Source organism: Taudactylus pleione, unplaced genomic scaffold (genome assembly GCF_031769625.1).
Source record: "Taudactylus pleione unplaced genomic scaffold, aTauple2 ptg000423l, whole genome shotgun sequence".
Lineage (NCBI taxonomy): Eukaryota > Metazoa > Chordata > Amphibia > Anura > Myobatrachidae > Taudactylus > Taudactylus pleione.
The window spans coordinates 2,732,266-2,876,444 of record NW_028284825.1 but is presented as its reverse complement, the minus strand read 5'-3'; the positions used below and the strand labels follow the sequence as shown (position 1 = coordinate 2,876,444).

Here is a 144,179-nt window from a genome sequence, read left to right as displayed (position 1 = left end):
CGGAAAGAGAGACACCACATAGGCTTTAAACCTAGGATCAAGCACGGTGGCCAAAATGTAGTGGTCTGATTTCAACAGATTGACCACCCTGGAATCCTGGCAAAGCGAATGAAGGGCTTCATCCACAAGTCCCACATGCCGAGCGGAATCGCTCCGTCTTAGCTCCTCCTTCACTTTCTCCAGCTGCTTCTGCAAAAGCCTGATGAGGGGAATGACCTGACTCAAGCTGGCTGTGTCTGAACTGACTTCACGTGTGGCAAGTTCGAAGGGCTGGAGAACCTTGCACAACACGGAAATCATTCTCCACTGCGCTTGAGTCAGGTGCATACCCCCTCCTTTGCCTATGTCATAGGTGGATGTATAGGCTTGTATGGCCTTTTGCTGCTCCTCCATCCTCTGAAGCATATAGAGGGTTGAGTTCCACCGTGTCACAACCTCTTGCTTCAGGTGATGGCGGGGCAGGTTCAAGAGTGTTTGCTGGCGCTCCAGTCTTCAGCACGCAGTCGCTGAATGGCGAAAGTGGCCAGAAATTTTTCGGGCCACCCAAAGCATCTCCTGCACGCCCCTGTCGCTTTTCAGAAAATTCTGCACCACCAAGTTTATTGTGTGAGCAAAACATGGGACGTGCTGGAATTTGCCCAGATGTAATGCCCGCACAATATTGGTGGCGTTGTCAGATATCACAAATCCCCAGGAGAGTCTAAGTGGGGTAAGCCACTGGGCGATGATTTCCCTCAGTTTCTCTAAGAGGTTGTCGGCGGTGTGCCTCTTACTGAAACCGGTGATACACAGCGTAGCCTGCCTTGTAACGAGCTGGCGTTTCTGAGATGCTGCTACTGGTGACGCTGCTGCTGTTGCTGCGTAAGGTGATACATCTACCCAGTGGGCTGTCACAGTCATATAGTCCTTAGTCTGCCCTGTTCCACTTGTCCACATGTCCGTGGTTAAGTGGACATTGTGTACAATGGCATTTTTCAGGACACTGAGGACACTTTTTCTGACGTTTCTGTACAGTCTCGGTATCGCCTGCCTAGTGAAGTGGAATCTAGACGGGATTTGGAACCGGGGACACACTACCTCCATCAACTGTCTAAATCCCACTGCACTAATGGCGGATACCGGACGCACGTCTAACACCAACATAGCAGTCAAGGCCTCAGTTATACGTTTTGCTTCAGGATGACTGCTGTCGTACTTCATCCTCCTCGCTAAGGACTGTTGGAGGGTCAATTGTTTAGTAAAAGTAGTGGTGTTCCTACTTCCTCTCTGGGATGATGAACGACTCCCAGCAGCAGCAACAGCAGCAGCGGCAGCAGTAGGCGTAGCAATGCAGGATCCTCCGGAGGAATCCCGGATAGGAGAGTCAGTCATGCCAGTGACATGGCCTGCAGGACTACTTCCGATCCTGACTAAGGAGGAAATTGACGAGGAGGGAGTTGACGGTGTGGTTTGCAGGCGCTTGGATACAACAGGACAACGGGATTTAGGTGTCCCTGGACTGCTTACGGTCTGAGCCAAAGTTTCTGAACTTGACAGTAACTTTTTATGAACGCGCTGCAGGTGCCGTATAAGGGAGGATGTTCCTAGGTGGTTGACGTCCCTACCCCTACTTATTTCACCTTTACATATGGTACATATGGCAAGACAGTTGTTGTCCGGATTTGGATAGAAATATTGCCAGACCAAAGAGGTGGAATGTTTGGTCTTCTGCCCAGGCATGACCGTGATGGGCTTTTTCATCCCACGGACAACAACTGTCTCCCCCGGAGCCTGATTTAAACAAACCACATCACCATCAGAATCCTCCTCGCCAACTTCCTCCTCAGCGCCAGCTACACCAGTATCCTCATCCTGTTGTACTTCAACAGTGACATCTTCAATTTGCATATCAGCAAGTGGACTGTGGGTGCTCCTTTCAGCACTTGCAGGGGGCGTGCAAATGGTGGAAAGAGCCACCTCTTCCAGTCCAGTGCTGGGAAGGTCAGGCATCGCAACCACCACCACACTTGGACTCTCATTGGGGATTTGTGATATCTTCTTAGAAAGCACAGTTCTTCGCTGTGCTTTTGCCAGCTTAACTCTTTTGATTTTTTTAGTGGGAGGAGTGCTTCCATCGTCATGTGAAGCTGAACCACTAGTCATGAACATACTAGGGATCGACCTTAGCCGTTCCTTGCCACTCCGTGTCGTAAATGGCATATTGGCAAGTTTACGTTTCTCTTCAGCTGATTTAAATGTCTTTTTCAAGGTCATTTTCCTGAACTTTGCCATTTGGGATTGTATGTGCCCTCTACTATGACATTGGGCATCGGCCTTGGCAGACAACGTTGATGGCATGTTATCGTCTATGTCATGACTAGTGGCAGCAGCTTCAGCACTAGGAGGAAGTGGTTCTTGATCTTTCTCTATTTTATTTTTATCGGAGAAAGTTTGGTCCTCCATTTATGTTATATCGATTTGATATATACGTGCGGCTAAACACAGAAAATAATTTTTTTTTTGGTTTGGACTGGAGTGTACTTTCGGGGGTTACAGCACCCTTAACGGTCAAGCCAGCCGGCCCTTTACTTATGACACAGGCGCACGCTTGGCACTACTTTGTTGATGCACGTGCGGCTACTGCGCACACAATTCACAAACACAGAAAATATATTATTTTTTTAGCACTTGGGGGGAGCACCCCTGATGGACAGAGCACCCCCTGGACAACACTACAGCACCCCTTTAGGACTGGGACACTGCACAGGACTTTGGAGTGGACACAGCCCCTATGGAGAACTGACTGCACAACACAGTCCAGCCAGCCCCTATGGACTTTGAAGTAGTGGACACAGCCCCTATTAACAACAGCAGCACAGCACAACACAGCCAGCCCCTAAGGACTTTGAAGTAGTGGACAACAGCAGCACTACACTACACTACACAGCCCTAACTCCCACCCTCCCTCTTCACTGTCCACAGCCGAGTGAGAAAATGGCGCCGACGCGGGTACCTTATATAGGATCCAAAACCCGCGAGACTCGGAAGGCGGGATGATGACGTTTTGCCTCGATTTCAGATCCGAGTCAGGCGGGAAAAGTCGAGCCTGACTCGGATCTGCCTCGGATCGGGGGGGCTCGGATTTCCCTATAGATCATAATATTATATATATGAATGATCTATAGGGACCCCTAGGTATACCCTGGAAGGCCTGAAAGCTTCCCCTGCCTTGAATGCGAAAGGAATTAAAAACCTACTGGATTTTGGTTTTGGTGTTGTTACGTGAAGGTAAGAACTTTTTCCTCCTTTGACCTGAGAAATAATTTTAGTTAATTCTGGACCAAACCGAAAATCTCCTTCAAAAGGCAATGCCTCTAAAGCATGCTTGGACATTATGTCTGGCAGAAATGGCCAAAGCAGAAATATGACACTGTACGTCTATAGTATCTACTAAAGCATCACCTATATAGGTCAGAGCTTCCGAAATCTGATCAGTTAAAGAACTAGCTTCAGACAAATCCCCTGATTGAAACCCAGCAATAGGGTTCATCCAGGAATTGATAGCATTCATCACCCATGCGCTGGCCAGAATTGGGCGCAGCAAGACTCCTGATAAAGTGAATATAGATTCAAGTACAGCGTCATTCTTTCTATCCATAGGATCTTTAGGAGTTACAGACTGTGTTGTGCAAATAACAGTATTCCTGATCTACCTACCAATAGGAGCATCCACCATGGGTGGAATTTCCCAAAGCTTGGTATCCTTGTCCGAAAAAGGATAAAGATATTGAAATTTTTTTGGAATGTGAAATTTGGACTCAGGATTTAACCAGGCTTCATTTAATATCTCCTCAAAATGTGAAAATTCTGTGAAACAGATACATGTTTCTTCTTATGTTTAAAGAAATAAACTGATCTAGTTACTGGAATAGCTGTTTCCTGAAGATGCAAAGTCTCCCTGACCGCATCTATCAACATAGAAATTCCTGAATCAGAATGAGACTCCCAGTTTGAGGTCTCTTCCCAGTCACAATTCAATTCCCCTTCTTCCTGGGAAGAGGTAGCTGAACCCTCTTTTCCAGGAAAATCCACTGAGGAATGGCATGAACGTCACTTAGCAGCTGTGGCCTCTACTGACTTTACCATTTTATTAGGGATGTTGCCATCTGAGTGATACATCATCCAATATCCTGGGCCCATCTGGGATCTACCAAGGGATCAGACAAAGTAGGAGCTTGAGCACAGGGTAACATATAATTTGCATGAGAGTGACATAATTAACCTATGGCCTCAGCCATAGACCTGGCACAATCAGGTATCACCGACTGTTCAGCCGAACATCGCGATAATTAATCCCCCTGTAAACAGCCAGCACAGAGCGACCCTGGGTCCGTACCTTTTGGCAATTTTTTTATCACAAGTATAAAAAGTGACTGATATCTGTTTTTTGGTACTCTTGTCTGGCTTCTCCATACTAAGAGAGAAAGACAACTCTAAACAATACAGATAGCTACCTAAATTCTTCTGGAAAAAGAGTAACACTGTTTGAATAGAAAAACATCAAAGGTTTTTTTTTATAATAACAACCACTGCTTCTGAAATTACAGCAAAAGTGAAGAGGCTAAAAAGACTCTAAATCACCTATCTGTTTAGACTCCTTGAATTCCACATTCACTTGCAAAAAAACAAAGGCAAACAAATAATCTTTAGTACAACCATGAATGTTACTGCCTAGATTCCTGCGAAACAGTGCAGTAAAGGTGCTTATATATACATAACAATGTTATAAGAACAGCCTATATCACCAGGTTAAAACCCAAAAGTAATAATCCCAGTTTGACTGCTTATCTGATAATAGACAGCCATCTTCCTGTAATTTGCAGTGAGTCTCAGTCAAGCAGAACTCCAGCAGCTCTCAAAACTGGTCAAATAATGTTTGGCCGTGGCTTTGAAGCCCTGTGAGTCTGCTGTCACTCAAATACCTGGAGGGGGTGTGGCTGAGCCCATTGTCTGTGTCAGGCTTCATTCTGGATGCCAGACGTCATCCTAGGCATTTACCTAGCTGCCCGCGTTTCCATCCAGAGAACCCCAGAGCTCTGATGTTACCATGGCTCATAGTGATCACCTCACAGACGGCACACCTGCATGTGCAGCGGCACCGCGTCCTGATGGTGTTCAACAAGCCTCCCTCTCCCACAAAAGCCGGCAGCATGTGCTTCTCTGTAATCTCAGCTGGCGGTCCCCCGAGAGGAACCGTCAGGTCATCTAGCGATGGTTGAAAGCGGCGGGTGCTGCGGAAGCCCGGGGAGGTGGAGGCACATGCACCAACACCTATAGTTGCTGCTACGTGAGTAATAACATGCACGGCCGCTCTGCTTAAAAGCGGCATGCCAGGAAGCAGAAAATACAGCAACAGGGTCTCTTACATATAAAATGCTTACCTTTTTACCAGCGGCCTCTCAGTTGTGTGTCTGGTATGGAGAGAGACCAAGGGACTGTGTAGTTTGGTGACTCTCCCATGGGCCATCTTTAGAGTGGAATACAAGGTGCACAAAATCCTCAATTCTATCTAACTCCCACTCTGCTAGTGCTTGCACCTGTTGCCAGGAACTAATCACCCAAACCAAACTGAAAAAAAATAAATTAAACCTAACTAAAAGCTAGGACCTAGCTTAGTGCCTTACTCCAAGGCACTAAAAACAAGACTGAGGTTCTAGTGGAAGGGGAGGGGTTATGTAGGGGGTGGGAGCCAGTCTTAATTATTTCCCGAATTCAAACCTCACTATGCATAACCCAGAAATAATGGCATCCCCCAGATGGATGAAAAAGGAAGTGTGTCTTTGAGGTGGATTCCATTCTTTTCCTTGGATACATCATTTATGGATCAGGGCTGAAAATGTATCCAGATAAAATTGAAGCCATTCACAGTTGGCCTCAGCCCTCCACCTTAAAGGCAGTCCAATGATTCTTAAGCTTCTCTAATTAGTATTGTAGATTTATCCGGGAGTACTCTTCGGTGGTTGCACCAGTCACTGCCCTTGCAAGTATAGGAGACAATCCAGCAAAATGGTCTGAAGAAGCCCTAACCACCTTCCAGCAACTGAAAGAGGCTTTAAGTTCAACTCATATTCTCAGTCAACCAGATTTTGACATTCCATTCATTCTGGAGATAGATGCCTCCTTAGTAGGGTTAGGGGCAGTCCTCACCCAAAGAAACCAGATTAGTAGTTGCATCCCTGAGGGTTCTTTTATTGGAAACTTCTGCCTGCAAAAAAAACATACCATCGGAGACAAAGCTTTCAATGCCTGACTTATTTGCCTCTAATAAGTTTACCACCATATGGTTCATAGTGGATCGATTCTCAAAGATGGCTCACTTTGTTCCTCTTAGTGGTCTTCCGACAGCTACAGTATCAGCCCAACTCTTTGTCAGGAAAATATTCCACCTTCATGGGTGTCCAGAAGAAACTATCTGATTGAGGTGTCCAGTTTGTAGCCAAATTTTGCCGATTGTTGTGTAAAGCTATGCAGATTAAACTCGACTTCTCATCGGCCTATCACCTACAGTCCAATGGCCACACCGAAAGAGTTGATCAAGACTTAGAGACCAGCCTCCAGTTATATGTCTATTCATAATTCATATTCAGGATGAGTGGTCAAAGGTACTTTCTTGGGCCGAATTTGCACATAACAACCATCACCACGAATCCCCTGCTTCAACTCTGTGTCACATTGTGTATAGGCTACATCCGAAGGTACCAGCATTCACTCCATTGCCAGCAACATCTGATACAGCTTCCGAGTCAGTTCTCAGAGACTTTGCTAAAAACTGAAAACAGGTACTGTACAATCTTCACTTGTCAAAGTGTCCCAATGTTATATGACATGTCGATAGTACATGACAAGCCATTCCTACTCTGAGACAGGAGACAGTGTCTGGATGCCTACTCGTAATCTAAAACTCAGGGTACCATCCATGAAGTTTGCACCCTGCTTCATTGGGCTATTCTGTATAATTAAAGCCATCAACTCCGTATCCTATAAGTTACAGTTGCCGCCATATCTCTTCATTCCACATTTCTCTTCTAAAACCCTTAGTTCTGAACCGGTTCTATTCTCCAAATCAAGGTTCTCCAAGGGTCCAGTCCCAACAGGAGAAGAATATGAAGTCAAGGACATCTTAGACTCTCATTTTAGACATGGGACATGGACATCTCCAGTATCTGGTTGATTGAAATGGTTATGGTCTAGGAAAGAGGTTTTGGGTCAATACCTCTGATGTTCCAGGGTTGATTAAAAAATTAGATTGGAAGTTTCCAGCAAAACCTCACCTTAAATGTCCTGCGGCCAGTGGCAGATCCAGGGGGGGGGGGGGCGATTGGAGCGATCGCCTCCCCTAGCACAGTCCGTCCTCGGCTCGATCATTCACTCTGCATCCATTCCTGACCTGCACTGAAATGGTTAAGGAGGTCCGTCACTTCCCTTCCTCTTATCTGTACATCTTCAGCTCTGAAGGGAGCATTTCAAGTCGATCTGTCAGCTGTGCAATGTGATCCGGAGGTCGGGGGGAGGTCGGTTGTCTGAGAGAGCTGCAGTATCAGGAAAGTTATTCCTGAATCCTCCGTGCAGCCAGCTCCCAGCCTAGATCAGTTCTAAGGGCACACAGCCCACGTACGAGCCGGAGAAGTGCAGGGGATGCTGAAAGCTCCATTCAAGGAGATCCAAGCTACACTTAGCAGAGATGGGCATGTATAGCAGCCAGCAGCAGCAGGTATGATTCTGTACTCTCCACACTACACCCTTGCACTGCACACCAGACAACATATACCCTCTGCCTCACACATATGGGCACTTGCCGGGGCTGGCACCTGGCTAATAGTGGCTTCTTTTGCTTACTGTCAGCAGGGTCTGGTGAGGGGTCCCCCGGGCATTGTGCACGTAAAACTTCTTGCACGGGCCTGGTGGGGAGATGCCAATGGCTGGGTGCCTTGCAGTGTGCCAGTGCCAGGCAGTTCTGCTCTTATTATTGGGCCTTATTCAGCACAGATCACAGAAGCGATCGCAATAGCTCATGCAATTCTGCTGCAAAAATATGCTAATGACTGCGATCGCACTACTGTCGCATCCCAATATAAAGATGCCCAATTCCCCTGTCTCACATCCGTAATACCTTGCAAGTCTGCTAAACCATCAAGTAACATCGGTGCCTCACGTACAACTACACAAGGTCAGACTTTACTCAGAAATTGATAACCTTCTGGTACGAAGTGAAAGCCCAGGCTGCGTATGCTGCATGCCCCTGTAACGCTGGTCAAACGCACTGGCACGCCTGCATTTCGCCGACCAGCCCCCATCACCACCCCCAATGGTCACTTTCTGTCAATCACTCTGTGATGAGTCTGCATGATGTCTACGATCGCAGTGGTGCCGTTGCGAACTGCGATGCATGCGCAGTATGCAAAAACCGGCCGTTTGCGTGCGTAATCACATTTGTGGTCATTGCTGAATCAGTCCCATTGTTCCCTACTGTACACTGTTGCTTTGTAAAGTTTGTATGGAGGCATTTAGCATTGTATATGTACGCAGAGTGAATACATAAACATATATAATATATATGTATATAATTGAAATAATCCAAGTGACCACTAAAAAAAAAAAAGTAAAGGAAGGAGTTGAGACCAGAAAGAGGAGTTGTCAGGACAGAAAAAAGGAGGAGTCAGATTAATTATTAAATCGTCCCCCCTAAAAGAACAGTCTAGATCCGCCCCTGTCGATGGCCACATGTAAGAGCCCCCCCTCCCAATTGTCACAATTGGTGTCTGCGAGTTACCTGTCTCAGGTGGTGATCGGGTTTCAACGGAGGCCGGCATGACTGGAATCACAGATAATGTAAATAGCTCTATTTACAAGACTTGGGTAGCAGTGAAAATTGCCTTTGATGATAAATGACAGGAACTGGAGGGACCGGACTGGGACCGGCAGGAAGACTTGTTGAATTGAACTGATGAACTAAGAACTTGACTCTGGACTGGAACAACGTGGACTGAACTGATGAGCTTGGAACTTGACTCAGGACTGGAATGTGACAATGGCTGAAGGAAAGTCAGGTAATGCTGAGATGAGGGCTAAACAGGGTAATCTGGAATTACTATGACAAAGGCTAGAACTCAGGTGCAGGCTGGACAGGATAATTGGAAATAACAGGTTTCAGGAAGGATTGGGTAGGTTTGGGAATTTGCAGGCTGGACAGGATAATTGGAAATAACAGGTTTCAGGAAGGATTGGGTAGGTTTGGGAATTTGCAGGCTCAGGGAGGGAATAGGTAGGTAACAGGGGCAGGAGTTGATCCACAGTAGGAAGCAAGGCAGGGAAACACGATGCAGGTTTACAGAGTGCCAGGGACCAACCAGGAGTAGGACTAGCAGCAGAGCACAGGCCAGGTATTGCTGTAACAGGACGTCTGGATGCCAGGTATTACTGTAGCAGGTTTTCGGGATGCACCAGAGGTTGCTGTCAGCAGGCTTACTGGATTGCCAGGCTTGGCTGTAACAGGTTTTGTGGAAGCACCGGGGGTTGCTGCCAGCAGATTTACTGGATTGCCAGGTACAGCTGAAACAGGTTTTCTGGATAGCGCCAGGGATTGCTGTAGCAGGTTACAGGGACAGACTTGAATGCATGAACCATACACCACGGGAAGACGAGATGTTCAGGCCCAGAATGCCATCAGGAGAGGATATATATACCATGGGTCTGGCAGCAATTGGTGGATACAGACAGGTGGTCTGGTAGTAGCATTCTGAGTGGTGGAAGGCACAACATGCAGAGGGAGTATTCATCTCTGCAGCTCTGAGAATCAGAACCACACCTGTGATTCCAATCAGGGCTAGCAGTGCTCACAGACAGAGGAGAGGCCAGGTGCAATAATCAGAGCAAATCCTCCAGACAAATTACACACACAGATCCATGGGGAAGCTGACAGGGGTAAGTCTCAAGGCAAAAAGGTGACAACTAGACAGGGTCGTGACAGTACCCCCCTCTTTATGGGTGGACTCCGGACACCAAAACAAAAACTTTCAGACATCTTCCCAATTCTCAATTTCTTGGGATACTTGGAGTGGAAAGTCTACAAAGGAGATAGTTCAAGATCTTCGACGATTCTTCTTTTTGCTGCGAGAACGTTTTGTGCCAACCAACGGACCAGGAATCTTTGGCAACTCCTGTGGAAATATGTGGCTGGGAAGGACAGGATCAGATTTTTGGGAGGAACAGTAGCAGAAAGGGGACAAGGAGGTGTGTGCACAAGTCATGTTCTGGGTTACAGATTCAAAAGTACTGCTCTCTTGGGATGCCTGGAATTCGGCACGCTGGCCCTTGAAAACTTGACCTTGTTCAGATTTCAGAGGAGTGGAGGACAAATTCTTGGTAGCACAAACAGAGTGCTTGGACAATATTTTGGAACTGAGAACTTCGCTAGAATTTTGGTTTACAGGGTAAGGACCAAATTCTTTGACAACAGTTTCACTGAAAGTCTTTATATTTTGAAGCATTGGATCTTTGGAGTTGTAAATAGGAGCAACCCAGTCCCAAGCTTTACCTTGAAAAGATGAGATAAACTCTACAATATTAGTAGAGTTGACTCCACATGGCAGGGAAGAATTCATCATACCGAAGAATTGTTTCAATAAGGCATAGTATTGAGTTAAGTCCCCATCAAAATAAATGCATGGTGAAGTATCTGACGAATCCTGTGTGTTCAAGGATTGTGGAGCACTTTCAGGTGCCTGGCAGGAGGAAATTTGAGCATGCTCCGATTGATGAGGAGTCGAAATAACTGAAGCTGACCGATGTTCGGAATTCGGACCAATTGATGGAACTGGAAGGAGTCCTGGGGAGCTAGAGACAGTAGCATCAACAATCAAAGCTGAGAACAGACTACAGAGATTGTCATCTTCTGGAACAATATATGCAGGAGATGGTGAACAAGAACCATAATCAGATTTTGTAGCACAAGACACTTCTCCCTGATAACAGGAACTTGAGACCCCCTCCTGGGGCGCGAGACCTGAGACCCCCCACCAGGGGCGCGAGACTTGAGACCCCCTCCTGGGGCGCGAGACTTGAGACCCCCTCCTGGGGCGCGAGACTTGAGACCCCCTCCTGGGGCGCGAGACTTGAGACCCCCTCCTGGGGCGCGAGACTTGAAAACCCCTCCTGGGGCGCGAGACTTGAAAACCCCTCCTGGGGCACGAGACTTGAAACCCCCTCCTGGGGCTGCTGACTGGAGTCCCCTGCTGGGACGGGCAGAATCCGGGCTGGGGCCGGAACGGGCAGAATCCGGGCTGGGGCCGGAACGGGCAGAATCCGGGCTGGGGCCGGAACGGGCAGAATCCGGGCTGGGGCCGGAACGGGCACTGAGACGTTGACACTTGGAACCACTGCTGGAGTTGCAAAGGAAACAGTCTTTAATGAAGTGGTCAGAACTCCCACAATAGAGACAGAGCTGTAAATCTTTGCGCCGCTGGCGTTCGGCCACAGAGAGCTTGGGGCGTGGGTAACTACGATGTCTGACAGTACTTGGTTCAGAAGAATCCTTGTTTCTTAGGGATTCCAAGGCAGAGGTTTTAGTCGAGATAGAGGCAGCTCTAAGAAATTCAGGAATGATCTGAAAAATTTTGGTGAGTAGAGCCTGAAGCTGTTCCAGCAGTCGATGGAAGGTAGTTAGGGGTTCAGGTAAGGTTTGGGTAACATCTAGCCGGTTATTCAGGATTTTCTAAAGCTGTAGCACTTGATGCTGTACGGCCTCCTGTGAATCCAAGCGGGTGACCAGGTTACGGAAAGCATCTAGTCCCTTAATAGGTGCTTGATCCGCCACCATCGTTGGGCCTGAACATTCTGTCACAATTGGTGTCTGCGAGTTACCTGTCTCAGGTGGTGATCGGGTTTCAACGGAGGCCGGCATGACTGGAATCACAGATAATGTAAATAGCTCTATTTACAAGACTTGGGTAGCAGTGAAAACTGCCTTTGATGATAAATGACAGGAACTGGAGGGACCGGACTGGGACCGGCAGGAAGACTTGTTGAATTGAACTGATGAACTAAGAACTTGACTCTGGACTGGAACAACGTGGACTGAACTGATGAGCTTGGAACTTGACTCTGGACTGGAACAACGTGGACTGAACTTATGAGCTTGGAACTTGACTCTGGACTGGAACAACGTGGACTGAACTGATGAGCTTGGAACTTGACTCAGGACTGGAATGTGACAATGGCTGAAGGAAAGTCAGGTAATGCTGAGATGAGGGCTAAACAGGGTAATCTGGAATTACTATGACAAAGGCTAGAACTCAGGTGCAGGCTGGACAGGATAATTGGAAATAACAGGTTTCAGGAAGGATTGGGTAGGTTTGGGAATTTGCAGGCTGGACAGGATAATTGGAAATAACAGGTTTCAGGAAGGATTGGGTAGGTTTGGGAATTTGCAGGCTGGACAGGATAATTGGAAATAACAGGTTTCAGGAAGGAATGGGTAGGTTTGGGAATTTGCAGGCTCAGGGAGGGAATAGGTAGGTAACAGGGGCAGGAGTTGATCCACAGCAGGAAGCAAGGCAGGGTAACACGATGCAGGTTTACAGAGTGCCAGGGACCAACCAGGAGTAGGACTAGCAGCAGAGCACAGGCCAGGTATTGCTGTAACAGGACGTCTGGATGCCAGGTATTACTGTAGCAGGTTTTCGGGATGCACCAGAGGTTGCTGTCAGCAGGCTTACTGGATTGCCAGGCTTGGCTGTAACAGGTTTTCTGGAAGCACCGGGGGTTGCTGCCAGCAGATTTACTGGATTGCCAGGTACAGCTGAAACAGGATAGCGCCAGGGATTGCTGTAGCAGGTTACAGGGACAGACTTGAATGCATGAACCATACACCATGGGAAGACGAGATGTTCAGGCCCAGAATGCCATCAGGAGAGGATATATATACCATGGGTCTGGCAGCAATTGGTGGATACGGACAGGTGGTCTGGTAGTAGCATTCTGAGTGGTGGAAGGCACAACATGCAGAGGGAGTATTCATCTCTGCAGCTCTGAGAATCAGAACCACACCTGTGATTCCAATCAGGGCTAGCAGTGCTCACAGACAGAGGAGAGGCCAGGTGCAATAATCAGAGCAAATCCTCCAGACAAATTACACACACAGATCCATGGGGAAGCTGACAGGGGTAAGTCTCAAGGCAAAAAGGTGACAACTAGACAGGGTCGTGACACCAATATTATGAATGTCCACTGTCACGCATTGGGATCTTAGGGTCTTAGCCCTAATTACTGTGTCTGGCAGTGTCACATCACTGCCCTCCATGCCCTCTCTGGTCACTTCTGGCATTCCTGAGACCTCAGCTGGCACTACTGTTGCGTGCCTGGCATTTACCCTCCTTTCCGTTCCCACAACATTGGAGAGTGGATGTGGTCTTCTTGAATTCCTCAACCTGACTTTAATTTTCCAACCGGATTCCAGCAGCTGTGCTCACATGACTTGCTTGGCCAATAGACACTGGGAGAACCCTATTTAAAGCATCTCCTGTGTCCAGTTCATTTCCAGAACAACTCTCTCCCCCAGAGAACAGTATCCTGGCTCTCTCATCTCCGCACACTGTAACATCACTGCTGATTCTAGACACGCCACCATTGTGCATACTAGCAACCCTTGCATCAGCGTGCTATCAACCCTGGCACAATTTCTTCATCTCAACATGGCCTCTGTGGCACTGGCTGTGTATCTTAGAATGCAGCCGCTTTGACTGACATGACCGTGACACTCCCATAACACGACCATGACACATACCTTTTTTGCATTCACTTTAGGCTACCTCCCATTCACCACTCGGAAAGCCCATCACTTTGCCTCCCCCATTTTTAATACCGTCTGTCCTGATCCCAACAGTGTCTTTGAGCATGCACTCTGTAACACGTGCGTCGTAGGCCCTTAGTCTCGTAGGCTTCAAATATTCAGTACAGCAAATGTATTCATAAAAACCTACATCCCGCCTTGGCATATCACCACCTACTCCCCCTCTGTGTTGCCCTTTTTGTGACTGCCCCCACCCTGCTCTCATGTTTCTTTGCCTAAGCTATCCTGTTTACCTCCATACGCTAGACAGAGTTTCTTGTACTCACACACCTAGACAAAGGTTAGTTTACTGCTGGTAAGCTCCCTGCTTTGTCCTGCTTCCTACTCTGTTCTGTAGGTATATTTACTATACAAATTATTACTTTATACTCATTGTGTGATCTGTAGTTGTTCTGCACTAATTTGCTATACGTATTGTAGCTGTATGTTATTTATGTAATTTTGTATATTTGTTTTTACAACCCCAATGTACAGTGCTGCAGACTTTGAGGTACCTTATAATAATAATACTTAGAATATGACTCTGTTGCCCACAAATGCGTTCCAATCTGCAGTCGGGAAGTATATGCACGTGGGTTATTTTGGAAAAGACAAAGGCCCTCATTCAGAGCCGTACGCTCTGAGCAGAGCGCACGCTCTGAATGAGGGCCGGGCTCCATTTTCATGGAGCGTCCTCCTGGACGCTCGTATAGCTGTGGGTCACCACCCACAGGCTATACGAGCGTGCTTTGTGATGGCCGCGATGGTCGAGACCATCGCGACCATCGAAATTGCGAGCCGGAGCCTGCGGTTGAGGTTTTCAACCGCAAGCTCCGGAGTGATTTTGGCTCTATCAGAGCCAAAATCACTCCCACTGACATCACTAGTGATGTCAGTGGGCCGGCTTCTGACGGGAGGCGTTCCCGTGGGAACGCCCCCGTCAGGGAGGCACACCCCCGGCACGCCCACCAAAGGGGGCGTGCTGTCAATCAACATTGACAGCACGCCCCCTTTGATCGGACACAACGAGCGAAGGACTTTCCTTTGCTCGTCGCGTCTGGCGCATGCGCACGACGGAGCTCCCTCCGTCGTGTGCATGCTCAGTCCATAACATCGACCCACTTGCGAGCAGACAGCCGCTCGCGAGTGGGTCTGAATCAGGCCCAAAGTGGAACAATTACACTTCTACTATTGACAGGCTCAGTCATGATAAGTCTCTTGGTTTCAGTTAATTCTTTTGGACTTTAATATAACACACGTTATTTCTTTCCACAGATATTGCTGCACTTAGATTAATTACAGAACCAATATAACTATGAAAGTACATTGGAAGCCGATGGTTAGCAACCATCGATGTTTCCGATTCGATGGAATAACTTTTTCCATCGAATACCGGGAATTCGATGGTTGCCAGCCATCGGATGCAACTTTCCGATGCCCATCCGATAGCTTGCTGTGGGAGGGTGAGCACACACCGCTGCTCTGCATAGCAGGTGAGCAGCAGGAGAATAGATGTTGTGAGCATGCGCACGGCATCTATTCTCAGTGTAGTTGGAGCCTGGGCCAGCCCAGCATCTGCTGGGCACACCCCCACAGTGACGTGGATGGGGGTGCCACGAGACTAAACCCCCTTTCCCACAGGCTCTACCCCTTTTTCCAATGCTAGTGCAACCATCGTGATGGTTATACTATCGAATTGTTGCGATGGCTAGTTGTCATCACATCGCATGATTTGATGTCGGAAGCCCGGCAACCATTTGATGCCTGGCTTCCGATGTCCACCCCTAAATATAACCCAGAGTACAAATTGATAGGATTTTTTTTATTATTAACTTTATTTTTATTTTTTATTAACTTTATGTATAGACCACACAAGGTGTCCTTAGCATCATACAGTGATACTAAAAGTAAATAATATTGCAAAGATTTATAATCTAACCATAACACAATTAAAAAAACAAAGACACTGATAATGTAGGGGATTTGGAGATAGAGAGACACACTATGGCTTGTAAAAGCAAGCAATGATGGCTCACACGGGGAGGAGGGGGAGTAGGGAGACCAGACCCGGTGGGAAATTGTATAATGGGGGGGGGCGTGGTCGCTTGAAGGTGTGGAGGTTGATCAAAAGCCTGAGAAAGGAATGGTGAGAGTTTCAGAGTAGAGTGGCAGCATCAGAAATAGTAGAGGAGTGAGAGCAAGTGATCAGAGAGGATGGAGGAGCAGAGAGCGGAATGGAGTGCGGACAGAAATGGGTTCGGAGATGTAGAAGGAAGTGGAGAGGTTTAGGGCTTAATAAGTGAGGGTGGTGCTTAAACTATATTCTGTGGTGGATCGGGAGCTAGTGAGACAATTTGAATAGGGTGAGGGGTAAAGGTGGGAGAGGGCTGACACAAAGCGGGTAGAGAGGTAAATGAGATGGGTGGCAACATTCATGGTGGACTGCTATGGAGTGAGGAAAGTGAGAGGAAGGCCGACGAGGACGAGGTTACAGTAATCTAGGCAGGAACCAAGTGCATGAATGAGAGTTTTAGCAGAATCCATGGTGAGGAAGGGTCTGACTCTAGAGATACTGTGAACTGGCAAGTTTAATAATAATAATAATAATTTATTTATATAGCGCTTTTCTCCTAAAGGACTCAAAGTGCTTTACATTTAGAGTACAAAATAAGCTTAAACAAGGGACATTAGTGAAATGCTTGGGTGAATAGGTGAGTCTTGAGTCTATTTTTGAAGGATTCTAGAGTGGAGGCCTCTCGAACTGTGCGGGGAAGTGAGTTCCAAAAGGTTGGAGCCACAAAACTGAAAGCTCGACCCCCAGACGAATTCCGTGAGATTCTATGTACTGTTAATAGTCCTTCGTCAAAGGATCACAGTAATTGAGTGGGACAGTAAGGAATCAGAAGCTGCTTCAGGTACCCTGGGCCATGGTCATGAAGGGATTTGTAAGTTATTAATCCAATCTTGAAAGCAATTCGCCATCTGACAGGCAGCCAGTGAAGGGAGTAGAGAATGGGTGTTATGTGGCTGAACTGGTCTGGTTGGTTAATAGCCTGGCAGCTGCATTTTGTACCATCTGCAAGCGGTGTAATTCTTTTGCTCGGAAAGGTAGAGGGTGTTGCAGTAGTCTAGGCGTGATAATATAAATGCAAGTATGACTTTAGGCAGATCTTCTGAGGGAATTAAGTGCTTGATTCTGGCTATGTTCCTCAGATGAAAGAATGAGGATTTGATTGTGGCTGATACCTGATGTTTAAGTGTCAAGCCACTATCCAGGACAACACCAAGATTCCGCACATGTTTAGTATTTTGTAATTCTGAACCCCCAAGCGTAAGTCCTGTTGGTTGGCTATGCTGTAGCCCTGTCCTGTGACCTATCAAAAGGACCTCTGTTTTATCAGGGTTCAGTCGCAGCCAACTGGCACTCATCCACTCCTGAAGCTCAGCTAGGCAGCCATTTAGGGTTGCTATTGTATCCTCTGTACCTGGAGCAAAGGACAGGTACAGTTGTGTATCATCTGCATAGCAGTGGTACACCAGGCCATGACGTCTGATTATTACACCCAATGGTAGCATGTATACTGCAAAAAGCATGGGAGATAGTATAGAACCCTGTGGGACACCGCATGGAAGTGGCACTGGTGATGAAGAGTTTACTCCAGAAGAAACTCTCTGTGACCTGCCAGTGAGAAACGATTTGAACCATCTAAGGACTGTGCCATCCAGTCCACAGAAATTTTTCAGGCACTCAATTAGAATCCCATGGTCCACAGTATCAAATGCTGCTGAGAGATCCAGAAGGATTAAGATTGAACAATCACCTCTGTCTCTTGCCATCAGAAGATCATTAAGCACACATACCAGGGCTGTTTCAGTGCTATGTCTTCTCCTGAATCCTGACTGGATTGGATCATAAATATCATGGGTAGACACCACTTTCTCAATGACCTTTCCTAGAAAAGGAAGGTTTGATACTGGTCTACACTTGGTAATGCAGTCGGGGTCTAAATTAGGTTTTTTAAGAAGTGGTCTAACAATTCCTTTATGGGAAGTGAAAAAGAGGAAAGAATCAAGGATGATGCCCAGACAATGGACATGGGGGACACATTTGAGTGTGGTGCTGTCATCCAATAATGAAAACTGATTTTTAATGGGAAATAGGTGGCAAAGTCAAGATGAGAGACTTGGAATATGGTTATTTGGAGAGAGAGAAGGGTGGAGCTGTAGGAGAATAGGATGAATTTGAAGTGGATAAAGTCAGCAATAGGCCGTGACTTCCTCCAGTGTCGCTCAGAGAGTGTGAGAGCATTTGTGGAACTAGAGGGTGAGTTTGGAGTGCTGAGGTTGGGTCATGGACTGATGGAATTTATGTGCGACAGCTGAGGCAGCAGAGTCCAAGGTCCCCAGTATGTCTGGCAAAGTATGACTGAATCTGTGAGGATGTGGCTCTAGATTTCCTGATACCACAACCTCACATGACATGCTGATAAGTTTGAAGTTGATGCAGACGAATTTCATGGATATGATATTCCTTTTAAGTGCTGAGTTGGTTGTCTGTGTCTCTAACAATACAAATTGGTGACTGTTCCAGCACTATGCCTCCATATCACTCTCTATGCAGGGTCAGAAGCAAAGCTCTCTCAACTGACAATGTATCCCAAATATTTATTTCATTGACAAGTTACAGAACTGGAATTGTCAAGTGCAAGTTTTAGCCCCTATCTCGCCATCAGCTCAATAGATTTAGGAGCTAGAACTGCTTAATTGCTGTTTACAGCTCTGCAATGTCTTGAGATGTACTGACACTGGGCATTTCTTCTATTACTCACTTTGCAGGTCTTTTTCAGACTTCAATGACTGCTTCCTTGGCAGCTGTGAAAAAAAGAGGCGCTATTCTGAAGCTGGCCACACATCTAAAGATTATCTGTCCAACCAGCCAACTATTTGATTGGTTGGAATGAAAATCTGGTAACGTATGGGAGTAAATGATGATTAGCAATTTGCTTCTAAATGCCGGAAAACAGATGAAAATGGTCGTTCAGACAGGTTTGTTAAATGTTTGATCTAAACAATTTGTTCAAAAAACAGTGTTTGTCCATTTTCCGGCATTTGGGAGCAAACTGCTGATTGTCATTTGCTTTCATACCTTACCAGATTTTCCTTCCAACCAATCAACTAGTTGGCTGGTTGGACAGATAAACTTTAGATGTGTGGCCAGCTTTAGATTTCTTTCATCCTGCTCTCATCAACCTGGTCCCTGGTCACCCCATTGGTGAGCATCTCATTTCTCAGTTTCTTGCCACGTTAAAAAATTATACCCCTTTTACACCGGAGCTAAAACCCGGGTTATTGAAGGGTTAACCCGGGCAGCTCCCTGGTGTAAAAGGGGAGAGGGTTGGATCGCCGGGTCGAGTGACCCGGCAATCCAACCCAGCTAAATAGCAGGGTTTAACATGGGCATAGCCCGTGAAACCCTGCTGTGATAACAGCGCACTCTATGCAGACCCGACTCCGGTGTGAGCCGGCAAAATTCCGGGTCTGATTCGCATAGGAATCCTGTTCCAACTCCGGGTCAGACCCGGAATTTTGGTGGAAAAGGGGTATAAATAAATAAATAAGATATCCTTTTCATAAGTAACATGGAGCCTAAGCAGCAGACCTTCAATCCTATCTGAGCCATACACATCTTCAAGGGCTGCCTTATAATCTTTGAATGATGTCAGTCACAGGACCCCAGTGATGCTCAATTATGGGTTCTGGACTGTAGATAGACAGTAAAAGGATCGACAATGTCTAGATCAGGGGTTCCCAACCACGGTGCTCAAGGCATACTAACAGTCCAGGTTTTAACAACAGCCATACTTGAGCACAGGTGACTTAATTAACACCTCAGTTTTTTTTTAGATTTAAAAATCTGTGCTCAAGCATGGATATCACTAAAACCAGGACAGTTAAGCTGGCCATCCACTATACAATTTTGTATCAGATATCTGTCCAATCTGGCTGGTTGGAATGAAAACATGGTAATGTATGGGAGTAAATGACAGTCGATCATATGGTTTTAAACACTGAAAGAAAGACAAAAAAAATTGTTCAAATTGGTCAAATTTGTGTGTTTTAACCAATTTGTCTGAACAACCATTTTTGGCTATTTTCCAGTGTTTGTGAGCAAATGGTCGATTGTCATTTGCTCCCATACATTACCAGGTTTTCATTCCAACCAGTCAGATTGGACAGATATCTGACAGAAAATTGTATAGTGGATGGCCAGCTTTAGTGTGCCTTTAGGACCGAGGTTGGGAAGCACTGGTCTAGATAGACACCAGATGTTAGACAGTCAATAGGTCGACAGGGACATGATGTCAACAGGAACAAAAGGTTGATGCACTAAATGTCGCCATGTGCAAATGGTTGACATGGTCAGAAGGTTGCCATGAAACTGGACAACACAAAGATAGTCGACACATGATTTTTTTAAAAAGTTTTTTTTAGGGTTAGGCACATACCCCGAAGGTTAGAGTTAGGCACCAAGTGGAGGGTTATGGTGAAGGTAAGGGCTAAAAAACAAAACAAACAAATCACGCACAGACCATTTTTTTGTCGACCAATTTCATTTTAATCTTTTGACCTTGTCGATCTTATTACATGTGGACCTTTAATGTGTTGACCTTTTGTCCCTTTCGACGTTTTGTCCCTGTCGACCTATTGACTGTCTAACATCTGGTGTCTATCTAGACAATGTCGGCTTTTTACTGTCTATCTGTTAATCCACACCCCTCAATGATACACTGTTACTTTGACACTTCCAAGCAATCTCACTCTTCTAGGTATTGCGTGGTCATACTGTACCACTGGTAATGCTCTTTCTCCCCACTGCCTGAACTTTCTGAGTCTTTGCCCAGAGAGACAGAAAGCTTAGCTTCACCATATCACCCCTATCTGTGAGCAAGAGTCCCCTGCTGGGGAAATGTATTAAAACTAGAAGACAACAGCGCTTGCAATGCTTACAATAAAAAGGATGGGGGGAACTACTGTACACTATATTTCAGTCAAAGAGTGGACACAATCACAACCCTAAGGAGCCACTGCAGGTATCTGGTGATCAGATGGACTATTCCAATACCAGACAATATCCATGCAATCACTCCTCACTCTGGGATGCCACATTATGCAGACATGCCACAATCAGTAGCACCATCTACTATATTGTCTTCCCATATCATTGGCAAAAGGTATATGATTCTTAAGCTATACACACTAAGATCTATCGTTCCGACGCGGAGCAAAACAATATATTGTACTCATCGTATAGTATGTATGCCCAGACCGTCATTCCCAACCGTCATTCATCGCATCATGCCATCTGCTGTGCTGCACATCATGTAGACCGCATATAGCGTATAGGAGAAAAAAATCACTGGATATAGGGCCTGATTCAGAGCCGTTCACTATTTGCGGTCGTTCGTTCAAAAACAAGGGGTGGCTATTCAAATGATCCGTTCGCAAATTGCAGTCTGTTCCCACCTCTAAGTCTGAACGAGCGAGCAAAACATACGCTCGTTTATTTGATAAAAACGCCCCCTGGCCGCACGCACCATACGTCATGTCCGCTATTTATTAGATTAATCGAGTACATCGTACAGCGTATGAACTGCTCGCTATTCTTGTGGTTGGTGTTTTCAACCGCTATTTTGCGAGCAGTTCTGAGTTAAAAAAAACCAAGTGACGTGGTCAATGACGCTGCTTTGTTAATTATGCACTCCCTTAAAACGCCCGTTTTGACCTTTAAGCACGCCTGCGTTCGGATCACCACTCCCCGTTTTCAAGCACCTTCCCCTGTTACCACCCACATACGCCTCATTCTGTCACTCAAAATAGCAGGCCCTCGCTATATTGCGTACCAACGATTTTCGGCCGCACTGAATGGTTCGCGCATGCGTACTAAAAACCGTACGCATGCGCAGATGTGCGAACATCGCTCGGAACGAGCGTACTGCCGCTAGCGAGTGGCTCTGAATGAGGGCCATAATCCCCTACACGATATATCTGCCCATTGACCAGAAGACTGCATAGTGCGTACACTCTCTATCGTGTGTTCTGGAATTTAGTGACATTGGGATGACTGTCGCATTGTTGGTTACAGCGTATAGTGGGCCTGCTTCAGAGATGTACGGTGTTACAATTGCAGGCGCTATTACATATGCTGCGGGGTAGCGATTGTTTATAAAATAGCACCTTGCCCTTACAGCACAGAGATGCACACCGGAGCCATTGCAAGCAGCACCACAACTCATACGCAGGTTCTCCGATAATCGACCAAGTGAGCAACCCTGTGGTCACACTGCATGGCTGCTGGAGCTATCTTATGTACGTAGGGTATCGCAGACGCCTGCTGTGACCCGCCCCCAAAATGGCACCGACCTGTCTGCATTTTGCAAACCACTCCTCCATTCGGTGCCTTCCTGTCAATCACACTGCGATCTCTGAATGTATGCGTGCGGGACTACAGAGGGTGCTTGACGCATGCGCATTGCTATGCATGTGCAGTTTGCTGATAATCGCTTAACTGCCAAAACAAATCAGAACAGAGGGCCTGATTCAGCAAGGAACGTACGGATGCAGATGCACGCACCCATCCGCTGCGATAATATGCAAATCAGTGCACACGCTGGAGACCGCAGCACAAGATGCAGACGCCCAGCCCATTCTAAGCTGCCCATCTCCCTTTACTCACAGCCTGATCAGTACGCAAGATAGCGGTAACATCGAGAACCATCGGACCCATTAGCATAATAGTGGTTGACCTGACCTGCCGCAGGATTTTTCCCGCTTCCTGTGTACAGCTTACGGTATGGCTGCGTATGTTGCCGCACTGCCTTAATTATGCATGCCCCTATAACGGCGTTATAACACCTGCCTTCGCCTGGCCACCCCCCATCACCACCCACAAACTGCACTACCTGTCAATCAATATCGGAGGGGCCTGCGTACACACTGCGTGTAATCTGCGTACCATAACCGATCGCACTGACTAGTTTGCGCACGCGCAGTGCAAAAACATTGTCCAAGTGCGTGCGTTCTCTCCTGTGCGTTCCTTGCTGAATCAGGCCCAGAGTACATTAGTGTGTATCCAGCTTTAGACATTTGAATACTGCTAATTACAAGCATTTAGTGAAGTCTTACACATTATAACCATCGTGTCCATGTTCTAACTACTTTGTTGTAACTATTACCTAACTTTGTTACACAATACAGTTATGTCATTATTATTGTTTTGATTGTGGTCAGAACGAGATTAGCCACTTATTCTATAATATAATTGCTCATAGATCTATTTACACTTTTGCACCATATTCCTAACCAGAGGTCTTGTGGATGCAGCACTGTGTTTGTACTTCTATGTATGTGCACAATACACCTGTATTTATGTTACATGTATGGACAGCTTGTATTGTATTTGCTGGTTTCAGTTGGCAGTAGCTGTATGAAGGTGTGCGTAGAGCTGAATGTCTAGTGAAGTCTCTAGTTACACTAATGGAACTTGTGCATAGCACATAAATCAGGGATCTCTCAGTTTGCAGTATAAATATTCTACACATGTATGAACAAGCTCTAATAGTTCAGCAGTAGTTGCAATAAATCAGTCACAAATTGGACACATGCTGCAGTTGAGGTGTGTGGTTTGCAACAATTGTGTGACTTCCAAAGAAACACCCTGCTCTAGAACTGATTAGCACAATATTAGAGCAAATAGTTCTGTACAGAGAAGTATTGTACAGTGGCTATATAAGGCGTTCACCACCCTTTTGCTAATATTGCTGTGCTACAACATACATCCATTCTGGATTTCATTTACATTTCTTCCCATTAATCAACACAAAGCACTTGGTAAAATTGCATAAAAAAAAATGTAATCCAACCATTTGTCAAAATGGGTGTGGTTCAAAAGGTCGACAGTATAAAGGTCGACATTCAGAAGGTTGACCCCCAAAGGTCACCTAGTTTTGAACGTCGACAGTAAAAATGTCAACATGGTCATTAGGTCGACTATCATTCTGTTGACATGTCACAGTCAAAAGGTCGACATTTAACATGTGGACACTAAAATATCGACACTTTTTTTTATTTGAGCTTAATCCTAAACCTAACCCTATCCCTAAAAATCATGAAAAAAACATGTCGACATTTTATTGTTGACATGTTAAATTAGACCTTTTGACTGTCGACCATTTAACCCTGTCAACCTCAATACATGTCCACCCATTTACTGTTGACATTCAAAATGTACAAATAGAAAGTATGGTGGTCGCTCAAATCAGCTTAATGATATTGCCCAGGTGCTTGTAAAGGGCGGGGTTTACACTGAACCAGAGGAAAAAAAGGGATATTCCCTCCAGCATACTGCAGCAATATTGGCAAAAATACTTGAATCCTACATGATAACAGAATTCAGAGGTATTAGTTGCATACATTTGCAAATATATGATTAAGCGCCGGGCCAACGTCAAGGCTCCTCTATACCGGCGTCCCTAACATTAAGGGGTTCACGTCCGAGGCGCAAGGCACCCCAAAATAATCCAGCCAAGGACCATTCCCAGGGCATCACACGAAAATGGAAGAAAGGTTATAGTGTTGACCTTCTGAATATCAATACTTTTATTGTCAATTAATCGACCGGTATCTGTCAAAATTAATTAATTAAAATGTGAAGTCACCAACTATGGGCCTGATTCACAGTTGTACGCTAATCACACAGGTGCTGCGGCTTCGTACGCAGCGGTTGTGCAATACTATGCTATTGCCTCTGTTGCATCCGTGGATGCAGCATCTGATCATCTGTATGACCGTCGGTCTTCTGCGTAACCCTCAGGATGATCGGGGAATTCATGCTGCTGAAGCCAGTGAAGCAGAGTTCAAGGACGCAGCCACCAGCTTCAGCAGACCCAGAAAATGTGGGCGACATGCCCCCATTTTCTTCAGCGCTGCCTATTGCCACCCCCAAACGGCTGCAGCCTGTCAATCAGGCTGCAGCGTCCAGGGCACGAACTAGATCTGCACATGAGCAGTGCGGCATCAGCACATGCAGAGGTCTCACACCATCAGACAGGTGTATATAAACCATCGGATTTGCGTGTATCTCTGACTTAGGCCCTTTGATTACAAGTTACATAAACAGTGTATTGGAGTCCCCCTGTGTGGAGGTAAGATGTGTCACATGCAGCATAAATATACCTTTCCCTGTAAGCTCCCCCAGGTAGTCACAGTAGTACATTTCCAAGCGGGACTTGGTCATTGAGAAGAACCAATCAGGAAAAGGGTACAAAAATATTTACAAGGCATTGAATATACACTGAAGCAGAGCAATGAGGCCCATTATAAAGATAAAAAGTGAAGAAAACTTGGAACAACAGTAAATTTGCCTAGAACAGGCCAGCCTCCTAAACAGAGTCTGGGTGAGAAGAGCTGTAATAAGGGAGGCCAATGTCAACTCTAATGGAGTTACAGATACAGCGCCGGTATTTAGACTGACTACATCCCGTGGTGGCAGTGTCATGTTATTTCTTCTCTGCGACAGGAACTAGAAGGATCATAAAAATAGAGGGGAATATAGATTGCACAAGGTACAGTGAAAACCTGTTGCAGTCTACAAGAGCACTTGGGATTAAAAGGCATATCTTCCAACATGACAGTGACCCAAAGCATACAGCAAATGCCACACTGGAGTTACTATTCAACAGAAAGATTAGTGGCCTAGTCAGAGCACAAATCTCATTCCAATTGAGAATCTGTGGCAACATTTAAAAATTGTTGACACAGATTAACCAATGCGTTCTCCCCAATTTGATGTAGCTTAAGCAATTTTACCAAGAGGAATGGACTAAAATTCCAGAGTCTAGGGGATTTACTAAGCGGCATTTTCATTAAGTGAAGAGCACGTGTTTTGCATTTAAGATTTTTGCAGCTTTAAATTTCGAGGGCAAATCTGTTGAGTAGAAGCAGGTTGCAAAAGCTGCCACTTAGTGTATCTAGGTCTGCAGATGTGTCCTCACTCATCTAGCCTCAATATGCCATGCAGCACGATATGCCTGGGGTGAGTGAGCTATGGATACCTTTTTAAAACCTCTATGCAATCCTGTCTATACCTTCTAAAATCCTGCCTATACCTTCTAAAATTGTCGCTATTTAGCGTAATGAGTCGCACAGTAATTAAATGCTTTCAGACTTAGAGTGTGGTTCCAAAGCACAAAAAGTTATTATTCAATATAAAAACAGATGGTTACATGCTGTGATCTAAAGACAATTAGCGCAAATAAATCATACAGACCCAAGGTACAGTTGTTATATACGCACGCGCGCTCTGGGCCCAGATACCGGCATCAGCATAGAAACCTCCGTCAACAGCATAGCAAGAATACTCTCTACTGGGGTCAGAGAGCACACATATATACTCTTTCAGGGATAGGCAATACAATAGACAAGTTTGGAATGATTCCATTGGTTCTTCTTAAAGGTGCTTCTGTTACAGTATAGTTCATAAGTCAATTAGAATGGACACAAACAGCTTCCGACAACCCTTTATGTCCTTTTTCCGGCTGCTAAGCTGCTAACATTACAGAGTACATATTAATGTTTTAACTCTCTATAGTCCATAGTTTGCAGACGCATGTTGCGATCTTTTCACCGATGATACCGAAATCTGTGGAGACACAGTGGATCAGTACAACACCAAACACGGTCTGCTTACCATGTACTAAACCTTAGATATCAAATAACCTTTATTACACAACATTAATAATTACTGCATAAACCTTGAATATTACACTTTAATGCTATGGAATCTTTTATGTAAGTGTGCAGTGTGTAAGTATTGGGGAATTGGGAAAAGACGCTAGTTAGCGCTGTGCGACTATGTGTTTTGTGGTGTACACCATGGTACGTGTTTTGCAGGGATAATCATTTTATATGTATTAGTGACTGTCTGTATTTATGTAGTGAGGACTTTTAACTTCTTTCTATTGCGTGGGAATCGCACAACGCTAAATAATAGCATCGCCGTATGTACTTATAATGGCGAGTTTCACTAAAATGGCGCTGGGCGGCCAGTCGCAAAATGGTGTCTCACTGCCATTCGCAAGATGGCGTCACCCCGATCTAATTTTAAACCGATCCTGTCTCAGCCAATTATACGGCTTCGACAGAGCCATCAAGTCCTGTATAACTCTGCTAGCTTTGGGCGTTTTCGTTTGCCAAAAAGTCTAGGTCACAATGCTATGTTATATAAAGCACCAGGAAACTGCTGATTAATGTGATGATTGACATTTGTATATCTGTGTATGACTGAGAATGTAAACAAAACTTGGCGTGGAAAAAAGCTGTGGCGGCTGCAACGTAGCACTTCGCATGCTGATTGAGAGACTAATACCCCTTTTCCGCTTACCTCAAAATCCCGGGTTAATGCAACTGTGGACTTTTGTCAGTGGAAAAGCCTCCACCTAGGTTCAGTCACCTGGGAAGCCAACCTTGCTAGCGAGCAGGGTTTTTCCAGAGAAAGACCCAATGGGTAACCCGGGTCATCTGACCCGGGACCCGTTTACAACATGGGGAGAGCCGCTTTTCGGTGCAAGGAGATTGTCATCTCCAAGTGCCGGCACTGCCCTTGTGTAGTGTGAACGGCGCAGATCCAGGAATAACCTAGATTGGCACTGCAGTGGAAAAGGGGTCTGTCTCAGGTCTGGGGTGTGGTATAAGAGATAGACAGTAATTAGATAATGTCTAGATAGACACCAGATGTAAGACAGTCAATAGGTCAACTGGGACAAAAGGTCTACAGGGACAAAAGGTCGACACATTAAAGGTTGGAATGTAAGAATGTCAACAGTGTCAAACGGTCGACACTTTTTTTAATTTTATTTTTTTAGCCCTAATCTTCACCCTAGCCCACCCCTTGGTACCTAACCCTCCCTCCTGGTGCCTAACTGTCGGGGTAGGTGCCTGCCCCTAACCGTCCATTCTAGTGCCTAAGCGTAGCCTCCGGCAAGTGCCTAACCCTAACAGTCTGGGTAAGTGCCTAACCCTAAACCTAAAACACAAGAAAAAGCATGTTGAACATTTTCATGTCTACCTTTTTACCATGTCGACCTTTTATACCGGTCTGCCTTCTTACATGTCGACCTTTTGTCCCTGTTGACCTATTGACTGTCTAACATCTGGTGTCTATCTAGACATTGTCTATCTACAGTCCGGAACCCCCAGGTCTGACCCAGTCGAACTGTGGGCCTGATTCAGAGCCGGACGCTCTGACAGAGCGCTCGCTCTGAATCAGGGCCGGGCTATTTTTTTTTTAGAGCGGCATCCTGGCTGCTCGCATAGCTGTGGGTAACCACCCACAGCTATAGCGAGTGGCCAGGAAGATGATCGGGCTTGCGACGAGACCCTTGTGGTATGGTCTCGTTGCCGCAAGCCCCAGAGAGATTTCAGCTTAAACAGAGCCGAAATCTCTCCCACTGACATCACTCGTGATGTCAGTGGGGCTGGCCCCAAACGGAGGCGTTCACATGGGACCACCTCCGTTTGGGCAGCCACTCCCCCGGCCCGCCCACCAAAGGGGGCGTGCTGTCACTCAACATCGACAGCACGCCCCCTTTGGTACGAGCCCTGGAGCGACGGCTTGCCCGTCGCTATCTGGGTCTCGCGCATGCGCACGACGGAGCCGGCTACGTCGTGCGCATGCGCTCTGTGCCACCATCGACCCAGTTGCGAGCGCTCAGCACTTGCGACCGGGTCTGAATCAGGCCCAGTGTTCAAAATTTCGAGGTCAGACCCAGGACTTAAGTAGAAAAGGGGTATTAGCCGCACATACATATACATGTGTCACATATCAACCTAATCAGCAGAGTCTCCCGGTGCTTACTAGTCATATTGCAAAAAGATGCCCGGCAATAGCAGAGTTTCAGGGGGTGAGGGCTGTTTGACGCTACTACAGTATTAACGAGTGAGGTCACATCTGTATATGTGTAAAACTGATGGACTCTTACCCAATTAAACTGAGCTATAATTGCTACCAAAGGTTGTTCTGCGAAGTATTAACTCAGCCATCACTTATGTTTGAGATTTTTGATCCTAATCAATTCTGATAGATGGCTGGATTTATTTTGGTTAGTGGTTGTGCTGCTTTTTTTTTTCCAATTTTGCATCTTAGTTCACTTGTAGTGTACTAGGGAATTTAGGATTAGTGTCCCGGCACGGATAAGTTGCAAATCCATGCATGCTAAATGGCGCTATTTGCTGCGATTTGAATATATCTGTATGTGGACACATCTGTATATCAATCTGCTACGTTTTCAGAACATCTTGATATAAGGACATTCATCCTATACAGAGGTTCCCAAACGCGGTCCTCAAGGCACCCCAACAGTTCAGGTTTTAGACATATACATGGCTGAGCACAGGTGGTTAAATCAAATTGACTGAGGTACTAATCAAGTCACCTGTGGTCAAGCATGAATATCCTTAAAACCTGGACTGTTAGGGTGCCTTGAGGACCGAGTTTGGGAACCTCTGCTATATATTATATCTATGTAAATAAACCCACCTTTTTTTTGCAGGTCATGGGCATTGCCAAAATATATAAGCAAGGAACATGCGCGTGGCGTCCACTTAGTGCAGGGAGGAGGCTGGGGGCAGCCCAGCAGCTGTCAGAGTGCTGGACTCTCCCCTGGCATGACGTGAAAACAGGGGCGTGACATGGGGACATTCCCCGAAACAAGAACAAGACTATGCCCCCTTTGGTCACACATGCTATGACGTGCCCACAGGTCCAGAGTATAATAACAACCAGAATGTTTGGAGGTATGTATAAACCCTCTCCTCTTCTCACTCTGGGTGGCTGGCATAGAACTAAAACAGTTGTGGGAGAGGTGGACTTGGCCATTATTACAAGGCCAGGAAGCCTTTCTCGCCACATATATCCTACCAGAGTAAAGCTGGGTACACACGTAAAGATTTTCTGTGCAACCATCCAACTAGTTGATTGGTTGGAATGGAAATCTGGTAATTTGCTCCTAAATGCCAGAAAACAGATGAAAATGGTCGGTCAGACAAGTTTGTTAAATGTTTGATCTAAACAATTTGTTCAAACAACAGTTTTTGTCCATTTTCCGGCGTTTGGGAGCAAATTGCTGATTGTCATTTGCTTACATACCTTACCAGATTTTCATTCCAACCAATCAACTAGTTGGATGGTTGGACAGAAAATCTTTACGTGTGTACCCAGTTTAAGAGTGTAGAGGAAGCAAAACGCGTTCACTATGCCTGTTTGTGAACTGCATGTTGCATGATTTTGCGCTGTGTATATACTCTGAAAACAAGCGCATGCAAGTTTGGTTGATGCAGAGTAATAACAAGCGTTGTCACAGGCAAAGGTCAGTGAGAGCGTGTTAGTGGAACTTCCAGCTATACAGTTGAATGGAAGCTCAAATACGCCTGTCTTCAGTTGTGATCTTTCCACCTAGTATAGGCTGGTGCAAGTGGATGATAGCAGCAAACCAAGCATATGGATATGGGTTGAAGGGACAGCACCACACGATCTGTACAACTCTGTATATGGGCAAACAAAATTTTTTACCATGCACAGAATGTGGCATCACTTGTCCCATTGCTGCCCCAACTCAGCATCAGACCCTGTTTAGTGATTTACCACACTACAGAAGTGAGTGATATTCAGTCAGTGACACTGGAATTTGCTTGTGATAAATGAGAGCTAAAGGTGTGGTGTAATGTGATCTGTAGTGGAACTTTCACACACCTGCAATGCTCGCTCTTATGCAGGATGTGTGTGTGTCACAATGGGAGTGAGAAGGTTAGGGCTCACATTTACACAGAGATTTTCATTAGTGAAATCAAATATAAAAAATGTAATTAAGCATTATTGTATGCAATTAATCTCATGAGATTAATCATCTGAAGCAGAAGTTCTCAACCTCAACCACCATATTTTCCAAATAGGTCGTGTCGGAATGGTGAACTGTGAATGGTAAACGATGCATCGTACAAGATGCTTCATTTACCTATTTAACAGCATGATGGATCTCAGATCTTATGGTTTTTCCATAAGATCTACGATGCCGATATACGATGGCGCATCGCCGTTGTACAGCATGCCAAACCACACACGATGTTCACGATTGATCGTTGCGATCGATCGAAATCGTGCACATCGTCTAAAAAATCTTACTGTGTAAGGGTAAGATGCCCCCGGCATGCTATCCGCCTGTCTGTTAACTACATCCCGGTTATGTTATGAGGGTTTCTATCTGTGGAAGTAGGTGGGATAATTACTGACCCTACAATATAGACTAACTTACCTGTGCCTGATTGTGGTAATCCACAAAACACAACTTGTCAGTGGTAATTGAGGACTGGAGTTGAGAATCACTGATCTAAAGCAATTTCCTACCCCAAATTGCTTCATGTCTATTGCTATTTATGATTAAAGCCTGGTCCTCATGAAAATCTCATCTGCCAGAGTGGGAGAGTATTAACTTCCCCCCTCCGGCGATGTTTGCCTGTGCACACAGCGGATCAGCCTAGTGCAGCCCAGAATCAGCTGCTGCTGCAGCACGGCAGTGCTGTTCCTACTGAGGTGTTAGGGCAACGACAGCTGCCACTGTCAGTATCGATAGCTGCAGCTATTGGAACAGTCAGCACCACTGACCGTTCATACATTGCCCTGCACTGCACTGCTATCTTGTAGATGCAACCAAGATAATGACAGGGGCACTATGCCGGTCCCATTAATGATACATGGTGAGAAAGCGGTATCAGCGCACGTTCACTCCTTCCCCATGTCAGCAGTTCATACATCTACCCCTGTGTAACCTACTGCTACAGCGGCCCCTGCTTGCTTCCTCCCTGGTCTCGCTTCCCTGCAGCGTGATCAAGCTCTTCCACACAATGGCTGCACTCTGTATTTGGCTGTAATACAGAAAGCTGAGCTCTTCATCAGAGAAGTGAGGTGGAGTGCATGGGCTACAGGTGCCAGTATTTGAGACAGTGTATTTAACAGAGTTACATAATTGTATTAATTTCACACTGCTGCAGCTCACTTGCAGCCTGCTGCAATATGACAATCTAGGACCCTCTCTTTCCAATACATTTACATGTTACAAATGACATGTTACACTGTGCTTTACATAGATCTCCCCAATTGAAGCATTTGCAGCATGACTTGTGTTGGCACTACAGGAAACCAATAAAATAACAAATCCTGTGGGCCCAGTGCAAATAGGTTTCTGTATATTGTAGGTATAGCATTACTTTCCATTAATCTGGATGCAGTGGAGATTGGGCTACATCTGGCTGCTAGTATTGCAGATAAAATAGAGCAGCACTGAAGACTGGCTTCATTTGGGGTACTATAGATTATATATGTAAGCTATAGAGATACTGAGTGCTGTTCTAAAACAGTGGCATTAATTGCATAATATGGGTTGGGTACGGTATACCGGCGGTCAGGATGCCGCTGGTCAGAATACCAACAGTCAGAATCTTGACACTAGAAGGTAATCTCCCTAACACTGACCCTTACACCTACCCCTCCCTCCCCGGTGCTTAAATCTAACCTTCCCCCTTAGTGTCTAAATCTAACATCCCACACCCTAAACCTAACCATCCCCCAATAGTGCCTAACCCTAAACCCAACCCTCCCCCCATAGTGCCTAACCCTAAACCTAACCCTCCCCCCTTAGTGCCTAACACTAATCCTAAACCTAACTCTTCGCTACCCCAGTCACTTACTTACGGGATGCCGGCAGTCAGGATACTATAGCGGGATCTCTACACTGTCTTGATTCTGGAGCCGGTATTTAGACCGTCAGTATCCCACAAGACGGGATGCCGACTACATCCCGCATAATTTGGGGTAGTGTAGGTTATTATAATATGGCAGTTTTGGGCGTAATATGTATACACAAAAGACAGAAATAATGTGAGCCCACTGTGCTGATAAATGTGTGTTGAAAAAGCTAAAACTAGGGCGTTTTTTTTTGCTGTATATAAAACTTGATGATATAGAATCTTAATTGCTGAATGCTCTCTGGGTGCGATTCAATTGTTTTTTAAGCCGTGATAATTAATGAGCACCCAGTGTTGCAATTCAATTGTTTTGGGTGCTCACTAATTATCGCCCTCTTTGCCCCGGGTTTAGCCGTGTAAAACGGCTAAACCCATCTAAAGTTCTGGTTAGGGCGCGCTAACTGCAGTTACTGCACCATAACCAGGGGGTTTCTCACACATTTCTGTTCGCACCCTCCTGAGAGTACGAGCAGAAATGCCGGCGCCGGCAAAACATCTCAATCGCCCCCTCTGTATTTTAATACCGGTCACTGGAATACTTACTGTTTTGTACATCTGTCTCTGGGAAGCTCTCTGTATTGTATATCTAGAATGTACTCTTTGCTTTATGGGGCTTATTAGGATGCCCTCTATTCCTCAAGATGAGTTATCGCTGGCAAAGAAACACAGTGGAGGCATATTTTGGACTGTGCTCAAAAGTGGGGAATATTGTGGACTGGGACACTACTATGGTTTAGGGCACTACTGCAATGTAATATTGTAAACTGGGGCTTTATTCTGGGGGAATATTGTGGACTGGGGTGCTACTGTGAAATATTTTTTTTTAAATTGAAAACATGTAGGTTTAATAATTTTGCAAAAGTGAAGATGTTTCCGATGTGAAAATAGTTACTTCCAATTGATTTCAGCATGCAAAGAATTAATATGACGTTTAAACTCTCTGTTGGCTCTCGGTTCCGAGATATAGCCCATCTATGATGATATAGGGGTATTTTGTTAAATACTAGTGAATTTTGGCATCTAGAGAATATATAGGTTGGCAAACCTGAATACAAGAATGTTGAGTCATTTGTAGGCCATATTTTGTTTGTCTGCATATAGCTTGCATCACGTGAAGGTTATGAGTGATGTTCCTTTCATTTGTTTAAGTTTAGTAGTTATAATTTACATTAAAAGCCAGGATGCTATGTAAATGTGTTAACATTGCTGTCAATTTTTGTTGTGTGTGTGTGGTGATGGGTCATTTTCCACCCAGAAATGCCAAATTACTCCCCTCGTAAAGACAGCATGCTATCAATATTTTGGTGTCAAGGTAGGGAAACAGAACAAACAATAGAAACCTCATATTTGCTGCAATAGACAGTTGAATAAAAAAAGACGTTCAATGCCTTTAAGCTTCCCAATGATTTGGAGGGAGCCTTCAAACCATATAGATGGCTGCTATTTACGCATGGTACCTCCTCTTCAGCATGGCATGTCAAGAAAAAAGAAAAGCAATTTGGAAAACTACAACATCCCGTTAGCTATATATCTAAATTTCCACTTCTGGGTGATGCTAAACTTTGTTGGTCCGCAAATTTGTTAACTTCTCAAGGATGAAAACTTCGGCTGAGTCCTCCAGCTTAATGAGAATGTGGCTTGGGAAGCCTGTAAAGGTGCTGTGCATGGCTTCTTGGGTAACAGAAAAACTGGAAACTATGTTGAGATTGTGAACAACCTTCTAGAAAAGTATCATCAATTAGGCTGCAACATGTTACTCGGAATCCACTTTCTGGACTCTCATCTGGACTTCTCCCCTGATAACTGCAGTGCGGTGAGTGACGAGCACAGTGATTGATTCCACCAAGAGATTTCAGCAATGGAAGGAAGATTATCAGGGTAGATGGAATGCTTCTATACTTGCTGACTACTGCTGGACAGTGACAGGAGATGCCCCAGAAGACGAGCACACGTGATGAGCAAAGAGAAAACTCTCTCATGAATGGTCCACTATTTGAGATACTACTTTTGGTTGCTGTATGTTGTTCCATTTTGTGTTCTTATTTGCGATTGATTAAATTGAAACAACTGTTATTTATGTTGTATCAAGAAAATATCAGATTATTTTAAAATTGCTTTTCACTGGGACTATATTTCTGAAGTAAATATAGCGCAAGTATGTAGTCTAGCTCAAAAACTAGAGCTAATAAAAACATTCTGAAGTCATATGTTTTTCTTGACCTCAAATTAGTAAAGTGTGACTATTTTTAGAAAGTACAGTACAGTGATATTATCTGTAAACTGCCGCATTATGGGCCTGATTCAGCAAGGAACGCACGCTAGCAGACACACGCACCCGTCCGCTTAGAGTATATGCTAATCAATGTATACGCACGGAGACCGCAGCACAAGATGCAGACACCCAGCCCAATACTAAGCCGCCCATCTCCCTTTACTTACAGCCTGATCAGCACGCAAGATAGCGTAAACATCTGTAACATCGAGAACCATCGGACCCATACGCACAATAGTGGTTGACCTGACCTGCTGCAGGTATTTGCCCGCTTCCTGTGTACAGCTTATGGTATGGCTGCGTATGCCGCCGCACTGCCTTAATTATGCACGCCCCTATTACGCCGTTGCAACGCCTGCGTTTGCCTGACCACCACCCACAAATGGCACTTCTTGTCAATCAATATCGGAAGGGTCTGCGTACACACTGCGTGCAGTTTGCGTACCATAACCCGATCACACTGGCTAGTTCGCGCATGCAAAAACATTGGCCAACTGCGTGTATTCTCTCCTTTGCGTTCCTTGCTGAATCAGGCCCTATATGTGTGTACCATCTAAATAACGGTTAGTAAATATCCTAAAGAGAAGTACTTTTTTGATCCTGTGATACTAAAGGCTGAGGAAGTTATTTAGTCTGTGACATTATTTAATAAAATTCATGTGCACAACAAATAATAAAGTTATTGCAGCCTGTCTGGTAAATGGATTTGTGTGTGTCCCATAATTGCCAACGAGTTGGGTACGGAATCCCGCCGGCATCCTGACAGGGTTAGGATACCAATACCTGTTGGTCAGTATCCCAACCCTCCCCCTCTCCCTACCCGTCCCTCCCCGCTGCCTAAACCTAACCTTCCCCCTAGTGCCTAACCCTCTCCCCTTACTGTAGGGGTCTTCAACCCGTGGCCCGCCGATGGTTACTGTAGTGCAGAACGCAGTGAGTGCAGTCTGCACTACACACAGAAACAAGCACACCGCCGGCAGTGTGTTTGCTTTGGCAGCCAGCCAATGAGAGTCAGATAGACTCTCATGAACTCCATCTTCCGGCTTCCGCAGTGGGTGATGGGAGAGACGTCGACGTCTCTCCCATAATGCAGAGCGGGACGTCCCGGGAAAATGGAGTAGTGGACGGCGGTGCGTGCAGGAGCCGAAGCTGGGATTCAGGTGTTTTATTTTTTTTACATATGTGTCTTTGTCTGCACTGCCAGGGGCACTGCATCGGGGGGGGGTGAACCACTACTGGGGGGCACTGTGTCGGGGGGACACAACTACTTGGGGCACTACAGGGGGGGACCACTACTGGGGAAACTGCATCGGGGGATCACTACTGGGGGCACTGCAAAGGGGGGGAAACACTACTGGGGGCACTGCATAGGGGGGACTACTACTGGGGGCACTGCATAGGGGGGAACTACTACTGGGGGCACTATATAAAGGGCACTGCATGGGGGAACCACTACTGGGGACACTATATAAGGGGCACTACTGAGGACACTGCAGAGGGGGGCAGTTATGGGAAATAATTAAAATTGTAGAAGGGGGCAGTTATGGGTCATAATTGTGTGAGGAGGGGGTAGAGTCTACATACCACAGTATAGCTTAGTGGCCCTCTGCTTCGTCAAATTTTTTAATGTAGCCCACACTGCCTTAAAGGTTGAAAACTCCTGCCTTAGTGCCTAACCTTATCCCTCCCTCTAGTGCCTATCCCTAACCCCAGTACTTACCGTCGGGATTCTGACAGGTGTCAGGATACCGACACTGGCATCCCGACTGTCAGGATTACAACTACATTCCATTGCCAACATATTGCTGCAATGCAAGTGTCCAACCACCCTTTAGTGTATTAATGACATTTTGTAATTTTTTTTAACTAAGTGCACATATATCATTAAAAATGTGCAGAGCACAGGACACCTAGTAACAGTAATTATACTCGAATCTTCAAGATGCCACCTGTAATAAATAGAAATAATTGACATATGCAATACACGCAGAGCATACATTTATTTTTCTGTTGTTGTTTTACAGTACAGAGAAACCAGTACAATCACGTACCTAATGGCAGACTATTTATTACTACGCCTCTTCAAATATGGCCGCCGCAGCTTCACAGGTCTCATACATAGTCATGCTGTAAGCAGCGACCTGTCTATGCTGGACTCCCATTGGCTGCTCTTTCCGAAGTTAATCAACATGAGCCGTAATAGTTTATTGGTTCTCACCGCCTCGGTCTAATGGCTGACGATGATTGGCTGGCACATCTAAGGGTCCGGTCGCCGTATGTGACCAATATGCGTCTGCTGGAACGCAGAGCGGCTGCTCATTGGTTGCGGCAGGCCAGCGCCTCGGCGGCTGATTGGTGAGAGTGACAGTTCCGCTGTACTCTGCACCGTGTCCTGCTAGGGGAGGGGGACAGAGTGTGATGTTGGCAACCGGAGCCAGCAGGGCACCGTGCAGGGGCGGAGGCGGAGCCTGGGCAATGGAGTAGAGTGAACAGGTATGAGGGTTCCTAATGCTCACCTATGGGAATCAGTGGTGGATCATAGTATGATGGGACCGACCTGAATGTCACTGCATCAGGGTATGGTGCTGAATGGGTGTCAACAGGGCTTTTCTCTCCCTGCTTCATGCATAATATTATTCTATTATTATTATTATTACTCATAGGACATCAATGAGAATTGCACGAAGCAGAATATGGGGGATCTCATAATTAGTACTCTTATAGGGGCAAGGGAGGAGGACTTTTATGTTGCAAAGCGTATTCTATGTAAATATGGGTGTCACTGCCAGGTATATTGACATGCATAGTCTATGCTAACCATATACAGTATGGCAGTGCTCATTGTTATCGAATAGTGCGTGTCATTACTGTATAGGCTAGGATGGACAACAGGTGGACCTGGGGCCACATACAAGCCTCCCTTGCAGCTCCCAAGCTTCTTCCTGCTTTGTTGCAATGCTTGTATAAAATGCCTACTGATATCTTATTACAGATAGGTGCCTCTTTTATTGATTAAATGTATTCCTTTAACTCGCTACTAGGAGTATGTGCAGAGGGCAGGATGGCCTAATGCAGCCCCTGCATTGTATCTGGTTGCCTGTCAATGATGTAGGTCAATGCTTTATAGTGACTGAGTATATTGCATGTGTACTATTATTACTCAATGGTGTAAGTACACTAAGGTGATCGGAGGTATACAGCACTATGTTAAATTATAGTGGTGTTCGCTGAGTATCTGTTTCTGTACTCTGGATAGTAGGACCCCCTCTTGTATTCTTTACTGTGTTTGACCATGTGGCCACTAAGTTGTATTAAAGTACATTACAGAATAGGTTTACTGAAGTATATAACTGCTATGATTAAGTTATGAATTGTAATGGCCGAGGTAGTTGCCCATGAAAGCATATTTCCGGTGATTTGGCAGACAGTGACTGCTACAGTATATTTCAGCTGATTAAAGTGTTTATGCTTGCTTAGTATATTGTAGTACACTGAATGAAAGGGTTAATTAGTATATATTGCAGTACAATTGAATGCTTATGTCGGTTACACCCAAGACATATTGGGTACATCGGCGAGCATGTACCAGCTATGTCGCTGACTATGCGCTCCCTGCATGCAGCACGGTCCCGCTGTCGCTCCTGGCATCGGCAAGTGTGTACACACTTGCCGATGCCGGCACCCAGCCCGGTCCCGCAATTAACGAGGTCGGTACACACTAGAGCTGCTGAGGTATATTCCAATTGATAATGAAGGTTTCTATTCTATCCAAGTATAAGTTCTACTGTATATCACTGATTGGGAAAATGTGGCTATAAAGGTACAATAGGAGTATTAGAAGATAGTACTGGTCAGTAACATGTTTCATGTTTCATGTTTTGTTGGTCTATAATAACATTACTCTATATAAATAGTACACCACACGTTCTTGCAAAAAAACAAACACAAAAATCATAGATCCCATTTACAGTTTACTACTCTCATATACCATTCTATACAACATTGGCATTAAATCCCTCTCTGCCTTTCTGATTCCGCATACTACAAACAAGCTGTTTGTTGTGTACCTGTATTGTGCATATGACCCTTTAAGACCTTGCACATGCTCCCCCTGCTGCAGGCAGCAATACGTACACATTGCAATTGGACGTCTTGCAGCCTAGACATATAGTTATACCTTGTGATAAATATGTGCTACCAGCCCATCATAAGCACATTTCTACAGGCCACAGCGCATAAAAACACACCAAGGGATTCACCATGATTCTCTCGGGGTTAGAGTACTGTATATGTTAAGCCTTGGCAGGGACGTTAATTATACAATAAGTTGATTTATTGGGTGGCCTATTTTGTCATATCCCATAGCTACTGGAAGAGTATTAGATATTCAAGCTGCATTATATGCACAAATTATCTCGGCCCTGGGCTTTAAAGCCTGATAAGGGAGAATTTAGGGAAGTGAGGGTGTTTAGTGGTTGTAACATTAGGGTGCACAGTTTACTACACATTGGGTGCGGTGTAAACAATCCTAGTTTTTGGACAGCTCCATCTTTTCAGTACTGTTCAGTTTTTTTGGACAGCTCCCTTTTCTGTATGTTATTTTCACTACTAGTCTTTTTTTTTTCTTGTGTTTTATTGTCAGTGACCACATTCATTTGTCTCTCGCATGTTCTTCTCAAGTTCGTCAACCTCCCCGGGGCTCTCTTCCAGATCATTAAGATGTTCTTGATGGAAAAGATAGAGCTTAACCTCTTTGAACTGTCTCTTTCAAAGCGAGCCTTCGGTTCAAATAGACACTATCCTGAAAAAACAGCTTTTTCTCTTGTCTTAAATTTTAAAGGCTGTTTTGTTCCTATGTTACAAAAATAAGACATTATGATCTTTTTTTCCTGTATTATTGACTTGGGAACACTATGTACACGGCCCACTGTGTCTCTACACAGGAGCTGCAGACAGCCGCCAGGTTTCGCCTGGTGATATCTTAGTCCACTCATGCAAAGATAAGTCAGACCTGGGCTCCATTGTCTAAAAGTTAAAAGCTAGCATTTATGTAATAATATATTTGCTAACTACTCCAAAAGGGGTAGAGTTATGCATGTTGCTAGGTAACCCGATTATACTTAAAATGACCACAACTGAATGCTTAAAAAAAAAGTATGGCAAACAGCCCTACTGACTTGCATGTTATACACCACCTGCCCTGGCACACTAAGCCAGCATGTGCCCAACGCACAAATTCTGTGCACCCAGATAATTATTACATACCATGCTGTATCCCCACAAATCTATCCACAGTGCACCTAGAATCACTGGAGTATCCAACTCCAGCTGCTGAAGCTGTACTTGCTGAAGTCTGTAAAGGCTAAATTCTTGGGAGCTGAACCTAATGGTTCTCTTCACTTACCTTGGTGCATTTTTTTTAGTATCCCTGGCATTTGAGATTGTGTTAGTATATTAACTCTCTAGTGTTCATTCTAGGATTTTTTGGGGGGAGGGTGCTGACCACTGAGGAGGGCACATTTTTCTAATTTTGAAGGGCAAACTTTTGGGAGTAACGCTAAAGCTATGTGACTTATTAGATATTGTAGGTACTATTGTGTGGCATAGTATTATATGTAATATTTAAATCTTTCACATTCAACCCCTCATGCTCCTTCAATGCTCCTTGGCCTATACCACATGCCGTCAGGCACACCACATGCTCCTTCAGTTCCTATTCAAACACCCCATGTGCCCCTTCAGTGCCATTTTTGACACCCCACATGTCTCTTCAGTGCCCCTCAGAGTGATCCCACATACATTCAGTGGAGTTCCAGTCAATACATCTACTAAGTAGGTCGACAATGTCTAGATAGACCCCAAATGCTAAACAGTCAATAGGTAGACAGGGACAAAAGGTCGACTTGGATGAAAATAAACATGTACAAAAGGTCGACAGGTTCAAATGGTTGACATGGAAATGGTCGACACAGAGAACTTTGGAAGTAGGTGTGGCCAGGCCAGGGTGCAGTTATGACTAAATGCCCCAGCCTCTGACCCACAACTGCTCTAAAGTCAGCCGCTGCTTAGTGTGAACTCTGACCATTGGGAATACCTCCTAGGCAGGGTACTGCCAGGGGGCAAAGGAGCTGACGTATGTAATGGTGCCAGGAGAGAGCACCGCAGTTAAAAATTGTGCCGTGCTTCCACCGTGGCCTCCCAAGTGCTCCAGAAAAAGGTTGGGCAGTCTTCTAAACTTCTAAAATGAATAGTACATGGCATCCTGCTCAAACTGCCTAAGGGGAATGCAAGACCCCAAATTGTTCTTAGTGTGGGGCTCCACAAACCAGCCTAGATCACTGAGACCTTTGCAGTTTGTATGTATTTCTGTAGTTCCCAGCTGACAAATGCACTTGACTGGTTACTGCTTTGTTGTGTGTATGGTTGTTTCTTGTTTTTGTGCTAATAGAGCGCAGGGACTGTGGCTGACTCCTGAAAAGTTGCAATTGCGTGGTTGTCAGCCTCAACAGCTGGGTTCCATGGGGCTCTATTAGAACAGTTGGATGATGACCACACACACACGTACGTGGTAATAGTGATCATTGGACAACTTTATATTCTGCTAATAGGGAATTGGCAGTTAGGCCATAGTGCTGACTCCTAATGTGTGCGGTTACCTTTAACTAAGCTGTAGGCAACTCTATTAGCAAAGTGGTAATTACACTGCTATCTATTGTTTCTGGAGCACAGTGAGAAGTGTCCCACAGTTAGAATAAGAGTTATAAGTCACTGGGAGAACTGCTGCCGCGTCACAATGGAGGGGAATGGTCTGTTAACCTCTTATCTGTGTTCTGCCCTTAGGTTCCAGTGGGGATCCAGCACAGTGATGTCTTACGTGGTTTTTGTCAACTTCATGCAACGCTAACCCATATCCTTGGGTCATCATGAAGCTGAAGCAGAGGGTTGTGGTCCTAGCTTTGCTGCTGGTCATTCTAGTCCTTACCAAACTTCTGTTGCTGGACAGGTTGGAGACCTCTGCTGCCCAGAGACAGGACCAGCTGTCTTTCCAGCGCATGATGTCCAGCTTGCGGCTTACCATGGACTCGCGACTGGAGCACACCTTGCAATCCCCTTGGGAGATTGCATCTCAATGGGTTGTCCCAAGAGAGGTGTATCCTGAAGACACCCCGGAAATGGGAGCTGTCTTGCACTCTATGGCTTCTAAAAAAATTATAAGGGCTGACGTGGGCTACAAAGGTACGCAGCTCAAAGCCTTGTTAGTCCTGGATGGTGGACAGAAGGTAGTCTTTAAACCAAAAAGGTAAGAGATAAGTGGATGAGTATTAGGGATGCACATTTTGGTGGTAGAGGAAGGAAAAACTAGAATTTAAAACTCTGCTGAAGCCGCGGCTCTTGGTAAGCTCACTAAGTTGATAGGTGGGCAGTGGACCAATCAGAGCTCTCAACATAAGAGGTGACGGAGCACTGACATTTAAAAAATATTCTGTCTCATTTGGTGGGAGAATTGACTACTGAACAGATGCCGGGGTATGCCTACCTCACAGATGGCGGGTCCCCAAACTACTGCTATTTGGGAATGGTGGTTTTACAGTATAACTTTGAGTTCTTTAAAACTACAACTTCTGTGATTTTTTTATTTTTTTATTGTTGTGTTATAGGCTGTGGATTTACAGTATTTCCAATTTATGACCCATTGACATGAAATGATCAACTCCTGGAGAATAGGAGAAATGTAATATTAATATTAGGAGCTGGTTATTATTATGATAAAATATGCTCATATTTGTAACAACCAACCCTTCTGCTTTGTCTGATTCTTGCGTTGTCTTTGCAAATCACATCAGCAGTAGAGAAACCAGTGATTACAGGAATATGTCGGGCACAAATATGAATTATTGACATAAATAGCAGATGTTGAGCACAGAGTAATAGCACAGCACACGGAAAACTGTGTATGCACCCACTACATGCCAGAGGCTGATGTGGTGTAGAGTGGACTGCCGCTGCGGTCAGGAGAAGGTGGAGACTAGACCCCAGAATGCTCCGGTTGCTAGGGAGCATTTCCTAGTCGCTATACTGTAGGTTATATGGTTATTTAGTTTGCATTCAGTTTACAGAGAACTTGCTTTGTATTACACTACGTGTATAGGTTTTAAAAGCATATGTGATAACCTGTAATAATTTGCTCTTGCCTGGTTACCAAATATTGTAGAGAGGAAATCTGTCGGGTTATTGAGATATTATATAAAGATATTAATTTCCCAGGTATATTGTGTACAGCGCTTGGACTATCTGATAAACTTCCATTTGCTGGTATTATAGATACAGCCGTGATTATGTTGTGGAGGGGGAGCCTTATGCTGGGTATGATCGGCACAACGCTGAAGTGGCTGCTTTCCATCTAGACAGGTAAGTCCTGCCATGCAGCCACGGTCTTGTGTCAGGGTTCTGGTCCTGGGAGTAAGGCTGTATTTTCCATGTCCGCAGGATTCTCGGCTTCAGGCGCGCCCCTTTGGTGGTTGGCCGATATGTAAATCTACTGACAGAAATTAAACCTGTAGCCACTGAGCAGCTGCTGAGCACCTTTCTGAGGCAGGGTAAGTATAACCTTTTTATAGAGAACAGCGCTACTGCTTCCATCATTCTTTTCTGTGGCAGGATGTGACTTCCGCAGGAGCTTCGGTGGTAACTTTGCCACATGATATGACGGGCTCATCGGCAATCTAGCGAGCAAGACAAAGGTTGGAGACTACCATACGTAGTTACATTTTCCATGTGGCCTCCCACAGGGAACAACACCTGCTTCTATGGGAAGTGTTACTACTGCCGTGAGACGGAGCCCGCCTGCGCAGACAGGGAAGTGATGGAAGGGTCAGTAACTCTCTGGCTCCCTGACGTGTGGCCCCTGCAGAAGCACAGACACCCGTGGGGCAGAACTTATCGAGAGGGCAAGTTGGCAAGGTGAGGTACAGGATGAGCTACCTAAATTCACACTACTTCTGTCGCCTATGTCTGATATACATGTTCCCCTCAGGTGGGAGTACGACGAAAGTTACTGTGATGCTGTAAAGAAGACCCCTCCCTATGATGCTGGACCTCGGCTCCTCGATATCATTGATACAGCCATCTTTGATTACCTGATTGGGAATGCAGATCGTCATCACTATGAGAGCTTCCAGGATGACGAGGGTGCCAGCATGCTCATACTGCTAGATAATGCCAAGAGGTCAGTGTGCCCGGCCGTCTAACCCACCACCCTTAATAACATCTGTCATTGGTTATCCTCCAACTAGAGCTAAGTTTTGTTAGCATTCTGCTTAGTGACCCCTAACTGATCGTCTTGTGCTACAAGCCCATAAGAGGATGTTAGGTCACTGATTAATCCCACACTCCAATACAAAAATAGTTATGGGTAATAGTATGTATAAAAAACCGCCATCACCACCCTATGGGCTTGAGTCGGACTTATCTTTATGCTAATGCTGCGGACGATTTTATTAATACTGAGACGCCCACTTGCTGCGGTCTCGGTGAATCTTTAGACGCACCATCGAAACTTGCACCAGTCCTATGGCAGGTGCAGTTTCTCCTTGTGAACATTGCATCCTGTGTGAGTGGTTTTGCATCTTTAGACCCAGCCGCTATCAGTGATATATCCGTGTCTGCCTAGCCACCTCCCTGGATTGCTCACTAAAATATACACTCCCTGTGGCAACCATCGGGACGCATGCTGAGTGTGACTCAAGCGCAGACTTACAACATCGGCCAACTGTGTGCAGCATCGATACTGTGTTCACCTCTGAATCGGGCCCTACACGTTTTGACTGGAGCAGGACTTATTCGGGTTTGCCAATGCCCCGTGACCCGTGAATTTCTCATTCACATGGAAGGCTCACAGCGGAGGGGTCATTACAATCCGGGGTTAGTGTGAACACTCCCATGTAAATAGGAGGGATCTTCTCCAACTCGGAACTATTATACAAAGTGGAATAGCCCAGATCGATATTTTATCTCCACTTGTTTGGGTGGAATTATAATTGATTTCCCCTTTGTGTGGTTAAAGGGAATACTGGGCCTGATTTAGTGAGGAACGCAGTTGCTTAGATCAGTTGATTAATGTGCACTACAGTGTGCAAGCTAGCCGCTGTGTTTGAAATTGCGATCGCAGAGGATACGCAGACCCATGGCAGAGTGAATGACAGGAAGTGCAGTTTGTGGGTTGTGACGGGGGTGGTCGGGCGAATGCAGGCGTGCCAGTGCGTTTCAACGCCGTTGCATTGGCGTGCATAAATTATCCACTGCGATACCAGATGCCGCCTGAGGCGTCATGGCGTGTGCTGAAGTAAGCAATTCCTCAGTAAGTCCTGGGCTTCTCTAACTGTCCGATGTTACAGATTGTTTCACCATGTTGCCCTACTATATGGATGTGAGTAAGGGGAAGTGGGCGTCCTTATGTCAGGCTGCGATCGCAATGTGAATGCAAACATTTACATAGCACCGCTGATATTAGCTACTGCGTTGCATGCGTGTAAGCATAATGGCGATCCGTAGTGAATCAGGCCCAATGTCCTATTGTTAACTGTTACAAAAGCGAAATATGAAAACATGTTAGTCTTTGCCATGTAATTGTATATATGATGTGTCTAATACAATGTAATGTGAGGCATTCATACCATACTGTGGTTATAAAACATAAGTATGTCAGCCATTGTCAGGACTGTCGCATTTCTCTTTTTGTGAGACCAGCAGTGATGCATCGCACTTCACTCACCATACACAGTGCAGGATTGTGATAAAAATGGAATTGGTGCGTAGGGCCAATGTGTTTCGTACATGGGCCACGCACAGCAGTAGGGTCTTGCATGGTAATCCCCCTCCCATTCAGTTAGCCTGACTCCCGCTCTTTTGGCTCTGGGTAATACAACTAGCGAATAAGCTGTTATACACTGTACATACAATGTGGACATTTATAAGCCTGTAACAGACTTTAAAATCTCTCTCGCGCTCTCTCTCGCTCTTTCTCTTTCCCGCTCGCTCGCTCGCTCACTCACTCTCACTGTGATTGTGATTAGAAAATACTGCAGCCCCAGAATATGGTCTTCTCATTATTGGGCATAGCAGAAAATGCAGCAAGGAGATAACTGCTGTTGATCTATGTATGTGGTCCTCCCGCGCTACAATTCAATCTGTAGGAATCTGGGTTTGTTGCCAAATTGAACAATGCTCCTGATTGATTTCCAGGTTGAGCTGCAGGATCAGGTTATGTGACTTACCACAGACTTGGATATTTGTGTAGAAGCTAAAATATTGTACATTTATTATCAATATAAACTTTATGTTAATATTTCACAGAAAGCCATATTAAAACTTGAAAGATTTGATAATGGCGGTGTAAATGGAGAAAATACAGGTGAAGAGTTCTTTAAATAGCGGACTTTATCCGGCTATAGTGGTATAAGTCACTCCACAAGAAAAACATCTCCTTATTTAAGTACAGATATAGAAAGTGCTCCTGGGATGAATGATAGATAAAGTCTTGCGGTCCACGATTCTGGAGCAGCAATTGTGTATACTTGAATATGAACAGTCCCAGCTTATATACAGCTTAGCTGTTAATTAACACAGTGCACTGTGCTTTATAATGATTAAACAGCAGAGCACACTGTTACCTGGCTCTTTAGAGCATGTAGCAGAACCTGGCTCCAGTCTGTAGCCATGGACCAGCAGAGGGTGCATGCGGTCAGCAGTATCGCGGTCAAGTCTCTTTGATAAGGCTCCTTTATGAGGAGCAAAACGCGTGAAATGTACAGGACTTCCTTGCAGAAAACTGGTGCTACAGTGCAGGCATTTATAAAGATCCCGGACAGAATACTGCAGATACCTCAAAGAACCTGACCGCATACTGCCGACAGCATGATTCCTTGACTAGTGTTTGGTGTTTTCTATGAAAGAGCTAATATCACTCACTAAAACTACAGGTTGTAGGAGATTATCAGAACTAACGGTAATTGAGATAAGGTTGGGGGTGGAACATGAAGCAGTCTCCCCGTACTGAAAGATACTGCAGCTAACCAATCTATACCACCATTTGCAGAATGTGACTAATAACCGAGGACTATAGGATGTGTTTGGTAATAATGTGAATGCAGCATCAGACAGTGGCTGGATCTCTGTGACCATACAAGTGTGTGGCCAGATCTGACCGTTCAGCATTTCCGCTAAATCCTACATTGCACAACAAGTAACACGGTCGGACAGTCACTATATATATAATCCGTCATCCTCTACCCAGGTTACCAGCTGTGCATTCAACAAGTCGTCATATAGGTTTACTACATGGGAATTGCAGCTTCTATTGATGTCTTCAATTCTATAAGGCCATTATTACTTCTGAATTGCAATATTGTAATATATTAATCCAAATTCATTCCATTTATGCACTTCTCAGAGTGATTTATGCTATATTACTTTTATGCTTTTGTTTTTATTTCTAATAAAAATCCTATTGATTGTCTTCCAGCTTCGGCAATCCATCAATGGACGAGCGCAGCATCCTGGCCCCCCTGTATCAGTGCTGCATGTAAGACCATTTGCTCCCCTGTGTGTGTGTGTATATGTGTATGTGTATGTGTGTGTGTGTGTGTGTGTGTGTGAGTGTGTGTGTGTGTGTGTGTATGTATGTGTATATATATATATATATATATATATATTTCCATCTGCCATGTCTATTTCAATCTAACCTCCTCCTCTGCTTACAGTATTCGTGTCTCCACCTGGAATCGTCTCTCTCACCTGAAACATGGCACCCTGCGTTCTGCGTTGCTCTCTGCCACCATCCATGACCCACTCCACCCAGTCCTGTCTGACGCTCATTTGGAAGCCCTGGAGCGCCGTCTGAATGGAATATTGGGAACCGTCCAGCAATGTTTAGACCAGTTTGGCACAGATGTGGTGATGGTGGAGGATCGAATGACACTTTCTCATGTTTAATACCAGTATTGTATAATAGAGACTGTATTCCTCAAGGGAACATCCAGCTGGTGTGAATATATTTTTTACAATACGCCTAGAAGACTGGTATAAAACAGCACAGTGTCCCCACAAACTGCAACCCGCCTTGGTGGGGAGATATTGGCGAGGGGCAGGAACTCCTACCCTCCCCGCCATGTACTATAATGTGGGCTTCTACATATTTTTATTAAAGCTAGAGAACATCATAAGCCCTCGATGCTTTAGGGTTCAAAAACGGTTCAGGAAGAAAACGGGAAGTTTTTTTATAATTTATTGCTTTCAATTTTCACCTTATTTTTTTTTTTCTCCTTTTAAAGGTTACTTTGCTTTTTAAATCTTTAAAGTGCTGGTTTACAACCATACGATCTGCACAGTGTCCACATGGTGGCACTGCCACGTTTTCCAGAAACCATGTGGTTAGTTCAATGTCCCGTGTAGCAGGAATGACGCATACATCTGTGACCCTGCTAATTCCAGAAAACAATTAGACTTTTAATTTATGAACTAGTACTTTAGAATCTGGAATTACAAACTTGGGGCTTTCTCACTGCCAGTCTTCTTCTTTTTTTTTTTTTTTTAAATGGCAGCTGCACGCATTACATCATTAACCCTCTCCTTCCCTGAGAGGGCTGAGACATGTTGATTTACTGTATTTCACTGACTTCTCTTCTCTTTTAATCTGAAACTCACTGGCCTCCACTCTGTATTGTTCTTTGCTCAGTGCTGGGGTTTTTTTTGTTTGTTTTGTTCAAACCGAATGAATTGTTCCCTTACTGGACAGACACAGAGCAATAGTTCTCCCCGACCTTTGCGTGGAAATCTTCATATAACCCGCCACTTCCTATCTGAAACAACTGAATGCAAACACTGTCATTTTATTTTTCTTCTGTGTTATGGTTGAAAACCAAATAAATGAACCGTCCTGGCTGCACACGGGTGGTTTTAATTCATCCGTGCTGCCGTAGTCTTCTCCGGTGGTTAGGTAAAGAAAAGGCAGGAAATGACCCCATTGCTTTACGGATCACCGATCCCTATGGCAAAAAGCGCAACCAATGAGCACAGTCATCTTTACATAACACAGGACTAACATGGATGCAGATATCAGTGTACACTACATCTTTTATTTCACATCAGTGTTCATCCTCTCTATATCAAGATGGCTGGCGCTGCTTTATCTCCTTGGGATCAATTATAAACCAGCGTGTAAGAGCAGAACGGGAGGCGATGTGTCAGACTACTATTTTTACATGCTCGCTTGGTACATATTGGCTGAAATGTCCAGTTCTCAAGTAGATAGGTTAGACGTAAGGTTACTACGTGCTGATTTTAACCTGAGAGAGATCATTAATGTATGATAAATATGATGTAACTTGGGAGGTGTGATTTTATACAGTGTGAATGTTACAATATATAAGGAGCGCAGATAAGGGGAGGAAATGATGTGTGTGAGCAGACTTGGCCTCTTATTAAAATGTTTTATTTTACGGCACAGTTTGGATTTAGAAACGTATGCAAAGATTGAGCCGTATATGTTGGTTTCCATTCATATACATTGCACCATATCAAGCCTGGCCAGGTTTATGGGGATGTCAGTGCCGCAACCAGATACAAACTGATGTGATTCATATTTGTACTGTGTGATTAACTGATGTCAATGGAGGAGGTAGTAAAGTGTCACCTGTATATGGCGGGGCCAGTATTCCGCCTTCCTATTCCTGTAACAAGCACCTACTGCTCCAGTGATGTCTCTGGCTTTTAGTGTAGTGATGGGAAGAATTATTGCTCCAGCACACAATTTGGCTGCCCCACTGTTACATTTGTTTTTCACATTTGGCTAAAAATAAAAGTAGTAATAAACTAGATAGCTGTTTCAGTTTGTTATACTTAGGCTTGTGGTATATATTGCTTGGCATGTTGACATTGACCATATCGACCTTCATTAGGCTGACATTGATGACATGTCCAAATGATTTGCGTGTTGACCAAAATTGGTAGTCTGGCGGTGTCTTACCTGGTCCGGCAGGTCCAACAGTGATGTTATGTTTTCGGCCTCATCCTGCAGTGATTCCGGCGATTAGTATCCCTAAGCCTCCTCTGAGTGCCTGACCCTAAGCCTCCTCCGAGTGCCTGACCCTAAGCCTCCTCCGAGTGCCTGACCCTAAGCCTCCTCCGAGTGCCTGACCCTAAGCCTCCTCCGAGTGCCTGACCCTAAGCCTCCTCCGAGTGCCTGACCCTAAGCCTCCTCCGAGTGCCTGACCCTAAGCCTCCTCCGAGTGCCTGACCCTAAGCCTCCTCCGAGTGTCTAACCCTAAAGCTGGGTACACACCTAAAAGATATATCTTTAGATAATGGTTGTTCATACACACTGAACAACCATCACTGCCATCAGACTGAGGGTCCCACAAACTGGGGATCGCATTGTACACCCTTTCCTGGTGGCCTGTGCAGCAAGTGTCTGACCGCTTGTACACACAGCACAATGTGCAAATATATCTGCCATCGGCTGTGCTGCACACCTAACGCAATATGTCTGTGAACAACGTCGTTCACGGACCTATCGTCTTTATACACTGGCTGCCTCACACACACGATACATTCAATTGAACAGCTGATATGTTGACCATCTTGTTCCCAGCATAATCCTCCCCCTATTGCCTACTCCCTAACTCTCCTAGTGCCTACCCCGTAACCCTCTCCTGCGCCTAACCATCCGTTTAGTGCCTAACCCTTACCCTCTCATACCTTATCCCTAACCATCCAGTCGCCACATCATAACCCCCTGGTCTGTGAAGAATGTAGACATTGTGAACATGTTGACATTTTGCAGATGCGAACATGTTCAATGTTGACATAACTGTTGTCCTATAAAAGGAAAACTGAGCGCTGGGTGTAGTGACACAGGTGTAGTGACAAGGGTGTGCTCCTTTCATACAGAATCAATAGCATAAATATTGCGCTCAACCTTAGTGTTATCTACTCTCCTTTTGTGAACCTATGTCTTAAGTGGTGTAACAAGGATGTGTGCGGACTGGTAACATGTATGGTGACTGTAACAAGAATGTGTGTGCGGACTGGTAACATGTATGGTGACTGTAACAAGGATATGTGTGGACTGGTAACATGTATGGTGACTGTAACAAGGATATGTGTGCGGACTGGTAACATGTATGGTGACTGTAACAAGGATATGTGTGCGGACTGGTAACATGTATGGTGACTGTAACAAGGATATGTGTGCGGACTGGTAACATGTACAGTGCCTTGCAAAAGTATTCACCCCCCTTTACATTTTTCATATTTTGTTTCCTCACAACCTGGAATTAAAATGTATTAGTTGAAGGTGTGCATCATTTCATTCACAGAACATGCCTACAACTGTGAAGTTGTGTGTTATTTTTTTTATATTGTGAATTAAACAACAGAAAACTTCAGCGTGCATAACTATTCACCCCCCTAAAGTCAGTACTTTGTCTTGCCACCCTTTGCGGCATAACTATTCACCCCCCCTAAAGTCAGTACTTTGTCTTGCCACCCTTTGCGGCAATTACAGCTGCAAGTCGCTTTGGATAAGTCTCTATGAGCTTGCCACATCTTACCCCTGGGATTTTTGCCCATTCCTCAAGGAAAAACTGCTCCAGCTCCTTCATGTTGGATGGTTTCCGCTTGTGAACAGCAATCTTCAAGTCTGACCACAGATTCTCAATTGGATTGGGATCTGGGCTTTCCCTAGGCTATTCCAACACATTTACATGTTTCCCCTTAAACCACTCGAGTGTTGCTTTAGCAGTATGCTTCGGGTCATTGTCCTGCTGGAAGATGAACCTCCGTCCCAGTCTCAAATCACAGGCAGACTGAAACAGGTTTTGCTCAAGAATATCCCTGTATTTAGCACCATCCATCTTTCCCTCGACTCAAATCAGTTTCCCAGTCCCTGCTGCTGGAAAACATCCCCACAGTATGATGCTGCCACCACCATGTTTCACTGTGGGGATGGTGATGGGATGTGTTGGGTTTGCGCCAGGCATAGCGTTTTCCTTGGTGGCCGAAAAGTTCAATTTTAGTCTCATCTGACCAGAGCACCTTCCTCCATACATTTGGGAAGTCGCCCACATGCCTTTCGGCAAACTCAAATCGTGTCTTATTTTTATCACTAAGTAATGGCTTTTTTCTGGCCACTCTTCCATGAAGCCCAGCTCTATGGAGTGTACGGCTTATTGTGGTCACATGCACAGATACACCAGTCTCTGCTGTGGAACTCTGCAGCTCCTTCAAGGTTACCTTTGGTCTCTGCGCTGCCTCTGATTAATGCCCTCCTTGCCTGATCTGTGAGTTTTGGTGGGCGGCCCTCTCTTGGCAGGTTTGTTGTGGTACCATGTTCTATCCATTTGATGATAATGGATTTGATGGTACTCTGGGGATCATCAAAGATTTGGATATTTTTTTTTATAACCCAACCCAGAATTGTACTTCTCAACAACTTTGTCCCTGACTTGTTTGGAGAGCTCCTTGGTCTTCATGGTGTGAAGCCTCTTGCTTAGTGGTGGTGCAGCCTCTGGGGTCTTTCAGAAAAGGTGTGTTTATACTGACAGATCATGTGACACTTAGATTTCACACAGGTGAATTTCATTTCACTAATTATGTGACTTCTGAAGGTAATTGGTTGCACCAGAACTTTTGAGGGGCTTCATAGCAAATGGGGTGATTACATATGCACATGCCAATTTTCAGAATTTTATTTATAATGACTCTTTTTAATATATATTTTTATAATTTCACCAAATTAGACTATTTTGTGCAGATCCATCACATAAAATTCAGATAAAAAAAATAAATTACAGGTTGTAATGTAACAAAAAAGGTAAAAAGCCAAGGGGGTGAATACTTCTGCAAGGCACTGTATGGTGAATGTTAGAAGGATGTGTGTGGACTGGTAACATGTATGGTGACTGTAACAATGGATGTGAACAAATGTCCCAAAACATCTTCAGGCAACTTCAAGTTATTATTATTAATATTATTATCCTTTATTTATATGGCACCACAAGGGTTCCGCAGCGCCTTACAAAGTACAGAAACAAATGAGCACACAAGACAACAGTTATTAACAGTACAGACAATGCAGGACAAGTACATGATTTATAAACAATTCTGCATAACACCTAAATAAAGCAGCAGGGTGTCAGTAACCAAGTTTTAGGTGCCATTGTAAATTAAAGTAAAAGTAAGCCAAGAAGAAGCACGTGAGGGAAGAGGGCCCTGCTCGCGAGAGCTTACATTCTAAAGTTATACAAATAACAACCAGCATTATGGTATTTTATACAGACTGTGTTTCTTGATGCATTATTAAAAATGTTATTCGTATAACTTGAAGTTGCCTTCACAAAGGAGAGTAGATAACTCGGGGATTGAGAGCAATATTTATGCTATTGATAACTGTTGACATGACATAATGACTGCATCCCACATTTATGTGACAATTCAGTTTTCACCAAGTGTTACGGTACCGTACCGTAGCGTAGCACATTTTCCTGCATGCGTCTATGGTGCGTGAGGGAAAATGTGTGATGTTAGTGGCAGTGAGATGCCGGCGTTCTGACCATGTCTCCTGGCATTTTGTGGCCATAATTTCTAATGGAACTGCCCCTATAGTACGTCACAATGCAAAATCTTCAGTTAAGTCCTGTCCTTTATGTGTGTGTTACATAGGTGGCGGTCATACCAGCTTACTATGTTGTGTGCAGAAAATATTGCCACTTAGCCCTTAACATCTTGGTCTGTGTCCAGTGTGACCACGCACATAGCTGATTTGAGTTGAACTGATCACACAAGAACCACTTACTGGGACTGCACATTGGTTTCCACATAGACTTCTAAACGTTCCTGATTAACATCTGAGTGATCCCAGATGTTAATCACGATCTCTGCCTTAAGGCCCCCATACATCAGCAATCTGAAAACCACAATTGAACAATTTGAAGATTTATTGCCCGATCCTAGAATTTCCCAATCGAGCAATCTGCGCCCATACATTGCAGATCTTTTTCAGTGATTTGCAGATCGATTGCAGCAAACACAGATCTGGCAATCTTGAAAGGCCCATCATTTTGCTAGAAACGGCTGCAAATCTGCTGATCATGTCCATACACTAGCAATCTACAGCCCCAATCCATCTGTGAAATCCAACATGTTGGACAATCTGATTAAACAATTTCAATCACTTTTTGGTTGCAATCTGCGAACTGTGAAACCCATACATTGCAGATTTTTATACACAATCGATTGCAAATTGCACGATTGCTGCAATCCATCTCTGATGTATGGGGGCCTTTATATGCACAGTGATTTGGTCTTAAGGCCCCCATACATCAGCAATTGATTGTGGCAATTCTGCAATTTGCAATCGATTGTGTATAAAAATCTGCAATGTATGGGCAATGTTAAATCAGATTGTCCAACATGTTGGATTTCACAGATGGATTGGGGCTGTAGATTGCTAGTGTATGGCCATGATCAGCAGATTTGCAGACCGTTACCAGTAAAATGATGGGCCTTTCAAGATTGCCAGATCTGTGTTTGCTGCAATCGATCTGCAAATCACTGAAAAAGATCTGTAGTGTATGGGCGCAGATTGCTCGACTGGGAAATCCTAAGATCGGGCAATAAATCTTCAAATTGTTCAATTGTAGTTTTCAGATTGCTGATGTATGGGGGCCTTAAAGCAACAACTTTTATTGTGCCAATATTGCATGTATGGACACTGAAAGACATTCTCGCTTTTAATGGAAAAGTCCCAAAGTGTGTGTGTGTGTGTGTGTGTGTGTGTGTGTGTGTTTGTTTGTGTGTGGCATTGAAAAGCTCTGATCTTCTGACTCTTTCTACAAAGTATAAGCCTTATTATGTCAGAGGCGTGGGGATACACACCTACACTCTGCTGTTACATTTTGTTCATTAATTACTATTCTGTAACTGCAACTTTACTCTTGCACAGTACGTTCCTACATCCTGTAGGTGGCACAGTGTACTTCAGCTGTAAAACAACGTTTGTCAGTATGCCGTAGCACCACCAACATGTAGGGCATTAGCAACAGGCACGTGTTGTGTGGTTTTGTGTATTTCACATTTCCCCCTAACAACTGCAATGTCCACTCTTACATATTGCTCTGTGTCTGTGCATAAGCGCTTCTTCATGTGTCAATGTTTACATGTCACCCGTGTAGTACAGTACATGTCACCCGTGTAGTACAGTACGTCACAGGGGAGTCATTGAAAGTACTTATTTTTTTTTTTTTATTATTATTTTTTTGTGTGAAAAGCTGCTATGTTCTTACAAACTACAGTGGAAGAGATCATTTCTATCACTTATGTTACGTTCCAGGTGGGAGAGGTGCTGGGCTTGAACAAGAGTGGGTCAGATAAAATTTTAAAATAAAATGTTAAAATACTGTATACAATGAATGGCAATGTTTTTGTTTTTTTCCCTTTTAGCCTTAGTTTTTGTTTTGTTGTAGTGAAACTGTCTTTTTTTCTTCTTTTATGTTCATTTGACTTTGTGTCTTCATTCACCATAATGAATTTGAGCAATCTGAAATATCCCTTGAATAAAACATGTACCAGATGTTCACAATTTAACTTCAAACACATCTTGCATCATATGGAAACTTTCTTATACATTTGTTGCAAGTTGTTTGTTTTTTATCATATTGGTTCTGTTTGAGGTGCCAGGGTGGGTAATATGGGCCCACCAGCAATTAAGTTACACGGAACCACTGTAGAACACTAGATAGCATACATCCTGTAGCGCAGTGGTTTTCAATAATTTTTGCACCTGGGTACCCCCTGGCAACCCATTTATTACTTGTGTCCCCAACATTTGCAAGACAATGCGCTTGTAATGAATATAATTGCTATTAGATAAAATTTTTAAGCACTGACATATAAGCAATACATGTGCTATAGACAAGACACAAGAATAGAATGAATTGTACGTACACAGGGCCATAACTAGGGTGTGCAACTGGTGCATCCCCATGGCCCTTCTGGCTAGCAGGTGTAATGGGACACTGCAGCCAAGATCATCTTTTAGACGCTCTGGCCAGGCAGCCTACACAGCTGAACGGAGCGTCCTCAGGACAGTGCTGCACTTAATAGTGCTGCCGGCTCCACCCCTGCTTTGCTACGTAATGATGTCATGCTCGTGATGTCAGACATCATGCGCTCAGGGCAGGCCGCCTCTGGGCGCTTTTGAGCTGCTGTACATACATATTTCTCACCTACAAATTAGAAAAACAAAAATTTACAATAAAACTAAAGACCACATATGGATTCCTTTTACAGGGATAGACTTTTTCATTTTTATATCTGGGTCTTACAAGCGTGGGACTAAATAGGACTGGATTAAGGGCAATATAGACCTGAGGCTGAAAGTGATCAGAGGTTACATCTGAGAAGGGGAGGAGCTATACTCGTGTGGTGTGGGTGTGGCCAGTGCCAAGTGGGCGTGTACATTCCCCTACGCTCTCAGCTCCATTGTCTTCCTTAATACATAAGAATAGAAAACTTGCATCATTTCGTGAGGAAAATAGAAATACAATTTGAATACTTATGATTTATGGCTGGACGACTGGTCATCATTCTGCTGCCTTGATGATGGGCCTATTTTTGTGTGGAGGCCTGGAGCTGTAGCCCCATCTGCCCCATCGTTAATACGTCCCTGGGGATAATGTTTCCTAGGACCTTGTTTTCCCTTTGTCTATCACCTGGATGTCCTACCCCTGAATATCACAGGGAGCAGCTCGGGCTGAGAACCCCTGCTGTAGCACATATATAAAAGCATCATTACAGAATAACCATATTTTTATGAGGCCATTTTAGAAAATATTGAAGTTGCCATTTCCTTCTATTGAACATGTTATAGGGACCAGCTTAGGCTTAGGGCCCAACAAGCAGGCAAAAACCTGTTGGGTAAGCTATGTATTATGTATGCAGGCTGTTGCCCGGTAACATAATATGTGTGCATTTACTAGATCTGGTTGTAGCTTTTTAATCATATTGTGATGATGTTGCAATAAACAAACAATCTGCCTCCAAGAAAAAAACAAATAACTACTACATTATTATTTAATGTAATTAATAGGGATTCGTATATTGTAATGAGGAGCCGTGTATTGCAGTGCTGTGCATAATAGGGATTCGTATATTGTAATGAGGAGCCGTGTATTGCAGTGCTGTGCATAATAGGGATTGGTGTATTGTAATGAGCCGTGTATTGCAGTGCTGTGCATAATAGGGATTCGTATATTGTAATGAGGAGCCGTGTATTGCAGTGCTGTGCATAATAGGGATTGGTGTATTGTAATGAGGAGCCGTGTATTGCAGTGCTGTGCATAATAGGGATTGGTGTATTGTAATGAGGAGCCGTGTGTTGTGCATAATAGGGATTGGTGTATTGTAATGAGGAGCCGTGTATTGCAGTGCTGTGCATAATAGGGATTAGTATATTGTAATGAGGAGCTGTGCATTGCAGTGCTGTGTATAATAGGGATTGGTGTATTGTAATGAGGAGCCGTGTATTGCAGTGCTGTGCATACTAGGGATTGGTGTATTGTAATGAGGAGCCGTGTATTGCAGTGCTGTGCATAATAGGGATTGGTATGTTGTAATGAGGAGCCGTGTGTTGCAGTGCTGTGCATAATAGGGATTGGTGTATTGTAATGAGGAGCCGTGTATTGCAGTGCTGTGCATAATAGGGATTCGTGTATTGTAATGAGGAGCCATGTATTGCAGTGCTGTGCATAATAGGGATTGGTGTATTGCAGTGCTGTGCATAATAGGGATTGGTGTATTGTAATGAAGAGCCGTGTATTGCAGTGCTGTGCATAATAGGGATTCGTGTATTGTAATGAGGAGCCATGTATTGCAGTGCTGTGCATAATAGGGATTGGTGTATTGCAGTGCTGCGCATAATAGGGATTGGTGTATTGTAATGAGGAGCCGTGTATTGCAGTGCTGTGCATAATAGGGATTAGTATATTGTAATGAGGAGCTGTGCATTGCAGTGCTGTGTATAATAGGGATTGGTGTATTGTAATGAGGAGCTGTGTATTGCAGTGCTGTGTATAATAGGGATTGGTGTATTGTAATGAGGAGCCTTGTATTGCAGTGCTGTGCATAATAGGGATTAGTATATTGTAATGAGGAGCCGTGTATTGCAGTGCTGTGCATACTAGGGATTGGTGTATTTTAATGAGGAGCCGTGTATTGCAGTGCTGTGCATACTAGGGATTGGTGTATTGTAATGAGCCGTGTATTGCAGTGCTGTGCATACTAGGGATTGGTGTATTGTAATGAGCCGTGTATTGCAGTGCTGTGCATAATAGAGATTGGTGTATTGTAATGAGGAGCCGTGTATTGCAGTGCTGTGCATACTAGGGATTGGTGTATTGTAATGAGGAGCCGTGTATTGCAGTGCTGTGCATAATAGAGATTGGTGTATTGTAATGAGGAGACGTGTATTGCAGTGCTGTGCATACTAGGGATTGGTGTATTGTAATGAGGAGACGTGTATTGCAGTGCTGTGCATACTAGGGATTGGTGTATTGTAATGAGGAGCCGTGTATTGCAGTGCTGTGCATACTAGGGATTGGTGTATTGTAATGAGGAGCCGTGTATTGCAGTGCTGTGCATACTAGGGATTGGTGTATTGTAATGAGGAGCCGTGTATTGCAGTGCTGTGCATACTAGGGATTGGTGTATTGTAATGAGGAGCCGTGTATTGCAGTGCTGTGCATACTAGGGATTGGTGTATTGTAATGAGGAGCCGTGTATTGCAGTGCTGTGCATAATAGGGATTGGTATGTTGTAATGAGGAGCCGTGTGTTGCAGTGCTGTGCATAATAGGGATTGGTGTATTGTAATGAGGAGCCGTGTATTGCAGTGCTGTGCATAATAGGGATTCGTGTATTGTAATGAGGAGCCATGTATTGCAGTGCTGTGCATAATAGGGATTGGTGTATTGCAGTGCTGCGCATAATAGGGATTGGTGTATTGTAATGAGGAGCCGTGTATTGCAGTGCTGTGCATAATAGGGATTGGTGTATTGTAATGAGGAGCCGTGTATTGCAGTGCTGCGCATAATAGGGATTGGTGTATTGTAATGAGGAGCCGTGTATTGCAGTGCTGCGTATAATAGGGATTGGTGTATTGTAATAAGGAGCCGTGTATTGCAGTGCTGTGCATAATCTTATGTATTGCAACTCTCTTAACTTAGTTGTATTTAGTGAGTTTCAATAGCTGTTATAATGATTTATTAATGAGTCTGAACATCACAGGTCATTAAGTGTTCCTTAGCCATTAAGGTTTGTATACTCCTTTTAAATATAGTCATTTATTTGTTACTTTCAATTATTATATTAAGTAAAACTTTTTCCCAGTAGTCAACTAAAAATTCACTTGTGAATAAAGTATATATTCTCCCCTTCTAGTGATCTGGTTCCTCCCAGGGCCTGCAGCAGGCCTCGGTCAGTGTGGGGTTAAGCTGTGATGAGTCAGGGCAGCGCAGAGCCCTGCCATTGGGTTGGCACATCTCACTCCAGCAGCAGAGAAAGTTACAGACTCACTAAAGGGGAGTGACTGGGACACAGCGGCACAGATAGTGACAGACAAGGAAAGTGTGACATAAAGTTATGTGTGAGGGAGAGCCCTGGAGTCAGGACAATATAACTAGTGGCTGCAGCACAGGGACAGGCTTAGAATAGATGATCCCTAGTATGAATGCAGAAATATAGGAAGATTTGTAAGGAAGAGAAGCAGACTCACCAGAAATTACATCAGGGGAATTTATAACATTTTATCCAAGTGAGTCTAAGATTAGACATTGGCTGTGCCAAACATGTACAGGGCCGCTCTCCTCCTGCTGTTATTGAACAGCGCATCGGTGCTTTCTGCTCAGGGTATATTAGATATAACAGACTCAACAGAGGAAGATGCAGCAAAGAAGAAAGGAGACTTATGGTTCTCTGGTGTCCATGAGATGCAAGACCTGGCACAGCTCTCCTGGGATTACCTGCAGGACCTGCAGTACCGGCTGTGGTCAGACAAGTGTGAAGAGAAGAAGGGTCGTGCCGGTGAGTACTGATGAGTGTGGGGCCATCCAGGGCCCTTTCACTACCTCTTGCTGCCCCTAACTGTCCAGTCTGCCAGCAGTGGGGCTGGGGACACAAGTAGTGAGTGGTCTATGTCCCTACACTGCTAGATGACCTGACCACAACACCAGCTGACTGCTGCTATGTCCTCTGTTGCAGATTGGAGCTGGCACAGCTTGGGATGGGATTCCCTCCATGTTCTGACTGACTGGTTTGCCAGACTGACGAGCAGCAGGGATTTTGCACATGGGATGATTACGAACAACCTAACAGGTGAGAAGGAAAACATGGCAGACTGCATTACTCCTGTACAGACCAGGGCATCACTATCTCCTAGTATTAGTGGATAAGAAACTCACCATTTACATGGGCCCAGTAATGCCATTTCTGCCTCCCGGAGAAGTCTCTGTAAAGAAACCCATAGGTTGCCCGGGGCATATGGAAAATGCGGTCCAACCTCCGCAAGCGACATTTTCTGAGCTTTCACCGCATTTTTATAATTGATTCATGGCGCCCTATGGGCCTGATTCAGCACGGATCGCAGTTGTGTAATCGCACGCAATGAATCTGTGAAAATATATGCGAATGTCTGCCACCGCTCCACCAGCATAGAGACGCCCACTGCTGCTTTCTCACATCCGTAATACCTGGCTGTCCTGCATAAACATCGGTAACATCGAAGCACATCCGCCCGTCACGCACAATTACAGCAGCTCTGAATTTGCAAGTCCCTTCACACGCTGTGGGTACTAAGGCTACGTAGGCAATCGCAGTGGCTATTTTATACCCGCCCATGCCACGACGTTCAAACGGACAGGCACGTCTGCGTTTCTGCAACCACCACCCCCAAACCCTCATGGCCCGTCAATTACTCTGCGCTCTGCAATGGATTTCTGTATGCGTCCGTAATCGCAGTGCTATCGCCGCGCAGTATGCAACAATCAGCCGACTTGCGTACGCAGTTGCAATTGCGATCCGTGCTGGATCAGGCCCTATGTGCATTCTATTCACCTTTCCTGTTTTTTTTGTTGTTTTTTGGGGGTCTATTTTCTGTCTTCAAACTAAAAATGTATTTTAAAAGTAGTCCTAGTAATAGTGATGGAACATGAATCAAAATAGTTTTTATATTGTATCCTCTACATACACCATCCCCTTACACCAGAGAATTCCCTCACCTGTTCATTCACTGCACGATCTGCCCTTTAAAGCGAAAATACACTATTCATTAGAGCTGAATATTTTAGGAGATATACACACACACAGAAAGGTATACATCTTTTACTTTGTATGTGGTGAACAATATCTTGCTGATCTGTTGCAATAATGAATGTTATGTACTTTTTGGCCAAAATTACATGACAGCTGACAGTATACTTTGCTTTACAATGTAGTACTTTAACACACATCCTATGTCGTGTAAGAGAAATGCTGGTATAGGATCTATTATCCGGGACCAGCATGGGCGATTTTTTACATATTGGAGTATTATGTCTATTAAATCACATAATACATATAATTACTCCTCCTTTCCCCACATTGCCCTTAACATTCCTCTGCTCATTCAGTTGTTTAGCAGAGATCCTCATAGTGACTATAGGAAGGAACATTGTGGTGTCTTGTATGACTGAATCACAGAACAGCAGCAAGTAATAGCACAGAATGACCTTGGTTTATACCTGTTCTCCCCTACTGGGAGTAGTCTGTTCCAATGAAATGATATGCTGGCCATGCTCCAAGCCTCAGGGATTCTAATATTTTCTCAAATGGTGTTTGAGGAGCTGAGTGATAACTAAATTATAATGTGAAACTATTTCTTCAACTGTTTCTAGGTCTGCAGTTAGATCTGGAGAGGAGGGTACATGGTCAGAACCTGGCTGTCTACCAGATTTTATCTTCCATAGAGTCGTTTCTACAGGACCCTGGGCCTAAAAATACCTTGGTTTTGTCATTCCATGGCTGGACTGGTACAGGCAAGAACCTTGCTGCTCGGATAATAGCAGAAAACCTTTACCAGGATGGGCAGCGGAACCGGTGTACCAAAGTGTTCATCCCACAACTGCACTTCCCCCACCTCTCACACTTGGAAGCCTACAAGGTAAATTGGTATCTTGCAAATTTATAAAGCATCTACTTTTGACTCTTATCCTGCGTACATACGGTACGATTAAACAGGACGATTTGAACGATAATGATATCGTCCTGTTTCTGGCCTCCTCAAACGGCCAAACGATGGTCGATGCATGGGCACGAATGGTCGATATAGATATCGACCATTGCCTGTGCATGCAGGCCAACATGGTCGATATCGACCATGTTAGTCTGTTTATTATACGGACCCGCGATCGTCAATCGCGGGTCGTTATAGTAGTTGGGTTGCTGGATGTTCGATCCAACACATGCAGGACGATCAGACAATGATTGTCTGATCGTTGTCTGATCGTTAAGTCGCTCCGTGTGTACGGAGCATTAGTGGTAGATTTCGTGAGGAGCGGGTTGTCAAAGCCAGCCATCATTGGTGGCTTTCACAACTGCTCCTTAGTACATCTACCCAGTAAGTTAGATTTTCCCAGGATGTGAATGGAAAAATGCATTGTTCCTGGTGTATGGGATGTTTGCCTTGTAAACGTGTGCAGCAATTATAGTTACATAGTACTACATGGCTAGAAATATGAACATCAGACCGCTGACTAAGTTATGGGTTCATTTCTAGGCTCAGCTGGCCAAGCAGATCCGAGAGGTCTCCTCGCGCTGTGCGCAGCCCTTGTTCGTGTTCGATGAGTCAGACAAGATACCAGCGACTCTCCTCCGCTACGTCCTTCCTCCTCTTAGTCCAGCAGAGGCACAGGAAACCCAACGCATCTTTATATTCCTCAGGTAAGAGCGGACACAGATTAGTAGTGTTCAATTAAGCAATCTCTGAGATGGCGATTAGGATACTAGGGGTGCAGCCAGACATTTGTGGGCTCCATAGCAACATTTTGAAGGGGCCTCCACTCTAATGCTTCTAGCGAGACGCCTCTCTCCACTGCAGTTGTTCATTTTATGCTGCATTATAGTAGTGCTGTAGATCACAATATGCCCCATTACAGTGCCCCCTTACCATTATACACTCACTGAAAATGGAATGTTTCCCAGCTCTGGGAAATTGGCTGACAGCTATATTACCTGGGTCCAGGCCCTGTACACATCTGTGCCCCATAGCAATGGCACCCCTTGCACCCTCTATAGCTACGTCCATATATGGGTGTAGTGAATTGCGTGTTAGTCTATTGAAAAGTAAAATAGATTAATATAATAGTAACATTGTGTTAGCTAGATAGCCCCATGCTCTAGATATTTTATCCCATCCGTCTAATGATATGTGATTGTGTCTCAGGTGAGGAGAACGCAGATTCATATACTGCTCCAGTGCTGATCATAAGGGCCAATTAACATGTTCCAGAAATATTTTCCATACACTTATTTTGGGCTGTTGCCGATATAATGGTGGAAGATGGCAGGGTAGCAAGAAGTTTGTAAAACTGAGCTGTGTGTTTTTAACTTCAGATCATATTTATATGTTTAGGTTTAGTTGACCTTTAAGTTGAACGTGTGTGTGCCTGTGTATATGTCTGTGCCCGATAGAAATTCCATGTGTGTCAGTTTTTATGAATGAGACAACTACAAGGTACAATTGATGTTTAAGCTGGAATCTGTCCTTACTTGTCCTCAGTTGAAACATTTGTCATTTAATGTTTTCTGCTTCTTCAGTGGTATTGGTGGCAGCGCCATCAACGAGGTGGCGCTTAACTTCTGGCGCGCTGGGCGTCACCGTGAGGAGATCACACTGGATGATTTAGACCGTCCATTGAAAGCTGTCATACGACAGAGCGAAGGTACGTACAACCTGTCCATTGCACAAGAAGCACTTTACAGCGTATAAATGTTATCTGTGTGTGTATATCGCAGTGCAGACACTCCTGCTTCCACACCTGACAGTAAAAGGATCTCCTGATCAGCTAGGAGATACGTCAGGGCATCTGATTCTGCACATTAGACCTAGTGACATTAACCCGAAGGAAAAAAAAAAAAGAGCGAGAGTGATATGTTATGTCTCGCCTGCTTGTAAATGTCAGGACTGCTGTGTCAGATGTTGGTCTCTACCGGCTGGTATATGACTTTGGGAGTCTGGTGCATAAAACAAGTCACTCCCCAGGATCCATAAGTGAACACTGGCCCGGATTCAGAGTCGGACGCTCTTTCAGAGCGCTCGCTCTGAATCAGGGTGGCATAATTTTTTATTTTGTGTCGGCCTCCTGGCTGTTCGCTAAGCTGTGGTGACCACCCACAGCTTTTGCGAGCGGCCAGGTGATGGTCGCGACCATCGGGCTTGCGATGAGACCCTTGTGGTAGGGTCTCGTCCATCGCAAGCTCCAGGGAGCTTCCGGCTCCAATAGAGCCGGAAGCTCCCTACTGAGGCCGACCCCACAGGCAGGCGTTCCTTCAGGAACGCCTCAGTTTGGCCAGCCACCCCCCCCCCTGCTCGCCTCCAAAACGGGGCGAGCTGTCAATCACAATCGACAGCCGCCCCGTTTTGGAGCGAGACCCGTAGCGACGGAGCGCCCCTTGCTGGCCGGGTCTCGCGGATGCGCACGCTGGAGCCAGCTCCGGCGTACGCATGCGCAGTGGAGGACCATTGACCCGCTTGTGAGCGCTGTGTCAAGATGTTCTGAATGTTGACTGTCAGAATGTCAAAATGGCCATTAGGTCGACAATCAATAGAGGTAATTTTGGTTGACATGGTTAAAATGTTGACATATTCAGAATGTTGACATCTAACATGTCAACACCAAAATGTCGACATTTATTTTTTTTATTGATTGTGTTAGGCTAAAATGACACACACACACACACACACACACACACACGTCAACATGTTAAATGTTGACAATCTGAATGGGTTAACATTTTGACCATGTGACCTAAAAACATGTCTACATATCGATTGTTGACCTAATGACCATGTCGACATTCTGACTGGTAACATTCAGAAACTGCCAACATTCTGAATATTGACCTTCTGAATGTCGACATGTCATACCAGACCAATAATACCCACCAAAGCAGTGGCGGTGTCTGAGCCCAGAGGATCGGTGTCGTTGAGGGCAATGGGGAGGAGATAAGTGGGGGAAGGAAAAACACATGAGAGCCTGGAGAGCCCCAGGTTGGCCAGGCCTGATCTAGAGTATGAAACAAACACGTCAATAATTCAGCCCTCTGTCAATAACTTTATAAATAGAGGTTAATTACTTGAGTTACACCAGATATAGGAAGGATAAAGAGCCAGTACATTCCATGTGGCCTGTCCAAGCTTATGTACCAAGTTCCATTTGCAAAATGACAAATTTGCTTCTTTATGACAGCTGAGCTTAAAGCCTAGCCTTACACCGCTCTATATGTTATATAGACCTATTGTTCATAGTGACCTGTCTCTCACAGCTAAGCTCCTGCCATATTACCTCCTCGCTGCTGGTCTGATCGATGCCTTTGTGCCTTTTCTGCCCCTGGAACGCCGTCACGTCAAGCTATGTGCTCGAGATGTCTTAGTGGCCCGAGGTCTACCATACACCGAGAGTGACCTGGAACCTGTTATCCAGGAGCTGCTGTTTGTCCCGAAGGATGAAAAGGTTTTCTCTGCCCAAGGCTGTAAACAAGTGGCACAAAGAATCAACTTCATGAAGTTTTAACGTAATCGGAAGAGACTCCCTGCATCTTGGGAACAAGCTACAAGCCCAATGGGGCTACAGAAAGGACAAGGGGAAGAGCCTGGCATTAGAGTGGTGCGGACAGTAGACTAGGGAAGACTAGTGTTGAGCTGGTTTGGAAACAGACTGTTACTTTTCTATTGCTGGAGTCTAGCCCAATGTAAGCTATACAGACTCTACTTTCATTGTGACATACATTAAGCTGTTACATGAGCTTTATGGAGGCTCTTACAAACGTCTGATGGAACTAATATTACAGATGAGCTTCATTTGTTCCAACGACCTGTTACAAGTATATTAAATGTTATCTATTTATTGATATTAGCACCTATTTGATGCAACTTTTTTTTTTTAACTGCCAATAAATATTGTATGCTATATTTGACTGCACAAGTGATGTGATAGGTCATGTCAAGTCTACACACGGTTCATTCAGGTTATGGGGCCATCCCGCCCCTTCTTATCTCTGTCCCAGAGTTTACTATATAGTGAATTTTTTTTCTCTTCACGCACAAGGTTATCCTGTAATTGGAGATTGAACAGTGATCTGCGATGATGCAAGATACACCTATCTGTGCTCGACCTGTGTATAGTACAAAGACCTCACTGTTTGCTGTCTGTAGCTGGAGCCAAATCACCAGGCTCACGTAGTGTATAAATGTGTAACACTCCATAAGTCAGCTGCAGCTCACAGTGACTGGATTACATACACCATGATTACAGCAGAAGCCATGCCTTGTGCGTCTGATCGTTGCTGCTGAATTTTCCACTTTTTCTTGTCCTATTTGCATTACACCAGCCCCTGGGTCACCATTCCTTAGTCTAAACCACAGGTTCTCAAACTCAGTCCTCAGGACCCCCAAACAGTGCATGTTTTCCAGGTCTCCTCACAGAATCACAAGTGAAATAATTAGCTCCACCTGTGGATCTTTTAAAATGTCTGTGAGTAATGACTATGCCTGAGCACCTGCTGGGTGACCTGGAAAATGTGACCTGTGTTGGGTCCTGAGGACCAAGTTTCAGAACCACTGGTCTAAACCAATGATCCTAAGATACGCCCAACATCTCATGTTTTCAGGATCACTGGGTCTGATTTAGAGATGGACGCTAATCCCGTTGTGGCTGTGACTTTGTACGCAGCCGTTCTGTAAAGAATATGCAAATGCCGCTATGATTTGTGCAAAAAAAGTCCATCCGCCGATTGCTCACATAGTCGCACATCGGTCACATCATCGATCCTCTGAGCAACCCTATGATTGCTCAGAATGTTTTTCAGAAGTCAACCACTGTAGCCTTTGTAACTGCGTACAGTCACGCCTCCCCGAATCGGTTGTGCCGCGCCTGCGTTTGAGTCACCAACCCCCCTCTCCCGTTACCTCCCATAACCGCTCAGTGACCGTCAGTCAACTGTGTCCAAATCTTCACTGCGGCCGCCATCGGTAATCCATTGGGATAGGACTCAGACGAATGCGCAGTACAAAAATAATCGCTCAACTCAGCAAACATCGGTATTGCTTCCACCTCTGAATGAGTCCCATTGTCCGTGGAAACAAGTAGTCCAGTGGTTTTCGGCCCTAACCCTCAAGTATCCCCAACAGGACATGTTTTGAGGATTTCTGCCTGTGGCAGCAGGTGGGATAATGACCCAGCAAAATAGATTTAGTATGCTAGCCCTGTCGGGATGTCGGTGTCAGGGTTCTGACAGCTGGGATCCCAACTGCAGTCATCCCATACCCAAACTATTGGATGGTAGCAGTGAAAGACAAGTTTTTGAATTTTTTTGTTTTTGCTGCAAGCAATGATAAATTGCTTGGAAAAAGCAATCATTAACGGCCAGCACCATCAAGAGCTGGCGCAGGCCCTGGTACGGGAGGGGGCGTGACCAAACACGCGAGGTGTGGCAACACCCTCGAATACTATGTGCTGCGCCGCACAGTGCAATTGAGGATGACCCCCCTCAGCAGCTGACAAGCATAGGCCCAGGTAATCAGTCCACTCCCCCCTCTTCGTGAACCTGTTAATGGCCTTTTATCAGGAACACAGATAAATTTGTCCCTTAAGTAGAATCCTATCCCCACCACAGTGCCTTGTAGTGGAGAATGGGGAAGGGGGGGTTGCCATATTGCTTCCTTAAATGAAGGTTGATGTTCTCCAAAGGAAAATAAAAATCACTTATTGTTCTGTTTTATTAGAATGGGATCTCTGGAGGTAATGCAGTACTGTGTGAGCTGTCATAGACTATTGATGCGACTTCCCTATGTGCATTGTACCATTAAGCAGGGTCGCATAACCAAGCAAAGACTTTTAGGACACAAAGCTTAGGCCGCCCATTGATAAGCTATTAAATGACCTAAAGAGGCGTGTGCACAGGAGATCCCCTCATACTTTAGTAGATATTTACCTTTTTTGTTTGGCTGAAAAAACCTACAATGCCAAATGCCATAATAAAAGCAAAATATGCTGCCTCAGTTTTCGTTTAGGGGTGTGCATACATATGCAAACAGGGTGTTGAATAATTTTGCTTTTCACTTATTTTTTTCTAAATATTATTCGCTTTAATTATGTTTGTTTCAAGGTAACATTAAAAGTGGAATAAGTCCTGATGTGATTTATTTGCAAATTTAATAAGGATGAGTAAATTTTATACCAGAGGTTCCCAAACTCTGCCCTTACAGTCCAGGTTTTAAGGCGATCCACGCTTCCAGATTAGTCCCAGATGGTTAAATCAAATTGACTGAGGTACTAATTAAGTCACCTGTGCTCAAGCATAAATATCCTTAAACCATGACCTGTAATAGCAGAGTTTGGGAACCTCTGCTTTATACTGTATGGCCACTCTAGATGAGAACCTTTTCATTGGAATTACTTTTGTCAGAATGAGAAATGACATGAGGAGCATCTAATATCAGCCAAGTGTAGTATACACAGACCTTAACTCAGAGGTTCCCAAATGTCGCCATTACTGTCCAGGTTTTAAGGATATCCATGCTTGAGTCCAGATGGTTAAAGCAAATTAAGTCACCTATGCTCAAGCATGGATATCCTTAAAAGCTGGTGACTTAATTAGTACCTCAGTCAATTTGCTTTAACCCTCTGACTCAAGCCTGGATATCTGTAGAACCTGGACTGTGATGGCAGTGTGGGAACCTCTGCCATAACAATAGAGTAGGTGGCTTTATAAAGATCATGCCCTATAATGAAATTATTTACATATCATATATTACAATTTAATGTGTTTTTACGCAGGGAACCTACCTGGCAGTAAAATAATTAGATGAATTATTTGCCCATTTTCACTGTGCCCTTCCCACCTGTTGTGAGAGCAGAAGAGTTCTTGGCTGGCTCACCACTACCATGTGTATTTAACATTCAGCAAAACTTATTTAGAAACTGGCCTGTATAAAGTACTCTGGGAGCGGAATTGAACTCTAAAACAGCATGTTTGAAGGTCAACAGTTGAATGATTAATCCGGAGATAGATCATAATCCCTCATCTATAAAACAATCTGTAACTCTCTCTCTGAAGCAGAACTACAAGTCCCAGATGTTGCTAGGGAATGCTTAGAGATGGGCCTAATGTAAAAGCCCGTGATTTGCAGGAACTGGCAGACTCCCGGCGAGATAGTCACTAGAGTTAAAACGGAGAAGAAACAAATTAAAGTTCCTTTAAATACTGTGGTATATTGTACAATATTAATTTATTACTATAAATATGTTCCCGGAAGTAGGATGTTTCTTGGGACACAGCCTGCTTCAGCAACTATGGAGACTTATTTTAGTGCATACTGGTTTGTGTGCAATTGACTCACAGTGGTCTCAATAAGAGGTCTTGTCCGTCCATGACTGCTCCGTGCAGTATCACAATTGTTGTTTTTGCCGATTAGACAAAATAATAGGATATTTCACCCGAAAACACATAGGGTCCATGATTAGCTCACTCACTTGTGTGTTTTCACAATTGGGGCTGTGAAAAAACGGCACTTATCATGTATTATTTTTCAGGACATAAGTGCCAGAATGAGGCGGACTTCGGTGCTAATTGGATAGCAACGGGGGATCCATTAGCGTCCAAACCATAGTCGGCTAATAACTCTTAATTACTGGGTGCATCCCAACTTTCCTTAAAAACAGTTCTGATTTCACCAAAAGAGAAACAGGTCATTTACTGACTTACAGTTTACACTGTATATATTTTCTTTCACTCTCAGTACACTTATGCTACAGGAGATATTGGGCCTGATTCAGATTGGCACGCAGTAGCAATGTTTGCACAGTTGAGCGATCTTTTGCTACTGCGCATGCACAAAGTCTGGAAAACCCTTACTGCGCATGTGCAAACCACGGTGTGTGATGGCACATGCATTTGCGGAAGACATCGCTATTACTACATCTGCCTTCCATGGGAGAGTCAGGACAGAGACTGGGAAGTGACATGACGACATCGCAAAAAGAGGAGGTGGCTGTGTTCTCTTTCCCAGCCAAAGTGGCCATGTTTTGAGAAAGTTGAAGGGAGATTCTGCGCCAAGCATGGGCTGCTCGATGAGTCAATGTTGCAGCCGATGGTGGGAGAAATCGGATCCACCAGTGCACTTGAGCATTGCAAAGATATGCAAAGTGGGTAGTGCAGGGTTTTGCATGAACTGTGTGTATCTCTTATAGAGCCCATTGCCTCTATCAGTACCTAAAACTGGGAAACACTGTACATCCCAAACTTTGTCATTACAGTCCAGGTTTTAAGGATATCCATGCTTGCGCCAGATGGTTAAATCAAATTGACTGAGGTGCTAATTAAGTCACCTGTGCTCAAGCATGGATATCCTTAAAACCTGGACTATAATGGCAGAGTTTGGGAAATTCTGGTATAGACAAAGAAAATGTAGATGTGAGAGTAAAGAGTAAGGAGGGCCCTTGTTTATAGGAGCTTACAATCTAGTGAGAAAAAGGCTGTAACAAAAGTAGTGGGTGTGACTGAGTATAGATTGTGATGGTTGTAAGCCATGTATCAATGGGAGCAGGGCAGAGGTTCCCAAACTCCACTTTTATAGTCCAGGTTTTAAGGATATGCATGCTTGAGCACAGGTGACTTAATTTGTGCCTCAATTTGAAGTAACTATATGGACGCGAGCATTGATCCTTAAAACCTTAATGGCAGTGTTTTGTTAGAGCTTACCCTACTCCAAAGTTTACCAAAGTGCTGGGTTTTCCGAGTGTGTTTATAAAGATGAATACTCATGGAATTCCATACCAATCAGACTTTCCCCTAAGTGGGTAGTGGTACAGCAGAAGTCATGTTGGCAGGAATAAGAAGTGGTCAAAAGAGGCAGGGTCAGATTCGGGGCCAGATTAACGTCCACATGGGCCTGGAGCTGAAATTTATGAAGGGCCTATTGTGTGCCCCTGTGGCAGCGTGACTAGTATGCGGGGGCATGACCAGTCTACGTGGGTGAGGCCAACTCCATAGAGGGCATTGCTAGTGTCACTGTCATATAATACAGAAAGCATTGCAGTGACTGCCATATAATGCATCCAAGTGACCGCCATACACAGCTACACACCATGGCCCCTGCAGTGGGATAAATCAAACAAGCTGCTAGCAGATCTTTCTAGCTATAGAGAGACAAACGCAGGATTCTAGAGGGGGGTTTCCATATCATGCCATTTTAGCTAATTCTAGGCCACATCTACATCAAATACGATGCGTTAAGCTGGGTACAGACTTAATCGACCCAGTGGCCGACCGAGTGGCTGATTTGTTAAGTCCTACACACTTACTAATGGGCCTCTTCATGTCTGGAAAAACATCACAACTGGCCGAGCATTTAAATTTGCTAGCCCAGCTGTGATGCCAGTGTTGGTGGTTTCTGCGGCCAGTGGGTCACCTTTGCACACAAGTAGACGTACCTTTGGCTGTGCTGCAGGGCAGACCTGATATATCTGATATGTCAATTCCGCTCACGGCCATTTCATTTATACACACCCACATATGCACTATGCGATGTAGTTTACTGAATGACATATCGCCAGGGGTGTAGAGAGCCGGCCTGGGTGAATGGGGGTGACCTAACCGCAGGAGGTATGGCCATGCCCCATAAGGGGGAAAAACATAAAAACACTGCGGCGCACACTGGGGAGGGGAGTGCTGTGAGCGGCCTCAGCCTGGTGCAAGTCCAGGAGGGGGAGACGCAATTAGTGTGATCGCTCCCCCTCCAGGCAGAGGAGACTGCTACTGCTCAGCAGCGATCAGTCTCCCACTGGAGCCTAGCACACAGTAGCATGTGTTGGGCTGGTGAGAGGGGAGGGCGGTGTTGGACCCAGGCCCCTCCGGCAAGGCTGGGTAAGTAGTACTTGCTGCTCCCCCCCTCTCAGCACCCCTGCATATTGTGTTCCCAGCATAACACTCACAAGGTACTTTGGACAGGAATAATGCAGAAATGGGCAGTGTTCTAATTAAGTAATATATAGATAAAAGACACACTCTGGATTCTGCTCCAGTGCAGGTTCCACTTCTCCCTGCACCCACAGGACTGGACACACCTGCAGGCACTGTTTCTGCTCACGTAGACTCCCACTCCTTGCACACACTCTCCTCTTATTGGTCCCTTGAGCAGTTCTTACATGCCGGTATGTCTGCTCCTCTTTTGCTAAACACTGACTCCTCCTTCCTATCCCATTCATTGGCTCCTGGCAGAGGGGGGGCAGACTGCTGTGCTGGGAAAAATGGCATCTCAGGCTGTCACAAATATGCTACCGGGGCCCATCTGCCCCAGTGACTGACAGCCAAGATCACACTATTCTACCTTGACGCCTCCTTGCTTCACTGCCAGTCCAGGACCGCCTAGTGGTCGAGCTTACAACGATCGGGAGGGGAGCTTTGGGTGGTTTAAGGGCGGAGCTTCAGAAAGCCCTGGGAGCAGGCAGGGCTTCAGATGGCCAGGGGGAGATTACAAGGGGTTTAGGTGAGGTATTTCTGTGTGAATGGGCAATGTTTCAGCCCTGGCAGTCGAGAGGTGAATGATCTGGGTGGTGCCCAGAGAAGAAAAATATCATATCAACACTATCTGAGGACACTGTGGGCCGATTTGGGCCTGGAGCTGCAGCTCTGCCTATCCCATTGTTAATCCGGCTCTGGTCAGATTAACAATAAGGGTGGGTGGAGCTGCAGCTCCTTGCCCCCCCCATAGTCCAGGGATGATCTAGCCACAGGGGCCGGTAACTGCCTCCCACGGATCCTATTACAAGCTTTTAGGGCCACTGTTACACTTCCAACAGTTCTGATTTCTACTGTATGATCCATAGAGGAAGGGGAGGGTGAAGTCTGAGCATGGGGGTGGAGCTATACAGGACAGAGCAGCACTGTTGTCAGAGGGTGGAGGAGGAGCTGCAGCAAGAAAGTGTTCTCTGCTGATTGCAAGGTAAGAGGAAGTGAAGGTAAACAGGTGTGTAAGATTGCTGGGGTAGAATTAAGGTAACTGTGTGGGGTGCTGGGAAAAATTAATTGGAGTGCTGGGTGAAGTCAACGGCATGAGGGGAGCAGTAATAAGTGAGGTGTGATTAAGAGGGGGGGGGGGGAAGAGCGCTGCGGGGTGAGCAGTGATGTGGTGGGGGAAGTGAGCTTCAGGGGGAGCAGTGAGGTGTGATGGGGAGGGGGGAGTGAGCCATGAGGAATGATGGGGAGGAGTGAATTGAGATAACTGCAGGGTCAGCAGTGAGTTGTGATGTGGAGGGGAGAGTGAGCTGCAGGGTGAGCAGTGATGGGGAGAGAGCTGTGGGGTGAGTTGTGATGGGGGCAGTGTAACACCCGTATCTGATGCAGAACAGAATCAAGTGACACACTAAGGCAGCGAGCTTGGGAGACTGAGGAAATGGTGGCGTTTCTGACAGTGAGGTAGATTTGTGGGCAGGTGGTGACCGACAGTGGTCAAGATAAGCTCTGGTTTGGAGGTACAGTATTGAGCTTTACCTAGCATTGCTAGCTTAGGGTTACTTATGTGTAGATAACAGGACGACAGTTGGTCAAACAAGATTGTACAAAAAAAAAAAAAAAAAGGTAAAGGGAGGAGAGTGGCAGAAGGAACAAATGAGGTAACCAAGAGGTGTGCAGTAAGGGCTGAGAATATAGCTTTGTGGGACCACATGAAATGGAGAAAGTGGTGGGAGTACAGTATGTGCCAGAGAGATGCTGAATAGGACATTGGATAGGTAACAAAATAACTGGAAAAGACCTGTCACATAGGCTACTGGACAGGGTCAAAAGCAGAGAGTTCCAGGAGGAGGAGGAGGAGGAGGAGTAACCCGTAAGGGGCAGCTAAATGCACTGTAAGATCGCATGTTCCAGTGCGAGGTATGGGTGACGTGCAGTGCGCACATAACCCATACATACATTGCCGGTCATACGTACACATGCCATCCCAACGTGAAATAACCTGCATTATACTTAATTGTATTGCCCCCTTAGACTGTGAAAGTAGCTTATTATCACTCTGTGAAGCAGTCTGGAATGTGGACAGTAGAAGCCAGAATGAGACTCAAGAAAGGAGAGAAAATGAGGAACTAGGGCAGTAGCTGGAGAGATGCTTTCTTCTGGACTGGTGTGATGAGTGCATGTTTAAAGGAAATGATGAAGATGAGCTAAAGACAGGCATGCAGCAAGGGATAGGGAACAGAGAAGGCGGTGGTCACGTTGAGGGGGAGAGTTGATGAGGGCAGATTTTGGGCATGATTCAGCATGGATCGCAGCGGCAACAGTATACGCAGATCGATCAATGGTGCTTACTGTGCATGCAGCGTACATGAGTTAGCATTGCAATCACGCAAGCAAAATGAAAGCCATCGCAGAGTGAGTGACAGGCTGTGAGCATTTGGGAGTGGTGACGGGGCAGTGGTTGGAGAAACGCAGGCATCTGTCCGTTTGAACGCCATTGCATGGGCGTGCATAAATCAGGCACTGAGACAACATACGCAGCTTGTGTACTTACTGCGCGCAACAAGACTTGCAGTTTCTGCAGCAGGTCATACCTGCTGTAATGGTTAAGTGAGGGCGGAAGTGTGGGTCTATGACCATAATGCCACCAAAAGAAGAAATTTGTCCACTCGCTGCGCTTTGGGCATGATGGCATGCTACAGGTTTATATATAGTAAGGAATGATACTGGACAGTAACGAACGACCTCAGGGTCCAATTGGAGGGCATCTAGATACTACCCTGCTGTAATTGTGCGTGAGGGGCCGATGTTACTCGATATTCCCGATGTATACGCAGGACTACAAGGTATTATGGATGTGAGATAGCGGTAGTGGGTTTCTCTATGTTGACTGCGCAACGGCTTTGCGAATGCAATCAAGCATATTGTCACTGCAGACCTCTGTGTGTACTCGCAGCTGCAATCGTAATAGCGATCCATAGTGAATCAGGCCCTTTGTCCTCTGTTACTGGCTGGAGTTTGGTACGCGTAGGAGGCGGTTGGGGTGTGCAGGGTCTGGCATAAGGCAATACCTTTCTTTAATGATAGTTTAAAGTAGCTGGCAAAGTTAGCTTCAGGGATTAAGTGAAAGTGTAGTGTTGGAAGATGAATGGATGAATCTATAATGGAGGAAATTGGTGTTGGAATAAGATTTCTTAAAGGTGCTCAGCGGTGCAGGAGGATTATAGGCAGTGGGCCTATATGACGTGCTACGGTTGAGGTTAGATTACCAGAGATTGTATATTGCAACTACATTGTTTAGGTCTGAAATAACTACTATTCTAGAAAGAGGCAGCTAGATCAGGACAGGGTAGTTACAAGTAAGAAGAAAAATAGATTGGGTTGCAGGGGAGAGGTGAAACTGAAGGTAAGACATTGGATAGTGGGTATGCCAAAATAGAGAAGTAACACTTAGAGAAAAAGTCAGAGTGCCCAATACAATGATGTGGAGACAAAGTCAACTGGGAGAAACCAAACAAGGACGAAAGCAAGAGAGGATTTGTGTCAGAAGAGAAGTAGTGTTGTCAATGGTAAATGTTGTATGAGAGCAGGTAGGGCAAAGTATAGGCGATAAGTGAACCAGTAGCAAAGTTGTAAAGCAGGGGTCTCAACTCCAGTGCTCAAGTACCACCACCAAGTCATGTTTTGTGAATTTCTTTAATCTGGAACAAGTGAGTTAATCTAATTCAATGGGTCAGTAATTATCGCACCTGCTTCCACACACAGAAATCCTCAAAACATGACCTGTTAGGAAAACATAAGGGTTGAGGCTGAGAACCAGTGTGGTAAGGGAACAGAGAACCTAGAACTAAGGGAAGGCAATAAATGGTAGACTTCAAGATGAAGAGGAGAGGATGGGAAGCATGGGGAAACTACACTGTCCACTCTGCCTACCGCGAAGTTAGATAATGCCTTTCATCATGAATATATTATAAATCTAAAACCAGTTCTTTCTTCCTCTCATTTCTTGATCTTGGATGTGTTCCATAACAGTCTTGACCTCCACCGGGATAAAAGTTTTGTGCCACATATTTCAAATCTCACTTTCTGTTAAGTGTTGGATTTCTGCCATCGTTTCGTCATGGTGAATGGCGGATGAGGAAGACGTGTCTGAGATTACATCAGAGATGTGTGATTGAATTTTGTGTTAAACTTGGAAAAAGCAAAATTAAACTCATGAAATGTTACGGCAGGCATACGGTGGAGAAAATTAGCCGTGCTGCAGTATTTCAGTGGTGAAAGCACTTCAAAGAGTCTAATATGCGAATGACTGATGAAGCTCATTCTGGGAGACCATCCACCGCGGTTACAGATGCCAACATTGCCAAGACTGCAGAGATGTTGCAAAATGGCAAGAGGTTACCTTTATGTAAACTTTTGGCATCTCATTCGAATGGGTCCATCATATTGCGGCAAAGGAACTGAAAATGTATCGCGTGTGCGCCAGGTGGGTACCCAGAAATCTCACAGAAGAGCAGATGCGACAACAACTTGAATCGTGCAAGAACACCATTCAAATGTCAGAGAGGACACCTGAATTTCTGACATCGATTGTAACAAATCATGGATTCATCATTATGATTCGGAATCCAAACATCACCAAACTGTTTCCATACAATGGACTATATCAAGAACTTGTCATTGTTACTGGGCATTTATTATATTTTCATAAGTGTGAACATCACACATCCTGGCAGACATGCTCAGTGTGAAAGAAGTACTGAGTGACAACATTGTACAACATCCCATCGAGTGATCACATGAGATGACAATGACTGGGTCAGGTCTTTGACACGATAAGTGGCGATATCGCTAAAGGATTCCGTCAGCTAATCTGCAAACTCTTCCTAACTAGTCTGAGCCCAACAAGGAAGAATACTTGTACATAAACAGGTTTTACGGCCCTTCAGGTTATGCTGGAAATGACCAGTACCCTTTATTCTTCTCACAAATTAAACAGTACACAAACTATAGAGGCTTCAAGTTTATTTGCGATAAAATATTGCAACATCCTTTTCTTTTTTTTGTTGTTCTTTTTCTTTAAAAAAAAAAATAAAAATAAAAAAAACAGATATATAACATGGCATCCATTCAAGGGGGTCACATTCACATCACATGTAACACTGTTAGCAGTTCACAGTCAGAAAATAAACCAGTGAAAATTAAATAAAGAAACACCAACAAAATATATTACATAAACTTTTTTTTTTTTAAACTGAAAACACTGGTGGCGTGTGTGGGCGAGCGTGGCGGCACGAGTCACCCCAGAGAACTATCGATTAATTGTTCTCCTGCCATGCATTATGGACTGGTAGTGATCCCTACAAAGTATTACAGGAAGCATTACAAACTCAGATTTGTTTTGAAGGTAGACAAACCGATAACACCCTACAATGCAAATATTTAAGGGGGGGAGGCTTAATTACAAAGGAATAGGTACAATGGACATTGCTAGTGTTCTATATTAGAGTGCTTAATGTCTGTGTGATTGACACCTCCATACAATTCTTTGTAGCAGCCTTACAGAGCAGAAACTGACTTCAGGGCAGGGGAATAAACATTGATTGCTGCAGGGGGTTTTGGATGGGGTTACTGGCCCAAAGTTACAGCTTCTGCAGGACAAACGCATCAGCAGACTAGACAATGATATGAAGAGAACATGGAATTCCTGCAGGTGCAGAAACCCCAGCCCCAGAGTATGGTACAGCAAATAAGTAGAGGGGTTCTCAGTTGCTTTCATGACCCGGGAAGCAGGAGCAGGCGCAGAAAAGTGCAGACAAAAGGGATGTTTATGAATGACACACTTATAGCCGAAAACCAAAACACATTCCAATCAGGTCCCCAAATCCCTATGTGCCTGGTAAGCTCAATAGGGTGGGATGGAGGGGTGCCAATTCACTGGCACTAACTGTTACAAATAAATATTATGCAATAAAAGGTGCATTCACTGTACGAAATCCTAGCGGGTGCAGTTAGTGTGAATCTAGCTGGTGTGCAGGGGAAGCGTAGTTACAGTCTACTTTCATAGAAATATTACCATACAGAGCTCCACTCCCCTCTATATAAATGCCCCCCTCACCAGCTGCACTATTCTCTGCATTAAAGTCTACTCATTCCCATTACATGTCATCCTGTCTGGGATGCCAGTTTTGGTTTGGCAGTATAAAGGAACAGCGTAGTGACTGATGTTTATAGAGTACAAATAATTATATACAAAAATAAACAAATGGCACTCATTGATATCTATTCATGGCTGATATTTGTCTTAAATGCAATATAAATGTTGAGTTTAAAATGACATCTTGCTATACATGGTTATACTGGTTCACTGAGTGCCATATTTTCTATGGTTATTTATTGAAATGTGGTAGCAGTTCACATGTTGCATACTTGGTGCTATGAGTTACTTGAAGAGTTAAGCTGGGTACACACTGGAGTGATGTCAGGCCGATTTGCAATTTCGCAACGACAAACCGTCTACATCGCTCAATGCGTATGCTCAATATGCGCACACAAACCTGACTAGATCGCTAGTGATATGGGGCACATCGCCTAGTGTGTACAACCACCTGGAACCACCTGGATTGTGACTATACGTCGTTCCCATTTGGCCTCTGAAAACGTCACCTCGTCACTCCCAGCCAATGAACTTAAAGATGATTGTTCTAGTGTGTACATGAGCAACGATAAGTTATATACGACCAAACGATACGATATATCGTTTGGTTGTTTGCAAGATTGCACTGTGTGTATGTGCAATTTTGCTAGTTCTGGGCTCAAGGGAAATCGTCAATTGAAAATGATTACCGGTCATCTCAGTGTGTACCCAGCTTCACCCCCATCTGGTTGTGAAGTATAAGAAAATTCCCTGCTAGTTACTTGTCACCTTGGGTACAATGCAAGTGATGAGAATATTACCTTCCCTGAATCTTATAAATGGGAATTACAGGATCGAACATAACACTGTACTGAACATGTATTAGCATTTTCAACAATTCCTGACGTACTTGCCTAAAACTGCAGTGTTTTATGCTTGGTGCTTACAGTAACAATGCTTCTGTAAATGGAAGATTCTGAACTGTCACACCCACAATTTCTAATGACAATATTTAACTATTTCATTCAATGTGACCATGCCTGGTCATGCTGATGTGCTCTAAAGGTCACTGGCCACAACACTAAAGGTGTGGAGTACATGCTAAGTGAATGCACCCTTTATTTGTGTAGCCACCACTCACAGGCTTGTAGCATGTGAGCTCAGGCAGCCAATGCAGAATCTCAGCTGGAGACTCCAGTTATGCCCATATTCCAGTACTACCCAGAGACGGCTATTTCAGACCGCTGCATTCATTAACTGTGTGTTAGACAGAGGACATAAACGGTGATCACAAAAGTCCCATATACATATTCTGCAGATTATGCTTTACAGAGCGAGATAGCACGCCCTAAGTGAAGTCACAATATATATACTTCTCTATACAAAATCTGGACAAAAAATAAAATAAAATACACATAACTACTCAAAGGTTGAATAGCATCTGTCAGTAAAGTTCCTGTGAATGTGTAGTGTCTTTAGTTAACACGGGCACTGCATAATTGTGGTGTTCAGAGCAGTCACATTGCATTGTGGGATAGAGAATATGTAGCATAACCACAAAAACATGCTGTGATCTCAATGGCTTGTGAGAGAAAAGAAAGATCATCATATAGGCAGAAAAAAGTATTTTTTTCCTTACTTTTACTTTAAAACATTTGTGTGATACAACAAAAAGTATAGCTATATGGTAAAGTCACCAAATCAACATTCCTGCATTCCCAGTGTGTCTCATTGAAGTGCATACATTGCTTATAGACAGTGGAGGTAGCCATTTTGTGAACAATGCAAACAAGCAAAACTGGAACTGGGAGAAGAGATGCTTCAAGCTAGCTCCTCGTGAAGTCATAGGTTACATATTTATGATTAGCTCACAAAATGGCTGCCTCCGCAGTAATCAGGTGATGTGTACACTTTATTATATTCGCTGTCTGGGTTGTTGCAGAAATTCATTTTCAACCAGAAGTGCCCGTCATGCTCTGCAATGTAAAATTAATGCGGAACACAACCCCTCCCTCTGACAGCAGAGGTTTAATGAGGTAAAAGATAAAATAACAATAATAAAATACAAGAGCGACCTGGGCCTTGCTTAGTCCTTTAAAAGGAGTTTAAACACCAGACTAATTACTTTGACATTCTCTGTTGTCACCCGCTTCCCACAGGGAATCCTGGTTCCACACATGCACACTAACCCCTCTCTAGCTGCCCCAAACAGCAAGGAAGAGGATCTAAAATACAACATCACCACCTATCTCCCAGTTTTTCTGACTCTGAGATGCCGGATAGTTATCAAAGGGGATTGCAACTTCGATTATTTTATTTTTGGACCCAGTCAGAATGGAGAACAAAAATCTCCATATGAAAATACAACTAAACCTGAGATGTAAAGGACAAATAAAAGCAAAGCAAAATATGATTAACCAAAAAAAAAAAAAAAAAAATGGAGATTAAAATGTAATCTGGTGTTTTAGTGTTAAATGTTTTCTGCTGGATTGCATTGTTCATTCATATTACCACCAGCAATACAGAGGCCAAACCCTTTAATCGGCACCGTCAATGCTGAGAACATGATCACCTGTCACACACCTGCCAGTGCAACCCAATGGTGGAGTTTATTTTACGGTGTTTGGGGTATCTGTGACATGAGGGCGGGAACATTAGCTACCTCTGCACCACATCACTGATCTCCTGTACACAGGATAGTAAGTTATTAAGTACAGGGTTTGGACCCTGGGAAGCAGCAGAAGCGCCTCCTGCCCCAGCGGAAGACACCTGCAGCTCTTGCAGACTGATCTCTAATCGACTGACAGCCTCGCGGAAGGCAAATTTGTTGCGTGTTTGGGGGATGGAGTCCACATATCCAGTGCAGTAGTCCAGAAGCTGGTGGCCTGTGTCCACTAATTGGCTGTTGGGTTGGGGTAGTGTTAATGCACTGGATAACATTCCAGCACACTGCAATAGGGCTTCTTTGCTTATTTTTTCTGCAGAGATCTTCTCTGCAGGCTGCTTGGACTTCCTAAGTGCTCCCCTACCACCTCCAACTGCCCCATTGGAAAGCTTTGCCGCTTGACTAAGAGGAGGAGGGGGTGGCAGCATGGGCCTGGACGGCTTGGCCGCACGTTCAGGGACAGACTGTGTAGGTGCAGATGAGCCTGTGCCCTCAGCAGGTGGCTGTTGGAGAAACCTCAAATTTGGGGGAGGAGGGGGTGCACATTTTGGCTTCAGCCGGCGATGAGAAGGACGGTCCTTCTCAGAACCAACTGGTGCCACATGTTCCTGAAGCAATTTGAAGGTGTGACCTAAAGAATCCATCCCAACCAGCTGGACATCTGTAGATGCATTCCTTGGGGAAGGAGAGATGAGAACCGGCACTTTGTGGTTGTGGGCGGCTGCAGGGAAAGAGGCAGAGACAGCTCCTGCATGTTTACCCGGTGATGACCTCTCATCTGCAGCTGTCCGCAAACCACCATTTCGTTCACTACCTCCAGTCCGTGGAAGCATTTTGGGTTTTACTCGGTCCCTATTTGGCTGTGGGGGTGCTATGTCTATTGCAGTCCTTGAAAGATCCTGCTGGTTCTCATCTGGCTGTGAGGACACAGAGGCAGCGCGGTCCAGCTGGACCTTAGTCCGGTGGCAGTTTCTGGGCAGTGTCATGGATATTCTGTCCTGCTCAGAAACTACAGGAGACATAGAAGATGTGGAATTGGACCTGGGAAAAGGTTTGGATTGATCATCACTGCTCCCTGATTTTCCTGTCCGCAATCCAAATGTCTTTTTGATGAGGCGGGGAGTGAAGAAGCCAGATATTCCAGTCCAACCACCACTGACTCCCCCTGTGGCTTCTTCCGCAAAACTACGTTGAGATACTCCCCCGTAGCACTTATGGGAGCCAGGAGAAGCAGGGGTGTCTAGACCATCAAGCTGCTGGAAAGAGGCAAGCTCCCCAGTGAGCTCTGGTCTCTTGTGGGGCTGGTTTTCCATTTCACGGAAAGAGCTGCTGCGCTTGGGAGGCTGCGGAGCACTCTTTTTCTTCATAAAAGAACTGAAGAATCCTCCCTTGCGGTCACGCGTAAATGTGGTCTCCTTAGTATCGCCCAATAGGCTGCTAGGGGACTTGTCCCTCTGCTTGCGGGGAAGAGCAGGAGAGCCGCTTGCTACAGGAGACCCCCGAAGTATCCCTAAAAAGAAAGAACGCAAGGCCATTTATAACACTTCACAGCAATTACGTCAGCAATGCAATTTTTCCAACTCCGCACCTTGCCAGTTCAGGTAGCAACCTCTCCACATTACCCCTTGGTACCACAGAAATGATTGAGAAGAAAAATACCTGTATCTGCATTACCTGGCGTTGTGCTGGAGGTTGAGTTATCGGATGAATCCCCAGTGCCTTCAATGTTCTCTTTGTTCTCTTTCTTCTTCAGTGTACGAGATTTAGAGGGCAGTATGGGAAGACGGCTCTGGCATGAAACAGAAGAGGAAGCAGCAGTGCGCCCCAGTTCTTCAGCAACCTCTGCAAGTAAAGAAACATCATGGCAAAAATCTAAAACAAAGCACAGTGCTTAAAGTGTACCAGTTAATGTTAGGCGGCATCCTTATAAACATTGTTAGCGTGCAAAATTGCTTCCTTTGCCAAATGTAATTTATGCTAAATGTCTGTATTTCCTACAAGAATGAAGTGTTTCGCTAGCATCCCCTAAATGATATGGTCACTAACTTAGATGTTCACTATTAAATGTGATGCGCAACAATCTCATCTAGATAATCCAAAAGTGGTGCAAATTAGATAATTAGAACCAACCCTGTATGCCCAGAGAAAGAGGTAAAAGGACATGGGCACTCCTTTGGCACAAAGTGTTCTCATACAAGAGAGTAAATAGTTAGTAGTTGTATTTCTGAGTGACGGCGTCAGGAGGAAGAGTGGTGACCACATGGCTCACTCTCTGTAGGATCCCATCTAAATTTGGTCACCCAAGCTTGTCAGACTGGGCACGGATCTCTGTCGCTTAACCCGTGAAAAAGGCTTGGCAAACATCCATACGCTGGAGATGCTAACAGTAACTCTACTTACCTTCGTTTATATTAGAATCGTGAAACATGGTCTCAAAGGCTTGGTGTGTCTCTGCGAAAGATGGTCTATCAGATGGATTCCACTGCCAGCCTAAGGTGGGCAAAAAGCGGCGAGTACGAGAGAAGGGTGAAAATATTAAATGCCTGGCAACTGAACAATATTACAGTTCATGCACATCAGAGCTTGTCTGTTACATTGCTGCAAAGTCAAAAAAGAAAATGAGGTTACTCACATGCTCTCATTAGTTCATAGACCTTTGGGGGACAGCCTTCTGGCTGCTCCATGCGATAGCCTTTCTCCAGCAAGTCATACACCTGAGACAGATCGATGCCAGGGTATGGAGACATGCCGTACGTAGCGATCTCCCAGAGTAGCACCCCAAAAGCTGTACAAGAAGATAGAACAGATATCATTTAGCCCAAGAGCATTGTATAATCTGATGATTTAAAAAGGTATATAGTCACTGTTGTCAATCACAACGTCAGCAGTAAAGGTTGACGCCATAATGTCGACAGTTAAAATGTCGATACTCAAAATTTTAAAGTTAGGTTGAAAACTGGGTGCCGACATTGTGGCTGTCCACTTTCTTGAACATGTCGACGTTTGTCCGTCGACATTATGCTGTCTAGATAATAAATGCTGCCAAAACATAACAAACCCATTTAACTTGTTTGCCTGTAACCAGATAATCATTATAGCCATGTAGTTAATTATTCAGAAATCATTACAAGGAGGTGATCAAATAATATAACAGTAGAGCGAAGTCTGCCCCCAAAGACAAAGGGTTGTAAAAAGACAAAATACAGACAGAATGTGTGACATATTTCCTAATGCAAGGTGATCAGTACCTACAAACAGGCTGAGTAATGGCCAGCCTAACCTATCCAACACACCAATCTACAGCACGATCTAAATTTGTAAATAAATACATTTAGTGGATCGTTTCTTGCCCAGGAAAATTAGGCCTTGTATTCATGTCAGTGCAATGCTTAGGCAAAACTTCATTGCACAGACATCGTATTTTTGTTTTCATGGCTATAGGACTACAGATACTGACCTGCAGTAGACTGAGGGTATTACATGTTACCTAACCAGATCAAGAAATCACATTGTATACTACTAAAAGGACTAAGAGTTGTAGGTATAGTTTAAATGACTCAATTGCACAGAAAAACATGTTTCAAAATGTGCATGTAAGTTGTATTAATGAGCATAGATAATAATCACAAACCTCATGTGCAAAGACACACTTTTGGGGTGGGAGGGGGGGGGGGTTAGTCTGGGCTATTACACTCAATTTCTTACCCCAGACGTCTGATTTGATGGAGAAAGTGTTGTATGCCAGGCTTTCTGGTGCCGTCCATTTGATGGGGAACTTGGCACCTGCATGAGCCGTGTAAGTGTCTCCAGTCATCAGACGAGAGAGCCCGAAGTCAGCCACTTTCACAACGTGATTTTCCCCCACCAGACAGTTCCTTGCAGCCAGATCCCTAAACGAAGAAGCCACAGCATGTTACAGTAGTATCACAAATAAACAGTGGAGAGCGCTGGCCCTCGTGGGTAGGTACTGAATACAGAGCGGTACCCCACAGTGATGAACAGAGCAAGATCAGTACCTCAAAAAGATAGTGCATGCAGCTCACCGGTGGATGAAGTTTTTCCTCTCCAGATACTCCATGGCTGAAGAGATCTGAGTGGCCATGTAAAGCAATACTACAGCAGTCACTTCCTCCCGGTTACACTCCCGCAGGTAATCCAGCAGGTTCCCAAAGTGCATGTATTCCGTTACAATGTAAAATGGGGGCTCCAGTGTGCAGACACCTGACCGGACAATGACAGGAGAGGTTAGGGTGACCCCAAAGAGAGGGAGACTTTCCACAGACAGAATAGTAACGTGCAGTACGGACCTAGCAGTTGCACCAGGTTGGGATGTTTGATCTCCTTCATCACTGCGGCCTCCTTGAGAAACTCCTCCACCTCCATTGTGTCTTCCTGTAAGGGATGGGCACCAAACACATTAGATCAGTGCTAAATCTCTGGGAAACGTATTCCATAAACTGGTCGCATTTAAAACAAAGATAAAATCTTTTCAAATATTTTTGTTACAAACTAAATTAACTCTAAAAACACAAACTCTGACAGTTGAATACTTAAAGTATGCAGAACAGTTAAATACATGGATGAATTGACTATTTTTTATCCGTAAGTCCATTATCCAGAAAGATGGTATATTTGGCGCTTGCTGTGTAACCATCATTGGACAGACATGATCACAACAAGGGCAAGTAATACACTGAGCACCAATTGGAGGAGGGGTTATAGAGGAGAGGAGACGGAATAGAAATATATTTGCAGCTTTTGCATTTGGTGCCTTCCCCAGCACCTCTATACCCCAAGATTAGCAGTGACTCTCTAACAGCCTAAAAGAGAAACTTAAGTGGTGATCTCAAACAAATGTTGCCAAGAGCCAGCTAGTATAATACATCTGTAAAAACAGTGTGGATCTCTGTCTTGCTCTGGCTAGATTAGTTGAAAGTTTACAATGGAAACGCACACGCCTCACCCCATAGGGTGAGATTTATTAATCTCGAGATTCCAATGGAGCGTTGTGCACATTGCGGGAGATTCCAAGAGGAAAACCTCGCTCATTTTTGCTCACACCTGCTAATTGAATATCCTCCATGGATGATTCTTCACTGGAAAGATTGCATCAGGATGAGAAGATGATATTGAGCATTTAATATAAGGACTGCCACCATACTGCCATCTAGGAGGCACTGTTCAGATATGGTTCGATTTTTGTACTTTGACTCCACTTTTTAGTACTGTAAGCATATCCATTGCCAACAGCAGACTGGACGCTTATAAGCAAGTCTACACCAAGCAAAATAGCATCCATATGAACTAAAGTATAGACAGTATATATATATATTTTTACAAGAGATAATAATAAAAAAAAAAAATATATATATATATATATATATACAAAAAATAATACTGTAGCCTACGATTCCAGTTGATGGAGTGAGAATGATCTAAGGAAAACGAACTTATAGTCATCCAATAAAAAACTAAAACTAAAAAAAGTTTAACCCATTCAAGTGTAATTCAGATATACTTACAGGGAAATAAAGATTATGTGATGAGATAAAAGAACTGGTTAAGAAGAGAACGTACTACTTCAGTGTAACTGGCATGTACAAATGTTATTATTACCTTTAGTGTTTTCACAGCTACGGTGAGACTGTATTTTTTCCAGACTCCAACATAAACTTCACCATACTGTCCCCCTCCCAGCTTGTGCTTCATGGTGATGTCTGTGCGCTCCATCTCCCACTTATCATGGATGGGGGACACGCCGTAAACTGTGGGCTTGTTGCACTTGGGTGCAGGGTAGTGTAAGATGGTGACAAGGCCGTCAGCCACGGTGGAGTGATGGTGAACCAGCTCAGCCAGTGTGGTGAATCGGCTCTCCGCTGTGACGTAGACCTGCGGGACAGGAAACCTTTTCTTAGACTAATCTAACCACCATTTTTCATCATTATCATGGCACCAACAGGTCATCTCCTCGCTGGCAAACACACAGCTTAATTATTTTAGATTTGTCTGGGAGCACAAGGAATGTAAAAATGTCTCTGTAAAACAATTATTCAAGTGGCCAGATAAATGTGCGCCTAGTGTAAGTAATGAGGGCAAACCAATATTATAACTCATGTCGTCAGCCATCAAAGACAATTACAATACCAAAAAGCTATTTTATATCTTTAGAATAATATTTTCAAAAAGTATATGGAAAGTTTCAAAACCTTGGCAGAACCAACAGAAACCTCAGAGGAGGATTTCGCCATGTGGGGGCTTTTTGGTGCCTGGTATGTCAATCACCTTCAAAACATTAAAATGCCGTTAGGTTTTTTTTGCATCCTACTCTCCTCACCTTGCCATCAGAGGCAGTGTTTATGCGGTAGTGGTAGACGCGACCCTCATAACGCAGGGAGATGGAGAGCTGGCCGGGGCTGCTCTCGCTCTCACGCACTAGGAAGCTGCCATTAATCAGGCTGCTGAGAAGGTACTCTGCTGCACTGCGAGACACCGGGCCATGATACCACGAGTGCTTCTCCAGGCTGTTGACAGGAGTGATGTAATTACTGGGCACCCAGCCCTGGCCATTCTTAGACAGCACCTCGCACCATTCGCCATTCTGGTTATAGCACAGCACACGCAGTTTCTCCCCTGCAACATAATGGAACAGAACACAGTTAGAATATTTTGGATACATAATTAGTCACCTGATGGGTACACCAACAGTCACAGGACAGATCAGATCATTTACTTTCTGCTTCTTAGCAACAAACAGCTTTGTGAATTTTTATTTCCAACTAAATAGGATTTAATAAACCAAAAAAAGACAATTTTCCAAAAGACCCAGTCTCTACCTAAGCCTTTTCAGATATACGCCCAGCAGAGTGTATGTAACATCTCTGGAATTGAAGAACCTGATCTGCAGAGGTAGAAGTCAGTGCACAAACCTGTATGCAGGACTGTACTTATCTAATGCCCACTGCTGCCTCACACCAGCTGGTGAAATCTGTCGGCGTTTACCATCTCAGGTTTATTTTATCAATTAGCTCTGGAGACTATGGGGGGTATTCAATTACAGGCGAAAAGTCCAGCCTTGGACTTTTCGCCTGTAATTGAATATCCCTCATCGCCGTTTTTTTTCTGGGACAAAGTATCGGGCATGTGCCCGCTTTATCCACGTATTCAATTAGGATCCGGTGAAAACAGGACCCGGCGGAAAGGTAAGTATCGAAAAGTCATCCTGGCACCCCCTAAAGATGGTCTGACATGGGGGATCCCCCGATTTGGCCTGCTGATGGTAATCAGGGTTTTTAAATAGCCGCAGCAGGTGCATAAATGCGCCTGCAAAGAAGGGGTGAAGATAAGCACTTAGATTTTTTTTTTGGGGGGGGGGGAAATAACTATGCCCATCAAGTTTGGGGTACATGAAAATGGGTGCAAGTCCCTAAAATTATTTTTTAAAGATTCTTCAAAAATGCACCAGCCGCATTCTAGAAAACACCTGCTGCATACATGGGAACCCCCCCTGATCCAATTTCACCAATTTAAAACTTTGTTCCCCAATATTTTTTCTTCGCCCCCAAAATAAACGTACATTTTTTGGGGTGTCCTGAGGATTTTTTATCTTTTTTTTTTTTTTTTTACACATTACTTTTAGAAGACACTCCCAGGGCTGCAGGCTATTTTTTTTTTTTTTTAAGCCTGCACCCCTAAACCCCAATTCTGCACTTTATTTCGCCATGTATTACATGGTGAAAACTTATACCGGTTTTTTAACCTGCGAAAAGTCTTTGAAATTGAATATGGGAATAAGTGAAACAGGTAAAAATGACGGGTTGTCGGCAATAATTTATCGCAGCTTAATTGAATACGGGCCCTATGTATTACCAGAGATGGCCAGAAGTATAGCTGGACATTGTGGCAGACAGAGAAAATTATAGGATATATTGAAGTGATCTTCTACATAGGGGTGGGACTGTGGTTCCTAATTACACTACTGTAGATCCTCTCCATTATATTCTATTAAAGATATTTATCAATAGCCTGTAAAAGGCCACATCAACATTCAGTTATTCAGCTTTTGCTAATTTAGTTTATTTTTACCGATTCAGTAATATTGGAGGTGAATTTGGTCGTGGTCTGAAATGTGACCATTTGTGCCTGGACTGTAGCTTACAGGTAAGTGTGGGGGATTACCCACTGGTGACATAAGCATGTTTCTAATCACCCTGGCACAAGAAAACAAGGAGAGCTGCCTGTAACTTTCTATGGATCAATTTCCCTTATATGAAGTCATATAAAGAGATAAAGAAAATTCCTTTCTATCCTGCACATAAATACACACCTTTAGTGATGCTCAGGGTGTTGTCTCCGCTGGCCACAAAGTCATAAAGGGCGAGAAAGAGATTGGGGTCACTCTCCGTGGCTCCGAGCAGGTTCTCCTTGGAACTCCAGCGGATGGCATCATTGAGAGCTTGAGGTTCTGAGTCACTGCCAAAAGGCCTGTGGAGAGCTTCTAGGAAGAAAGCAAAAGTGGGTGAGTTCAAGATAAAGAATCCACTGATTTACTCAAGTATCCCCTTACATAATGTGATATTACACAACCAGCACTTAGGAGAGCAGCAACAACTCCTAAGCAAACAGCACTCCTCTAGTAACGGGTCTGACTCAATATAATAGTATTTTATTATCAGAGTAGCATAGCAAACAAACAAGTAGTACCATCAGTTTCTGAAATTAGATCACCTCCAGAGTCCTTAGAGACCGCATGTGAGTTATTCCTATGGAAGGCATTTACTCATAATGACACTTACTAATAGGTATCTGATTAATGTGTGACCAGAGATCCTCATGCTAGACCAGCTATTACTCATTACATTTTGACAAATTATTTAGAAATAATGTCTAATAGGTATATTAAACAGCCAATTAAGGAAAGGATATTTTTCTGTCTGACAGTAATTAAATTGCTATTTCCATAACATTGTTACAAATAGCTCAATGTACCAGTGCAGAAGCTGCGTGCATTTTTAGTTCTTAGGACAAAACGTTTCCTGTTTGCAAGAGCACAATCTGATCTCAGGCAATGCATAGACTGGGAACAATAAAGCAGAGTTTCCCAACTCCAGTCTCCAAGGAACCCTAACAGTGCATGTTTTCCAGGTCTCCTCACAGAATCACAACTTAAATAACTCGTACCACCTGTGAATCTTTTAAAATGTGTCAGAAAGTAATGACGACACCTGTGCTCCAGCAAGGAGATTTGGAAAACATGCACTGTTAGGGTTCCCTGAGGACTGGAGTTGGGAAACACTGCAATAGATGATAACATGGAGCATATGAGCCACAGCACTGCAGTGTCAGGTGCACAGACTGGTACAGCACACAATCCAGCCTTCTGTACGGACACCAGACGTGCCGATGACCAAATGAAAACCCACCATGCTTGGGATAGTACGGGAGGCAATGCATGATGTCCTCTTTTTTGTTAGTATATGACCAAGTCTTACACCATTGAAAAGGTACGTTCTTAAGCTGGCCACACACTAGACCAACTTACATCCAACCAGCCAACTTGTTGATTGGTTGGAATGAAAATCTGGTAAGGAATGGGAGTACCTGACAATCAGCAATTTGCTCTCAAACTCCGGAAAATGGACAAAAACTGTTGTCTGAACAAATTGTTTAGATCGAACATTTAACAAACTTGTCTGAACGATCATCTTAATCTGTTTTCTGGCATTTAGCAGCAAATTGCTGATCATCCTTTACTCCCATACTTTACCAGATTTTCGTTCCAACCAATCAACAAGTTGGATGGTTGGACAGATAATCTTTAGATGTGTGGCCAGCTTTAAGGCACGATTAAAAGTTGGGAGGCGATTACAAGTACTACACCATATACTTCTCTCACACTTCATAAATAACAACCTACTGAATACATGTGGTGAACCCAGACTTGAACTGCATGAAGTCTCCAGTACTATTTACAGATCAACAGCTCGGCAATTCAGGAAATCCCCCCCACATACAGACCTTGTCCAGCAGTCTGGATGCTAAAATCGAGCAGCAATGCCGTCAGACGCTGGAGGAGCCAAGAGTCCAATACCGTGATAAAAATAAGTTGCACTGAGAGCCAGAAAACAAGACCCCAGGTTTACAGGCTCCTTCCCTGACCACTAGACAGAATTTATTTTCAACATGACATCACCCATGTCATGCTCTAATTATAGACATAACGTGTCATCTTCCAAAATAATCAAGACCAACGCCATTTAAACTAGCCAGACCATTCCATGCATATGTGATTGTTTCAGCACTCAGGACCACTAAAATAGTTTAGACAAATCAGATGGCTATAATGAAATCTGTTACAGAATGCAATGTTTCATGCAAGCACTACACACACAGGCATGCGCGTGCCATGAAATGTCATATTTTACTGCATTTAGAAAAAAAAAAATTAATCGGCATAATGAAATTCTTCAACGGGAGCAGAGGTGACTGGACTAAGTATTCATCACATGCATGTTTGTGCACCTCTATTATATTATGTGATACACAGTGAATTCATGTATTCTTCCCATGTGTGACTTTCCATGTAAAGCTTAAGGGGCACCTACACCAATTGCCCTATGGGGCCCCTTTACACAGCGCTGGGAGGGAGTCAGGATCGAAAGTCAGTTAATTGCAAATAAATGACTTTTAACCTTATTAAATATGCAATAGATTGTTTTTAAGAACATAATGAGAAGTACATAAAGGTTATTATATCCACAACTGAAGTCGTCTGAAAATATATGTGTAACATTTTCAAATCATTCCTAAATACAATCAAAATCCACTAAGTCCCTGGAAATACGTCCACACAGAATCATATGTACTAATGATTTTCTAGGAGAACGAGTTCCAAGTAGAAATGTGCTAATCAGAAGTGACACTATTTACCTGGGTACAACAGTGTTTAAGCAGGGACATCAAACTAAAGAGAGTGTGAACAGCTCTACTCTATAACAGAACCATTGGAATCTTACTACCCTACAGAGAAGTTCCCCTACCCCAAACGCAGAGCACATAGAGACTGACAGCACCAAAGCTTACCAGAGTTATAGCATACATTTCGCCGGGTGGCTTTATCCCACAATGGTGAGCTGATCATGTGTCCCTTTCCATGTATGGTGCCAGCAGAGGCCGGGACTGGGCCAAGTATCATGACCGACAGGCGTGAGGGGCAGCTAGCAGTGTGGCATAGAGGCTGTCTGTGCCCACTTACAAGAATGAGAACGCTGGAATGTGCAGGGCTGGGAGGGGAGAGGAGGGGTGGAGGCAGATGCAGAAGTTTGGGGTCAGGTTACACACGCTGGCTTGTCGTAACAGTTGTTGTGCTTGTAGGGAGCGTAGACGGGAACTGGGTAGGAAAAATGTCTTCAAAAATTCTTAAAGCGATTATGTACAAATGGGAAAGCCAACACGTGGGAGGTCAGGCGTGACAGCGGTACACACATGAAATGCCATCCTGTGGAATACGGTACCAAACTGCTGCCAACAATGGGATCATTTATATACAGCATTCACACACAGAAAGTGCATGGCAATCACCAGACCTGGATGCACATAGGCCCTCATTCAGAGCCGCTCGTTAGCGGCAGTACGCTCGTTCCGAGCGATGTTTGCACATCTGCGCATGCGTACGGTTTTTAGTACGCATGCGCGAACCAGTCAGTGCGGCCGAAAATCGTTGGTATGCAATATAGCGAGGGCCTGCTATTTTGAGTGACAGAATGAGGCGTATGTGGGTGGTAACAGGGGAAGGTGTTTGAAAATGGGGAGTGGAGATCCGAACGCAGGCGTGCTTAAAGGTCAAAACGGACGTTTTATGGGTGTGCATATTTAAAACAGCAGCGTCATTGACCACGTCACTGGGTTATTTTATAGCCAGAACTGCTCGCAAATTTGTGGTAGCAAACACCAACCACAAGAATAGCGAGCAGTTCATACGCTGGTCGATGTACTCGATTAATCTAATAAATAGCGGACATGACGTAGGATGCGAGCGGCCAGGGGGCGTTTTTAACAAATAAACGAGCGTATGTTTTGCTCGCTCGTTCAGACTTAGAGGTGTGAACAGACTGCAATGTGCGTACGGATCATTTGAATAGCCACCCCTTGTTTTTAAACGAGCGACCACAAATAGCGAACGGCTCTGAATGAGGGCCATAGATTCTTATAAATACACACACACTAAGTAATTACCACTCACTGCACTTATGGAAATATCTGCAGCATTATACAACACACAGCCCCCAGCATTGGTACTACCAGTTTTGCGCATAGCAGCAGCACTTTCTTTTCTCCACGTAACATCCTCAGCTACTCGCTTCCATTTTTTCAATCTGAGCGGCCCCTCCCCATTGGTCAGAAGTTGCCCTGCTAAACTGTTAGAACAAGCTGCACTGGGGTTATTGGGGATGTCCCCCCTCTTTGGATTAGGCTAGGATAAATGGTGGAACATTATAGTGCTGCACATTATTTTGCAGTCTCAACAACTTTGTGAGTGAGGGGCTTCTTTAAGCTCAGACTGCAACCACACATTGGTCAAATTCAAAAGAGAAATCCCCAAAACACACGCATTTTAAAATGCAAAATAGTTTCCTATACATGTTTACATAAAAATAAGATGTATGCACTACTGTATATGTACACAAACCAAATATGGAGAAGCACAATAGCATAAACAAGCAACAACAAAAAAAGGTTCAGGACAGTACAAGGGGCAAATATGAAACAATGAGATGGTTGTGAATGCTGACACATTGAACAATCTCCACTCACGCAGTTGGTCAAACTGGAAGCAGAACCGAATTGCTTAGTGTTCAGACACAGGACACAATGGGAATGTTATGTAGCCATCTTAGCTCTGTCTGCAGCAGAGCACATGAATGAATGTAGGAACAGATATACCATGTAAGAGTGACTGCTGTGCATGGCTCTTGTAGAGGCACAGTGATGCCATGTACATACAAACACACTATTGCAAAATAGAAGAGTTGATTGTATTTTTGCACCATTGACCATTAGCATTATTCCATGGTTAAAGTCATAGAAGGCAAAACAAAATTGATATATTTGGCATTATGACTAAAGACTTTATTAAGACTGTGAACCAAACACCTCTTATTCATATTGGAGCGTGTCTGCCGGGAACTGGAAAATAGCCTCCTCTCCAATTTGAATTCCTCATTTAAATTGTGCATAAAGTTCTTATACTGTTTTTTTCTTTTATGAGGGCAGGTGCTGGGAAAGTATAGCCAGGACTTCCGGGCCATTCTGTCAGTCCCACAAGCTCTGCAGAACTTTTACATTTGCCAGTAAGCCATAAGCAGCCCACACTGCTAAGAGGCAGACAACAGCTGGTCTGGCACTAGCAGGAAACCTGCATGTGTGTCTACTCTATTCCCTGTGCTGCCTTGTTCAACACAGCTGTCATTGGGAAACACCCATGCAACAGCTGGCTGAGACAAAGCCATTGCCACAGCCAGAAAACAACATTCATACCTACAGACTTATACAAAGCACAGCGCTAGCTTCTAAATGCTCTCCCTGAGCAAGCCTGTTGTGCAGCTACAATAATGTTACCTCAAACTGCAGGAACCATTTTACAATCCTGCATACCAAGACGGTCTTGCTGGGAACACTCGGGTCAGGATTGCTCTGAAAGGATCAGCAGTGTATGCTAGCAGGAAAAAGGAACTGCACGGGTTGTGACAGGTGTAGGGTGCTAGAGCGATCACTATATTGGTATATATTGAAAAAAAAAAAAAAGCAGCTTCCATTATTTACTGACCGGATTAAGTGGAGGATCAACAAATCTTCCCAGGAAAGAGAAAGGAGGGTTCAATAAGGGGTTCGGGAAGAAGCAGAACGCTTACCAAAATCCAACCATCTAAGTATAGAGGTGAAAAAGCGGTGGCTTCAGTCATGCCAAACAGCCCCTCTCGGGGGGCAAGGTCCTGGGTGACTAAGGCTTTGTTGAGTGTCTTTCGCTCAAAATGTGCGAATTATTTGTATGCATAAAACTGGGAGCGATAAAATTACTTAGCTGGATTGCACTGATCACTTTGATAAGTAACATTTGTATATCGGTGCACAACAGAGCCTGAATCTGTACACAACATGCAGCTATGCAATGGGCGCAGCCTCTTCTCACACAAAGTTCCGTTGTGCTTCATCTGTGACTTTGTACGTGTTTTACACTAATTCCTGTGCGGTTAAAGTCACAGCCTAGTGTCTCCTGTACACTGTGAGGGGATTTTCGCTGCATCTGTGATGTGACTAACACGGTATTGTAGACGGCATCCCGGTGTGTGGGATGCCGACTGTCTTAATACTGGCACCGAAATCCTGACAGGGTGGGATCCAGGCACCAGTATCCCGACCGTCGGCATCCCAAAAGTAAGTATTTGGGTGCACGGGATGGGTAGCGTTAGCTAGTTGGGTTAGGCACCGGGGAGGTAGGTGTGGGATTAGGGTGCGGGGAGGGGGAGGTTAGGTTTAGGCACCGGGGAGGGGGTGTTAGGTTTAGGCACTAAGGGGGGTTAGAGTTAGGCACCGGGAAGGGTAGGGGTTAGAAAACTACTCACCATTGAATCCTATATGGGTGTTGGGATTCTGGCTGTCGGGATGCCGCTGTCTGTATTCTGACTAGCGGCATCCCTACAGCTGGGATATCATACCCAACCAACACATAAATTAAAGGAAAAGACTGTACGCTACTCCTCTCACAGCGGCACAGTCACACCGGGCGTCTTGCGCTGCATGGTGTACTGAGGCTAGGTGTATGAGGAAACATCAGTAAGCAAACAATTTTATGTTTTTCTAATACAAGTAGGATGCGATATAAGTTTACATGGGTAACAGTCTGTGAAAAACTAGCTTATTCAAGGTTAGCATACGTCAAATAACTAGTGATGAGCGGGTTCGGATTAGTTCGGAATTTCCCGCCAAGTTCGGATTTTTCATTCCTGGACTTTTGTCCAGGAATAATTATGTTTGTCCATGAAAGATGACATTTTGACTCTTACTGAGACCCAATTTTTGGTGGGAAAAATCCGAGCTTGGCGAGAAAATCCGAACCCGCTCATCTCTACAAATACCACCACCATGGCAAAGTCAAGATTCTAGACAATTGGACTGTCCTTTGCCCCTGGACAGCCTGAATTTGTCACGGCATGAATTCAACAAGGTGCTGGAAATATTGCTTAGAGAATTATGGCCCGTGCTGCAGATCTGTCAGCTGTACATTCTGCCACATACTGGATTGAGACCTGGTGACAGCGGAGGGTACGGGAATACACTGGTCTCATTGTAATGTCTGTGGAACCAGCTTGAGATGAACTGTGATTTGTGACATGAGAGGAGATGTAAAAAGAGGTGGTAGCAAATGCACTATAACCAGCGCTCAGAGCCGGGCATAGGCATTATAAGCAAATGCGTAGGGGTGACTGAAATGCCCAGGGGCATCCGATGGCTCTGTTGTTTCCCCAAGGCGCCGCTATCGGAGCTCAGTGTTTGGCCAGGACCCAGGTCTGAATGAGCTTCTGTACAGGAGCTCATTCTGGCAGGGCTGGAGGTGCACATGCACTGAGTGCGCCACTGCACCCAGCGTCAGTGTCTTCCAGCCCGGCGCCGCAGGGAGGCTCTAAGCCGGATGCCCGCTGAGATGTTATTAGCAGCGGGCGCCCGAGTTCTTCCCTGCAGCACAGTGTTAGCCAGAGGCTGGAGTTTTCTCCCGAACTCCAGCTTCCTGCTCTCCCCATGCGAACTATGGAAGAGACGTCATGACGTCTCTCCCATAGTTTCCGAGGAGCAGCTGGGTGGACAGGACAGCGGCGGATGCAAGAGCAGGGGTTAAGGTAAGTGGTTTTTTTTTTTTATAAGCGACACTACACGGGCAATACTATGGGTGTATATGGGCACTACTACAGGGGCATTACTATTTGGGCACTACAGGGGTATTACTATTTGGGCGCTACAGGGGTATTACTATGGGGGTATTACTACTGTATAAGGGAACTGCTACAGGGGCATTACTATGGGGGTATGACTACTGTATATGGGGCATTACTGTAGGGGTATTACAACTATATATGGGCACTACTACAGGGTCGTGTGTGTGTGTGTGTGTGTGTGTGTGTGTGCGCGTGCGTGCCACCAGTCAAAATATTGCCTAGGGCACCAAATTGGCTAGGGCCGGCTCTGCCAGCGCTATGAAGTACTTACAAAGAACATCGGTATGTATGAGAACAGAGAACGTAGAGAAAATCATCTAACAAATTCACCTTCCATACTATTGTACGGCAAAGGAAAATCATTCAGGTGTTATTAAAAAATGATAAACGAACTTATGTTGCTCATTGATTTTTTTACTTAACAGCAGCATTACCTGTTGGTATGTGTAACCTGCAGCGGCTTCTGTGGGGGTCCGCCTGTGCACGAGATCTCAGGATGTATATCTCTGCAGTGGGGCTGGCCAGGAGCAGCACTAGGCTGATGCACTGTTGGGCTTGCAAGGATGAACGAAGAGGTGGAGATTGCTTCCTGCTTCGCCTTGGTAGGAGGTGAAGCAGGAAGAGCTATAGCGGTATGACATGTACATCTCCTCTATGGTGAAATATACTGCTGGAAGTAGCCATTAGAAAGTAAACTATGTCCATAAAGAAAAGTACATGGTCAAGAACAATATGCTGTAAAGATTGTCATTTAACAACACCCAGCTGATATTATGGGGCTTAATGTGTGCCAAGAAAGTATCCTTCACACTACAGCCTGAAGAGTTGAAACAAGGCAGATTGGATCCAGACAGGTATTAATACACTGATAGGCAGCACTAAGGCCGCTTGAACCCTCCCCAGCTGCCCCAGCTCCATCCTGGATCATAGATTTGTTGTAGCTTGTACCAGCTGTGTAAAATGTTGTTGCTGACATAGTATTACAGATAGTGGTCACTTTCTTTGATAGTATGGCCATATTCTTTGGCACATTGTACTAGCAATCATTCCTTGGTTGTACAGAAGGGGATGGGGGAAGTCATACAGATTTGGGGGTACTTGCATGGTGTTGTCCGCAATTGGAAGTTTCCAACTAGATTTATTTGTCAGTAAATACTCACCTTCCAAAGCGGTGTCTTCTCCAGTGTTGGGATCTGGTCTCCTGTAGCTGCGGTGTGTGTAAGTACGTTGTGTCTGTGTGTGTAAGTATGTGTGAGTGTGTGTAAGCGATTGTGTGTGGACCCCCCTGGAGACAGCTGCAGGGAGAACTACATCTCCCACAACCCCCCTCCCCAGTGCAAAGATGGAGGGGAGATGACCGGGAGCCGTGGAGACCAAACGACAGGTAAGCAGGTGTTTTTTTTATTTCCTCGCACCAAAGGGTTTTTAGTGCTGAAAACACTGCATTTTTTTTTTTTTTAAATTGAATACCACAGGTATGTGCGCTCCCGATACCACAATTGGGCGTGAGGTCCATGTGAGTTTTCTCCGGAGAAAACCTCGCTGCCATTTGTATATGCCCCACTGAGTTATTATGGAGATTTGGACTTGTTTAACTGAATTAAAAATGCATGTTGAATGCTCTGAAATGCAACAAAAAAGCATCCTAAAAAATGCAGAGAAAGGCAATTACATATGCAAATAGATGCAGTGCCAATAAAATTGGTTTTATTTTCCCAGAAGTTTACATAATTCTTATATAATAAAATAAAAAAGGGAAAAAATGCACGATGCTTTTCCTACCAGTCAGTACAAGGATGGAAAGCTACGTGACCTATGAAAGATTCTTTGGGGGCAATTCAATTGCTTTAGCACGTCCCGTCATGCCCTATTGCCTGTCACTTTAGGCGGAGTGATACTGAATTGTAGTTCCGGAAGTGAACGCCCATTCCTTTTTCGCGCTAGACCGGGTTTAGCCACATAAAGTGATTAAACCCATCTAAACTATTGGGCATGAAAGGAAAATGTGCTTAAAGTTGGATTTTACGTGCAAGTATAATGGGCGCCCACGTTATTCGTGCTGAATGGAGCAACTATTAAAACCCCCCGGTCGGACGCAGGTGGCCCAAAAAAAAACTATTGAATGCCCCCCAAAAAGTCATAGGCTACAAGTGGGTTGAGAGAATATATATTTTAAACAATAAAGCTACAGTATTATTATTATTATTATTATTATTATTACCAGTTATTTATATAGCGCACACATATTCCGCAGCGCTTTACAGAGAATATTTGGCCATTCACATCAGTCCCTGCCCCCAGTGGAGCTTACACTCTATATTCCCTATCACACACACACATATACACACTAGGGGTAATTTTGCTAGGAGCCAATTAACCTACCAGTATATTTTTGGAGTGTGGGAGGAAACCGGAGTACCCAGAGGAAACCCACGCAAGCACAGGGAGAATATACAAACTCCACACAGTTAGGGCCGTAGTGGGTATCGAACCAACGACCTCAGTGCTGTGAGGCAGTAATGCTAACCATTACACCGTCTGTGCTGCCCAGTACAGTACAGTACATCTACTATATGTATATTTGCTCTGTTAGTGTTATGTTATATGTTCTCCATATCCCCTAAGGCCCTGTTGATCTGGGTGTAACAAAAGAACAAAGCTCTAATCCAAAGAGGAAGGAACATTTCAGACACTAAAGGCTACAGAACAAAGGTCTGTAGATGGGAGACTGAACTTCAAGCTGCAAAGCAGCCCTGGGGACATACTAGTAAGCAGCACGCTCACACAAAGGGTTAATGGGAATCCCAGAGGAAACTGATAACCTTATTCTAACAGCAAAGCACAGGAACTAGGTTTCCTAAAAGTTTACTGCTGGCGCCTAACTTTTATTCTTCCCCATACTGGTCATTTGTCCCTTTTAAAATGGCACCTTCTCCTCTGTTTAATCAAATAGTGTCAGAAACAACAAAAAACGAGTACAGATATATCCTCATAGGGCGAGAGTTTAGAAAATGTGACAGAACACTCACATTTTTACACTCAGCCAATGTAATGAAGTCACAGAACATGCAAACTTGGATGTTTTTCAGACTCAAAAAAACTCTCAAGATTTAAACTCTCATCCAGGTGTTTCCTGTATTGAAAATACAACTCAATGTATTAGTGTGAGAGTTTTACCGCTAAACTCTCACCCTATTACATTTGGTCTTATGCCATACGGCGCAGAAGCCCGGCGTGACAGACGATCTGAGAGCAGTAGCGCTTTGTATTTCTTAAAATTTTGCATCTCAGGCACGCAGAGGCAGCACCACTCAAAGTTGCAGCCTAGTGCCTCTGGTACACTTATGGTGCGTACACACACAACGATAAAAATGCACAATATGAACAAAAACGATAACGATCATATTGTGCATTTTTCGGTGCCTCCAACCCACCAATGACCTGCGAAGCACAGGCACGTATGGACGATAAAGATATCGTCCATCGACCAGGTTACTATAAAGACCCGCCGTCGTTGGTGGGTTTGTGCAGGGAGATCGATCAGCGATATCATTATCGCTGACAATCATCCTGTGTGTATGGGAATGGGTATGAAATACCTCCGGCATTTCACCCTTGCCGGGATAAGACAGTCGGGAAGCCAGCTGCCGGTATATAGGCAGTCGGCTTCCCGATTGCTTCCCTGTGTATGCACCATTACTGCACTGGATTGGTTCAACACACATACCAAGCACCAGATAAACGGAACCTGTGGTGAGGAAAAGCTGCGCAGCGCTCACACATGTACAAATGTTGCAGTGGTCAGTGTACGCTAGCAATGTAGTTCTGTCACTTCCAGCTGTTTTAATTCTGAAAATAAGATGCTCTGCGCAAAAAAAACTAAAAAAAAAAAAAAAATAGTTTTCAGTTCTAATGGATGAAATGTACAATAAACAAACGTATCTTGCCAGCGTTTCCCTGGTTCCGGTGATGAATAGGAAGCTGACATTGTGGGAGATTGCAAAAAAAAAAAAAAGCACCAGCAGGGTAGAGCATCCCCTGGTCTGATGGTTAAATACACAGCGGGACCCGGCAGATGAAGTGTGTGCAGGCAAGTGACATCTGTATCACCCCCTGAATACACCCAAACCAAGTTATTAGTTTCAATGGAATTATCTTTTTGCAATAAGGATATTGTTACTTCTCAATGAAATGAGACATCATAATTAAAGTGATGGAGTCCAGTACCTTCCTTATATATTGCAGGATTTCAGCGTCCCTAATGCCTGTATGATGTTGTAGGGGTTTGCTGTGATAGAGTTAGAAGCCCTTTAATTATTAGTATTATTATTATAATACTAATAATTAAAGGGCTTTTAATATACTATTCCAATAGTTTCCAAATATACCCAATTCCCAATATTAACTATTAATATACCCAAAATGGAGTTTATATTAATAGTTAAAGGCATGTTTAATAACCATCACTGGCATTTATTATGAGGATAGTAAAATGCTGCCAGCTATGCATTCAACATACTGAGGACGTGGGATTTTATGAACATAAAATATTATTTTCTATGTGAAATCTCTGGAAATAATTTTTTTTTTTTCACAGATGAATAAAAAGTGTGGTTTGATGGAAAAAGTAATTTGACATAGTGTCTGCCAGGCTGCATCATAGATAAGAACAGCATCATCTCCCCTCCCATATTACAATTACACAGGGAGTACAAAGGCAATGAACAAACAACGCAACAGTCACCCAGCATTATAGATCAGACGCAAAGTATAGGCCTGAGGCTTTAACCACCTGACATGCCCTGGCACATAACTGCGGTGTCACAGTACATCCTCTGTATTACCAACATTTTATAGCATTAGAAAAATGACAACGTTTGGAAGGCAAAGAGCGGTATCCAATTAGCCCTGAATATTGTTCGGGCGCTAATTGACCCCCACCATTGGCGAAAAACTGGGATTTTTCGCCGATTATAGAGGATTTTTTTTCCACTCTATCCTATTACTTCTGTCGAAATAATAGGATCGGTCTCCCGAAAACACATAGGTGCCGCGATAAGCTCACGGACCTGTGTGTTTGCCTTTTTTCAGGTGGAAAAAACTGCAATTATCGTGGATTCTTTTTCGGGACACATCAGGTCCCGAAAAAAACCTATAAGTGCCGGCGTCAGGCCGACTTTGGGGCTAATTGGATAGCCACGGGCGAAGTAATTAGCACGGTAATTTACTGCGGCTAATTGGATACCCCCCAAAATCTGAGTTTTGCAAAGCTTTTCTCAGCTGTTTCACTGACATGGATCACCTGTTATACAGAAGATAGCCAAATTCATTGTAAAATGTATGTGAAATAAATGCATGCTGTGTGGTTACCTGACAAATGACTATACCAGTAACCTCATACAAACAGTCTAATATTAGAATATTAGATGGCACAGATTTAGTGGGTTCCAAGAATTCCATTTTCAGTGGAGAAAAAGCAGTTGGCACTGGAAGTGGTAAAATGAAGTGCCAGTTTACATAACGACTGTGACCAGTGAGCTGCCCACTTCTCCAGTCACACATGCTGTATCAGAGGTTTAGCTGTAGAACAAATGCAATCGTTGGGGGTGATTCAATTCAGAGCGATGCTGAATAGCCCTGGGAAGGAGTTTCCATTCAATTCACTGCACTGTTAGCCCGACTAAAGGATTTCTTCTCGCACCCTCCTGAGAGATATTTCACATTTGCCGGTTTAGGCCGGGCGGCAAAAAGCCACCCGAATTTTAGCCGGACTTTAAAAATAGATAAGAGGGAAGCAGGTGGGTCCTTTCACACGGCACGGGCACGGCACGGTTGACGTGTTACAGCCGGGAATATCCAGTGTGCAGGACGGCTGCCGTGCCGTGTCCATGCCGTCCCTGCACGCCAGTGGTGTAAAGGAAATGATGTTTAAAAAAAAAAAAAAAAAACACATTAAAAGCGGCTCTAAGCTGCTGCTTGTGAAAGGTACTGAGTGCCTGAAAAGACCCGGCCAGCTACCGCCCGTTTCATGCCCGGCCGGTCAAAACCGGCAAATGTGAAACTGGCCTGAGGGTGCGAAGAGAAATCCGACTAAAGTGCAGGCCGCAATGCTGTTTTTCAGATAAGCGCGGTGCTAATAGACCCGCAGCCGGTACTTTAGTCAAAGAATGCTGGTTAGCGCGACAACACCCAGCTTTAGGCGCGGCAGCTGGCATTCTCCAACTTGAGTGGTTTTAGTTGGACTTAGTGCAGTGAATTGAATAGCTTCGGGAACTCCTTCCCAGGGCTACTCAGTGTCACGCTGAAATTAATCAGCCCCTTTGAGCAGCAACATATACCGCATATTATTTTGCTTTCTAAATTTCATGGTGGACTAAACTAAGAAAATGCAGATAAGAAATCTAAATTGCAATGAATATAAAATTGCAGTAGTCAAGTTTGTAGATACAGGATACATTTTTTTTTTCCATAATGTAGAATTAAACCATATGGTCAAAAGGGAATATTTTATATATATATATATCATTCAGTCATCACCATGAATAAACACACTCAGTTAAAAGTATTTGAAAACTACCTAAAGTCTGGCTCCCATGTGTAACTGAGGAGGAGGCGGAAGATTTAACAGTTGATCTAATTGTGTAAGACGTGAAGGTCAGCCCTGGATGGAGTACCCAAAACGTATTCCAGCAATAACTTTTATATATTTTTACACCTGATCTATCGTCTATAGCAGAGATTCCCAACCTCGGTCCTCAAGGCACACTAACAGTCCTAGTTTTAGTGATATCCATGATTGTGCACAGATGGTTAAATCAATATAACTGAGGTACTAATTAAGTCACTTGTGCTCAAGTATGGCTATCCCCAAAAACCTGGACTGTTAAGGCCCCCATACATCAGAGATTGATTGCAATCAATCGTGCAATTTGCAATCGATTGTGTATAAAAATCTTTCCCTTTTTCAATCGATTGTGGCATCTCTGCAATCAGCAATCGATTGAAAAAGGGAAAGATTTTTATACGCAATCGATTGCAAATTGCACAATTGCTGCAATCAATCTCTGATGTATGGGGGCCTTTAGCGTGCCTTGAGGACCGTGGTTGGGAACCCCTGCTCTATAGTGATGGGAGATAGGGGGACAATATTCAATAATTTTGGACATCCAAGCCTTTTCAAGGATGTCGCGCCCAAAACCACTGGGTTTTGATGCATAAAGTGGCTAAAGTCATGCAAAGTCCTTGTAAGAGCACACAAATGGCAGTTAGGTAGCCAAAAAACAGATCATTAGCCATGTCAGTAAATCGGACTGTTCCAGTCCCAGAAGTATCATTATTGGAGCACAGTGCTGAACGGTATCTGTATAAGTGGCAAATACCCAGCAGACACAATGGAGGTGCCCACAGCCCATCTTAGGTGCAAATGAAGGTGGGGTCATCAAGAGCAGGGGAGCTGGTGCCAAGCAGCTATTTAAGTCACTAAGGTGAATTTGCTACTGGCATTTGTTTGGTCCTACAGATGTGTCCTCATACATCTAGCCTCCTTGTGCGCTAAACCGCCCTTCTAGTCGCATATGCCGTGGCTCTATAGCGCTGAGCGTCTTTTCGTGCGATTCTGTTAGCTAGAGGATCAATGGCCAAATTGGACAAAATCAGTCTGTCTAGTGCTCAGAAAAAGACTATACAGACAGGCCAAAATAGCCGTCATCTTCTGATTTACTGACATGCACAATAATGATCCGATTATTTTAAATAAGGTTGCCTTTGGACCATGCGGTTTATTCAGACATCATATGCCTATACTCGCATGTGTGGCAAGCATTGCATATATAATGTCAGCATATACTACACAGAAAACAACCCCAGCACTTAAGCAATCTAGACAATAGTCACTGCATTCCAGCATCACACACTGAATCTTCTGCAAAGAATGCAAGAAAAATGTGAAGTGAGACCTATGAATGGCGAGGGGGTGTTGCTGGTTTCTAATGGCACTCGTTGGTTGTCAGACGCCTTCAGAACTGCATGGAATGTGTAAGCTGTACACAGAACCTTGTGCAGGAACTGGGGAATGGCCAAGGACTGCCTACTGGTGACCATGGTGATGGGAGATACTGAGCATCACAAGGGCAAGGTTAATTATATGTAAAAGAAAAAATTAAGAGACCTTTTCAGTAACAGACAGAAGGGTGTGGTGGTGAAAGCATGCAGAAATTAGAAGCTTTATTCTACAGAATTCCTTACGCAACATTAGAATTAAGTCCAAAACACGCCAGGCGTCTTGGGATTCATCCTCTAGATTAGACGGCAAAGTCATCTGATTTGTGCTGCATTTTTATAACCTTTCAGACTGCTACAATGTAGGAATGTGAATAGTAGATATTGGCAGATTTAAAGGGAAAACTCACCCCATTAACAAATGCCATTTACATTTACTTTCATACAATATATTATTTTAAATCAACACATTAGCACAATTTTTTGAGCAAATAAAAATATATATCTCGGTATAGTTCCATTTATTGATAAACAACAGAGCTCCATTCATTAATATGAAGGAGCAGAAATTAATATGCAAGGTAGAAATGTCTATACTTGATAGGTAAACAATAGGGATGATCCTATTTCCCCAGAGTTTAAGGACCCGGACGTGATATGGAGTGAGGGCGAAAGTGCGGTTCCATGCCCTGACAGAGCGGTTATTTTCTCTCAACTGTAGTATCTGGCCACCAATAGTAGACTTGCTTCAGGGACGGTGGCTCCCCACAGGTTACCATTCCCACTATGTACACATGGATAGTAACTGACGACATCAGGGTCCATTCGGTGAAGGGCATTTAGCGACAACCATAAAAATAGACCTATGCTACAACGTTGGTTTATAGAAGAAAATATTCTGTCGACGGCTAAACCTCTCTATAGACAGATAGAGTTAGGTCACCCTTTAGGCTATAAAATAAAAATGATAAGCATTTATAGCAAGGATTCTCTCCTCACTGTCAGTGGGAGCAAAACGGATATAGCTTTCACACTTGTGATACAAAACCTTTGAACTGCTACATGCCATAGGCACACACTGTATTTCACCACAAAGGCAAAGAAATGGATTATGAAATAGGAGAATATTAAAGATCTTACTATGTGCCCTATATTGCCATACACTGCTCATAGATAATATAAGAAAAGGGTGCAAGTGATTAGGCTATTAACACCACACCCAGCAATGTCCTTTTAACCAATAACATAAAACCCTTGCAGAGTTAAGACTTCCATATATCTGCGACGGATCGTTGCGATGTAATCGGAAACGATGATCCGCCTCAGGTTTGGTGAAATTCTACATGTTAAATTTCACCAATCACGATCATTTTTTGATCGTGATCGGCGTATCTGTGAACATGTTGGATTTCAGCGATCCTGGGTTGCAGGATCGCTACATCGCGACGATCTGGTGCCGGTCACTAATTTTGTAGGGCAAAATTTTGCACGCCCTACAGCGTTTTGGCGTATTATGAAATGTGGCCGTTATTGTGAGGTATAATATTTACATCTGTCCCATACTAGTGTACGTGCCATACCGGAGGCAGGGCTTCCTTGTGAGAGAGGAGAGCTTGGAGGCAGCCCACCATTTCCGTAAGTGCCCAGCATGCCCCCAAGAGGCAAGTAGCTGTGTTATCCGGTGGGACAGGGTCCCTGCTGAAGTCAGATGGAGTAATTCAGTTTGTTTTTTTGCGCTAGATCAACCATCTAAGGTGATGGGAGATTGGGGGGGGGGGGGGGGGGGGTTGCAATATTCAATTGTTTTGGGTGCCATAGCCTTTTTGCACATCGCACCCAAAAGCACCGAATTTAGTTGCGTTAAGTGGCTAAACCAGTGCAAAGTCTGAGGAACCCAGTGGCAACTGTACCCTATACATGAGCCTCAAATGCCTAATGCAGAGGTTACCAAACTCCACCATTACAGTTCTGGTATTAAAGATACCCACGCTTGAGTCCAGATGGTTGAGTCAAATTGACTAAGGTACTAAATAAGTTACCTGTGCTCAAGCATGGATATCCTTAAAACATGAACTGTAATGGCGGAGTATGGGAACTTCTGGCCTATGTTTCTAGTTATCTGTACCAGAGACAGATTATACAATACAGTAAAGCAGGATTTGACACATTTTATTTAAATCTAGGAGTCAGATTAAAAGTTTAGGAAACAGATCACCCCTACCCAAAATATATGGAAAAACTTGTGTAGACCACCAGACTTGCCCCTCCAATAGTCATCAGATTATGCCACAGGCCCCCAATTCAAAATGTGTTCTATTAGTGCCCCAATTCATAGTAAGCACACAGTAGTGCCCCCAATTCATAGTAAGCCACACAGTAGTGCCCCTAAATCATAGTATGCCACACAGTAGAGCAAATAAAATCAGGATCGGTCAATATCCTAACAGTCCGGATGCCCGGGCCAGAATGCCGACAACTGACAGAATCCCTGCGCTGGTATACCAACCTCCGGCATTCCGACGGTAAGTAGTGGGGTTAGGGACTAGGGGGAGGGGATGGTTAGGTTTAGGCACTAGGGAGGGGGGGTTAGGTTTAGGCACTAGGGAGGGGGGGGTTAGGTTCAGGCACCTGGGAGGGAGGGTTAGAGGTAGGGAGAGGATACTGACCGACAAGTGTTGGTTTCCTAACCCTGTCGGAATGTCGGTATCAGGATTCTGACAGATAGGGATCCCAAGCGCCAACATCCCGTACCCAACCCAAAAAAAATCCTATTATGCAGCACAGTAGAGTCCAAATTCATATTATGCCCCATAGAGCCCACATTCATATTATGCCACATAGTAAAGCCCAAATTCATAAAATGCCACAAAGTAGAGTCCAAATTCATATTACGTAACACAGAAGGCCCAAACTCATTATACCATATGCTATAGCTGCAGTTAATTTCACCCCTCAGCCTGTCAAGTCCCTATCAGATCTTGAAAGGAAGCAGCATCCCGACATCTTGAAAAATGGTCATGCTAAGTCGCCAATGTCATCCACATGTACTGAGGAACCGCCTCTAAAGTAAATTGGAACAAGACCTAGCTATCAGCGAATCTGGTGCTATCAGCTGTGAGACTGGAGACCGTGCAGCACTGGTACCATCAACCTGCTGTAAAAGTTAAAACAAATCTCCAGTACCACCCCAAGATTTAATCTTGTCCCCAGTGAGCCTGGAGCAGCAGCTGGTGGTGGGATAGTAATCATGCCACTCTAATGCATTTGGGCATGAAGCATCTCTGGCCATAGTCCCACAGACTTCTGAGATACTATCCAAAATGTCAGAGCTAGTACACAGCTGTATTAAACAAGTGCAATCAATTACTGCTGCTGGCTTTTCAGGGACATGGGTGCTATATGTTTTGAGTTTGAAATAACCTTTAGCAATAATTATATACACGTGTAAGACAAGAGCTGTAGCTCCTGGAACTGTATTCTCTCAATTGTTGAGCAGAGGACAACCCCACCTCAAGAAGAAACTGCAAAAAAGAGTAGTACTTCAACCAGTGCAATAACACTAGAGGAGGGTGTCCGTGTAGAAAATGAAAAGAAAAGATATACACTGCGCTTGAAAAAGTCTCTGCAGCCCCAGAGACGAAACGCGTTGACGTCATTCCCAGCTGTGTCTTTTATGTAGCAGCAACGTGTTACCTGTCACTCGGAGAACTCCTAGAGGAACTTTAACACTATACCCGGAGAGCAGAGCTTTATGCTCATGGAGCCAGACTTATTACTAACCAGCAGCTGCATAAGGAGAGCGAGCATTACCCCAGTCTCTAACATAGTCATCCCCCCTTCCCTTCACTCCATCTCTGTGGACGAATACATAAACAGGAGCTCAACACCCGGGAAGCATGTTCCGAGGACCCGTGTGGTACAAGGAGGGAGTGCGATTAATATCCCAGCCGCTAATACCGGCATGCTCACCGTAAATCACCACATACACGGGAGCTACAATACTCGAGAAGCCCGTCCTGAGGATCCGTGATTAACAAGGTGCGGCTCAATGAGGCAGCTATTATCTGTGCTGGGATATTAGGACTCACGTTATTAAACAGGTACTTACATGAATGACTGCTACATTTTTATGCCTACCTGGATATCCATTTAATGTGCTAAATAGGAATTGAGCACACTTTAAAACTTTGGTATCTCTTTTGGATACGAACACATTTATTTATAAAGATTATCTCTAATCCAACTAGCAACATTGTGTCATATATATATGTGATTTTTTTTTTATTACTATGCATTTCCCTTGTCTGTCATTTTTGTAAACAGTTTTGTATAATAGGTCTGTTTATTATTAGTAAAAATATATATTGTAAATAGTTTCGTATAATAGGTCTGTTTATTATTAGTAAAAATATATATTGTTTATCATAAAATTGATTGTTATTTTTTACATACAGTCAGGTGCATAAATATTGGGACATTGACAGAATTTTCATATTTTGGCCTCTATTCACCACCACAATGGCTTTGAAATGAAACAAACAAGATGCGTTTTAACTGCAGACTTTCATATTTAATTTGAGGGTAATTACATCCAAATCAGGTGAACGGTGTAGGAATTACAAACGGTTTCTATATGTGTCTCCCACTTTTTAAGGGGCCAAAAGTAATGGGACTATCAACTCAAAAGCTATTTCATGGACAGGTGTGGCCTATTCCCTCGTTATTTCATTATCAATTAAGCAGGTAAAAGGTCTGGAGTTGAGTCTAGGTGTGATATTTGCATTTGGAATCAGTTGCTGTCAACTCTCAATATGAGATCCAAAGAGCTGTCACTATCAATGAAGCAAGCCATAGGCTGAAAAATCAAAACAAACCCATCAGAGAGAGAGCAAAAACATTAGGTGTGGCCAAATCAACTGTTTGGAACATTCTTAAAAAGAAAGAACGCACCGAAGAGCTCAGCAACACCAAAAGACCAGGAAGACCACGGAAAACAACTGTGATGGATGACAGAAGAATTATTTCCCTGGTGAAGAAAAACCCCTTCACAACAGTTGGCCAAATAAAGAACACTCTCCAGGAGGTAGGTGTATATGTGTCAAAGTCAACAAAACAAGAGAAGACTTCACAAGAGTGAATATAGAGGGTTCACTACAAGATGTAATCCATTTGTGAGCCTCAAAAAACAGGAAGATCAGATTAGAGTTTGCCAAACAACATCTAAAAAAGCCATTACAGTTCTGGAACAACATCCTATGGACAGATGAGACAAAGATCAACTTGTACCAGAGTGATGGGAAGAGAAGAGTATGGAGAAGGAAAGGAACTGCTCATGATCCAAAACATACCACCTCATTAGTGAAGCATGGTGGTGGTAGTGTTATGGCGTGGGCATGTATGGCTGCCAATTGATGGTTCCCTTGTATTTATTGATGATGTGACTGCTGACAAAAGCAGCAGAATGAATTCTGAAGTGTTTCGGGCAATATTATATGCTCATATTCAGTCAAATGCTTCAGAACTCATTGGACGGCGCTTCACAGTGCAGATGGACAATGACCCGAAGCATACTGCAAAAGCAACCAAAGAGTTTTTTAAGGCTAAAAAGTGGAATGTTATGCAATGGCCAAGTCAATACCCTGACCTGAATCTGATTGAGAATGCATTTCACTTGATGAAGACAAAACTGAAGGGAAAATGCCCCAAGAACAAGCAGGAACTGAAGACACTTGCAGTAAAGGCCTGGCAGAGCATCACCAGGGATGAAATCCAGCGTCTGGTGATGTCTATGCGTTCCAGACTTCAGGCTGTAGTTGCCTGCAAAGGCTTTGCAACAAAGTATTAAAAGTGAAAGTTAGATTTAGGATTGTTTAGTTTGTCCCATTACTTTTGGCCCCTTAAAAAGTGGGAGGCACATATAGAAACCGTTGTAATTCCTACACCGTTCACCTGCTTTGGATGTAATTACCCTCAAATTAAATCTGAAAGTCTGCAGTTAAAGCACATCTTGTTTGTTTCATTTCAAAGCCATTGTGGTGGTGAATAGAGGCCAAAATATGAAAATTCTGTCAATGTCCCAATATTTATGCACCTGACTGTACTTTGATTATTTTGAAGCTATTGACAAAGACCAGTGTATAGCTTTTCTTTTTGCTTATCATTGAAGTTTGCTGTTGTCGTCTTAAATAGAGTCCTTAATTGTATCCTGTTTGGGATCATTGGTCTTTTAGTTGCAAATAAATTTGTTTCATCTTGTGTAAAAGTATACCTCCTTTACTCTTTTGTATTTGTATAGCAGGGTCCTGTATTTGGATACTCTAGTAACACACAGCCACTGTAGACAGTACTGGCAGCGTTGAGCGATCTGCTCCGGTTACCTCCATGAACGCCACTTGGAGCCCGGAGGATCGGGGACATGCCGCCGCACCATTCCGCAAAAAAGCATGTTTTTTTTTTTTCGCATGAGGGGGCGTGATTAGGCCACGCCCCCTTTTAATCGGCCCGCATTGGCTCTCCAAGGACAAGTAGGTTGCTGGGGGGTGTGTGTGTGGGAGGAGGGCTGCTATAGGTGACTGCTGCAATGGGAGCATGCTGTCATCGTGGAGATATATATATATATATATATACATACATACATACATATACACACACACACCGCCCCCCCCCCCCCTAAAGCGAGAGTCTAGATCCGCCCCTGATGAAGCATGTATACACATTTTATTCTTACACCCCCCCCCCCCCACCTGTATAAAATCTAGGAGCAAGTCAGTCTGCTCGTAGGAACATTGTGATAGTTTAACCAAGCAAGTAAGGGTTCACCTGGAGATCTTCTATGTATGATGCAAGAGTCCTTTTGGCACTTTACTATCTTCCGCCTGCACTGGCTAGGATATACAGTAGATTATACACAACTTCTAAAGGATCATTATTAGTCAAGGGACTTTGATAGGAGTTATGTAATGTTAGTGTGGCAATACAAGTACTGCTGGCCAATAAAGATAATGGGAACATACTACATGACCCAGAAGCCCATAATGAGGTGATCCTATTCACGTGATTTAGATCACAACCAAATGGCACATTTTATACTGACTTGCAAAAGTATTCAACCCCATGAAAAACTAAACAGATTTGTCTGCATTACAAAGGACACAGATTGTTCCAGACAGCTCGTTTATTGCGAACCAATAGGCTTTTCTAGTAAAATTTCAAACTCATAATTTGTAGGTCTGCAGATTTAAAAAAAGAAATCTGAAAAAAATGCTGATAGCATGAGTATTCCACTCCTGTGCTGTGGAAGCTCCAAGTTTACACAAATGAAAGATGTTACCCTAACAATTATCTTTTAATTAGCATCTAGATGTGAATAAAAAAAATAAAATAGAAAGTCAGCTTCTATTGCTAAAATACCATCTAATTTAAATATAATTGGTCATAACTGTGAATCTGAAGCAAAGCGGTGAAAATGAAGACAAAAGAACACTAAGAAAATTACGTTATAGACAGGTATACAACATAGGAAAGAGCTACATAATATCCAAGTGCTTGGGTATCCCAGTGAGCATTGTTGGCTCAATTGCCAAAAAATGGAAGCTGGATCATACTACCCAGGCACTACCTAGAAAAGGGCGTCGCTCAAAACTCCGTATCAGAACAAGGAGGAGACTTGTAAGGGAAGCCACGGAGGTACCAACTATAATTAGAAAACTAAAGCTTGGGAGAAAGTTCCCCTTTCAGCAGGATAATGATCCCAAGTACAAGGCCAAAGCAACACTGGTGTAGTTGAAAAAAAAAAAGTGAACGTTCTACAATGAACAAGTCACCGTCAAGATCTCAATCCAATTGACAATCTGAGGAACTAATTGAAAATTGCAGTCCACAAGTGTCATTCAACCAACCTGAACAATCTGGAGCAAATCTGCAAGGAAGAATGGGCAAAAATCACTTCCAAACAGTGTGCAAACCTGGTAGAAATTACCCCAACATACAGTACTGTTAATAGAGAAAAGGTGAGTCTTCCAAGTACTAGTCTGCAGGAGTTGAATATTTACACAAGCAACATTTAATGACAAATAATGAATTAAGAGTTTGAAAAATTTATTTTAAGAGCCTTCTGGCTCACTACAAACAACTGTCTGGAACAATCTGTGAAAGTGACATTTGTGATACATGTCCGCCTACATCGCATGTTTTCCATCATACTGAATAGAGGTGCGAGGGAAAACAGGTGTGGATTAGTAGATCTACACTATTTATTAGATAGTGTAGATCTACTAATTGACACCAACTGGTAGACAGGCAATAGGTCGACATGGTCAAAAGGTTGACATGTATGAATATTGACAGGTACAAAATGTCGACATGGTCCAAAGATTAATAGAAAAGTGGTAGGCATTTTTTTTTGTTTTCTAACCATATTCTTCACCGTAAGCCTCCCCTTGATGCCTAACCCTAACCGCCTGTTCTAGAGTCTAACTTTCTGGTAAGTGCCTAACCCTAAAAAAACAAACAAACGTGGCGACTATTTCAATGTCGACCTTTTGACCATGTCGATCATGGGGTCTACCTAGACACGGTCGACCTTTTCATTCTCAATCTATTTACTGCCATCCAGGGAAAACGTGCGATGTTGGCACTACCATATATGATTGATAATATGCTTAAAGGCACATTGCATTGAATCAGCCCCAATGACTCTTGGCGCAGTAAATTCTCACTAACTCATGTATTAAACAAAAATAAACTGTAATTTGTCTATAAAACACAAAAAGCCATCTCATATTTGTCTGATTTTGTCATTAATAAAAATTGTAAACTACTCTTAGGTACTTCTTTTTGTATCGATGTCTTTCAGAGTAAAAGTAAAGGATTAACATACTGTTCTCTCTCACTCAGCAGGAAAAATCAATCTGTGTAATGTAAAAGATACTACCTAAACGGTTAATTAAAGCATGCATAAATATAAAAGTTTAGCATCCCAAAGTAATTTTCGACATATGTTTGGTCCCTGAGGAAGGCTTTTCATGCTAGGAATCAGCAAATGTACAGGCTGAAATGAGGCACAGATGGGATTATTCATTAACCAGAGATCCAACAGTTTTAATTTACTTGTTATATGATGAAAGTTGCTGCAACTTGGGGGCAACCGGATACTAAAATAACCAAGTTTGAATGACTCATTTAGAAAAATGATGCTTACATTATTCCAATAAATCGACATGTGTGGTCTGTGGAGTTCTAGCAACTAAAGTAAGAGGGTCTGAATGAGAATCATTTTGTGAGGCACATCTCACCGGGAAGATGACACTCTACACAGGTAGGGCCGTGGTGGGAATCAAACCCACAACCTCAGTACTGTGAGGCAGTAATGCTAACCATTACAGTGTCTGTGCTGCCATATCTATATATCATCAAGCACATTAAGTTTTCAATATTAGCTGGTCTCGGACAGGACACAGAACTGCGCTCTGGATACAACTGTATCCAAGAGCATGAATAATAAATGACTGCTCCTATAGAGACATAGGGCCGAATTGAGGGCCTGATTCAGACCCGGTCGCAAGCGCTGTGTCGATAGTGGGCCAGTGCGCACTGCGCGTGCGCGAGCCCTGGAGCGAGCTCAAAAAGTGCTCGCTCCAGGACTCACTACAAAAGGGGCGGCTGTAGATGTTGATTTTGTAGGCGTGGCGGGGGGTTGGCTGAGCAAACGGAGGTGTTCCTGCAGGAACGCCTGCCGTTTGTGGACGGCCCTACTGACATCACTAGTGATGTCAGTAGGTGGACTTTCTGCTCTAATAGTGCAGGAAGTCCACTGGGGCTTGTGGCAATGAGACCCTACCGCAAGCCCGATGGTCGCAATGGTCTTGACCATCGCGACCATCATCATGGCCGCTCGCATAAGCTGTGGGTGGTAACCCACTGCTATGCGAGCGGCCAAGAGGCCGCAAAAAAAACAACAACACATGCTGATTCAGAGCGAGCGCACGCTTTTTGCGAGCGGCTCTGAATCAGGCCCTCAGTTAGCCGCGAAAAAGCTTTTTTTGTTCTTTAATTTTTTTTTTTAATGTTTTCGCTTCATTCGCCTGTTTGGACGCGATGTTTTCGCCATGCGCGTCCCCACCTTTCACCCTATTCAATTCCAAAACAGTCGAAAACACGGATAGGCAAATGTAGTGAATAACGAAACTAGCAAAAAGGTCAGCATATTTTGGGGAAATCAGTCTGTACCCCATAAAAAGGCTAACTGACCCTGGGAATCAATATAGAAGAGTATTAATAGCCCTAACAAAAGTATTTAGTTATCTTATATTGAGTCAAAGGGCTGTTATATGCATATGTGCATAAGTGTGGAAAAATTATATAAAGCAATGTTTTTTTGAGAAAAATAAGTACCGTAGTTAAATTTGGGGCACATGTAAATGGGTACTAGTATATTTTGGTGACTCTAAGGGCCGTATTCAATTAGAAGTAAAAAGACAGTTTCGGCGATACTTTTTCGCCAATGACGTAATTTTCGATGTTTTCATTTATCCCCGGAGTCAATTTCAGCACATTTCCGCCGGTGCGATAATGTAATAGGCGAAAAAGTTTTGCATATGAATACCTGGCAGAAAAAAAGTGCAGAAATGGGGTATTGAAGTGCAATGTTTCGGGAACCACCCTACACCCTTTGGACACCCCCCCCCCCCCCCTTACACTAATTGCGTAAAAAAAAAAAAACCACAAAGGACACCACCAAAAAAGCACTTTGAGAAAATGGGCGAAAAAAATCAATGTGGCGAAGTAGCCTTTGGGGGTGTCTGGAAGTTTGGGGAGGTATATTTTTGATCGCAGGTGCTTCCTGAAGGTGCATTGGTGCTTTTTAATGCTTTACTTTAGTAACTTTAAAATATGCTTGGACCCATTTTCATGTACCTCAAATTTGATGGGACTACTTATTTTCAACACTTGCTGAAAGACGCTAAATAGCGCCTATTGAGGTCATTTAAAACCCCAAATACCTTTAGCAGGGCTATTCGGAGGTACCCATAGTGATCCCCCATGTCAGTGCATCTTTAGGGGAGTGTCAGGCTAATTTCCCCAAAACTGACAAGCTTTTCGACGATTTTCAGTTCGCCAGGTACAGTTTTCGTGGGGACGCACGCGATACTTTTTCGCTGGCAAAACCAGCTTTTAATTGAATATGCCCCTAAATTGAAGCTTTTAAAAATAAAAATACACCTGTTGCAGCCTCCTGCAATCCTAAAAACACCTGTCTCAACCTTATAGTCCCCCAAACTACCAGGCCCAAACATTTTACCCATTTTCCAACACTTAAAATTTTCACCCCAGATATGACAAGTCATTTTTAGGGTGTCTTAAGGTTTGGTGTTTTTTTTGCCTTATTAGTCATCGAGGAAGGGAGGGAGGGGGTGGGGTGTCTAAAGGGTCCTGAATCAAGTCCTCCCGTTTGTACCCCAAAAGAGATTTTGCACCTAATTTCACCTGCCTCTGGGTGGAGAAACTTATTTGCTTGTTTTTGCCTATGCAGTTTTCATGCAGGCGAAAACGTACTGGAATTGAATAGGGCGAAAAGTGGAAAACAGGCGGAAAGCGCAAATAGTCAAAAACTTTTCGCCAAAACTGACTTTTTGCCTCTAATAGAATTTGGCCCATAGTTGAAAACAACAGGAAACCCGTATGTTACACAACCAGCACTGGGTCACTGAAAGCCCAGGGCTGATTGCTCTTTGGGAGGGCATGAGGTTTTTTTTGTTTTTTTCTTCATAGATTCACGGATGGTTCTCACTGAATCATCCCTGCATCTGTGTTTATGTTATTAAAGACAGATGCATGCATTACGGATCTCCCTCACCCGTGTGTGCATCAGTCTTTTTCTATTTTTCACAAATGGCACCGGTCGGACGCACGATGCATAGGGGTGAATGATCGCACGTGAGATCGTATGAACATCGTGTGTCTAAGCACCAAACAATGCAGACAGGACTGCCGGGGTGTTCAAGGGAAATCATATGCTGAATCGCATCTTATGCTGGTCGTACTAGTGTATGGTCAGTATAAGAGACAGAAGATCGTGCATAATGTTGGTATCGTTTATTTGGACAGGAGTAGTGGATCAAAAATGCTTCCATCAAAGTATTAAATAAATGCTTCTCTAAATATGCCCCAGATAGGGTGTCTTACTGGGAACCAGGAGGGGTGGAAAGTGCCCAGTAATAACCTCATAGCGTTTCATTATGTAGGAACTTCATTAGGGGGATAACAATGAGATAAATCAGAGATATATACTTAATGTGAGGTATCAATTATGACATGTAATATTGTGGAACCAGAAAAAGGAAACCGGTTTGCATCTACGCAGCAAGCGGCTATGCACTGTGTTCTGACTCCTTTCTATCATTGCCAGGATTAACACACTCAGCAATTTGCGCTACAGTAGCTCTTCTGTGGGATCAGACAGACAGGCTAGCCTACACTCCCCAAGAGCATTAATGAGCCCTGGGAATTCCTGTTGCCACTGATTTTCTATCCTTGGACCACTTTTGGTAGGGGAATGGGTATGAAATACCGCCGGCCACATGGCTGGCGGTTCGATTCCCGTCAGCGGCAGGCCGACATCAGCAGAGTTCCAAGCAGCGGAAGTCCGACAGCGCTGGAAATCCCGATCGTGGATAGGTGAGTATCTACTAACCTAACCCCCCTAACCCTCCTTAGGGGTGCCTAACCCTAACTTCCCCCCCCCAAGTACCTAACCCTAACCACCCCCTTCCCCGCTGCCTAAACCTAAGTCCCCTGGGGGGGTGCCTAACCCTAACCCTCCCTCCCCCTAGCCTAACCCTAAACCTCCCGGGGGGGGGGTGCCTAACCCTAAGTCCCCCCCCAGGAGCCCTAAACCTAACCCTCCCCCCCGCGGCTGTCAGCTCGCGGCACCCGGCATCACTACGGCCCTTGTCAGAGTCACTCAGATTCTTACGCTTGATAATTTTTCCTGCTTCCAAAACATCAATTTCAAGAGCTGACTCTTCACTTGCTGCCTAATAAATCCTACCCCTTGACATGTGCCATTGTAACGAGATAATCAATGTTATTCACTTCACTTATCAGTGGTTTCAATGATATGGCTCATAGCAATTGAAGTGCAGTCTTTCAGTTTTAATTCAAGGGATTCAACAAAAATATTGTATGAACCATTAAGGAGTTGCAACAATTTTTATACACATCCCCTATTTTCAGGGGCTCAAATGTAACTGGACAAATTAAAACAATCAAATATAAAATGTTCATTTTTAATACTTTGTCAAAAATCCTTTGCATGCAATGACTGCCTGAAGTCTGGAACCCATGGACATCATGCTCAATGGGATGGAGATCAGGTGATTGACTCGGCCATCGCAGAATATTCCACTTCATTGCTTTAAAAAAAAACTCCTGGGTTGCTTTCACAGTATGTTTTTGGTCACTCACCAAATTTGCTAAATTTGGTTGAATCTGAGCAGTCAGTATATCCCTATACACTTCAGAATTCATCCGGCTGCTTCCGTCATCATGATCATCAATAGACATTAATGATCCAGTGCCACTGGAAACCATGCATGCCCATGCCAACACACTGTCTTCACCGTGTTTTACAGATTATGTGGTATGCTTCGGATGATAAACAAATTCAAGCCTTCTACAGACTTTTCTGCTCCCATCATACATTAGTTTTATCTGTCCAAAGAATGCTGTTCCAGAACTGAGCTGGCTTTTTTAGATCTAACCTGGACTTTCTATTGTTGGGGCTTATGAATGGTTTGCACATTGTGGTGAACCCTCTGTATATGCTCTTGTGAAGTCTTCTCTTTATGGTAGACTTGTATAATGATTGCCTACCTCCTGGAGTGTGTTCTTCACTTAAGCTGGGTACACACCTATAAAAATCATCGTGCTGTTCATCCAATATCGAGAGAACGGCCGTTGGATTGTATAGGTGTGTGCGCTGTCCCAATGCAGGAGCTTTACCCGATAAACTGCTTTTAACGCTCCTGCAACGGTCAGGATGTCGCATTTTATGTACCATTTAATATTTATCTGCACAGTGTGTACGCGGCTGGCAGGGGGTCACACTGGGGACAGACTGCACGGCTGATCGGGTCAGTTTTACCCAATCAGCCTGCAATCGAGAAAGTGTGTACCCAGCTTTAGCTGGATGTTGTGATGTGATGGTATGGGATTTTTCACAACACAGCAGGAAAGGATCCTGCGATCATCCACCACTGTTTTCTTTTGTGGACATCTAGGCCTTTTGTGTTTCCGAGCTCACCAGTGTGTTCCTTTTTCTCAGAATGTACGAAACTGCTTATTTGGTCACTCCTAAGATACCCATTATTTGCTTTTGCAGCCCAAGGATGGACTGTGTCACTTGCATTGAGAGCGCCTTTGACCCCATGTTGTGGGTTCACAGGAATACATTCTAAATGCAAATACCACAGTTGGAATCAACTCCAGGATGTACCAATGTCAGAAATTAGGTCAAACCCTCGAAAATGCAGTTTTTGGAGATTTGACCGTATACATTCCAGAGCTTGGATGCAGTGATCCCTCACAGACCCTTGCTGCAGGCACGCGCAGTAATTAAAGCCGGCATGCGTGTGATGAGTGGTGGGATGGCCGCACGTACCCCGCCCCAGATCTTTTGCATGCTTAATTGATAAAGAAATAATGAAGGAATAGCCCAGATCTTGGCCATGACAGCTTTTGAGTCAATTGTCCAATTATTAAACAGCTACAATTCCTAAACCCTTCCTCCAATTTGGATGGGAATACTCTCAAATTAAAGCTGATCGTTATATAATGATTATGGTTTTAAAGACTAACTTGAATATATTTTCGGTAAACAGCTAATTTAACAAAAATTGTGTCAGCATCCAAATATTCGATGGACCCAACAGCACTGTGAGGCACATTCTTGTTTTCATTAGTACACGAGTTAGAAAAGGAAATTCTCTCTCTTACAGCAGGAACATCCTAAATATTAAGAATGCAAATTAACCATTTCCTAAAGAGCTCTGCATTGCAGGCAACACAGAATGCAGTCTGCCGTACACCAAAAGATATGGCTGTACACTACTGAGCTCCCCCCTGTTGTACTGTTACCGGTCTATGCCACAGAATGGGTAGAGAGATCACAACCCCCTCTTAGGTGTTAGACACTTAAGGGGCACATCCACTAGCAGATATTAATCAGCGATTGCACGATTACGACATCGTAATCTTGCAATCGCTCATTATTCGTGCACAAATCGTACACTATGTCGAAAACAACCAGCAACACGCGCTAACGCTGGCAGTTTCCGAAATCAATCATCGGCTGAACATGCCGGTCAATCTGCCGATAACGATAGATTGTTCAGGATGATGGAGGGTGCCTACACTGAACGACTAACCGTTCAGTGTAGGCACTGCAGGGGATGGGGAACGACTGTCAATTACAATGTTGTAATCCTACTGTCGTTACCCCATCGCCTAGTGGATGTGCCCCTTTAGAAGTGGTCACATTTTGCAAGTAGCATAGCGAGATCCAAGTATGCATCTACATCAGTCCCAGAGCAAATATGGAAATGCTTTTCTAGGTACTGTGTAACATAGGAGAGAACGGGAAGTAGGTCACTAAACAGAAAATCCCAGCTGCATCCACTTAAAAATTCCTAGCCCCACTTTCAATCAGCATCTTTAAAACCATATTTTATTAATATTGTAAGCTGGAGGCTGCATGGCTGCCATTTGGTGGTCACTGGGTTCAATCACTGCGTGTCATGAAAGGACTTTCACAATAGCTACTATTAATGCAGCCGCCATTTTCATAGGAGACTACCAAAATTATTGAAAACCTCCCCGTGATTTCAGAGCAACTGGAAACCTAGATAGACATGTTCATCCTAGCAAATTACATTTAGATCAGTCGTGGTTTAAAGTTCGTACACAGGAATATTTCAACCAGGATCTAAGTGCAAAACTGATTTGAAATAAAGCTGGTCCAAAAATGGTGCTTAACAAATTAGGGCGGTTTACTTATCAAGCAGTTATAACCCCAATTTAAGATGCAGTAAATAGTAAAGAAATCACTGATTTCACGTCTCTGAAGCGCGGACCACTGTCCCCATAGATATTTATGGGGTAGTGTTCACTCTAGGTGCAGGGTGCTGATCAGCAAGTTTAATTTTGAAGGGCAAAATTTGAAACACTATTAGGGGTATTCAATATGGGAGCGATAACATTGTTTTTGCGTTAATATCACACTTATGACGTCATTATCGCAGGTTTTAGTTTTACACCGTATTCAATTTCAAAGACTTATCGCAGTTTTGAAAAGTCTGATAAAAAACGTTGATAACTTTTCACCATTGAATAGGTGTTGAAAAAAAGTGCAGAATTGGGGTTTAGGGGTGCAGGCTTAAAAAAAAAATAGCCTGCACCCCTGAGAATGACATTTAAAAAAGGACTGTCAAAAAAAGTTTTTAAAAAAATAGGGACACCCCAAAAAATTTATTTAAAAATTGGGGTGAAAAAAAAAAAAGGGGAAAAAAATGATTAACAGTAGGGAAATAGGTTCAGGGCTATTCTGCATGTATGCGGCAGGTGTTTTCTAGAATAGAATTATAGCGGCAGGTGCACAAATGCAGAATTTTTAAAAACTTACTTTAGGGACTTAAAAATATGCTAGTACCCATTTTCATGTACCCCAAATTTGATGGGACCACTTAAAAAAAATGTCGGGAAAAAACACCTGCTGCGGCTATTTAAATCCCCGGCTTTCAATTACAGGCTAAAACGGGGGTACCCATAGTGTTCCCCCATGTTTTTACAACTTTAGGGGGGTCCTACAATTTTTTTTAAGGAAAAATTCGTAACTTTACACAAATCCAACTTCGGTCTCCCGTTTTCGTTAATTTCATATTGAATACAGGGATAAGCGGGCACACACCTGATACTTTAACGCAGGTAAAAACTCCAATATGATACGTAAACTTCGACAGCGAAGTTTACGTTTCATATTGAATACCCCTCTATGTCTCTCTACAGCTACAGCAGCTGTAGTGATAAATGTCAGCTAAAATTTTGCCTTTCAAAATTAAAAGATGCTCTCCTCGCTGATCAGCACACTGTTTATTATACATGTACTTAGCATTCCTGCTAGGCTGTTTTAGCGGGGCGCGGCGCTCTGCCCTCCTTCTGGAGGGCAAAAAGCACCCTGTCCTCCAGAAGGAGGGCAAAAAGCACCCTACCCTCACAGCCTGCGGGTGCCGTCTTCACCCGCGGGACGCAGTGTCCCGCGGGTGGAGAAATGTGCGGTGACCCGTTCACCGCCGGAGAATAGACGCCGCATCTATTCTCCCTGTCTGCAGCGCTTGGGGGCTGCCTGGCGTGTCCGTAAGTGCCGGGCACGCTCCCAAGTATGACGAAAAAGGGGACGCGTCTTATAGACACGCCCCCTTTTCGGCGCGCGCACAAAGTTGCCCTCTCTAGCTCCGGCGCCCTGCCTGCCGCCGGAGCTAGAGTGAACACTATGTACTTCACTTTTTTATTTTCATTCTTTATATGCAGCTGTGGCTGCTGTTAACCATCTCTTTTACACTGCACTTTTCTTGCCATGGCGGTGCCCTGGGGCGGCTTAGCTGGGCTAGTTTGTGGGTGTTCTGCGCTCTGGATTTGAACCCTAGTATGTTAGGGACCTACCCTAAAGAGGTTACCTGGATATGGTGGGTAGGCCCATAACCTCGGCCATGATTATGCTAAAAAACCTCTATTGATTGCAAAATGTTATTGCATTTATATATTATCAGTAATTTGGAGTGGTGCACCTGAGATTTGTCTGTTTCTGTGCCTGCAATTAGTCTCATCTGGTAGCACCTCCCATTATATATATTTAGGGTGTGCAGTCCTGGAACTTTTCCTTTATACCTTGAGTGAACACTATATGGGGACGGAAGCTAAACTCTATTTAACAAGCAGTGAAAAGCTATGGTGATACCTATGTAGTGTTCACTCTAGCGCCGACGGCAGGCAGGGCGCCGGAGCTAGAGAGGGCACTTCCGTGCGCGCGCCCAAAAAGGGGCCCGTGGCCATTGAAAAGGGGCGTGTCTATCAGACGCGTCCCCTTTTTGTCACTCTTGGGGGCACATGCGCCCGGCGTCTATTCTCCGGCAGTGACCGGGTCACCGCACATTTCCCGACCTGCGGGTGAAGACGGCACCCGCAGGCTGTGGGGGTAGGGCGCTTTTGGCCCTCCTTCTGGAGGGTGCTCGGGATCCTGAGCATCGGGATGCCACTGTCGGTTTATTGACAGCAGGCATCCCGACTGCCGGGATTTTATACCCATTCCATTCTGTCAATGCTATATAACCTACATACTTAGTGAGTTTGAACTAATTGATGTCCAACAATTTATCCTGCAATGATCTCGCAGACAACTGAAGTTCAGTTAGCAGCAAATTACATGTATTTACCATCCACATAATACATATTCTGCCAATGACTTAATTCCAGGCTTCGCTGAACACCAATGTTTACAACAGGACAGCAACTATATTGAACAATCAGGGAGCTACAGGGTAAATAGATTTCTGTCATGTAATCCAAGCAGAGGCTTCAGGCTCAGTATAGTTATGGGGCTCCTGCCGAAAGCTCTGGCGATGTAAACATCTAACCACGTAAAATGAATCATCTCTCTTCTACATATTCTTCAAACACAACTCCCACAGGCAATTTATGATCATTTTTCACATTACTTCTAAGGACGGCAACTTACCCCAAGGCTGTAGGAGCAGTCCTTCCTGCTTTTACACACACGGAGAACCATATCAACATGAAAAGCTAATGTGATGTATTTAGAAAGTTCAGCCTGACAAAAAATATAAATATATATACACACAGTATTTCTTCTACCAACAAAAAAAATATTATAATTTTTTTTTTAGCTGTTAAGGACAAAACTACAAATAGTACCATTAAAGAATTATTGCTTCTATTAAAGACACAACAAAACCAAAAAAAAAAAAAAAACCCTAAGCTGTTCCATTTATTCCATTAACCATATACAACTTTTGATGCCATATACAGGGGTATTCAATATGGGAGCGATAAGTCAGTTTTTGCGTTAATATTGCACCTATGACGTCATTATCGCAGGTTTTAGTTTTATACCGTATTCAATTTCAAAGACTTTTCGCAGGTTCGAAAAGTCTTTGGCAAAAAATGGGGATAACTTTTCACCACTGAATAGGTAGCGAAAAAAAGTGCAGAATTGGAGTTTAGGGGTGCAGGCTTAAAAAAAAAAAAAAAAATAGCCTGCACTCTTCAGAATGACCCCATGAAACGATCTGTGTCAAAAAAAAAAAAAAAAAATCGGGACACCCCAAAAAAAGCACTTTGAATTTGGAGGCCAAAAAAAAAAATGTTGGGGAACAAAGTTAAAAAATAGCGAACTTGACTCTGGGGGGGTCCCCAAGTATGCCCCAGGTTTTTTTCCATTGCAGCTCCTTGCGCCAGTGGGTTTTTCACGATTTTTTCAAGTCTCTTTAGCAACTTTAAAATATGCTGACCCCCATTTTCAAGTACCCCAAATTTGCTAGGCATAGTTATTTTCCCCCCAAAAAAAATCTAAATGCTCTTCTGCACCACTTTCTTCAAAGTCGCATTTATGCACTTGCCGCGGCTATTAGAAACCCCGACTTCCTCCAGGAGTTAAAAATGGGGGTACCCATAGTGATCCCCATGTCTATACATCATGAGGGGGGTCCCTAGAATATTTCCCGAAAATTCCCGTTTTTGTTAACCTGTTAAAAAAATTTGTAAAAATTTAGAAAAAAAAAATGACATAAGGTCCCCCCCCCCAGTAGCCAAACCAGCCCCAGGCTTGCCAGCCAGTGGTGGTTTCTAAAAATACGGGGAACAAAATGTGTAGGGTTCCACCGTATTTAGAAACCAACACCAGGCTGCAGGGACTAGTGCTGGTTTTAAATATAGGGGGCAAAAACGACGTGGGGTACCCCCTATATTTAAGACCAGCACCAGACCCAACCGACCGGGGTGTAATGCCACAGCCCGGAGACCCAATCACCGGGGCTCCAGGTCCAAAGCATTACACCCCAAGTCGGTCAGTGCAACCCGGTGATCTCAGGGGAGTTGGGGACCCCCCAAAAAAGGGTCCCCCCTCTCCCGAGCAACACAGGCTTAAGCTGAAGCCTGGGGCTCATCCCCATACCCCTGGAGCGGTGGGTATGGGGGTAATAGGGGGGCCAAATAATGTCACACTATTGTACTTTACAGTGGAACTACAAGTGCCAGCATGCCTGCCATTTTGCACTTGTGGAACTACAAGTGCCAGCAGACACGCTGCACCTGTAATTTCACTGTAAAATAAATAGTTAAAAAAAGACAACACACACACCGTGTCCAGTATAAGTTTATTACACACACTTACCTATACCAGATGTTCTGTCCTCTTCTCCAGTAGAATTTCCAAAAAACATGGCTCTGCAAGAAAGATTTCATACTCGCCTACATCCAGCGCTGGTCTCCGCAGTAATCCATGGGATTAAAAAAAAAAAAAAAAACAACGCATTTACCCGATCCACGCTACAAGCTATCTGTATGTGTGTTGCCACACATACAGATAGCTCCCGAATGGCCGCTGCCGGCACTTCATAGGGAATTGCAGTCCCGTCAGCCAATCAGCGGCAGCACTCACTGTAGAGCGCCCGCTGATTGGCTCCGGCAACTGGCAGTTCCCACGTGGGTGAGTCAGCCCACGTGGGAACTGTCAGTTGCCGGAGCCAATCAGCGGGCGCTCTACAGTGAGCGCTGCCGCTGATTGGCTGACGGGACTGCAATGCCCCGTGAAGTGCCGGCAGCGGCCATTCGGGAGCTATCTGTATGTGTGGCAACACACATACAGATAGCTTGTAGCGTGGATCGGGTAAATGCGTTGTTTTTTTTTTTTTTTTTAATCCCATGGATTACTGCGGAGACCAGCGCTGGATGTAGGCGAGTATGAAATCTTCCTTGCAGGGCCAAATTTGAAGGATTTCTACTGGAGAAGGGGACAGAAACTTCTGGTAAAGGTAAGTATGTGTGAATGGGTAGGTGTATGTAATAAACTTATACTGGGCACGGGTGTGTGTGTTTTGTCTTTTTTTAACTATTTCTTTTACAGTGAAATTACAGATGCCGCTTGTCTGCTGGCACTTGTAGTTCCACAAGTGCAAAATGGCAGGCATGCTGGCACTTGTAGTTCCACTGTGAAGTACAATAGTGTGACATTATTTGGCCCCCCTATTACCCCCATGCCCACCGCTCCAGGGGTATGGGGATGAGCCCCAGGCTTCAGCGTAAGTCTGTGGTGCTCGGGAGAGGGGGGACCCTTTTTGGGGGGTCCCCGACTCCTCCGAGATCACCGGCTTGCGCTGACCGACTTGGGGTGTAATGCTTTGGACCTGGAGCCCCGATGATTGGGTCTCCGGGCTGTGGCATTACACCCCGGTCGGTTGGGTCTGGTGCTGGTCTTAAATATAGGGGGTACCCCACGTCGTTTTTGCCCCCTATATTTAAAACCAGCACTAGTCCCTGCAGCCTGGTGTTGGTTTCTAAAATACGGTGGAACCCTACACATTTTGTTCCCCGTATTTTTAGAAAACCACCACTGGCTGGCAAGCCTGGGGCTGGTTTGGCTTTTGGCTTTTTTTTACAGGTTAACTAAAACGGGAATTTTCGGGAAATATGCCTGGAACCCCCCTAAAGACGTCTAGACATGGGGGATCACTATGGGTACCCCCATTTTTGACTCCTGAAGTCAGGGTTTCTAATAGCCGCGGCAGGAAAAAACACCTAGCAAAGCTATTTAAAAACCTGACTTTCTTTTGCAGGCAAAACCGGGGTTACCCATAGTGATCCCCCATGTCTGGACATCTTTAGGGGGTCCCAGGCATATTTCCCGAAAATTCCCGTTTTTTTCCTTAAATGGGGTCAAGGGTCATTTTTTAAAAAACAGGGATAATTTTTCTAAGCACTATAGCAAGTGAAAAAAAATGCAGAATAGGGGTTTGGGGGTGTAGGCTTATAAAAAATAGCCTGTAGTTTCGGGAATGTCCCCTTAAAAGGAAATGTTCAAAAAAAAATGTCCTAAAAAAAAAATCGGGACACCCTTAAAAAATTTGGTAAAAAAAAAAACAAAGTAACAAAATAATTTCTGGTGGGGTCCCCAAGTATGGGGCGGGTGTTTTTTTCATTGCGCAAAGTAGCGGCAGGTGCATTTTTGCAGAATTTTTAAAAATGACCTTTAGGGACTTAAAAATATGCTAGTACCCATTTTCATGTACCCCAAATTTGATGAGACCACTTAAAAAAAACCAAAAAAAAAAAACCTAAGTGCTCTTCTGCATCATTTCTTCAATGTCGGGAAAAAAAACACCTGCACAGCTATTTAAAAACCCTGACTTTCTTCTGCAGGCAAAAACGGGGGTACCCATAGTGATCCCCGAGGTCTGGACATCTTTAGGGGGCTCCTATAATACCTGAAAGTTCAATTCTTTTTTCGCCGATCCAAGTATCGCCGGTTCCCATTTTCGACGATTTCAAATTGAATACGGGGATACGCGCGCGATACTTTTTCGCTGGCAAAACCTCCGATGTGCGGCGAAAACCTCGCTGGCGAGGTTAACGTTTCATATTGAATGCCCCTATAAGATGTGTATTTGGTTGGATACACTAGAATTGTTGTGAAATACAGTCAGGTGCATAAATATTGGGACATTGACAGAATTTTCATATTTTGGCCTCTATTCACCACCACAATGGTTTTGAAATGAAACAAACAAGATGTGCTTTAACTGCAGACTTTCAGATTTAATTTGAGGGTAATTACATCCAAATCGGGTGAACGGTGTAGAAATTACAACGGTTTCTATATCTGTCTCCCACTTTTTAAGGGGCCAAAAGTAATGGGACTATCAGCTCAAAAGCTATTTCATGGACAGGTGTGGGCTATTCCCTTGTTATTTTATTATCAATTAAGCAGGTAAAATGTCTAGAGTTGATTCTAGGTGTGACATTTGCATTTGGAATCAGTTGCTGTCGACTCTCAATATGAGATCCAAAGTGCTGTCACTATCAGTGAAGCAAGCCATCATTAGGCTGAAAAATGAAAACAAACCCATCAGAGAGATAGCAAAAACATTAGGTGTGGCCAAATCAACTGTTTGGAACATTCTTAAAAAGAAAGAACGCACCGGAGAGCTCAGCAACACCAAAAGACCCGGAAGACCACAGAAAACAACTGTGGTGGATGACAGAAGAATTGTTTCCCTGTTGGCCAAATCAAGAACACTCTCCAGGAGGTAGGTGTATATGTGTCAAAGGCAACAATCAAGAGAAGACTTCACAAGAGTGAATATAGAGGGTTCGCCACAAGCTGTAAACCATTGGTGAGCCACAAAAACAGGAAGACCAGATTAGAGTTTGCCAAACAACATCTAAAAAAGCCATTACAGTTCTGGAACAACATCCAATGGACAGATGAGACAAAGATCAACTTTTACCAGAGTGGTGGGAAGAGAAGAGTATGGAGAAGGAAAGGAACTGCTCATGATCCAAAACATACCACCTCATTAGTGAAGCATGGTGGTGGTAGTGTCATGGCGTGGGCATGTATGGCTGCCAATAGAACTGGTTCCCTTGTATTTATTGATGATGTGACTGCTGACAAAAGCAGCAGAATGAATTCGGAAGTGTTTCGGGCAATATTATATGCTCATATTCAGTCAAATACTTCAGAACTCATGGGACGGCGCTTCACAGTGCAGATGGACAATGACCCGAAGCATACTGCAAAAGCAACCAAAGAGTTTTTTAAGGCTAAAAAGTGGAATGTTATGCAATGGCCAAGTCAATCCCCTGACCTGAATCCGATTGAGCATGCATTTCACTTGATGAAGACAAAACTGAAGGGAAAATGCCCCAAGAACAAGCAGGAACTGAAGACATTTGCAGTAGAGGCCTGGCAGAGCATCACCAGGGATGAAACCCAGCGTCTGGTGATGTCTATGCGTTCCAGACTTCAGGCTGTAATTGTCTGCAAAGGATTTGCAACAATGTATTAAAAAGTGAAAGTTAGATTTAGGATTGTTTAGTTTGTCCCATTACTTTTGGCCCCTTAAAAAGTGGGAGGCACATATAGAAACCGTTGTAATTCCTACACCGTTCACTTGATTTGGATGTAATTACCCTCAAATTAAATCTGAAAGTCTGCAGTTAAAGCACATCTTGTTTGTTTCATTTCAAAGCCATTGTGGTGGTGAATAGAGGCCAAAATATGAAAATTCTGTCAATGTCCCAATATTTATGCACCTGACTGTACATTGTAAGGGCTTGTAGACAGTGGCAACAAAGCCAGAAGAAAAGTACATGAATGCGATGGCAGCCATCTTTATAAAGCATCTTCAAAAATGGGCAATTATTGGGCATTATGATGCACACATTGGGCTCGATTCAATTCAACACGAATTGAATAGCGCCGGGAATGAGCTCCCCGGACCTATTCAATTCAGCACGCTGTTAAGCCCGACTAAGGATTTCTTCTCACACCGCTCCTGGGGTGCAAGCAGAAATGAGACAAAACTCCTGGTGCGATGCTCTTAGCGCAGCGGAAACCTCGCCAGGCAGTTAAGTCAGAGAATGCCCGTTCTCACGACTAAGCAACATGTTTAAGGCGCGAGAACAAGCATTCACCAACCTAACAGCTAAATTGAATAGCTCCTTCCTGGCGATATTCAATTTGCGTTGAATTGCATCATGATCATTGAGATCTCTGACCAAATTCAGAACACGTCTGGCCACCAAACTCCATATTACATCAAAACCACTATTGTGCAAAGCTTTTAACAACAAGTTGCTAAGCTGATGGAGTATGCAAGGGCTACATGCAGAGGATTTGAGCAATGCTATCCCTTCTATGTAATTTTAGAGTAAAATGTGATCACATTGATCTGAATGACATCATAATAAGCGAGCGGCTTCTTAAATAACTTAAGACTATAACTTGGGTATAATGCATTACTTTATGAATACAAGTCATTCTATTGGTCTGTTTTTCAGTGATTTGGGCCACTTTAAAGTAAAACAGTTTACTTTAATTGTGCTTATTGCCACGTCAGCCAACAAACATTTAAGACAAATTCAAAAGTCCATCAGGCTAAAAAAATAAGAACTTCCTTCATCCACTTTGCCTTCTGTTACTCCCCTCAAGTAAATGATTCATTAGTGCTACTGTCATGTAAGATCTCCCCATCTAACAGGACTTAGTCATATAACCCCTTCATATTTAGGGCTGAATTTGATTACCTGCAGCACTTGCTGTGGGCTTCTAGCTTTCCAGGGCTACTCGATTACAACCTGCAGTAAAGCCCGCACTTAATGAGGATTTGTCTGCTTCCTGCTGAGGTGCGAACAGAAATCAGCGGCAAGTACGGCCTTTGGCGCTTACAATGGCTGCCCGTGACCGGGAAATATTAAATTGTATATGCCTTGGACACCCATTATTTCTGCTCACACCCTCCTGAGGTGGCAAACATAAATTAAGAAAAAAAAAAAAAAAAAAAAAAAAAAAAAAGAAGTGTCTGGCTTTCGGACGCCCATTACTGTGCATGGGGCTAGTAGCTTTACGCGTCTAAACTCGGTGCACCCGGGTGCTATAAGTAATGGGCGCTGGCGGCACTCCTCCCCATCGTCAAAAAACGGAATATTGCCCTTTGGGCGCCCAAAACTTACAGGCGTGACCAGACAATTCAAATCCCCCCTTTGAAAGATTTTAGAAAATAGATACTTCCCCGTGCTAGAAAATGATGATGTACAGTGAATCATAAAGGAGAGCATCTGGTACATACAGCTGGTCTGAGGTCTACACTAACCAGACCTCCATCCACACCGCTCTTTAGATGTAAGAGTTTGTCACAGAACATTTCTATGACTAGGTGGCTTTAGCAAATGACATTTAATCATTCTATAGACATTTGCCCATAGATAACATTTATCTTTAGAGATTTCCTGGTGAACTTTTAAATGAGGACACAGGATGAATCCTGGCTGGAGCTCTCTGCATTCCTCCCCTCGGTATTGCAGAGCCACAAGAACATGCCCTCGCTAATTATTCCGGCCTCTCATCATAAAACACTTTGTAACCTGGAGAGCAAAGCAGCTACAGACAACCACAACGCCACTCGGGTATTATATATTGCGTCCAAGCCAACCGAAGGGCTCAGGCAGCCTACATACAAAAAAGATCCACTGACAGACTAATGCTGGGTACACACTGGCCGATATATTGGCCTATCAATTGATCGGCCAATATATTGGGTGCCCGTCGGCCAGTGTGTACCAGCGATATGTCTATGAATGACGTTGTTCACAGACATATCGCCTCGGCTGTGCAGCGCAGCCGATGGCAGATATATCTGTCCATCGTGCTGCGTGTACGGGTGATCAGCAGACCGCGCGTACACTAGCAGCGGCAGCCGCGGGGCGTGACGCATCCCCCGGCCAGCAAGACCATTTTACAGAAGGATAATGATGGTTGTTCAGTGTGTATGAACAACCATCATCTGCAGATATATCTGCTAGGTGTGTACCCACCTTAAGTGTTATTGTTGGACTTCAGAAGGTCCAACCAAGCCCTTTACTTAGACAAGCCCCTCAGCTAGATGGAGGTCATTGCTTTATTACAGAAATTGTCAAAAGGATATATATTAAATAGTTTAGCAAAATAGAGCCATTAAGTTATTTCAAAAACAGAAAAAAATCAAACAGATACTGTAATAAAGTATATTTATCTTGGGATTACGGTCATCTATTGAACTGCACAATAATTGCATAACTACAACAGTATGTAATTAAGTATAGAATAAATATTTGCAGTCCTTAGAAGGGTTACTGACATTTCATTAAATGCTGCAGTGTCCTGTCTACGCAGTAAAGCAGAAGGTGTTCAAGAAATGGACCATGACCATGGCCATTGAGCAGGTATTGATAACAAATAAAATAAGGTAATGTAAAAGAAAAAATGGGCTTGATCGTAGAAAAGGCTGCTGGTGCCCAACAGATTTGTAAACATTACAGTTAAGTGGCCTGGTCGCATTGTTCACAAAGTCGGGTAATGGATAGCCGGCAAGGACCAGCGATGCGCGTCCTTGCCGACCCCGACTGTCTACCGAACATGCCCGTCAACCTGATGACGCTCATCAGGTTCGGCATGTTCAGAGATAGGAGGTCGGGCTCCTTCACTGAATGACGTTCAGTGAACGCTGTTCAGTGCTAGCACTGCACCTCGGCGACCTGAAGGTCTGAGCGCTAGACGTTCAGATTTTCAGGTCGCCTAATGGATAGGCCCCTTTATAAGAAATACACAAAGCACAAAACTGTTTCTGTGAAATGACTGCACACCCAGCTGCTAGAGTACCACATTCCTCAGAGATATGCTTTGGAAAGGACATGAATCTCCTCTCTTCATCGGATACAACAATATTCACGGGAGCTGTGCTGCCTTGTGACTTAATAGGCCAGTAAACTTAAAACACACGTTAATACAGTATGAACATACATCCAACATACACAAATAATGTTGTGGATACACCCACCCCTGACAGGAGTTGTTTACAACTGTATGTACTCGCCTTAGCTAAATGACTGCAAGATGTGTGTATACTTGTCCGCATTTTAGAATAACTCACACTTGCACGGTCAGGTAGACTTTGGTACAATATAATCCTCATAATGATGTGTTTAACTGTACTTGACTGTAGTACAGATTTAGCATAAACACTATTTGGAAAAATTACATTTCTATTCATTTTGCTATTATTGCTGCTCACACCCTCCTTAGGTGGCGAGCAAAAATGTGCGAAAACATAGCAGTTTGGGCGGCCAAACGGTCGTTTCGGCAGCATGCCCAATAGTCTAGACGGGTTTGGGTGAGACAAGCGCTATAAGTTATGGGCACCTGCGGCACTCGCCGGAACAACAAATGAATAGCTGCATCGGTCCTTTTGGAAGCGCAAAAAGCTATTGAATGCCCCCCTACGAATGATCATGGCATTCAATATCTATATAATAATTCCAAACAGATGAAGAATTTCTGACTTGGGACAGACTAGTGCTCACCACACCAACCAACCTACGTTAATTCCCAGTGCGAGGTAACCGGAGAGGAGGGACTGCAGAAAAGTGGGCCCAGGGTAAGTGTAGGGGGAGGGCACTCAGCCTGGCGAATGTAGTCTAATATTCTAGTACTGAATAAAAGGGTCACAAACCTGGTTCTGTCTCTGGAAATTAAAACATTGGCAATTAAGGATTTCTCTGTTATCTGAAAAATCAGTCTACTACTGTGTCCTTCAATATGGAAAATAGAAACATTTTTTTCTATGAAACCTTTGCAAGACCTGGGGGTATATTTATTAAAGTGCTGGTTTATAGTGGTGGAGGTGTTGCCCATAGCAACCAATCGGCTTCTACTTATTTATCTTGCACCGTATAGAAGATATTAGCTAAAATGTGATTGGTTGCTAAGGGCAATATACCGCCTATACACCCAAAAAATTGAAACATTTACACACAAACTTTTGGAAATCTCTACTCATACAGGCACTTCTGTAACTCACAAGCACCAATCCTTCCACTTGAACCACTATTTCAAATCTACAGCTGCCTGGCTCAAGTCAATGAAAATATCTATATGCAATGGAGGGAATTTTATTGTTTTCTAGCACCGGATCTCCGGTCTTAACTGACAGAGCGATATTCAATTGTTTTTGCTGGCGGGCGCACAAATTAATGTGCACCTATTACTTAACGCGCTCCCAAATGCATCGGGTTTTAGAGGCGTAAAGCATCTATACCACGCAAAGTACTATGTGCGCTGTGTTTGGACATCCAAAGCCAGACTGTTCCCTGATTTCTGCATGCCATCTCAAGGGAGTGTGCGCAGAAATAATGGGCACTCACGTCCATCAGCAGAAACAACTGACTTGCTTCCGTCACTTTAGACAGGAGTTGCGAGTAGCACGAAACAATTGAATTCCCCACATGTCAACAAGACAGAGAAAACAGCGACTTTGCGCTCAAGTTCCTTGAAAAGACTGCCCATACTGAAAAGAAAATGCCAGCTTCCGCCCGATAGAAACACTGAGTCCATCTCTGAATCAGGCCCTTAAATGGAATAAGTGCAAATAGTGAGGCACAGTGGTGCCCGTATAATTTACAAGAAACCAAGTTTTTACCAGTGCAATCAGTGTCATTACAGCAAACAGGCAACAAGCTGGAACTTTAATAGCTGGAAAGCAACCAATTGCTTAAGCATGCATTATAAATACAGTCACATAAATACATTTATTTATACCCAATAAAAGATCCCATATAGGGCTAAATGCAATTGTTTTAGTGTGCCTGATCTCCCATCTAAAGTGACGGGAGATTGCAGGGCGCTTTACAATTGATGCCGATTATCGCACTGATCGAGCCCATAGAGGTTGGGTTTAGCTGCGTAAAACTGCTACCCCCGACCAAAGTTCTGGGCGCAATCGCGAAAAGTGAGGTTTGGGCGTCCAAATAGGTCACTTTTCACCCATTCACACCCTGCCTGGGGCTACGAGCTGAAATGGTACGCCACAAGCTGATCGCGCCTGACAGGAGCAACAATTCAATAGCTCTGTCGGGTGCAAAGGGGGCTGGAAATAATTGAATTCTGCCAATAGTGTCTAAACACTATATTCATCACATTACCAGCTGAAGGTGAATGTAAAATAAAGGTGAAAAATAAGAACAAAGATGCAATTTGGTGGCATAATTGGAAGTTAATAAATGGCACACTTAGTTCAGAGTGCAATAGGCCAAGCTTTGTGTAAAGGTGAGCAATATTAATAAAACATTCTAATTTCACATGAAATTCAAAAATGAATAGAAATCAACATGCTGCAAATGAAGAATGCTCAATATAAATCAGCAAGAGGTTCCCAACTCAACAACAAAAAGACCATCTCCCAGTTTCCATGAAGCATAATGGATACTGTATTCCTGAGCACTCAAGGATATAGATCCATTCTGAAAGCTATTGCTCTCAGTACATATCACTCATTAGTACAAAATTGCTTATAGTATTCAGTGAGAGAACAGCTCGATGTGCGACACCAGTGAAAAGAGGAGAGAAATGTAAGAGGCCAGAGAGGTGGCAGATGCCTACATAATGCAGCCTGCTCTTAGCGTCTAACACTTGCAGCCTTCGCAGGTGAGAAAATGATACATAATATCGCTCCACTGACTACATTCTGCTAGAGCTTTCACATTCCTGTTGTTGTAATTAAATGATGGAAAAAAGAAATGCCTAAGCAAAACCGAATACTGTATCTGAATGGTATGCAGTCAGTTTGTCGCCGTTGACGTGATTCATAAGGGGCGATTAAATTCTCTTATCGTGCAACTTAACTCATGGGCGCCTGATAAAATGAGCAGAGTAGACATTTCTGCTCATCGCCTCCGGAGGTGGTGAGCAGAAATGTGCGAGAAGTCAGCAGTTTCAGAACCTAAAGCAGTACTTTAGTTGGGTTTAGCCGCTTTGCGTGGTGATGTCGGGCGCGCATAAGCAGGACCTTAGAGAGCCAGTCTGGGCGTGGCCTAATCGTGGTAGGTGTGGCCACACCACCTGGGGAACCCCTTTTTGCAGCACTGCTTTGCCTCAGCCAGGCGCTGCAAAAAAGTCGTTCCCCCTCCAGCCCGACGCAAACCCAGAGGGAGGGCGCCCACAGGCAGAGGTGACTGCTGCTGGGCAATCTCCCACTGCAGCCCAGCAAACAGCAGCATGTGCTGGGATGCTAACAGGTAATAGGGAGGGAACAGCGTAGGACCCGGGCCCCTGCTGGGCCTCTCTAGCAAGCCCCTGCAATTTTAATCCCCCTCTATAACCGCCCCCCACCCCCCGCCGTACTCTCATCGCCCCTGCGCATAAGCGGTGTAGGTACTCGAACGGAGCAACAACTAAATTGTTCCGTCAAGTGCCCATTAGTTAAGGCGTCCGATAAAAAGAATTGAATCATCCCCATAATGCTGACATGGTTGAAATGTCAAAATAAACAGAACATTGACATATGAAATGCTGATATTGCCACAATGTGGATATTAGCATAAGAGTTAGGCTTAAGGGATAGTGTTAGGGATAGACATATTAAAAACACTGTTTCGACATTCTGACCTTGTGGACATTTCATCAGTGTAGACATGCCGGATGTCGACATGTTCACTGTCAACCTAATATACTGAACCCATATAGAATATTAACTACTAATGTTCCATGAATTCAGCCTTGTGTTTTCAGTGTTGGAGAAGCATTATGAAACTGTTCTGACTTTGGAAATATACTTTTTCATAATGCTCTTGCTGCATCTAGTGATTTGTATCATTTACTAATAAAAATAATCTTTCCCTAAAAGAAAATCTATACAAGTTTTGCTCTGTTGCGCCATCATTTATATTTCTGTGAAGCCGTCAATTTCCTGCGGTGTTTGCGTCACCAAATTTCCTCTCCACTCCGTCCCACATATTTCCAAGCAACTGTTCCGTGAATTAATACGGACATATGAAATATAAATGTAGACATTTCAAGAATGCAGTTTTAGTGGGGGAATAAACCTAACTAAAAACAAAGCAAATAAAACAATTGAACCAGATAACCTTTCACAGCCTCTATAAACGGGCGTATAAACATAGGAAGTAGCGATGGCCGGCGAGGATATGTAAAACACCACAACATGTTATGTACAAGCTAGCCCTCCAAGTCTTTGTACTTGTCTTACTTTATGACATGCAGCTATTAAATCCAGATGTACCAATTCCTCCTGTGCCTAGAAGCCAGACAGAAAGATGCAGCAGCACAAAGATGAATGAATTGTCTGCAAATCCTAGTTGTGATTCATACTGTGAAACAAGCCCTTTGTAATGAGTAGTAAAAAATAAAATATATATGTATATATACACATATACATACAAACACACTATAGCAAGGTGTATTACTGCTGAGCGGTAAAACAACACGACACCGCAGTAACTTTGCAGACGAGCACAATTTTACTTTTCAAGGCTTAACGCGCCCCTTCGTCAGTAAGTTGGAAGTAAAATTGTGCTGGTCTAAAGTTCCTGCAGTGTCGTATTGTGCTTTACCGAGGGCCGAACAAATTGGTGTTTTCAGTAAACAGGCCAATCATAAACTCCTATCATATGTCATATTGTCTATTCTTGGATAGTCAGGAGTGTATAGATATCATAATGCAAAATATATACGAGGTCTGTCTAAAAAGTTCAGCAAATGTTTTGATATATCTGCATGCAACGCTTGCAACAAGGTCGCTCATGCACGCTGACATGCATGGCCATGTCTGGACCTGGCCGCCACCGCACTGCCATTGCATTCATTTCAATAGAGTGTCCCGAGCAGTGTAATGCAATGGCAGTGCGGTGGCGGCCTTGGGCAAACCCCGACTGAGGCAGGTCAAGACATGTCCATGCATGTCAGCGCGTATGAGCGACCTTGTTGCAAGCATTGCATACAGATATATCAGACCATTCACCAAACTTTTTAGACACATCTGGTATGATTTATACATACTGTCACAGGTACTCACACTATGGTCTCGATTCAATTCAACGCGAATTGAATAGCGCCGGGAAGGCGCTAACGGAGCTATTCACTTCTGCACGTTGTTAGGTCGGGGAATGCCTTAAACAGGGTGTTTAGTAGCGAGAACGGGCATTCTCCGACTAAACTTCCCGGAGCGATGCTGTTGCCGCCACGCTAAGGGCAGAAAACAGCATCACAAATGTACTTTTGTCGGACTTCTGCTCGCATCCCAGGAGGGATGCAAGAAAAAATCCTTAATCGTACTTAGCAGTGCGCTGAATTGAATAGCTCCGAGAGATAGATAGATAGATAGATAGATATATATATATATAGCACTTCTTTCAGGGTTAGCCATTTTACGTGGATAAACACGACCTCTGTGTGCGAGATAATCTAGAATCAATTGAATAGCATCCAGCGATCTCCTGTCACTTTAGACGAGAGATCGGGCGAACTAAAACAATTGACTACTGCCCTATGTGTAGCTATGAGACTGTATATAGATATACACACGTGTAGCCATGATACTGTATAGATATATACGTGTAGCTATAATACTGCATAGATATATATACGTGTATGTGTAGCTATGAGACTGCATATAGATATATATGTGTATGTGTAGCCATGATACTGTATAGATATATACGTGTATGTGTAGCTATGATGCTGCATATAGATATATATGTGTATGTGTAGCTATGATACTGCATATAAATATTTACGTGTAGCTATACTGCATATAGAATGATATATACGTGTATGTGTAGCTATGATGCTGTATATAGATATATACGTGTATGTGTAGCTATGATACTGCATATAGATATATACCTATGTGTAGCTATGATGCTACATATAGATATATACCTGTATGTGTAGCTATGCTACATATAGATATATACGTGTATGTGTAGCTATGATACTGCATATAGATATATATGTGTGTATTGATGATACTGCATATAGATATATACGTGTGTGTGTAGCTATGATACTGCATATAGATATATAAGTGTATGTGTAGCTATGATACTGCATATAGATATATATGTGTGTATTGATGATACTGCATATAGATATATATGTGTAGCTATACTGCATATAGATATATATGTGTATGTGTAGCTATGATACTGCATATAGATATATACCTGTATGTGTAGCTATGATACTGCATATAGATATATACCTGTATGTGTAGCTATGATACTGCATATAGATATATACCTGTATGTGTAGCTATGATACTACATATAGATATATACCTGTATGTGTAGCTATGATACTGCATATAGATATATATGTGTGTATTGATGATACTGCATATAGATATATATGTGTATGTGTAGCTATGATACTGCATATAGATATATACCTGTATGTGTAGCTATGATGCTACATATAGATATATACGTGTAGCTATGATACTGCATATAGATATATACGTGTGTGTGTGTATGTAGCTATGATACTGCATATATATACATATACGTGTGTATGTAGCTATGATACTGCATATAGATATATACGCGTGTGTGTATGTAGCTATGATACTGCATATAGATATATACGTGTGTGTGTATGTAGCTATGATACTGCATATAGATATATACGTGTGTATGTAGCTATGATACTGCATATAGATATATACGTGTGTATGTAGCTATGATACTGCATATAGATATATACGTGTGTGTGTGTGTGTATGTAGCTATGATACTGCATATAGATATATACGTGTGTGTATGTAGCTATGATACTGCATATAGATATATACGTGTGTGTGTGTGTATGTAGCTATGATACTGCATATAGATATATACGTGTGTGTGACACATATATATATATATATATATATATATATATATATATATAGCCCAATACACAGGACATCAGCCAGGCCATTACCGTGCTGGGTGAAGATGTTGAACCCGGTCTCCGGGTTGTTCCTCCCGGTTGCTTCCCTCCGACGTCCACCTACTCCTGTTCCCACGGCTCCGGGGAGGTTGCCGAGTTTGCCTCCGGTGTTCCGGCTCCCCCTGGGCGGTGGCGGTCCTCCACCAGGTGTCTCGCCTCCAACGCGGCCTACCTGCTGGCCCATCCCCGGCCTATCGTTAGCTGCTTGTCCGCCGACGCAGCAGCAGCAGCCGCCGCCGCCACAGGGATGGCCCGTGGCGAGCCGGTTACATCCCTTCCGCGGCCGATGCTGTTAGATCCGGGCAGTCCTTAGGCAGCGCCGCCACACCCTATCCCCGGCCCTGCGCGTAGGCTCCCCCGTGCGTCTCCAGCCGGGCTGCGGCTCTCACGTCCCGGATTCACGGGCTCTGGCTCCGCGCCTCCGCCGCAGCCCAGGCCGCCGCCATATTAACCAGCGAGAAGCGTCAGCGCTCACCCAGAGCGGCCCCTGTCACCAAAGGAAAGCTGCAAGAGCGCCCCCTCGCTATGAAGCCGCGACGCCCTGGACAAAGATGGCGGCGTGGAGACTTTCCCCCTTGTGGCTTGTACTCTGTCTCTGCTTCCCCTGATACTTCCTTTACCATTTACAGTGTATGAGCCCAGTGCAGGGGCTGCGTGTGCTGTGGATTCGTTCAACTATAGCACAAGCGCTGAATAATGCTTTGCCAGCAACGTTACAGTACTCAAAGAAACGCTGCCCAGATGTTATTATCACGTGATATCAGCTGCAATGCCCATAAGGGGACATGTTCCTGTTAGGCTAGGGTTTTTTTTTCCTAGTATCAGCCAGCCTTATTATTTTTATCATTTATTTATATGGCGCCACAAGTGTAACGCAGCGCCTTACAACATATATAAACAAATACGTGACTAAAGACTTACAGTACAATGCAATAGAATGCAGGACAAGGACATAGATAATATACATTCCTACATTAGTGCCCACGACACCCACATAAGCAGCAGAGCATAAGCATCCAAGTGTTAGGTGCCCTAGTGGGAGTAAGAAGTAGATGAAAGTAAAGTAAGGAGAAGCACAAGAGGGTAGAGGGCCCTCCTCATAAGAGCTTACATTCTAAAGGGGAAGGGCAGACAAACAGGTGAGACACAGATGGGGTAGACGGGGAGGAAGGGGCATATGATAATAATTTTATTTATATAGTGCTTTTCTCCCTTAGGACTTAAGGTCGCTGTAAAGACATCAGAACACATGGTACATTGTACAAGGATTTGGTGTTGCAAAAAATAGAAAATCAGACAGAGATAATTAAGATCAACCGAAACCTAGATAGCACATTAAGCATATTGCAGGGTTGGTGCAGACATTTTGGGAAATAACTTCCATGGGTTATATATTCCATCCACAAAAGGTACGAAATGAGGCAGCTGTCTTGGGTGCACTATGTAGGATTACCCTGGGTGGAATAGGTTACGCCTAGAAGAGATGACACAAAATGGGTGTGGTTGCAGCGTCCTGACGCTAGGAGTAGGGACCCATCATAATAGTCAGGTCCGTGTATTTTTCATCCCATCCACGAGTGTACCAGGTGAGGCAGCATGATGGGCGCACTATTAAGGTTGCACTGTGGGTGATGAACCATGCAACGACCCAAGGCATATATGGGAAAAGTGACAAGTGTGGCAGTATGATATACCCTGTGTGAATAGATCCACGTAAAGTACATCCTGCCCATGGAGGATGCACTTCAGTGGAGATATAGCACACCAGTATAGCATACAGTGGGGTGGAAGTACATTTTAAAAACGGAATAGCAAATACACAAAAAGTGCTGCATTTCAGCATGACATATAAGGGTTACTGAAACATTTGAAATATGAAATGCACTGAATGAATAGATCCACGTATTTGTTCATCCTGCCAAGAAAGAACCCAACCGAGGCAGCCATCTGGGGCGCACTGTGTAGGTTACATCTGGCAGGGCTCATGTGATTATATATATATATATATATATGCACAACCACTGTTTCCACTTCAAAATGTCCAGTTTCCTGTCCTCTACCTGCTTTCCTTGTGTTTTTTTTTCTTTTTTACTGTCACAATTTCCTGTAAATCCCCTGCTGATATTTGGATATAAAATACAGTGTTATATGCCATGAAAGTACAGAAAAAAAGCTGAAAAGTACATTTTACTTTATTTCAAGGGTAATTCTGTCCCGCTCAGAATCAAACTTCTCTTTAATCAGATACAAAATATCCAGAAAGTGAAAACAATATTCCTGATCAAATTTCCATATAAACAGAAAAAAATCTGTTGGGTTGAAACATTGGATAAAAGTAGAGATTTGATGAATCTATTTAAAATGCAAATACAAAAAAAATGGTAATGTAGCATTGTAGAGGCATACAGTACATTATTCCAATATTCCAAGAACAGTATGGCCATTTACATTATAGTTGGTGTCTTACAGAATATGAAGCAACACTGCAGGTAGGGATGGTACATCAGTATCTGATGGTTCATAAGCATCAATGTTTCTTTTTATTGTGGTTATAGATTTTCCATTTGATTCTATGCAAGTGGTCAGTGCCGGCTCCAGGGGTCGGAGCACCCTATGCCGGCTCTGTACAGTGCGCCCCAACATGATCGTGTGCAGCTGTGCCGCGCGCGACCGGAAATGGGTGTGTGGCCTAATTAACATAGGTCACGCCCCCTACGTGACTTTATTTGGAGGCGTGTCCTCATGGCACGCCGCCAAATAACGTCAGGGTGGGGGGAGCCTCACTAGCTGGGCTTCCTCCAGCCCCTCTCCTGTCACTTAATGGATGCACATGCGCAGCCTAGTTTTCTCATTTGCACATGCGCACCAGTAAACTATCAATGGTTCAACCATGGAATTGTTTCCAAGCAATGGTTACATGCCATTGCAAGACATGTAACTATGGCAGCACAATTTAGAATTCTGATTTCACGCTTCCGATGCCCATCCATAACTGCAGTAGGTCTATATATGGATAAATCTTCAAAAGATGGGACCAAGCCTCTAAATTATGCACAACAATGGGTTATGTGAGATGCCTCACACAGGCATTGCCATGTAATTATACATAAATTAAAAATGTAGTAATAACTTTATTACGTTTCAAAGACCATATCACCTGTACAGCACGATCATTTCAGAAAACTGCTGTAATTCCACTTTATTATAGTAGTGTGACTTAAATGATACTGAGACATCCTATTTTATTACAAATGGTTGAGTATCAAAGAAAATACATTGGTAGTTCTAAGCATTGTCATCACTAAGGACAAAATGATTTAGAAGACCTAATGAATACCATCTTAGGGCCTGATTTAGAGTTGCATGCAAATGCAATGGTTTGTGTACAACTCCAATATTTGAAGATCTGCACATGTTTAGGATATGTATTGTCCATGTGCAGATCTCCTGCTTGCTTTAAAAAAATGTATTTCTTTGTTTGTTAAAAACGGAAGTTCAATTCCGGAAGTTGTCATCATAAAAAGCGGCAATGGCATGGTTAATAGTTATTGCACTAGAATAATATAAAAATATAAAATATACTTGCGTTATACGAGGACTAAAATGAATCTATATGGAAATGGGATGAATCTATATAAAATAAAATGTTTAAGAATTCCAAAAAAAGAATATTAAAATGTTATAAAAAGGCTTTTATCTCTATGTCTATATTTAGCGAATGTGGTTTTAGTGTTTTCAAGTGATAAATCTATTTGTTTCGTTTATGTTATAAAAAGGAATTTATTGCCTACATAAATAATAACAAATTTGGACTTAAATTTACAACAACAACCAGTAAAGAATATGGTAATTTTTTTAGACTTGGAAATCTTTATTAGGAGCAACACTACCAAGACCCGCACACACACAAAAGAAGTAAGTGGAAATAATGCTTTGCCGCTTTTTAGGTAGGAGTATAGGGACAGCTAGACTAGTACATCGTGGATGCACACCGGAACCGCAATTTTTCACAAGAGAGCTGTAAACACAAAAAATGAGTATCACACTTATCTTTTTTTGTTTTTAACAATTGTTTTAATGTTATTGCACTAATCATTTATACCCATAGCGCTCTGCATTTATTGTCTAGAATTGCCAGAATTTTGGCTGGGTCATGCAGACCCTCAAGGAAGGTCTAGCATTTTGTCGAAAGGCTCAACCTGCCCTTTGGGAAATTTATGACAAGTCAAATACCAGATTCATATAAATCAATAACTCAAAACAACAACCATGGCCAGTGAAGCCACATCAATTCCCAAAAAGACCACGCCCCTTGGCATCCAAAAATCAGGACCGTCCCATTAAATTTCATACTAATGAGAGGTATTTAGATAGGGGTTGTGAGTCAAAATGGAGGTTGTGAAGTTGTATACAACAATACATATACAACAATACAATAATGCCCCAAAGCACACAGCTAAAATGGGTTGGGTATGAGAGACTGG

General features: G+C 43.9%; 3 protein-coding genes across 6 annotated transcripts; 2 read left to right on the top strand and 1 right to left on the bottom strand.

Moving 5' to 3' along the window:
• The first annotated feature begins 37,323 nt into the window (after nt 1-37,323).
• FAM20B (FAM20B glycosaminoglycan xylosylkinase) lies at nt 37,324-53,947 on the top strand. Its single transcript, XM_088447225.1, has 8 exons — nt 37,324-37,481; nt 41,829-42,288; nt 43,311-43,397; nt 43,476-43,585; nt 43,778-43,949; nt 44,023-44,214; nt 47,509-47,568; nt 47,747-53,947. The coding sequence occupies exons 2-8, from the start codon at nt 41,912-41,914 to the stop codon at nt 47,976-47,978; spliced, it is 1,230 nt and encodes a 409-aa protein (XP_088303351.1). The 5' UTR covers nt 37,324-37,481; nt 41,829-41,911; the 3' UTR covers nt 47,979-53,947.
• Nucleotides 53,948-59,869: 5,922 nt separating this feature from the next.
• Nucleotides 59,870-66,477, top strand: LOC148506161 (torsin-1A-like). Its single transcript, XM_088447223.1, has 6 exons — nt 59,870-60,121; nt 60,299-60,412; nt 61,969-62,234; nt 62,850-63,013; nt 63,890-64,014; nt 65,618-66,477. Exons 1-6 carry the CDS (start codon nt 59,887-59,889, stop codon nt 65,863-65,865), a joined length of 1,152 nt encoding a protein of 383 aa, XP_088303349.1. The 5' UTR covers nt 59,870-59,886; the 3' UTR covers nt 65,866-66,477.
• A 10,835-nt stretch (nt 66,478-77,312) lies between these two features.
• ABL2 (ABL proto-oncogene 2, non-receptor tyrosine kinase) lies at nt 77,313-140,249 on the bottom strand. 4 transcript variants are annotated; one of them, XM_088447220.1, is made up of 11 exons: nt 139,687-140,249; nt 89,429-89,596; nt 87,440-87,735; nt 86,722-86,994; nt 85,413-85,497; nt 85,149-85,326; nt 84,811-84,995; nt 83,738-83,890; nt 83,506-83,595; nt 82,780-82,947; nt 77,313-82,615 (listed from the first exon to the last, which is right to left on the bottom strand). In XM_088447220.1, exons 1-11 carry the CDS (start codon nt 139,877-139,879, stop codon nt 81,099-81,101), a joined length of 3,306 nt encoding a protein of 1,101 aa, XP_088303346.1. In that variant the 5' UTR covers nt 139,880-140,249; the 3' UTR covers nt 77,313-81,098. The 4 variants fall into 4 exon arrangements, with proteins under 4 accessions (XP_088303346.1, XP_088303345.1, XP_088303347.1 ...); XM_088447219.1 differs by having other exon boundaries at nt 89,429-89,599; nt 139,687-140,248; XM_088447221.1 differs by lacking the exon at nt 139,687-140,249 and adding an exon at nt 92,185-92,357 and having other exon boundaries at nt 89,429-89,599.
• Between the last annotated feature and the right edge of the window lie 3,930 nt (nt 140,250-144,179).

Coding starts and splice junctions, on each gene's coding strand:
- FAM20B (XM_088447225.1), top strand. CDS start 41,912: ATGAAGCTGAAGCAGAGGGTTGTGGTCCTAGCTTTGCTGCTGGTCATT. Junction 43,586..43,777: donor GAGCACCTTTCTGAGGCAGG/GTAAGTATAACC, acceptor GGCCTCCCACAG/GGAACAACACCTGCTTCTAT. Junction 47,569..47,746: donor CCCCTGTATCAGTGCTGCAT/GTAAGACCATTT, acceptor CTCTGCTTACAG/TATTCGTGTCTCCACCTGGA.
- LOC148506161 (XM_088447223.1), top strand. CDS start 59,887: ATGTACAGGGCCGCTCTCCTCCTGCTGTTATTGAACAGCGCATCGGTG. Junction 60,122..60,298: donor AGAGAAGAAGGGTCGTGCCG/GTGAGTACTGAT, acceptor CCTCTGTTGCAG/ATTGGAGCTGGCACAGCTTG. Junction 63,014..63,889: donor CGCATCTTTATATTCCTCAG/GTAAGAGCGGAC, acceptor CTGCTTCTTCAG/TGGTATTGGTGGCAGCGCCA.
- ABL2 (XM_088447219.1), bottom strand. CDS start 139,879: ATGGGCCAGCAGGTAGGCCGCGTTGGAGGCGAGACACCTGGTGGAGGA. Junction 85,498..86,721: donor TAGCTGTGAAAACACTAAAG/GTAATAATAACA, acceptor CATCCCTTACAG/GAAGACACAATGGAGGTGGA. Junction 83,891..84,810: donor CATCAAATCAGACGTCTGGG/GTAAGAAATTGA, acceptor CTTCTTGTACAG/CTTTTGGGGTGCTACTCTGG.